The sequence below is a fragment of the Astyanax mexicanus genome, chromosome 2, assembly GCF_023375975.1.
Source record: "Astyanax mexicanus isolate ESR-SI-001 chromosome 2, AstMex3_surface, whole genome shotgun sequence".
In the NCBI taxonomy this organism is placed as follows: Eukaryota; Metazoa; Chordata; class Actinopteri; order Characiformes; family Acestrorhamphidae; genus Astyanax; species Astyanax mexicanus.
In genome coordinates, this window is record NC_064409.1 from 73182177 (window position 1) to 73294284 (window position 112108).

The 112108-nt window shown below is 38.2% G+C and overlaps 5 protein-coding genes, 1 non-coding gene and 8 gene segments (V, D, J or C); 9 read left to right on the top strand and 5 right to left on the bottom strand.

Annotated features, from left to right (window-relative positions):
* The first annotated feature begins 14807 nt into the window (after positions 1-14807).
* On the top strand, positions 14808-21335 carry atp5if1a (ATP synthase inhibitory factor subunit 1a). The gene is made up of 3 exons (XM_007239844.4): positions 14808-14965; positions 19130-19242; positions 21042-21335. The coding sequence occupies exons 1-3, from the start codon at positions 14897-14899 to the stop codon at positions 21181-21183; spliced, it is 324 nt and encodes a 107-aa protein (XP_007239906.1). The 5' UTR covers positions 14808-14896; the 3' UTR covers positions 21184-21335.
* A 2176-nt stretch (positions 21336-23511) lies between these two features.
* Positions 23512-23583, bottom strand: trnaw-cca (transfer RNA tryptophan (anticodon CCA)). The gene has a single exon. It is a non-coding gene; the product is annotated as a tRNA-Trp (tRNA).
* A 3882-nt stretch (positions 23584-27465) lies between these two features.
* Positions 27466-40570, top strand: LOC103029778 (heterogeneous nuclear ribonucleoprotein R). Of its 4 annotated transcripts, XR_007437917.1 has the most exons (14): positions 27476-27670; positions 29181-29338; positions 29534-29652; positions 29776-29883; positions 30007-30120; positions 30252-30428; positions 30641-30776; positions 30896-31101; positions 31253-31402; positions 31569-31690; positions 31787-32427; positions 35995-36061; positions 37636-37700; positions 38749-40570. XR_007437917.1 is itself a non-coding variant. In XM_007239846.4 (12 exons), the coding sequence occupies exons 2-11, from the start codon at positions 29185-29187 to the stop codon at positions 32400-32402; spliced, it is 1902 nt and encodes a 633-aa protein (XP_007239908.1). In that variant the 5' UTR covers positions 27476-27670; positions 29181-29184; the 3' UTR covers positions 32403-32427; positions 32565-33378. The 4 variants fall into 4 exon arrangements, 3 of the variants coding, with proteins under 3 accessions (XP_007239907.1, XP_007239908.1, XP_015458722.1); XM_007239846.4 differs by lacking the exons at positions 35995-36061; positions 37636-37700; positions 38749-40570 and adding an exon at positions 32565-33378; XM_007239845.4 differs by lacking the exons at positions 35995-36061; positions 37636-37700; positions 38749-40570 and having other exon boundaries at positions 27466-27670; positions 29184-29338; positions 31787-33378.
* Positions 40571-41680: 1110 nt separating this feature from the next.
* Positions 41681-52797, top strand: dnajc8 (DnaJ (Hsp40) homolog, subfamily C, member 8). The gene is made up of 9 exons (XM_007239848.4): positions 41681-41798; positions 44390-44491; positions 44588-44644; positions 45393-45459; positions 46805-46899; positions 49339-49410; positions 50422-50513; positions 50716-50791; positions 52009-52797. The coding sequence occupies exons 1-9, from the start codon at positions 41721-41723 to the stop codon at positions 52129-52131; spliced, it is 762 nt and encodes a 253-aa protein (XP_007239910.2). The 5' UTR covers positions 41681-41720; the 3' UTR covers positions 52132-52797.
* A 1242-nt stretch (positions 52798-54039) lies between these two features.
* Positions 54040-55324, top strand: LOC111193076 (probable non-functional immunoglobulin kappa variable 6D-41). The segment is given in 2 exon segments: positions 54040-54355; positions 54485-55324. Coding segments are annotated over 2 exon segments (384 nt in total).
* A 608-nt stretch (positions 55325-55932) lies between these two features.
* LOC111193075 (uncharacterized protein DDB_G0286299) lies at positions 55933-68220 on the bottom strand. Its single transcript, XM_049475234.1, has 10 exons — positions 67756-68220; positions 63847-63942; positions 62733-62837; positions 60489-60593; positions 59676-59786; positions 59384-59464; positions 58904-59080; positions 57593-57694; positions 56831-56923; positions 55933-56420 (listed from the first exon to the last, which is right to left on the bottom strand). The coding sequence occupies exons 1-10, from the start codon at positions 67778-67780 to the stop codon at positions 56401-56403; spliced, it is 915 nt and encodes a 304-aa protein (XP_049331191.1). The 5' UTR covers positions 67781-68220; the 3' UTR covers positions 55933-56400.
* A 2619-nt stretch (positions 68221-70839) lies between these two features.
* LOC111193046 (immunoglobulin kappa variable 1-39-like) lies at positions 70840-71497 on the top strand. The segment is given in 2 exon segments: positions 70840-70927; positions 71057-71497. Coding segments are annotated over 2 exon segments (387 nt in total).
* A 333-nt stretch (positions 71498-71830) lies between these two features.
* Positions 71831-90818, bottom strand: LOC125799174 (Ig kappa-b4 chain C region-like). The segment is given in 2 exon segments: positions 71831-72422; positions 90689-90818. Coding segments are annotated over 2 exon segments (456 nt in total).
* LOC111190041 (probable non-functional immunoglobulin kappa variable 6D-41) lies at positions 79685-80688 on the top strand. The segment is given in 2 exon segments: positions 79685-80141; positions 80271-80688. Coding segments are annotated over 2 exon segments (366 nt in total).
* Positions 82314-88276, bottom strand: LOC125799175 (Ig kappa-b4 chain C region-like). The segment is given in 2 exon segments: positions 82314-82822; positions 87807-88276. Coding segments are annotated over 2 exon segments (393 nt in total).
* On the top strand, positions 84979-85670 carry LOC125799177 (immunoglobulin kappa variable 1-5-like). The segment is given in 2 exon segments: positions 84979-85080; positions 85210-85670. Coding segments are annotated over 2 exon segments (381 nt in total).
* Positions 90819-91203: 385 nt separating the features above from the next.
* LOC125799182 (probable non-functional immunoglobulin kappa variable 6D-41) lies at positions 91204-91847 on the top strand. The segment is given in 2 exon segments: positions 91204-91300; positions 91430-91847. Coding segments are annotated over 2 exon segments (372 nt in total).
* An 848-nt stretch (positions 91848-92695) lies between these two features.
* LOC111189193 (Ig kappa-b4 chain C region-like) lies at positions 92696-96206 on the bottom strand (the record flags this gene model as incomplete). The annotated part of the segment is given in 3 exon segments: positions 92696-93065; positions 95932-96057; positions 96107-96206. Coding segments are annotated over 3 exon segments (549 nt in total), but the record flags the coding sequence as incomplete, so codon positions are not given.
* Positions 96207-96488: 282 nt separating this feature from the next.
* Positions 96489-102872, top strand: LOC111190732 (immunoglobulin kappa light chain-like). Its single transcript, XM_049475081.1, has 4 exons — positions 96489-96590; positions 96720-97025; positions 102161-102241; positions 102371-102872. The coding sequence occupies exons 1-4, from the start codon at positions 96542-96544 to the stop codon at positions 102694-102696; spliced, it is 762 nt and encodes a 253-aa protein (XP_049331038.1). The 5' UTR covers positions 96489-96541; the 3' UTR covers positions 102697-102872.
* Positions 102873-112108: the final 9236 nt, after the last annotated feature.

Here is a 112108-nt window from a genome sequence, read left to right on the forward strand (position 1 = left end):
TGACTGAAAATAGTCTACCAGCAGTGTCCTGTGGCAGGGTCCTCTGGATACTGATGAAGGACTAGAGGACACAAAGAACATATTCAATGCAGGAGACCCCACTAGCATGTCTCACAACTTTGAGCTTTTAATAGGACATGGCAAAAGTCATGGGACATCCCAACTAACAGAGAACGTTATACGAATGTTTAGCAATGTTTTGAAAAACAAACAGATAAATTAGAAGCAATATTTTGGGTTGCATGATAAAGTTATTAGAAAGCTTCTCACATAACGTTCCCAGCTAGATTAATACTAACATTATGGAGATGTTTATGGGTAACATTCCCAAAACTAAATGCCTTAAATATTAGAAGCAGCATTATCATAATGTTTAAAATAATGTCAAATAAAAACTTTCCAAGAAAATCTAGCAAACTTAGATAAATTGAATGTTAAAAGGATGATAGGAGTAACATTCAGAAAATGTTCTATCAAGCAAAAAAGGCCCGGGACAATCTGTAAAAATATGTTTTTATGTCATTTTAGATATTTTCTTGTGGCAGCGTGTTGTGCCTCAGAACAGACTAACACATGCTAAAATCATTACATCTCAGGCTTTTTATGGGTTACCATATTTTTCGCACTATGAGGCGCACTTATAATCATTTAATTTTCCCAAAAATCTTCAGTGCGCTTCATAATCTGGTGCACCTTATTTTTTTATTCTACAAGTCAGGTAATAAGGAGCAGTAAAGCCACTCCGCTGAAGTACAGAGTTATACAGGAGTTTCAGTTTAGTTCTCCAGCACCAGCAGTATTAGCATTAGCCGCTATCTGTGGCTAAGCGCTAGCTCTTTCTCCATTCAGAGGTGAATATTATCAGCCTGTAGCCTGCTGCTAACCCTGGCTAGCATTTCTGGAGCAGCATTAGCATTAGCCCCTAAATGTTCTAAGCGCTAGCTCTTTGGTCGTTCAGAGGTAAGTATTATCGGCCTCTAGCCTGGAGCTATGCCCGGCTAGCTCTACTGGAGCATAATTAGCTTTACACACTAGCAGTTAGCTGTTAATGCTTCAGTGGAAATCTGAAAATCTAAGCTTACTGTTAATAAATGGAAGGGCTTTACTCACCCAAATAAACAGTTTTCAGGAGAGAAATGTGTGTGGGTTAACATCCAGCGCTTGTTTAACTTTTTTTTTTAATAATTCTAGTTTTGTTTACTTAGCTTAGCTTTACAGGTCTTGCCGCTGAGTGGATTAGCAGAAGCAGAACACCTCTGTTCCTTACTATTGTTGCATAAAATGTGCTTTATTATCCAGTACATTATCCAGTACACATTATCTATCTATTTTGTATATTCTATTTCTTTTATTGTATTCTTTTTTTATCTATATATCTATTAATAACAGCTCTTTGGGTGTAAAACTGGATCGTGAGATCACAATTTCGTTCCACCTCATGTACCACATGTGATGCGAATGACAATAAAATCTCCTTGAATCCTTGAATCCTTGAAATGAATAAAGATATACTTATAGTCAGGTATTGCTGTATTTATTGTTTTCATTGTTTTTGCCAATATATGCAATTTGCATTATGGAAACCACTTCATCAACAAAAGAAAGTAAGTGACAGTTAATTAGCTTCCATAAAAAATTCAATCATGCCTTATATCTCCTTGAATAAAGGTAACATAACCACACTCTGGCACTACAGTAGCTGCTCCAGCAGCGTACAGAGTTAGACTGGGTACTGTCATTCTGATTTCCCATGCAGAACAGAGATTCACTCTGAGCCCATATACAGTACAGTCAGCCCTGCACAAATCTGTTCCCCTGAAGGTGAATATAAAGCTCATGTGCAGACAGAATAGATGTGCCAGCATTAGAGGAGCTCATTTAGGTCTCCGTGCGATTGGGGGTGGGTGTGGGAGCTGGGGTGCTTTGTCCTTGAAATTAACGCTTTAGAACCGGGGGGCTTAGCTAACAGTGATTCAGTGCAGTGCCTTGTGTGCTTATTATTATATGGATATGGAGCGCCCATTAGAAACAACAGCAGCACGTCCACCACAGCTGTTCATTTTTCACGTTTAGGCCTGATTGACGGCTAAGGTCAGTGTGCTGCGAGGTACGTCATGCAGTTTTTGGGTTGAATAAAAGTGCTGCAGCCTTTTTAGCTGGTTACGTACCATTCGGTGGATTCAGTGGTCATCGCGCACATGCACTTTTTATGCGTGACGCCATGCAAGCGTATCGCTTGCATCTTGTGCAGCATTAGCATTGAGCTGCGCAAGTGAACAAGTGGTCATTTTCCACTCATTACGCTTGACTTATGGAAGGACTCGTTCCATGGGAAAACGCTGGGTCTTTCAGATGCATTCAATGACCTTACCTTGTCATTGCGCCGCTGCCTGTGGTTGCCTGGATACTATTTCCAATGGCAACAGTAGAAGCAGAGCACTGATAGCAGTAGAGGGAGAAAAAAGGGAGAATTCATTGGAGGACAGAGGAGACCGGAAGCCCATATAAGAGAGTGGAAGCACTCCAGCAGCTCCAGAAGTGCACAACTGCAGCTTTCTGTTCACTTAGCGACCTAGTATAACTTTTCAGTGTGTGATGATTAGGTAAAATAGCTAAGGCTAAGTTTACATTGCAAGTCACATTGCTCAAATCAGATTTTTTGCTCATATCGGATTTGGCTATCTAGACGGTTCACGTTCACGAATGTAAATGATCTGTATCTGTGTGTAATGTGAACAAATCTGTCCCTGAAATGCCTCACTTGCTGCACATTGATACCTGTATAAACGTCTCCTTATTTACCAACAACAAAAACCCTCATATTTGAGAGACAAGAGACTCATAGCTTTATAAAGGGAAATGGATGAGCTAGCAGCTCATATGTGGAGCATCTTCTGCTGGAGTGGAGAAAGCGCAAACAGCTGGTCTGAAGTTCATGGTCAGGTCGAGGAGGTGAAAAAAGGACAGGTGGTTTGCTTTTGCTGTTTTTGCAGCTATAGCTGCACAGCTGCACCAATAGATGTGATGTGTACGAGAGAGAAGCACGTAGCCCATGCAGAAAAGCAAAAAGATGCATGAATTCTGATTTGACCGTTCACATGCACGTCCCATGTCCATAGATCGGATATGTATCCGATTAAGGACCACATATGAAAGTGAATCAAAACTGATTTGGATCAATCGGATTTGGCACATTAATTCAATTTGTAGTTTGACAGTCATGACAACTCCACTGACAAGATCCAGTTGAGAACAACTGGTAATATATATATATATATATATATATAGTATATATATTTTTTTTCTGGTATTGTTCTCAATGACTGTAGAAAACATAGATAGAGTTGTTCTATAGAAATGAAGCCAAAAAAACATAGAATCTTTCTATGAAAAAAGACAGACTCATGTACTCATTTGATAAACCCGCCTTCTTCTCACAGAACAAGTGTTTCAGACTACCTGCATTGAGTTTTTACAGTGCAGCCTAATGTTGCATGTACACTGCTCTGTCACATTCATTTTCAATGAGGAAACATTGGTTCCATCAGACACAATGTGACAAAAAGTTGAGCCGAGACAAACTGTTAGCAAATGAGCTCATCTATGAACGCATCTACCTAATAGGCTTTTTTACTCAATAAACAACAGACAACATTTTCCTCAAATTCCAAATAAACATAGTGTCATTTAGAGCATTTATTTGCATAAAATGAGAAATGGCTGAAATAAGAAAAAAATGCAGAGCTTTTAGACCTCAAATAATGCAAAGAAAACAAGTTCACATTCATAAAGTTTTAAGAGTTCAGAAATCAATATTTGGTGGAATAATCCTGGTTTTTAATCACAGTGTTCATGCATCTTGGCATCATGTTCTCCTCCACCAGTCTTACACACTGCTTTTGTATAACTTTATGCCACTCCTCAGCTTGGTTTAATGGCTTGTAATCATCCATTTTCCTCTTGATTATATTCCAAAGGTTTTCAATTTGGGTTCTCATAATTTTTAGGTGGTCTCTTATTTTTTTCCAGAGCTGTATGTCACATTTAAACATTGAAAGAACGGTATTAATTCCCAGTCTAAGCGTTTGTGTCCATACTGCTGCATGACCTGTCTGCACTGACTGAACTTCCTGTAATAAGTCGGAAAGTCTAAACCATTTAGAAAATTGCTTTCACACTGCAGACGAACCGGACCATGGTTCAAAGCTTTATCCATGGGTTCAATGTTTTTTCAAATCAGATTTCAGTCACTTTCTTATGTGGTCCTAAACCGGATACATATCCACATATGAGCTGCTAAAGCATCTATTTCACCTTTATAAAGTCGTGTCTCAAATATGATGTTTTTTGTTGTTGGTAAAGAAGGCGACGTTTATACAGGTATCAATGTGCAGCATGTGAGGAGTTTCAGGGACAGATTTGTTCACATTACACACAGATACAGATCACTTACATTTGGGAATGTGAACCGTCAAGATAGCCAAACCCGATCTGAGGAAAAAAACGGATTTGAGCAATGTGGCTTGTAATGTGAACATAGCCTTAGTTACTTTTAAAATCAAGTAATCCATAAAGTAACTTTTTTTAAGTTTTTAAACTTAATTCTCTGCAAAGAGTCTGTGAGACAGCCAATCAGTTTTTAGTGTGGGCGGGCAGTGTTTTCCCCCCTCAGCGAGTGAGAGAAAGCAGATCATGGAGGAGGCAATATTAATAATTATTGTAATATGATATGAAATGGGGGGGGGGGGGGGGGGGTTGGGGGGTTGGGGGTGTGGTGGTAGGATAACCTCCCTGAAATCAACTTTTGCAACTTGGGATGTCTGCCATTGGCTATATTATATATTAAGCTAAAATTGCCAATTTGTACAACCAATGATTTATAAAGAAAAATCATAAAAAAATCATCAGGGGTGCCCAAACTTTTTCATACCACTGTCTGTACGGCAGAATCTGTGCGACTCCAGGTGCTACGGACCTGGGCTGATGACGGGGCCGTTGTCAAAGTCTTTATAGTAGCCAATATGTAGGTTATGTTATACCACATTGTTTTATTTCACTTTTGTCTCTAGAATCTTCCTGGTAGTACTATTACCAAGAGTGATTTCTACAAAATCACCTCACACACAGTTTACAATAGGTCTAAAATAGGTACTTTTCAAAGATGTTGTTGACCATCCATTTGTAAACTGTAATAACTGATACTTCCTCGCCCCTGACACACATGTTAGAGCTGAATCACTATTATACAATATAAGAATTAGGCAGAATTACGCTGAATTACAAGTGAGTGTGACCTTTTTCAGATCATTTGTAAAGTCATCATGTGGAGTGACTAACCTTTGAAATTTCCTTTTTTTCCTGAACAGATTTTTAATAAACGAAATGGAAGGTAGTCACACTTTTCTCTGTTCTTTTTTTTAGGGACCGTAAAAAACGGCGCCAGTTGAGCAGCGAGACATAGACTTATCTAACGGGTTCAAGTGCTTTTCAGCATGGTGCCAAATAAATGCTCTAAACAGAAGCTCCCCCAGGAAAGCTGCGGTGGATAATAGCACATTTGGAAAAGGAGATAATAGCACTCTTATCCCACGTTTAGAATGAGCCTTTACTTCTCGCTTTCAGCTCCGCCACACACCTTGCTTTTGTTGTTGGGAAATGTCAAAGGAGGCCTTTTCAGAGGAGGTGTTGGTGAGCTTTGAAAAAGAGAGGGTTCGTTTTGCAGACAGACCTGCGGCCTGCGTCAGCGCCGCACTAGAACTGCATGTTAATTATGATAACATGCAATTTAAAGGTAAGATTGCGGAGGAATGGAGCTGCAGCGTAAATGAAAGAGTGATTGGTTGTGGGTATTTTCTGGACGGAGCTTGACTCATAGCCTCTCCAGTGGAGGAACATTCAGCTTCTGATTCACATTCAGGGCTCAGTCTGAAAGTGCTCTGCTGATATTCTAACATTATTATACCCACTGAGCAGAAATGCACAGAACCCCAATGAATCACTCTTTACAAATGAGCACAAGGAGTTCTGCTTAGATGGCCGAATGTTTTACCTGTGTGAGTGTGAGAGTGTGTGTGTGAGTATGAGAGTGTGTGTGTGTGTGTGTGTGTGTGTGTGTGTGTGGTGTACACTCTTATGTACCCCATTTCAAATGTTCTCTGCACCAAACTGATGCTCATCTTTAATGCATTCTTTTATAAACACTGCCCCCATCTGGTTAGACTGCCTTACTGCAGCAGATGTGACTTTCACTCGTCATCTTTATGGACAAAAGTAGTGGGACACCTGCTTATTCCTTTTTTTTTTCTTTAAAACTCAGGTGTATTGAAATAGTTCATCCTGTATTTGTTGGAATAGCTGAAATAGCTTTTTCTACTGTTTAGGGAAGGTTTTCAACTACATTTAGGAGCATTACTGTAAGGATATGATTGCATTAAATTATGTTACGGTGTTTGAAAGATCACTAACCTGCCATAACCTTTTTATTGTATTTAATTTCCCTCCTGAAGGGTCTGCTTATAATAAATAATCAATAATCGGTGTGTGTTTATGTACCAGTAAATAGGCATGGCTCTAACTTTACTTAGATTTGATCAAGCTGTTTTTGCCACTGTGCCTTTATAAAATGATTTATGCAAATTAGCTATTTTATATAAAATCTACCCTGTATGGAGAGAACTGTGGTAAACTGAGATGCTGGTGCTGTCATCCCACTGTTTGCACATGCTGATTTCAGTTTGTAGGGTTCTGGATGGTGGAGTGGGTGGATACCAGTGTTTTAGGGTGCCCTCGTGTCTCTGTTACCTTCTGGCTCTCTGCTTTAAGTTAGGCTGTTATAGTCAGATAGCTTTCACGTATGTTTCACCTATGTTTATTTGTAGCTCCGCCTTCTTATTACCTGTCCCTAGGTGTTATGTCATTCAGGTTGCGTGTGATACTTTGTTTTCTTTCAGTCGTTTTGTACTCAGTGTTTCTTTGTTGTTAAGGATTTTGGTTTATTCTTTGTTTGTTTGTTTGCATTTCTTGTTTTCTATTAAATGTTACTTGCGCTTGTGTCCATCTCTACGTCCTCTCCTTGCTGCAATCATGTCAAAGGGTGGTCAGACAAAGCAAAGTCAATGCTGTTAAATAGCAGCAACAAAGAGATAATATACCAGAGGAGATTAACAGTTCAGAAGTCGGTTTCATAGCACAGGCAAAAATGAAGGTCGGCAATACAAAGCAAGGTCAAAATGAGAGAGTAACACAGGCAATGTAAAAAAAAGAAAAAAAAAAAAGCATTGTACGAGGATAAACCCTCAATACTCAGCAAATGACAGGTAGAACTGAGCCCCTTAAATAGGGCCTAACACAGCTGAATAGAACTAGTGATCTACTTCCTGGAGGTGTCGCATGCAGTGTCATGTGATCAAGAAAGGGTGTGATGTCAAGGTAAGTGCATTCTGGGTAATGTAGTTCAGAGACTGGCGATCAAAGGCAGAGCTGAGTGTGGGAGAGACAGGAGGGCCTAACACAGCTAATTAGAACTCAGGTGATCTACTTCCTGGAGGTGTCGCATGCAGTGTCATGTGATCGAGAATGGGTGTGATGTCAATGTATAGTGCATTTGGGTAATGTAGTCCAGAGACTCGAGATCGCAGGCAGAGCTGAGTGTGGGAGAGACAGCTGTGCTTTCAGCGTCATGTGACAATTGTGATATTGTGTTTGGTCAGAAAAAATATTTTGTTCTGAAAAAACTCCTTGTAACTATTTTGTAAATGCACAGACTGGTAGTGTTTCAATACTTACGTAAGTTCTGTGACATCCCAAAATTACTTATCACATAATTCTATAATTACTACCTGTATTTTAGGGAAAAAAGCATTTTTCCTATGAACAAAAGACATAGTGATAATGATTTTTTTTGTTTTTGATGGTTTGTAGATTGTCAGTGAGTGAATCAGCAGTCTTTAGTAATATACCCAGTTTTACCTTTTGCAAAAGAAAAAAATATATAAATAAATGAATCCATGTTGTGTAATTCTTTTCATGAAGGCCCTGCTCTTCCGTTTGCTCAGCCAGACTGCGGTAACAGGGCTGCTCAATTGATGATGATGATCATGGTGAAAATTAACTATGTCAAGGTCAACAGCTTCCGGAAAGTGTTGCACAGGCAGACTTTCATATACACACCGGATGACTCAGCACGGGCAACCACCAATAGAGCACCACACCAGGGAATATTACACACCTAAATCTTGAAGATTTATATTCAAGCATTACATAAAAAGCTTTCATGTTTAATAATAAACGTTACTACAAAGTCTAATAGAAGTAATTGTAATTGTAATAGAAATTATTTTTTTTTAATGTAAGTAAAACTTACATTTTAAAACTTCATTTTAAAATCAGTAGTTTCGCAGAATTTGGGTTGATTCCTGTTATTGATCTGTAATTATTAAGTGGAGTAGAGAGTGAACAGGCAGCTTCTCCAAGTGTCCTGTAGGAGTCTTCAAAGTCTTAAATAAAAATTCAGAATGTAAATTATTATTAAAAGTTATTTTACTGCAGAGAAAAAGGTTTTTGTATCATCTACACCTGTAGCCTGTATACAGGACAAGGGGTTAAAGGGGTTATATAATTATAAACTTTGTGAATAATCAGAGTTTACTGTTGTTCCCCTTATAAAAGAACATTTGGCATAACCAGTTTGTTAATGGGCCAATTCCAAATCCATACAACCGTTACATCACAGTTGTAACTGTTGTTTTATTTCTGCACCCAACATTTATTTAAACCCAGCCTAGGGCTCGAAGATATGACCCAAATGACCCAAATATATTCATTGTGATATATCTCTCAATATTGGATGATATGGTATATCAACATGAACAGTATAACACACTGACAGAACTGGACGATATGTAAAAAAAATACATATGACAATATTTTAAATACATTTGTACGATACAACATATTAATAGCCATTTTTACATAGACATTTTAAAAACTGCTATTCAGATTACTTTTTCATGTATAACACCAATAGGGGATCTAGGATTTTTCTGAGTAAGGGGACATTAATGGGCCACAATATATTGTTTGTATAGGGACCAAATATTATTTCACCAGTCACACCATGTTCAAACACTAGAATATTAGATTTAAAAACTTACACAGTAAAATCTATTAAGTTAATTTTGAGGGAAATATTTTACACAAGAAAAAAGTTTTTGTGGATTTTAGTGGATTTTGCTGCCAAACCTTTGCTGGAATAAAAGCTTCAGCTTATTTCTTTCTGATTGCAGGTATTTATATTTATATTTTTATGTTAATACATTAATACATTTTACATGTATTTTTTCTCTACATAGACAAAATTATTGACAGGACAGGGGCACTGCAGAGAGCCAATCAGATTTCAGCTGGGTCTATTGCCCCTCTGACACCGCCCCTAGAACCGTCAGTGGAAATCAGTGGAAATGATTTTTGTTAAATTTATATTGCACATCATCCAGTTAAACAGGAGTTTCCACACTCTCTGTAATAAAATGTGAAGTTGAAGTGTTCAGTCTTCTGTAGGCATTAAGAAATTCCTTGATATACTCATTTAAAACATATTGTCCAGTACATTTATCACAATATGATAAAATATCGTAATTTTGTTCACCTTTAAACTAGCCCATTAGAGAAAACGTAAAGACAGCACACAACAATTTTGCTAGACCAAGCTGTGCTAGGTTATTAATTTTGGTTGCTTTTACCAAAAAATAAACCTAGAATTAATCATTCTGATGATGATCCCTCCTTAAAAACATCAACAGGATGTTTCATTCTGAGGCAAAATAACACAACGGTAAATAGGCTTATAAAACCACATCTGACATTTTTCTAAATTCCAAAAGGAGTCTAATTCCTAGTATTTCTTCATCAAAAAGCTTTAAATAATGTATAAATTGTGTATATGGCTCATTCTGCATGCATTTAACCATTACGTTCTTCACACTGATCAAAAACAACTTATGAGATAATGTGTTGATGGTCACTCAGCCTGTATGCATTATGGTTTGACGCCATTGAGTTTTATAACAGACACCTGCAGAGTTAATTTCTGTAAATGTAGGCTACAGTGGATTGGGTGTATCTTTGTACAGTAAGTGCAATTATTCCTTCAGCCATTCACTCCATCCATTTGCCTGAAACTGTGTGTGTGTGTGTGTGTGTGTGTGTGTGTGTGTGTACTGTATGCATAAAAGTACCAACTTACCAACCCTTAAACTAAAGCAGATTTGGGTTGTGATTGTGTATATGCAGGGTCAGGGTCATTACTGAAGCGATTACACATTACAAGCCACATATTGCTCAAATCCGATTTTTTGCTCACATTTTGAAGGTTGACGTTCACAAATGTAAATGATCTGTATCTGTGTGTAATGTGAGCGAATCTGTCCCTGGAACGCCTCACTTGCTGCACATTGATACCTGTAAAGATTTCCTTCTTCACCAACAACAAAAAAACTCATATTTGAGAGACGACTCGTAGCTTTATAAAGGGAAATGGATGTGTTTGTTAGCAGCTCATATGTGGAGCATCTTTTGCTGGAGTGGAGAAACAGTAAACAGCTGGTCTGAAGTTCATGGTCAGGTCGAGGAGGTGAAAAAAAAGGCCAGGCGGTTTGCTTTTGCTGTTTTTGCAGCTACAGCTGCACCAAGAGATGTGTGGATACAAGAGAGGAGCATGTAGCGCATGCGGAAAAGCTTTAAAAAAGACACGTGAATTCCGATTTGACCGTTTACATTCATGTCGCATGTCCATAGATCAGATACGTATCAGATACGATAATCTAATTTGACACGTTTACACAGCCATGATAAAATCTGATCTGAGCCACATTGAGCCAAAAATCAGATTTGAGTGATTTCAGCCTGGTAATGTGAATGTAGCCTAACTGGTGTTAACTATGTCACTTGTGATAGTCTGCTACACTTGTTACTCCCCCCTCTCGTTATCTTCTCTGTGTAAAAGTAGCCCCTTTGTTTCAGTGTTCTTTGTCTGTTTTTGTGCATGTTTCTATGTAAGTTTACAATTAAAATTTTTTCATTTGTTTTTGTTGTGATGTCAAAACTTAGATTAAAACTGAATCGATTCATTTGATTTCAAAATGTTTTAAATCTTTTCATGCTTTTGGTACATGTGAACAGCTGATCTGAGATCAGAATTATTCCCCCTAAATGAAAATTGAAAAATCTGATTGTAGGTCTGTGTGTTGTCAACATGACAATTAAAAACATTGCCACACTTTACAAGAGAGGTGAAGCCTTGTCTTTTTTGTGGAGAAAAATCACAAGTTGCATTGCTTTATTATTTATTGCGCATAATTAAAAAAATATTAGCATTTGTAAAATAGAAGCATCTTGAAAAAGACCGAACTCTGATGTTTTTGATCTTTTTGAACTTGAAGATAAAAAGACAAACAAGTAAAGATCCTTATTGCCCACCAGATGTCACTGTGGTAGATGATGATTCAAATGAAATCTGAATTTCCTGAATTTTCTGAATCAGTTGGTTAATTTGATTTGATCTTTGAAAAGCCCCACTTTTGCCATCACTAGAGTTTTATCAGTTTGCTTTGTTAGTCCTTGGATACTTGGGTTGTCTTTCAGAGTTTGTTTTAGTTAGTTTTGCTCATTTAGTTCATAGTTTGTCTTGTTTTGTTTTCCTTTATTAAATATTGCAATTACGTCCACCTGTGCCTCTAAGCTCCATGACCATGACCGCTGGAGAATTTTTTTAATTTTAACTGTCCCCAGAATACATTAAAATTGTCAGAAAATGTCGAGATTTGCTCTTTGCACACAATTGCAAAGTGAAAAATGGGGGAAAATAAACTTGCTATCTTGCAGTGCATACCGTGCCTCAAATGGTTAAGTAAATATGCTTTTATTTGAATGCAAAAAAGGGGCTAAGGGAATAGTATGAGCACTCCTCACCATTTCACGAGTTTGGAAGCAAAGCGATAGAACAAAGCTTAAAAAGATCTTTCATGTTGATGTAACCTGTCTCCTAGGACATGAAACAAATCTTTGCTCCCTTGCCGTGCATAGCTCCGGGTTCTTTCACAGTTGCTCATTGTCATGTTTAATATTCATGTAGCCGAGGCCGGGAATGCAGCGGCGGCTTCGGCAGGCTCCTGGGGCAGGACAACCAGAGGAAAGGAAGGCTTCAGGTCTGCAGCTCTCTCCATTCTGACTGCAATCAAGGTGCTGAAGGTCACGGAGGAAATATGCGAGTCCCTGGAGAGAAGGAAGGAAGAGCGAGGTGAGTCATTATGAATCAGAGGAGTTAATGTCAGCCTTACTCACAGTGGGAGTGCAGGACAAATTACTTTATGCTTCATGGTTTGCTTTTCTAACTTCTTTGCATTTGTCTTGCTAGAAGTGAACAGAGGAAAACCGAGGAAGAAGGCCTGCTATAAATCAAAACATGTCATGTACAAATATGGTGAAAAATCTAGACCTTACCAGGCTGAAGTGACTCATATCTGATTTTTTGCTTAATGTGACTCAGATCTGATTTTTTCATGGCTATGTAAACGTGCCAAATCAGATTTTTTCAAATCAGATTTCAGTCACTTTCATATGTGGTCCTTAATCGGACACGTATCCGATCCATGGACATGCAACATGAATGTGAACATTTAAATCAGTCTTTTTGCTTTTTCTGCATGCGCTACGTGCTTCACTCTCGTACCCACACATTTCTTGGTGCAGCTAAGAGAAAAACAGCAAAAGCAAGCCGCCTGGCCTTTTTTTCCCTCCTTGACTTGAGCATATACTTCAGACCAGCTGTTCCCTCTCCACTCCAGCAAAAGATGCTCCACATATGAGCAACTAACGCATACATTTCCTGCATCTATTACCGTCTTCACCAACAACATAAAAACATAAAAACTCCTATTTGAAAGATGACTCATAGCTTTATAAAGGGAAATGGCTGCATTAGTAGCTCATATGTGGATGTATATCCCAATGTTTATACAGGTATCAATGTGCGCATGTGAGATGTTTCAGGGACAAATTTGTTCACATTACACACAGATACAGCTCACTTACATTTGTGAATGTGAACCCTCAAAATAGCCAAATCCGATCTGAGCAAAACATTGGATTTGAGCAATGTGGCTTGTAATGCGAACGTAGCCTTTGGCATAAATCACTTATCAGTCCCACTTCATCCATCTACAGTATTTACTGCCTCCAGCAGAGCTTGATCAGTTTTGTGTATTAGATTTGGGATGGAGGTTTAAACTAGCAGGATGGTAGATCTTGGTAGAGGCAGGATTGGTCACCTCTGCTGTGGATCTGTGGTGCTAATTCCTGGCTCTGGATATCTACCACCCTGCAGAGTTCAAATAGAACACAATGGCTCTAATATTTAGATAACCGAGGTGGTCTGTTTCACCTGAGTCACCTGTGTTAGGAGAGGGTTTGAGCCAAAGTCTGCAGGATGGTGGACCTCCAGGATCAAAACTGAGCTCTAGAACTGCTCTAGCTCAGGGGTCTCAAATCCTATCCGTTTCAAGACTAAGCAATTGATTAAACAAATTAATTTAAGTGTGCTGCTTGTTGTTTAAAATGAAAACATGTATTCACACTGGCCTTTTGCAGATAATATTGGACACCATTGGTCAAGATCCTCTAGAGCAATCAACCTTCATCCACCCTGCTCCAGGAGACAACAAGGGCTCCCTCAAGGGCCGTTTCTCAATCTGCATTCTTGTCTGCAGTTCTTGTGGACTCAGATTGCAGTTGGTCAAGTACAGTGCAAACACCTGAATGTGTTTTTGCTTTCTGACAATAGTGGGAAAATATTCTATTGGCTGACGAGACAAAGATGGAAGGTTTGGGTCAACTTTTTGGAAGGTTTGGGTCCCGTTTTTTTTTTCTTCAGAAAAAGAACTTCATACTGAACGTAAAACATAGTAGTGGTAGTGGTGGTGATAATCTGGAGCTGCTTTGGTGCTTCAGGGCCTGGACAACTTGCTGTAATAGATAGAAGCAGAAATCTTGCTGTTTACCAGACAATCCTGAAGGAGAATGTCTGGCCATTTGTTTGTGACTTAAAGCTCAGGTGTACTTGGCTTCTGCAGCAGGACAATGACCCAAAATCACACAAACAAGTCCACCTCAGAGTGCTGTGGCATGATCTTAAACAAGGCATTCATGCTGGAAAACCGTCCAATGTGTCTAAATTAAAACAATTCTGAAAAGAAGCATGGAACAAAATTCTCTCTGAGTTTCGTTACCTTGCGTTAAATAAAATAACTATTTGTCCACTGCCACACACCCTAATTTCACTTTGGCTGCTCATTTCCACTGAGATCTATGTAAACAACAGCGAGTGGAAATGGAGGAGCTACTGAACGTGATGTCATGTGATCGAGAAAGCCAAAAAAACTCACTGGTACTCCTATTTTTTCAATTGCAGTCCAGATAAAAGAGTTTTATCACTGAGTAGAAGTGTGAAATATCCCCCTCTAAGAAACTAATCCCGTAAGGATAGAGCTTAATTGGTCATGTAAAGTTTTTTTTTTTATTTTTATATAGGATATGTTTGTATTTGTCTAAGTATGATTTTAAAAAAAGCAAAAACAGGAGAAATCTGTAGGGGGCAAATAATTGTTGTTTTTGTTTTGCAGGTTTATAAGGATACAAAATATTTTATTATGTTAAGGATAAAAAATATTTTATTATGTATGACGTAAAAAGGCACAGAGATACAGTGTGACCCCAGGCCTGTAGGAGGTGGTAATAAACCAGAGTGCTGGCTGGCTGGAGTTTCTCCACTGTTTCCGGGAGCAGATCATACACAAGGACACACAGCACAGATCACACAGAGCTGTGGAGCTGAGGAGCAGCCATGGCGCGGTTTCTGAGGACTAGTATACGGGGCTATTATATGAGCCAGGTCCGGCTGAACTCTGATCAGGTACTGTGTTTAAACTGCTGCTGATTCAGCCTGATTATAACCGTATATAACCTCTGCGTGCTGCAGAAACACAGCGCTGTAGCTCAGACTGATCTCAGACCTGTTCTTCCGGGCCTGAATACTGCCCATACCAATCATTAATCAGGAGAAATACAGTTTAAATCATTTATAAATACGATTAACCCTCTTTTAACTCTATACTCTCAGCTCAGCTAGAACAGCTCTGTCCTTTAACCAGCAGGTCGAGGAAATGTTTGTATCTATTAATTTTTAATGTGTTTTCTTGGAAACCCTGGATAACTAACTTCTACAAGTTCAAAACCCAGCTAACAGAGAACGTTCTAAGAACGTTTAGCAACGTTTTGAAAAGATTCTAGTAAAGGTTAACCCTGTAACGGTACAGAAAAAAAACGTTGTGGAACATGTAACAAAAGAATGGATTGCATCATAAGTTTTAGTAACGTTTTGAAAAGATTACGATAATGGTTACCCCTGTAACGTTTGCATCACAATACCCAGCTAACAGAGAATGTTCTAAGAACATTTAGCAACGTTTTGAAAAGATTCCAGTAAACGGTTACGCCTGTAACGTTATAGAAATAACGTTCTGAAAACTTGTGGCTTAACAATGCTTTGCATCACAATACCCGGCTAACGGAGAACATTCTAAGAACGTTTAGCAACATTTTGAAAAGATTCCAGTAAAGGTTACGCCTCTAACGTTACAGAAATAACGTTCTGAAAACTTGTGACATAAGAATGGATTGCATCATAAGAACGTTTAGTAAAGTTTTTAAAAGATTCTAGTAAAGGTTACGCCTGTAACGTTACAGAATTAACGTTCTAGAAACCTGTGACAAGAATGGATGACAATACCCAGCTAACAGAGAACGTTCTAAGAACATTAAGCAACGTTTTGAAAGGATTCCAGTAAAGGTTACACCTGTAACATTACATAAATAACATTCTGGGAACGTTGTGAAAATGTGTGGCTTAACAATGGTTTGCATCACAATTCCCAGCTAACAGAGAATGTTCTAATAACGTTTAGCAAAGTTTTGAAAAGATTCCAGGAAAAGTTGCACTTGTAACATTACATAAATAAAGTTCTGGATACGTGTGACATAAGAATTGTTTGCATCGAAATACTCAGCTGACAGAGAACGTTTGAAAAGCTTCCAGTAAAGTTTAGGCCGTTTTGGAAACATGTGACATAAGAATGATTTGCATCACAATATTCAATTAACAGAGAACGTTTTAAGAACGTCTAGCAACGTTTTAAAAATATTCCGATAAAGGTTACGCCTGTAAGGTTGCAGAAATAACATTCTGGAAAGATGTGACATAACAATGATTTGCATGCTTGGTGATATGACAAAACATTATAATGTAATTAAAAGAATGCACTACTTCTACAAAGAAAAACGTATTTTATGTAAATGTAGCAGTTTTTTTACATTAAGTGGAAACAAAAAAACAATCTAAACTATCAAAAAAAACTTCTCACAAAAAAAATCTACTGTAGCATATTTAGTGCATGCATATATGATACCAGACAAAAAAATGGACCTTCTCATTCACTGTATTTTTATTTTTATTTTTTTTTATTTAAGTAATTTTCTACCTACATTGAAATTAATATGCATGAAATCGATTAAAGGACACATGTGGAATTATGTAGTAAAAAAAAAGTGTTAGTTCTCTACCTGATCCAATCCCCTGATCTAAACCTGATGAACTGAGATTGGGGTGATTTGAGGTGATTTAATTGGGATAAGCTGGAGCTTCAGAGCGTGAAGCAGCAACTATTGTTCAGCACCGATGTAGGAATTCTTCAATACACAGATTTATAACTTAAAGAGAGACTACGCACCAATTTCAACCAACTGAATGCCAACAATAAAATAAGATATATTTTGAGAATTTTTATCTATTTTTTTTTATTATTATTTATTATTTTATTTTTTTTTTAATTTTTGGGTCAGTGTCAGCCAATTGTTGTGTTGCAGACAGTGTCGCTTTACCCTTTTCCAGCGTACAGTAAATGTCAGCAAGAATCGGTTTGAAGTATTGAAGTATATATATATATCCTTACTTTCTTTTTTCCTTTATAGTTGATACAAATACGCTAATAATGTAGTGTAATTGATGTGTTTGTTTAATAGGGCTGCAACTGATGATTATTTTGGTAGTCAACTAACCTGATTATTTTTATTTTATTTTATTAGTCAACAATTATTACTGCCATATTCTTCATCTCTTAAAACAATAGAGACAGCTGGACATGAGATTTAAAAGGCAATTAAAAGTCAAAGACTAGATGATGTTCAAACGTGGAAACTACTAATATTTAGTGAGAAAATATTCAATCTGTTGTGTTTAATTCAAGTTTATTAATTGAGTATTGTATTGACAAATCATTATAGCCCTATTGTTTAATGATTCTAATACTACAGTTTTAATACTACAATCTAATGGGAGGGGGATGAGTACCAGCAGTTCTTCTCTTTTTAGTCACAGTTATGTGTAAAGCTGCTTTGTGGCAACCTCAGTTGTAAGAAGTGCTATAGAAGAAATAAATTTGATTGGATTTGATGAGAGCGAGCGAAGGACCGAGCGAGCGAGTGACTGAGTGTGTATGTGTGTGTGTGTGTGTGTGTGTGTGAGCGTGTTTGTGAGCGAGAGTGCAGAATGGCTGTTGAGATGGGTGGCATGTTTTCCAGCTAGGCTAAAGTTCAGTCTTGGCTGGGTTGGGTGTGTATATGTGTCTCTGTGTGTGTCAGTGATTATTCTCCATCCCTTTTTTTTCTGAGAGGCTGGCTGCCCTCCACATTTTAGTGCTTTTCCTGCTTAACCACACCCTCTTTTTCTCAGCAAACGGCTGTTAAAGAGCTGATTGGTTGAACCAGGTGTGTTCGGAGCAGGGAACACAATACACAGTGCAGGACAGGGGGCCTCCAGGACCAGGGTTGAGAAATGCACTGTAATGTATTGTGTGGACAGAAGTATTGGGACACATGTTCATTCACTGTTTCTTCTGAAATCAAGGATTTAAAAATATTTTTTTCCTGCTTTTGTTGAAGTAACTACTACTCTACAGTCTCTACTGTCCAGAAAAGGCTTTCTACTAGGGGGCGATATGGCTCTAAAATAATATCACGATATTTCAGGGTATTTTTGTGATAACGATATACTTGGCGATATAGAAAAACAGAAAAATATTTTAATAATTTTAGGAATATAGTAGAATAGTATAACGGTATAATTATGGTGGCAAAATAAATAATATAGCATAAAATAATATAATAAAAAAATATTACAGAATATTTAGTGCATGCATATAAACTGCAAACGAAAAAACAATTATACAATAAATACATTTAAAGCTTTGCAGTAAATAAGACTACTTTCAAGACAGAACATCCCTATTATTTTAGCACAATATGGATTTTTAATATCATGATCTTTCTGTGTCACGATCAATATATTGTATACGATACAATATTGCCCACCCCTACTTTGTACTACATTTTGAAGCATTTCTGTGAGGATTTGATTTAATTCAGGGATAAAAGTGTTTAAGTTAGGTCAGGATCATTCCAAATAATTGACAGTATTTATCTACAGGAACTAGACCAGCTGTGTGTGTGTGCATTTGTACATGTATGTCAGTTATGGATGCAACTTAAAGTAACTAAATTAATTTATTAGAATGGATGTCCACAAACATTTGGACATACAGTACCAGTCAGTAAGTTTGGAAACACCTTTTTAGTATTTTTTTTAATTGGATTTATTTTCTACCTTGTATATTAATATTAAAGGTATATAAAAACTATTAAAGGGCACATATGGAATTAGGGGGAAAAAATATGAATTGATGACCCACTCCCCTGATCTAAACCTCTGATGAACTGAGATAGTGATTTGAGGTGATTTAATTGGGATGAGCTGGAGCTTCACAGCGTAAAAAAAAAAGCAACAGCTATTGTTCAGCACCTCCAGAAACTCCTTCAAGACGCTGAGAAAACTATTCCAGATGACTCTCCCTCATGAAGACACTGAGATTAAAATCTTACCAAGAGTGTGCAGCTCTGTCCTCAAGAATAAATGTAATACTTAGAAGAATCTAAAGTATAAAACATATTCTTTCTTTCTTTCTAGCTTGGAGAGTTGGGGAAAGGAGCTGGTAAAGGTGGAGGAGCCGGAGGGTCTATAAGGGAAGCTGGTGGAGCTTTTGGAAAGAAGCAGGCAGCTGAAGAAGAGCGGTACTTCAAGTAAGTGACACTTGAGCTCTGAGGAGGATCAGTAGCCCTGCAGCTATTAAATTACCCCAGCACACTGATCTCTGTAACCTGCACCACTGTGGAGTGCATTATTAGTATCATACAGACATGTTGGATCAATGACTTCTGTTACAATCTGGTGAAAAGCTCAGTTAGTGATGTGCCTTTTCATATTGTATGCAATAATATGGCCGAATAAAATGTAATAATAATTTGGTGTAGTAGTGTGTTCTTGAGAAATGTATTGAGAACATTATTTTAGGGTCATATCTCCCATCCCTAGTTTCATGTCCAGTAGAAGCTAAAGAATGCTGCACTGTTTGTGGGATAAGTTTGTGTGGTGAGTCCTCGGTTGAATGTGGATGTGACTTCAGCCCAAGTTTGTCTTATCTGTTCACACAATCATTACTATCCTCACCCACTGTGCTGTTGTCCACTGTGGGAGGAAATGCCTTCTATCACATGCCTGCCTACCCCACACAACTTCAGAAATGGAATATACCATCCATCCCCACCTGCTTTCATACCTTACTCCAACTTCCATAATTCATGTGTTCTTGCCATGAGCACACTGGCCATTGTTTAATCTCACTTATGAGATAACACCGTACAGCTTATACAGGTGTGGGTGTGCCCACGCTGTTTCCTGAGGTATCTCCAATGTAGGAAAACGGCCTTTTTGGAAAGTTTGTGTTGCATAATAAACAACTCCTTAATATATTGACTTCTTTTTATATGAGGATTCTATACCGCATTTTTTTTTTTTGCATTATAAGTCTCACTTAAAATCCTTTAATTTTCCTAAAAATCGTCAGTGCGATTCTTCCGTCTAGCACTGCTAGAACAGCGTTATAATTAGCCACTAACCATGCTAATCGCTAGTTTGTTTACTGTGTTAAAACAAGCTACGTGGGATGAGCTACTAGCTGTTATTGCCCTGGTTACTGAAACTCTCAGGGTTCCTCAGTGTAGTGCTGTTGGGTGGCATATACTGTTAGCTGCTAATGCTAATGCTGCTGCACCCAGCCTTAGTGGAAATCTGTAAATCTAAGCTTACTGTAAATAAACAGAAGCGCTTTATTCAACCAAATAAACAGTTTTCAAGAGAGAAATCTGTATAGATTAACATGCATCACTTGTTTGTGTGTTAATGTTTTTTTTATTTATTTAATTATTTTAATTAGTTGTGTTTACTTAGCTTAGCTTTACTTAGTTATCGATGTGCCTTGTAGTGCTAAAAATACAGTAACAAACACAGCTATGGAAAGAGACGTGGAAAATGTTCTACATACTAATGTTTAAGTAAGAGTGTTCTTACTTATTTATTTTATATTTTTAAAAGAAATGCATTTGGCTCAGCAAGCTGATAAAAATATGAAACAGGAACTTTTTAAAAAGACAATCAGCTGATTTGTGGTGAGGCTTCTGGATTTTAGAACATTGTACTGTAAGGTAAAAATGCTCCATACAAAGTTTCACTTTCAACTATAATATCCTTTCTATTATAATGGAGGTTATATGATGGTTTGTGCTGCTGGGTGTTATTCTTTATATGGTACATTTTTGCAAGATCTTGTGCTTTTGTATTTAAAGGATTTGGCCTTTAACAAAAATACTTTACCATACCATAAGTTTTCCAATCTTTACATAAAAGGAAGTAAAATGTATTTACCTTAATTGATAAGCAAGAGCTTTGTATTTTCAGTTTCATACTTCAATTAAAAAAATACATGAAAAATGAATTAGCCTATTTTTTTTAAACCTTTTTTTTTAATTACTTTTTTCTGCAGGCAGAAGGAGAAGGAGCAGATGGCCGCTCTAAAGAATCACCACAAGGAGGAGATCGAGCACCATAAAAAAGAGATTGAGCGTCTTCAGCGTGAGATCGACCGCCACAAGGGCAAGATCAGAAAACTCAACCATGACGACTGAGCTGTGCCACCACAGCACTCCTGCGTATCACTCGGTTTCTGCCAAAATTCACTCAATGCCTGTTCCCACGAGCAGCTCCCTCTTACTAATTTCTTGTGGTAAATGGAGTTTATGGAATCATTAATAAAGAATATAAAGAGTTTTCAAAAAGGTGTCAAGACTGCCTGTGTCTTCTCTTTACACTGCAGGGCTGTTTAATTTGATAACCTGTCGCTGTAAACTTTTATTAGTATTTTTTTACTATGCACATGAATGTATAATTTAATTGTATATTTAAATGGCTAAAAACACACTCCGGAGTATGTGAATAGGTGAAAAACATGCTACAACTACAGTGGTATAAAAAGTTTGTGCATCCCTGATAATTTTGTAAAGAAGAATAGTCTAAAATGCCTTCAACCAGAAGCCAGACTCTCATTGGAAGCTATAGGAAGAGTTTAGAGGCTGTTATTTCTGCAAAAGGAGGATCTACTAAATATTAATTAATTTTACTTCTCAAATATTACTGTGTTCGTCTGTTATATGATATATGTAACTGAAACTGCAGATCTGAAAAAACAATGATTTACAAAGGAAAATCATGAAAATTATCTTTTTTTTTTTTTTTTTTTAATTATAAGGGGTGCAGGTGAGCATCCACAACATTTTAGGAACTAAGAATTAACATTAACATTCTAGGAACAGAAGGGAAGCATTTAACCAATAAAGTGACTAGAACATTAATATGGAGGACAAACTCTGGATGTTTTTTTAACATCTTGACCATTCCAGTACAACCTAAATAATCAGAACTGTCAACAATTTAACCATTTAAAGTGTTCAGGCAACACTTCTAGAACACAGATGTAGAGAGCATTACACTAGTGTGAACATGTTCTGAACACATGAATTAAATACTAGATCTATACATAAAAGCAGAAAATTAACACAGCAGTTAAAACTTGAAGAAAAGATTCTAAAAAACTGAAATGGTGAGACAAAAAATATTTTAATGGCTTGAGAGTAGCGTGAATAGACAGAAAACAGCTAAAATACTGAATATAGACCAGGTTATTCCATCAAGGGATTTTTTCTTCCCTGATGAACACGGCCATATTCCAAGATGACAATATCAGGATTCATGGTGCTGGAATTGTGAAAGAGTGATTCAGGGAGCATGAGATCATCATTTTCACACATGGATTGAGAGAGTTCACCACAGAATCCAGAATCTTTGGGATGTGCTGGATGGAGAAGACTTTGTGCAGCGGTTGGTCAGACTCTACCATCATCAATGCTGCTGTAAGATCTTGGTGAAAAATGAATCCAGCAACACTGGAATTAAATAAATTGCAGAAGCTTATTGAAACAATGCCACAGCGAATTTGTGCTGATGACTTTATTTTTTATATATAATATTCCAGAGCAGTGTAATTAGATTACAACAAACATTAAAATAATTAAAAAGGGAATTCAAAAAAATGAAATATGCACATGTAGAAACCACTTTTAAAAGGGAAGAGGAATTTATTTAATATTTAAATGGAAAGAGAGCATTCTACAACATTAAAATGGGTAAATGAGGGATGAGGAGCCTTAAAATATTTACAGTACTGTTCCCACAGTAAGAAAAAAACATTAATCAGCTGCTTACTACATTTATTTGATTTAATACTAAATTTGGTATCAATATTCAGATATGGGTCTGGGCTCTTTTATGGGTTAATTTATTTACAGCAAAATATAAGTATATATTTATTGTCAGAGAATATTTAAACAGGAGAGAAACATTTAACCGATAAAGTGACTAGAACATTAATATGGAGGACAAACTCCAGATGTTTTTTAACATCTTGACCATTCCAGTACAACCTAAATAATCAGAACTGTCAACAATTTAACCATTTGAAGTGTTCAGGCAACACTTCTAGAACACACAGATGTAGAGAGCATTAAATACTAGAACTATAAATAAAAGCAGAAAATTAACACTACAATTAAAACTTGAAGAAAAGATTCTAAAAAACTGAAATGGTGAGGGAAAAAAATATTTATATCTATTAACATATTTACATTTATGCGTCCGCCAATGCTTTGATTACAATATTGAGTAGAATATTCTAGAATAATATCTGTGCACAGTAATAATCTAAAACAATATATGTTCTACAGCCATTAAAACATTTAGAGAAAATACTGCAGACGTTGTGAATGGGTAAAACCCTGCATTAGAGAATTACAACTCCATTAGTGTCAGTCAGTAAAGCACCGAGAAATTTTACTGTTTAACCGCTGTTATTGACATGTTAATATTTGATACGGGGGTCGAAATAAGCAGGAATAAATATTTGACCCCGACGTGATTTGAACACGCAACCTTCTGATCTGGAGTCAGACGCGCTACCGTTGCGCCACGAGGTCTGAGCAGAGTTGCCGGTGTGCGCGCTTTAGAGCGGTCAGTCCACTGACCTCAGTCCGATAAAAATGATCTAAGAGCATGTGATGGTCTGTATTAGTCTGTATCTTCACTCTGAGGGTCTGTATCAGACTGTCTCTTTACTCTGAGGGTCTGTATCAGATTGTATCTTCACTCTGGGGGTCTGTATCAGGCTGTATATTTACTCTGAGGGTCTGTATCAGACTGTATATTTACTCTGACGGTCTCTATTAGACTATATCTTCACTCTGAGGGTCTGTATCAGACTGTATATTTACTCTGAGGGTCTCTATTAGACTATCTTCACTCTGAGGGTCTGTATCTTCACTCTGAGGGTCTCTATTAGACTATATCTTCACTCTGAGGGTCTGTGTATTCACTCTGGGGGTCTGTATTAGACTGTATATTCACTCTGAGGGTCTGTATCAGACTGTAACTTCACTCTGGGGGTCTGTATCTTCACTCTAAGGGTCTGTATCAGACTGTATTTTCACTCTGAGGGTCTGTGTCTTCACTCTGAGGGTCTGTATTTTCACTCTGGGGGTCTGTATTAGACTGTATATTCACTCTGAGGGTTTGTATCAGACATTATCTTCACTCTGAGGGTCTGTATCAGACAGTATCTTCACTCTGAGGGTCTGTATCAGACTGTATCTTCACTCTGAGGGTCTGTATCAGACTGTATCTTCACTCTGAGGGTCTGTATCAGACTGTATCTTCACTCTGATGGTCAGTATCTTCACTCTGAGGGCCTGTATCAGACGGTATCTTCACTCTGAGGGTCTGTGTCTTCACTCTGAGGGTCTGTGTCTTCACTCTGAGGGACTGTATCAGACTGTATCTTCACTCTGAGGGTCTGTATCAGACTGTATCTTCACTCTGATGGTCAGTATCTTCACTCTGAGGGTCTGTATCAGACTGTATCTTCACTCTGAGGGTCTGTGTCTTCACTCTGAGGGTCTGTATCAGACTGTATCTTCACTCTGAGGGTCTGTGTCTTCACTCTGAGGGTCTGTGTCTTCACTCTGAGGGACTGTATCAGACTGTATCTTCACTCTGAGGGTCTTTGTCTTCACTCTGAGGGTCTGTGTCTTCACTCTGAGGGACTGTATCAGACTGTATCTTCACTATGAGGGTCTGCATCAGACTGTATCTTCACTCTGAGGGTCTGCATAAGACTGTATCTTCACTCTGAGGGTCTGTATTAGACTGTATCCTCCCTCTGAGGGTCTGTATTAGACTGTATCTTCACTCTGAACCAAAGTTATACACTCGCCTGATGGCAAAAACACTAAATAAATGTTATTTCATTGGTTGCATAGCATCATTAAATGTTAATGATGAATTTTTTTTATTTTTATTTTGTTTGATAGGTATTGGTTAATGGTGAAATTCTGACATAGAATCAACATGATAATAAATTAAACATTAAATAAACATTATTGTTTGGTTGCATTACACTACAGATGATGTCAATGAGGTTATTTTACATAAAGGTTGCTTTCCTTCATTAACATCTAATGTTAATGAAGGAAAGCAACCTTTATGTAAAATAACCTCATTGACATCATCTGTTATTGTTGAAATTCTGACATTGAATCAACGTTTATTTAAAAGTTTTGAATGGTTGGGCTAAATCTACACTCATTTACCTCAGTTTTTATAAGAAATAATTAATTAATTATTTAATTCATAATTTAAAAATATTATTTAATTGTTCTTTTCTATACTACAGGGCCAAAACAGTGCAGTCTATAAGAACAGAATACAAATAATATATACATATTTAATGTAAATAAAGTTTAATACCAACAATTTGTACAAAACCATAAAGCTAAATTCATATTGAATCAAAGTAAACCAATCTACATGAGTAAAAATGCTGACATCGGAGATACGTGTTGTTTCAATGCATTAGATTGATCAAATTAACATTAGCTATTCAAAGTTTTATATATGTTTTTGTTGTTGTTGTTGATTAAATGCTTTAACGTTTAAGCATCACTCAAAACACAAAGCCCATCAAATCCCAAATTCAGCCATTATCTGTCTGACACCTCTCCCAGCATGGTGTCAGAACCTGGCCACCCATATCAGTGTTTCACACTGGGTTGTATTGTTGTTTAACAGTAGCTGAGCGTCCTCTCAGGCTCAGTTCACACCTTCTATTACCATCACATTAGAGCACTGTGAACCACACTTAGTAGAGGTGTCATTCAAACCCAAAGAGAGCTGGTGCCTACAGGGTGGGGGTGAATCTAAACTGAATTATTTACACTATAATGATTCTGTACTTATTCTTATTTAATCGAAATACTCGATATTCAATTACAATCCTGTTAGTGCATGATTACTTACATCAAGAAATTAGGGGATACATATATATAGATGTATATTTATGCATATTTATTCAGCCCTACATATAAATAATAATAATAATTTTCTGTATAAATCATTGGTTGTTCTGATCAGTAATTTTTGTGAAATATATCATATAGCAGATGAACACAGTGATATTTGAGAAGTGAAATGAAGTTTATAGGATTTACAGAAAGTGTCCAATAATCATTTAAACAAAATTGGAACAACCAATGTTTTATAAAGGTAAATCATGAAAATATCAGGGGTGCCCAAACTTTTTTATACCACTGAATAATGTATTTTCCGTTTCGTATTTTCTGTTCCATATTTTTATTAATTCCTTTTTTTTACATTAGTAATTCAATTTACACATAATTTTGTAACAAATAAATGTAAGCAACAAAAAGACTGTGGAGATGTCCATGGATCAGATATATATCCCATTTAGGAGCACATATGAAAGTGACTCAAATCTGATTTAAAAAATCTAATTTGGCACATTCACACAGCCATAAAAAAATCTGATCTGAGCCACATTGAGCTAAATCTGATTTGAGTCACTTCAGCCTGGTAATGTAAACATAGTAGCGTTAGTAAATTAATAATTGCATGATAACAGGAATTAAAACCCCCAAACTTCAAAGAAAATATTGTGTGGTATAAAATACCAGCAAGAACTTGGGTTATCTAAGCATTTCATGAGCCATTTTATTAAAAAAATGTAGTTAAGGTCAGAAAATTGTTCAAATCCTCCTTCTGTTCTTAATCCTGAAAGAATGTCTTTTTTAAGCTGGTGTTGCTTATTCTTCCAAAAAAATAAGCTTACATGTAGAATCAGGAGCATTAAGGGTTAAAGCAGGATAAACAGATCTAGAGATGTCTTCAGCTTTTCTCAAAAAAGGCCCCTGTTGCAAAAATACTTTTGTTTAAATATTTGCTCCTCTTTTCTTTATTTGCCTTAGACTCTTGTATGTACATTATTTAAAGCCCCATGTTTTTTGATATTTCTTTTAGTTATTTAAAAAAAAATCTCTAAATCTTGAGGATTTCTATTCAAGCATTATATAAAAAGGTTTCAGGTTTGATAAGGAATATTACTGAAAATCATAATTGTAACTGTAATAGAAAGTATAGAAAAATAGTCAAGTAAATCTGCAGCTGAATTTGGTTTGATTTCTGTTACTGATCTGAAATTGTTTAGTTCTTCATACACACCTCTGTGTTTATATTTGCCCTAGCTCTATTTTTTTTTAAATCTCAAGTTCATAGTTGCACTTTTTTGTTTCAAATTACCCCTGAATACTATTTACCCTATTGCACTGTACATTGCACCTCTACGAGATTTTGTATTCAATGTTAAAAATTACATTACATTACATTACATTGCTTTTTCATTAATACTAAAAGATCTCTTTGAAGCCATGCCCCCCCCCCCCCCTTCTCTGACGTGCGCGCGCCCTCTGACGCAAGCGGCTCTCTGCCGGCGCGCGAGGAAGTGGCGAGCGCTCTCTGTGTGTCTGTGTGTGCGCGTGCCTGTGTGTGTGTGAGAGAGCGCGCGCACGTCTGTCTGTCTCGTGGACAGAGCCCTCAGCAGCTCCCCTCGCTCCGCTCTTCTAACCGCCGCTTCCAGCGCCCACAGCAGCAGCAGCACGGCCGCGGGTTGGAGGAGCCGCCCTCGCAGGAGAACCCACACCAGAACCGAACCGAACGGTGAGGCCCGGAGGCGGATTTTAGCGTTTTATTATTTTGGCGGGCGGCGGGGTTTGAATTCTGCGGTAGGCCGCGGCTAATGCTAATATTCTACAGCTAACCGGGCTTAACCTGTTTTCTCTGCTAGCTTAGCTTAGCTTAGTCTAGCCTAGCCGCGGTTAGACCGGTCGCGGTTTGTTAAATGGACATTAAACTCGGTCGTGTGCGGCAAATTTGGGTCTATAACGCGTTTAAACGCGTTTATAAGCGGATTTAAAGAAGCTAACGCTGCGCAAAAGTTGATTTTAGCGGATTTTGTTTAGTTCGTTTTAACCGGAGCACGCGAGGGGGGCGGAGCGCTGTTGTGTGTTTAGCTTGAGAGCTAACTAGCTTAGCCTAGCCTTGCTAGTTTAACACAACAGCGCAGCTACCTAGCGCTAGCAAATAAACACAAGCTCATAGTATGTCATTTTGGGCTGTTAGCTAACTTCCATGAGTGTAATTGAGTGTGTAACATTGTAGACTTTGTGTTTCCGTACACTTTGAAAGGTTATTAGAGCCCGCTTTTAAAATAATAACGTTACCCGTTTTCATTCACAGCTTAGCTGTTTAGCTTTAAGCTTAGCTCCTACCTCCAGCCTGTGGTGTGCATTTCAACAATGAACAAAAGCAGGTCACAACTGCTCACACAGCTTGTTTAATTAGCTAAATATGATCACATGTTTCTCACAGTTTGATATTATTTTGTAAACGTCCTAATTATCTAGTTCTATCATATCGGAATCACTTTTTTCTCCTTATGTCTTACATAAATTTAGGTAGTTTGTTAGCTATCCTAGCTGCATGTACTATATAGTTACCAACCTGGTCCCGTTGAACCTTCACGTTGTAGTTAGATAGTGTTCAGCATGTTCCAAGAAGTAATAATACAAAACAATCGCTTGTTTATTGACTGAAATGTGTGAGGCAAAATAAGTTCTTCCTGCACTATAGAGCAACAGAAAGTTTAAATGTTACTTGTAAAAAAAACCACACTATAGCAGAGTTTTTACTGGTAAAACGAAATAACCAAGTTATTGCTCTTAATTAACTGCTTGTTGTATTGCTGGTGTGATTTTAAGTTTAAATTGTGTAAAAATAAGTGTGGCTTTTTTGCCTCGAGTTGTCCTGCTAAATCTAAATTTGCTAATATGTCCTTATTCTGATTTGAATGAGGGAACCACTGCTTTATACTATTTGCTACTTTGTGGTGGTGGTGGGGGCTACTTTATGTATATTCATAAATAGCATAACTGAAGGTTATATTATTGTTGAGTAGGTAGCTTCCTAATATTTTCTAGTACTTTGGTTTTGCATGTTTTATAATGTAAAGAAAATCTGCAAGGAGGGTTGGGGTTACATATTTTTTCTTTATTTAAAGAGGCAATCACAACTCCAAATATATCACAGTTCAGATTTCTCTTGGCTGAGGAAATTTTAAGGTTCATTTCAAATGTTAATTGTAGCTTATGCTGTTTTGTCTCTTTCTCAGAAGAATGGCTGCTGAAGTGAATGGCAGCTCTGCTCCAGCAAAGGAGGAAGAAGAACCCATGGATGTCTCAGCCGGACACTCAGAGAACTACCAGACGCTCATAGATGCTGGGCTGCCCCAAAAAGTAGCAGAGAGTCTGGACAACATCTTTCAGACTGGTAAGTTCTCCAATACAATATATATGTGTAATGTTTTGCGCTATAGATATGATCAGTTTAAGAAAATATTGTTGCAAGCGGTCTTGACACCTTATTCAAACTAGCCAGAGTGATAAACATATTATTGCAACAAATCTGCTTGGTCTTAAAGTCTACTGGGTGCAAGTTTATTGAGTGTATGTTTGTGTGCTGCAGGTTTGGTGGCTTATGCTGACCTAGATGAGAGGGCAATTGATGCCCTGCGGGAGTTTAATGAAGAAGGAGCGCTGTCTGTACTGCAGCAGTTTAAGGAAAGCGACTTGTCCCATGTGCAGGTGAGACCTTCTTGGATATAAAGCTCACTTATTCTGTCTAAAGCAGATAATTGTATTAAAACTAGTTAAATATAGTTTCAACAGCCTGTAATAAAACATTATTTTCCTGTTTTTTTTTTCCAGAATAAAAGTGCTTTCCTGTGTGGAGTCATGAAAACATACAGACAGAGGGAAAAGCAAGGCAGCAAAGTACAGGAATCCACAAAAGGCCCGGACGAGTCAAAAATTAAGGTAAGCTCATTGGAAATTATCATTTGTTTAGGACCCTTCCAGCCTTCTTCTACAGTCTAGCTGTTGCTAATATTCTGTGCTGTTTTGTTTTGTATTCATTCCATCATCTTTATGCTCCCCCAGGCACTGCTGGAGAGGACAGGCTATACCCTTGATGTTACTACAGGCCAGAGGAAGTATGGTGGCCCACCACCAGAGGAGGTGTTCTCTGGCACTCAGCCTGGCATCGGCACAGAGGTAACCTAGTCTTCATTTCAATACAAACAATTTGATTTTGTGGTGAAGTAAAAGAGTTGAGACTGAGTGAATGGGTGGTCTGAGCTTTTGTGACTAAACCATGTGTTTTTGCTCTCTGTATTTATGTCTAGGTGTTTGTGGGAAAGATCCCTCGGGACTTATATGAAGACGAGTTGGTTCCACTTTTTGAGAAGGCTGGGCCAATATGGGACCTGAGGTTAATGATGGACCCGCTGTCTGGGCAAAACCGCGGTTATGCGTTTATCACCTTCTGCAGCAAGGAGGCTGCACAGGAAGCTGTGAAACTGGTAGGTTTACTAACAGCACAGATGCATTATTATACTGTAACTAACCTTTCTGGCAAAACAAAGCCTCACTTAAGACAGGAAATATAATTTTCTTGTTTCTTTCTTTTTTTCTTTCTTTTTTTGAGTTAGTTTTATAGATATGTCCTTTTTACTAAAATTTTGACAAAGTTTGCAGGCTTCCAGTGAATAAATGTTCTGTTCTTCTTTTTCAGTGTGATAATTATGAGATCAGGCCAGGCAAGTATCTGGGTGTCTGCATCTCTGTAGCCAACAACCGCCTGTTTGTCGGCTCAATCCCAAAGAACAAGACCAGGGAGAGCATCCTGGAAGACTTTGGAAAAGTGACAGGTCAGAATTCACACATTTGTATAAGTTAACTGTTTAATTACCTTTTAAAATATTTAGTTAAAAATCTAATTGTATTGTGCTTTTTGTGGTGTTTACTCATGTTACATATACTTTTCCAGAGGGTCTGCAGGAAGTGATTCTGTACACGCAGGCTGATGATAAGAAGAAGAATCGGGGGTTCTGTTTCCTGGAGTACGAGGATCATAAGTCGGCAGCTCAGGCCCGTCGGCGGCTCATGAGCGGCAAGGTTAAGGTTTGGGGGAATCCTGTTACCGTTGAGTGGGCTGACCCAGTTGCTGAGCCTGATCCTGAAGTCATGGCCAAGGTATGTTTTTGAGGTTGAAAAATTATTTTGTCAAAGTTTATTAAATCCTGTAATTTTTGCCTGTTTAAAGACTTTCAGATATGCTTAAATCCATTATATGCATTAATTGGCATCTGAATTTATTTAATGTTTGGTAAAACTTCTATTACAGGTGAAAGTGTTGTTTGTTCGTAAACTAGCCACTCCAGTTACAGAGGAATTGCTGGAGAAGACTTTCTCCCAGTTTGGAAAGCTTGAGCGTGTTAAGAAGCTGAAAGACTATGCTTTCGTGCACTTTGAGGAGCGAGATGCTGCTGTCAAGGTATAAAGAAGAGTTAAACTAGCTACTTGGGTGTATTTGCTCATTTGTATTTGTACTCTGTTTAGATTACCATTGGTGTAAATTGTTGTGTTTAATATATGGTTTTTATTTATTAATATTTAATATGTATAATTTGAAAATAAAATGAATATTGTTTGTGTGTTAGGCTATGGAGGAGATGAATGGTAAAGAATTGGGGGGAGAGGAGATTGAGATTGTCCTGGCTAAGCCCCCAGACAAGAAGAGGAAAGAGCGACAGGCTGCCAGGCAGACCAGCAGAAATACAGGGTAAGAGTTTGTTCTTAAACACTTGCTTAGTGTGGGTTTAACAGAGAACCAGCAGAATCCAAAATTCTTAATGTCTTTTCTCTTATTTCTATACAGGTATGACGACTATTACTATTACCCTCCTCCCCGCATGCCACCTCCAGGGCGTGGGCGTGGCCGAGGGGGGAGGGGAGGCTATGCGTACCCTCCTGACTACTATGGCTATGAAGAGTATTATGACGACTACTATGGCTATGATTACCACGACTATCGTGGCGGCTATGATGACCCTTACTATGGTTATGACGACATGTATACCATGAGGGGGCGTGGCAGTCGTGGTAGCCGTGGTGCTCCACCCCCTCCTAGAGCACGTGGTGTACCTCCAGCCCGTGGTGGAAGAGGTGGCTACGCGCCAAGAGGAGGTGCTCCCATGGGAGCAGGCCGAGGAGGGCGTGGTGGGGGACGTGGCGGACCCTTCCAGCCTCCTAGGGGGCGTGGCACCAGGGGGGCCCGCGGAAACCGAGGCGGAAACGTTGGCGGGAAAAGGAAGGCTGACGTGTTCAACCAACCCGACTCGAAGCGCCGCCAGACGACCAACCAGCAGAACTGGGGGTCACAGCCTATCGCTCAGCAGCCGTTACAGCAAGGTGGCGACTACGCTGGCAACTACGGTTACAGCAACGACACTCTGGAGTTCTCCCAGGATTCCTATGGCCAGCAGTGGAAGTAGAAGACACAAACAGCAACACAAAAAGGTATTTGGCTACAATAAGAAAATGACAAAAAAAATAATCACAACAGAACACCCACCCTCCCCCTTCCTGTGAGAAAAAAAAGACATTGATTGGCACGCAGTGTTTAACTGACTTCTATTCTCCATCTCCCTCTGTAGAATATGTCAGTGACACAAAAAGGACACGCCCCCCCAGAATTGGCATCACAAATCCTGATTGGCTGAAAGTACGTTTTGGCTGAAGACAAGAATGTATCCGATCCTCCTCCTGCCCCTGATTGGTTTGCTTACACACAGGCCTGACCGGGACATTTGTCTTAAATCATACTCCACTTTTATCCCTTCCATTTGTTCTTTGTTTTAAAGCCAGCAACGAACATTTTAAAGAAACAAGGACTTTTTGACGTCTAAAAAAAAAAAAAGAAAAAGTAATAAAATAAACAAGCATAACAGTCTGAGAGAACATTAAAATCATGAAATGGTCTTGCAGAAAGCTCATGTCCAAACATTCAACTCACCCAACCACCCACCTGTCCCCCCATACTGGACACCTTCTTATGTCCCCCTTACCCCGTCGCTTGCTCTATCTCTCTATTTCTCTCTATTTCTCTGTGATTTCTGCTAGTGGCATAGGGACTTGCTTGTAAATAATGGCTGTCAGCTTTAGCTTCATTTTCATTTTTTTCTTTTTTCAGAAGTGGAGAAAAGAATCCACTGGAAGGAAAAAAAGTTTTGTAGCTGGAAGTACCATTAAACGTGTATGTTTAGCATTTCTAGAAGTAGTTCAATTGTGTTTTTTAAAAACTGATATAACAACTTCAAACGTTTTTTTTCTCTCCTTTTTTTTGAAATTTGCTCGTTAGGACTTGGTTTGGCTCACCTTAAGAGCCGTGACAGTTTGTTCTCTGATGTTTGTATTTATAACTTTTATTTTTTGTTTGTTCCGTTTCAATAAAAACTCATCCGAGCAACATCAATTGGTCAAGTAACTTGAAATTCAGTGTTCTGACTTTGTATCATTGTTTATGCATCACTTTCCCTTCATACTACAATTAAATTGGATTGTTTTACAGTTTGACAAATTTTGTATTTGATAAACTGCCCACTTTGCATGCAGTATGGAAATAATGCTTTAGTAAACGATTTCAAACTTTAAAAAATATTTTTTAAATGGTTAACAGTTCTTAATTGAAGCAGAATCAATATAACATTTACAAGCGGTGTTTTCCCCTATGCAATAAAGTTCCTATTCTGTTGCTATTTATAGTTGAGCAAATAGTTTCTGAAGCACAAGAATGAAGAACTAAGGCTCAAATTCACTGAAATAAAGTTTAAATATTTGAATCAACAATTTTTTTTTGTACTTTAAACGGCTGCCAGTGTGATTATCTGAATTCTTGGACCCACAAGCAATTTCTCCAGACTGAAATGCAGATGGTCTGTTTGTATATCATGCTTCTCACCATATGCAGCTCTTGGGAGTCCCAGAATGCCAGAAATATGCATTTTATTTTCAACAGCCGAGTTGAATTCTCGGTTTATATTAACATCTCTTGAATATCTGTAAACGTGTCAGAGAACTTGATTTGACCTGCAAACATCAACTGGGATTTTTTTTGTCCATCAGGTGAGAAATGAAGGCTAAACAATTGTGTAACATACCTGCAAGTGCTGGAATCTGATTTACGTATTTAAACAACAGTTGGCGTTAATGGATGTGCTGGAATCTGATTTACGTATTTAAACAACAGTTGGCGTTAATGGATGGGTAATATACACAACATTTTAAATATGATTCCATGTCATTAAAATGCACCCATTCAAGAAAAAAGTACCAATTTTGAATTACCTGGATTTCTGCAGTGATTACTATTACATCACACCAAGTCAACACACCAGATTTTTAAATTAATAATTACACCCAAAGTCATTCATAAAGGATTGATTCTAAATATAATCAAAGCATAAATTTGTTCATTATGTTCTAGTGCTTATTGCATGTTGTTTTAATTACTAAAAATAATGTTCATTGTAAAGGGAATTGGGAGCTAGTTGAGATTTAGCAAGAAACACTCATGCGTTGTAGTGATGTCAAAAGTTGTAATAAAGCTCTTTTTGATGTTTCTATTAATATATTTTCAATAATTTAGTTGAAACTAAAGATTTCCCTTATCACCAGAACCTGATTGGCTCTTCGCATGTTTATTGGTCAGTTTGCATAAAACACAGATGAATTCACAAATTTATCAGTTACAGGCACAAAAAAAAATCCGTCATTTTGGCTGTGTTCAGACTGCAGACAAATCAGATTTGTTTCTCAAAGCACATCTGTAGAAATTACAGCCTACACTGTTATTTGCAAGTGATTAGCCTGGATTTGTGTGTTTGGACATCACATACATACATACTCTGGAAAAACTTGAGACCAAAATTGAATCAGTTTCTCTGATTTTGCAATTTATATGCATATGTTTGAGTAAAATGAACATTGTTGTTTTATTCTATTAAACTATGGACAATATTTCTCCCAAATTCCAAGTAATAATATTGTCATTTAGAGCATTTATTTGCAGAAAATGAGAAATCAGTGAAATAAAAAAAAAAGATGCAGAGCTTTCAGACCTTAAATAATGCAATATTCACGGTTTTCATGCATCTTGGCATGTTTTCCTCCACCAGTCTTACACACTGCTTTTGGATAACTTTACCCCCTCGCTCCTGGTATGAAAATTCATGCAGTGTTTGGTTTGATGGCTTGTGATCATCCATCTTCCTCTTGATTATATTCCAGAAGTATTTTAATTTGGTAAGTAACTCATTTTTAAGTTCTCTTTATTTTTTTCCAGAGCTGTATCTGTATTGAGGTGGGCATCAGTGACTTAGTGGAGCATCCAGACTGAGATGCATTTGTACAAATTAAATTCTAATCACATTTTAAGCAACCCGCAAATTATCTGATTTACCAAAGATGAGTTTCATGTAGTTTCTTGGTTGTCCAGGTTATGAAAAAACAATCTGGGTACGAGCTAGATCTGTCATAAATCGGATTTGACCTGTCAGTCTGAACATAGTTGGTAAGAGGCAGAAGCAGAGTGTCTGAACTTAGCTATGTTCTTGCAAAGGATTTGAACATTGAATTTGATGCGGCAGTGCATTTGTCTGTTCACTTGCTTGGGGAAGATGACTAAATATGCACAGTAAAAGTGGAAAAACTCCTAGAGAAATGTATATATTGTGAAACTTTAGTTACTGATATCTTTAAATTTTCATTGCAGAAATTCAGGTACTTCCAGTGGGTCTACTTACAGTACTCAGTACCCTTAGCTGACAGTGCTGCTGAAGTGCACATTCTCACCTGCTGGACAAAAACCAGCAAGCAACCTTAAAAAAAATACAGGGTTTATTTTTCCTGCTTTAAATTGATCTTTCTGGGCCTGTCGAATTTCTCTAAGCTCATTGTGTTATTGATCAGATCTCTGCTGTCTGCGGTGTGTGGTAAGTGAAGTGTGCTGCTGATGCTGCTGTCATTTCCAGAGTGTGTGTACGTGTGTTTGGTAAGTGTTTGTCCCTTTGTATCTGACTTACCCAGGTATCCGAGCGAGAGAGAGACGTTGCTAGCTTGAGGAACACACCAGAACTGTGTTCTTCTCCAGGGGGTGAGCTGGTCTTTCACACTCTCCTCTCACTCTCTCTCTCTCCCCCTTCTCTTCTCTTTTTCTTGTCCTTTACTGTGGTATTTTCAGTCTTAACCTGAGATAAAGAGCTGAAAGGAGGGAAAGCCTTTGCCCTGCTGAGAGCTGTCGCCCTGCTGTTGAGCTGTGTTTGTTAACATTTCTGAAATCCAAAGAAAATCGGTCCACTTTCAGGCCGTTTTAAAAAGGTTAAGGCTGCAAATATTGGACTCAGCAAGTACGTTGTTTTTTTTTTCCAGCTTAATGGATTCTGTTGATTTTGACCAGCAGGTGAATTTTTTAAGTCTTAGTGTTAATTAAGCAAAACATGATCCAGGTAACAACTTGTCCCCACCCCGTTAAAATGTATAGTATGTATACACTTATTGGTTGTTAAAAGTCCTCTTAAATGGTGCACACACAAAAGAAGTCTCTCACATAACCTCTTTTGTGAATTTGTGCATAAATTCAAACTGAAAACTATATATATAAAATTATATATATATATATATATATATATATAGTTTTCAGTTTGAATTTATGCACAAATTCACAAAAGAGGTTATGTGAGAGACTTCTTTATACATACAATTAATAATAAGTGTTCTATTTCTTACATCCATATCATAAATCCCTGCCCAGCTTCTTTTTGTGTGTCCTGTTATGGTGCTTTTTTTTTTTTTAAGAAACTCATTTAAACTAAGTATAGTACTAAAATCTGGCCACAACGTCCAGCTAAATTATTTTATTATTTTTATTTTATTAATATTATTATTATTTTACACCCTGACAGAGCACAGCTGTAGTTCAGTCTCTTTGACTTTACACTTTTCTAAACTGCATCTGGCAATTAATAATAGGTTAAATTAGGTATTTTGAGCAGGAAAAGCACAAAACTGCAGGAACCCGGCCCATGCTTGCTCTATAGGATGACTGTTAACCGCATTCGGATATTTAAAATAATGGAATATTTTCACAAGAACAGTGCAAAAGTGAAATGGGCACATGGCGGTGGTCCTGGGGTTTTAAAACTGTGCACTTACTGGCCAATTTATTAGAAACCCCTTACTGAAACTTATAGCTATTGATAGAACACTGGTCTTAGCCCAGCATTTATTATTTTCTTTCAAGCCAAAACTTGAATCTACAGTGGTTCTATGTGGATAATATTGGAGATGACTGCTACATTAGCACGCTATCAAAGTTTATGAGCAGGGCTTAATTGAATGATTTAATAATATTAATAAAATAATTTCTTGTCAGGTGTGGTCCTATTATAGGGTTGTTCTAATTATAGAGAGGAGGTAGTGGTGGGGCTGTGAAGTTGTGCAACAACACAGTTTGTTGTCAGTAATAGTTACCTATGGACCAATGAGTTTTGCCTTTGGCTAACTGCACCCTTATCACATACCAGAGGCCTATTAAGTGGCCTCAAATTTACATTGCGTTCTGATCCAGTCCTTCTAATTCTATATATGGTGGGGGAATCTGTAAATTACAGGCTTGTGGAGGTCCACTGCACAGGTGAATAGCTGTTGTAACACTTGTTTTGCCTCCAGAGGGCAGCAGACACACAGAGTGAAGAGATTCTCCTGACCTTCCCACTGTAACCATGATGCTGAAGGTATAGTTGGGAATTTATAGAGTATTTGTGTTTTTAATAGCAGATATAAGCAGATGTTTGCTCGCAAGATCTTACAAAAACTATAACTAACTTTTCTAAATAATAAATCGTTTTACGTTTTAAATATTGTTTTAAATGTTCATTTTATTCTATATATTTGTGTTATATTTTGTCTACTTTTTATGCAAAAACATATACATTTATTGATGCCCACTGGTCATTAATGTATTGATTGTCTCCTCCAACACAGTAAAAGAACACCTTGTTCTGTCTTCAGTACATCTGAATTATAAAGAGAGTGTTATTGTACCCCATGTCAGTCAGCATGGAGAAGTTCTTGGACTAACCATATTTTGGGTTCTCCTTAAAGTTTGTGAACATGGCTCTGTTAGCCAAAAATATTTGCGCTTCACCACCTAACAACACCGTAGCAACCACCTGACATTCCATAGCAACGATGTAGCAACACAACAGCAACCTTTTAATAACAGCTTAGCCACAGCTTATCAACCACCTAGAATACATTAGCAGTCAATGTAAACCATATTAGCTGCGCAACCATCCTAAGATTCATTCCGGTAATGCACATTTCTAGTCATTATTAGTAACCGTATTATCCACATTTCAGAAGAATTATTTTTTTGACACTGAATTTTCTTGCAATTGTAGTTATTTTAAGTCTTAAATCAAGGCAAAATTCTATTTTTTCCACAAACTGATTAAACTTGATTTATGTACTGATTTGAGGCATCAGATGTATAATTGTTGTTTTTCCCCCTTATAGACGTGCAAATGGTCTCAGTACGTTGATCCGTTCTTCTGAAGGAATTTTATAGTTTTTAATACACTGAATTGAAGTTTTGCACTACAGAGCAGATGGAATATAGATTTAAAATGTCATTTCATTTGGATGTTTGCACTTTTATTTTTTAAATGAACTCCAGAATTCCTTCTACTGGTTGTGAGAAATGTGTGTTTAAACATTTTCTGGGTAAAGTGAGACAGTTGGTAGCCACTTCCTCATGTTTTCTTTCTTTTTTTTCTGCAGGGTTTGAGTAAATTCCAAATCAAGGGGAATTACAAAGGCAGGTAATGAAGATAATGATGTGGCTGAGTTTGTACTGAATCTCAGCAGCCCTTGGACTACATGGACATGTGCCGGCTCCCCCCAGTACACATTTTGTTGTAGAGACCTGGGTGGGCTCTGGCCTTGGGCTTCTGTGTTTTGAAGTGTATTGTTCATATAGATGATGTTGCAGACAAAAAATGCTGTAAATATTCTCTTATTTGCTTTTCATGTACAGGACTTGATTTTGATTTTAATGGGGTGTGAATTTATTTTAAGATTTGAATTTCTTTTTGAATTATTTTAATAAACATTGTTTTATATTAAACTTGTTGCTTTTCTCTCTGCATCATTGAAGCCAAATGATCTGCTTTTTGCGGTTGTGAGACTCCAGGCAACTGCCTTGGTGATTTTCACAATGTAAAAGCATTAGACAGGTATACATATATTAGATTATAGTATAGTAGTTTAAAGTTTCTGTAAGTTGTTCTGTAACAGCTGATGACTCCTGAAACTAAGATAATTAAGGGTTACTACAGTACTTTCAGCACATAATGCACAAGATTGAGAACACTGTTCCAGTCTCTGTAGAGAAGTATTGCCATAAGAGGATATTCTGGAGCATTGATTTATGAACCAATTGGCCCATGTCTAATACCTGGTTTGTTAAAGTGATCTTGATATTGATGGGCCACTAACCAGTATCTTGTTACTACACCTATTATCCAAATTCTTAGCTCCGCTGATCATATAAGAAGAGTTCATATTTCTATAACTACTTGGATAAATGTATGTATGTCTGTATGTAATGCACATATCCTCCTTTCACCCATTTCTTCACTGCAGATGCAGCAGATGTCTTTTTCTTTTTGGTCTTGCTGGTCTTCATGTGGCTTTTGGATTAGTTGTCTACTTTAGAAAGTGTGGAAAACTCCATGGGATGCGAACTTTAGCATCTACAATCACATAATCATTGTGTGAAACCTTGTATTTTATGTGCATTTATATAGAAGATTAACCAATACTCACAATATATATTCTTTACACATATACCGGTAGTTAAACATTGCTTGATCAGGCATGTAACTAACACAGACTCTATTATATGACAAACTAACCCACATGATACATAAGGCATTTAACTAACACATAGGATCTATTGTATGGCGTATTAACCACGTGTTACTGACATATTAGCATATAACATATGAAATCTATTGTGTGACTTGTTTAGCTCACGCTTAAGGCATTTTGGTCACTGCATGATCCTAACTAACGGCCATCAATCATCGACTGGTGCACTCTGTACGAACTAAATTGATACAAAGGAGACTTCGGGATGAACAGGGCGGCCTTTCTCTCTGCGTGTAAAGTCCTTCACCTATCAAAGCGGGAGGAGGACACGCGCACATAGGGAGGGCGGCACTGTCTAATTCCTGAAACAATGCCACACTGTCTGACTGGACCCAGTCAATTCCTGAAACAATGCCACACTGTCTGGCTGGACACAGTCAATTCCTGAAACAATGCCACACTGTCTGGCTGGACACAGTCAAGGCCAAACACTAGTGGTCCGGCCAGACATGTGAAACTTGAGTACTAACACGTGAAATTATACATATTAACATGAGCTAATCATTAGCAACGCCTCATCAGCAGGTTTCACGTCATTTGGGGTATAAACATGGAGTCAGATCAGAGGGGGGTCAGAACTTTTACTGGGACGGCTGTTAACTGTCTTGTATGTATTGGTTCTCCTGAATTCAGTATTTTGTAATAAATACTTGATTTGCTTTCAACTTCACTCCACCTGTCTGCGACTCTCTCCATCAAAACGAACACGTAGGGGAGTTGTACCCCGGATGAGGGGTGGGGGGAAACCCATCTTTCATTTTCTTCTTACAACAGTCAATAAATTTGGACACAATGTAGGGAAAAACACCTAGATACAAATGATGTCAGCTTGGTCTTTCTGGTCATGCTGGTCCTCATGTGGCCTTACGATTAGCTCAAGAACAGTACAGCGTAGAGAGAAAGAAAATTTAATAAGGACATAGATATCAGGCCATGTTTGAGCATTTCTATTGGTCCACTGATCAATAGATTTGGACACATTGTAAGAAATAACAACCAGATACAGATTATATCAGCATAGTCTTTCTGAACATGCTGGTCTTCATGCGGCCTTATGATTAACTAAAGAGCAGTAGATTGTAAAGAACTTCATGGAATGTGTTTCATCCAAAAAATTTATGGGAAAATTGATAATGGGCCATTGATCAGTAAATTTGAATAAAATGTAAGGAATAACACCCACATGCAAATTAGGCCAGTGTGTTCTTTCTGGTCTTGCTGGTCAAACAGCTTGGTCTTTCTGGTGGTCATGCCTAAGCTGAAGATGGTTACATTTTTATCAGTCCTGTTACCAAATTTCATGTGACATAAAAAAAGTCCACAAATAACTTATTTTTCTCTTAAGAAATTGTTTATTTTAAAGAAATGGTTGACAGCATGTACAAATAATTGGTATTTATGACAAAACAAATCATTATATTTCCAGGCACATTGTATTTTTTTCAAAATATGCAATGCCATTTTTATCTTTTCAAGAAGACCCAAACCTGGAATTGATCAAATGTATTATCATGCAGTTTATTAAACAAAAATAACGATTTATTAAACGAGACAAAAATGAGAAAGGAGATTCGGTGGAATTTGCCAGATATAAATGCTGGGGGCATCATTTGTAAGAGAAAATTGATAGTAGATAAATAAAATTTGGACATAATGTAGGAAAAAACACTAAGATACAGGTTATGAGGAACGTAATATAATAACTTATAAGTTAATGCAGTATAACGATGTTTTTTTGGGTTCTTTTATGTTTTGTAGAATAAAAGTCCTGCGGAGTCACGTGGTCACAGCGCTTCCGACGTCACCTGTGTGTATGTAAGATGGCGGCTGCAGGAGCTCCTCAGGCTCAGGGCAGTGGCTCTGGCGACGACTCGGCTTTCCAGACCTTTTATACGGAGGTGAGGCCGGGCTACAGTGAGCTGGGGGCGGCAGTGGTGGGCTCAGGGGGTCTCTGCGCTGTGGGGGAGCGAGGAAGCCGGTTATTCGGCTCGGTTTAGGGACTGTGTTTGGGTCTGTTTAGGGTAGAATCGGCGGGGAAGCTGTGGCTCGGCTGCTTGGCTCTGACTGTGTTATTATATAACGTTACTGATTATATACAGAGTATATTATATACAAAGTATATAAAGTTCCTCACTCCCAGTAGTACAGCAGGGTCTCCAGCACTGGAGTCATAACAGCTGATTGTAGACCCAAGCAGAGGCTTTTATTCATTTATTTTCATTCACCTGAACTCTTGCATGTCATGCATTTTTTATTTTTCTTTGCAGTTTGGGCTAATGATGTGCAAAACATTTGTTTTGGGCCTGAACACAACAGCATTTCTTTGCCTGAGCTTAAACCAAAAGAACAATATTTTGAGGTGCTTTTCATTTCATATGCTGCTTTACCACTATGACATAAAGTACAAAACAAACATCTGCTGTGTTTACTGTTCATTAAACTGTAACTGCAATGGGTTAAACTCTTCTGCCACCACTAACAGCTGACAGTATAAAGGCCTCATAAGAGGACACCAGGCCCTTTTAGAGCAAAATTTAGTGTTGTGGTCTAGACAACCTAAAATGTGATGTCCACACATGTGGATGCCAGGTCCTAGGAGGTTAAAGGAGAAATTCGGTATGAAATAAAAAAATGTAACTGCAATCCACAAGATGCATTGCTTTTCCTTACTGACATGCAGAATATGTGCCAAAATGAAATGCAAAACTACTATTACATTACATTTTACTGCAATTGACCTCTTTAATAATAAACAATACACAGGAATTTACATAAACAAACGCTGAATTTGTGTCAGAATTGCACTTGCTTTGTGCCACTACATGTGCTTTTTATTCCACTGTCAGTGTTGTGCCAGTTCACAGCTTTTCTGAACTAGTTCAAAGTTCAGTTCATTTTACTTTTTTGTGAGATATTCAAATAAATACTTTTTTTACACTACAAGCTAAAAATCACTGTACGTTCTTTGAAACTGCTCATTGTAGACATTTGCTCGTGACACTGCAATTGTGGGTTTCTTACCAGGTGATGAAAATGTTCATAAGGAGAATCGGTGTCTGTCTCTGTGCCATCACTTCCACTAGCCATTTTTTTTTATTGCAGCGCTTTCTCTCACTCCCATCATTGGTCCTCTGTATCTCACTCTCTCTCTTTCTTGCCCTCGCGCTCTGCGCTCTCCGCGTCGCTGCCAGTATGTTATTAACTAGGCAACTTTCATGACACATAATGTTATAACTAATTCATGTTATTTATTAAAAATGTGTTGCGTTCAGTTCAACGTTCACGAAAAAATGAGCGTGTTCAATAAACACGTTCTTTTGAACTCGTTCACGCATAACACTGTCCACTATGTGCTGCTGTGAATGTCAATAAATTCATGCCAAAATAAAATGTAGTCACTGTCCAATCAGAACCCACTACTGAAATTTTGCCGGAGCTAAGAAACCAGTCAGAAGTGAATCAGAGCACTCAGCTGTACTTTAAACCAGAGATAATGTCTTTTGCGACAAGATATAAAAGGAAAGGAACACTCTGATTCTGTCAATTAAGGTTGGCACTGTTACAGACAACTACATGCTTTTCAGAGTTGAGTAGATTTTAACACAGGCTGGTCAAACACTGCTCAAACAGTTGTTTTTTTTTTTTTTTCCTCTGGTCTTGCTGTTTGACCTGCTTGCTCATGTTGGTCAATTATCTTGATCCTGCTGGTGTTGCTGTTCTACAAGTGTTGTCTTTCTGGTCATGCCTGTCACAAATAGTTATTTTTCATATCGTCCCAGAACTGATTGCGATAAACAATTTTAAGACCATTAAATGTCACTAACATAATGATAATAGAATATAGGGGTGTAACGGTAGAGAAAATTCACAGGTCGGTTCACACCTCAATAAAAAAAAAAAACACTGTTAGGGATGTTTTTGGTACGGTTGGTGGAAGAAATAAAGAGGCTGGGAATTCTGTATTAATTTTATAATAGCAATGGAACTTCATTATAACCATGTTTTTGTTTTTTTGGGATGGAATGTTGCAACAGGGCACTTTAAAAGAGAGACTGCAGCCTGCACTCTCAGATGCACTGTTTCCAGTCAGTCTGGTTGTACCCTGTATTCTTCCTGCGTTTGTGGGAACCTAACAGTGACCCCTTAATAGAATAGCAGAGCAGAGCATTCATAGCATTCATATCCTTTTAAAGACAACCAAATTTTGATAAATCGTAGCTTGGGATATATTTACTATTTTTATTCACTTACTGCAGTCCACACTGTGCATGTGGGTGCACACTCAGTGTTAGTCTGCTAATATATCTGAACCAGCCCCTAGATTACAAGCTTGAAGGGGCAGTTCAGGCCTTAAAAGAACATTTAATAGTTTATTCATCATTTTGTATTGTGACAGTACTGTACTCTTAGCCTCACTGGTGACTCAGGTGACTTTTGTTTTGTTCCTGAATAAATGGCTCATCTGTTATACATGTTCTGTGTCCTCCAGGTGAAGCAGATAGAAAAGAGAGACTCTGTATTGACATCCAAACAGCAGATAGACAGGTTGCTGCGGCCTGGCGCGTCATATTTTAATCTAAACCCGTTTGAGGTGAGTAATCAGTTTTGATCTGTTTGTGAATTCTGTGTTGTTGTTTTTGTTGTTTACACAGTAATTAGTGAAATCTACTGTTTTTTTCTGCTGTAGGTTCTTCAGATTGATCCAGAAGCAACAGATGAAGAATTAAAGAAAAGGTTTCGACAGGTAATTTTTTTTTACATCTGGACATATGTGGATATTAAGATAAAGTCCAATCTTGAACTTAGACTAAAATATATTTTGATTTTTTATTATATTCAATTCAATTAAATTCAATATTCATTAATAAATAGCACTTTTTACAACAGAAGATGTCATTAAGCAGCTTTACAGAGAAAAAACGGTCCACACCTCTTATGAGCAGCACCACAGAGATGCCAAAAATTGTGGTGACAACAGTTCGAGAAAAAACTCCCTTACATTAAGAGGAAAAAACTTTAGGAGGAACCAAGACTCAGTCAGAGGAACCCATCCCCTTCGGATCGACCGGCTCAGTACAATTAAATAACAGAACAAAAACAGAATAACAATATAATAGGAAGCAGGAGTGTAAGTTTAAAGTATAGTTAACACTGCATAAATGCATTTTACGGAGCCCCGTGACATTTTAGCAGCTTTATTTAGCAATTTGAACACAGTATCACTTATGTAGAGTCCAAAAGGTTATGAATTAAATCTCATGACTAACTTTAATTTCACTCTTCTCCATGTTCCCCTCAAAGTTGCTGTATCGATGAAGCAGACTTTTGCCACATTTCCTCTTCAAGCTGTTTAATCCCCTGTTTATTAAGTCATGTTTAACAGTAGAGGTTTTACAGTTTGAGCTGTTAGTTGTAAGCCCTAATGTAGAGACATTTTTAAAAGAAAGAAGCACAGGTTGAACTTGTATTCTATATTCTGTTCTGTTTTCCAGTTGTCCATTTTGGTCCATCCAGACAAGAATCAGGATGATCCAGATAGAGCACAGCAGGCTTTCGAAGGTGAGGGGTCAGGGGGTCTGTTTACACCTGGCACAAACATGTATTTTGGGTCTGGATTGTGTACAGATATACTTTGCATGTGTAATGTCCATTAATAAATGCTGCAGTTTGTTGATTTTAGGGGTGTGCCATATTATATAGTACTCAATAATATCTCCAACATTTCTTAATATTGTGCCTGTTATTAAACCCTGAAATATTGTTTCATATCACCCCCCCTAATTATCACGTCAGGGTACTCTTTTCTTTTTTTTTTTTTTTGCTGTTTTTGGCAAAAGCAAATTTTACACTGTTCTCATTTCCCATTATATATCCACTAGAGACAGATTATATCTGTCCAGTATCATTTATTTTACTTTAATCCTGGATATATGGAGATAAATAGAGAGCATTATTATTAGTATCATGATATTCTGGTTCATTGACTTCTGTTACCAATCTGATAAAATGATTGTATTTTTTAAATATCTAAGTTAAGGGTGTACCATATCATATCATATGCAATAATAATATTTAATTTTCATTTTGTTGCAGTAGTATCTTGAATTATTTTTTTAATTAATTGTTTTGTCATATCGCCAAAAGCATTGCTATCTCGAAAATACTATTAAAAAACATTGTGATAATGTTATATTTTAGGGCCACATCGTCCACCCCTTTTAGATATGTGATTTTGTAAATAATTATATTTTTATGTTTTGTTTGTAGTTAAAAAATATAATATAATGGATACTCTAAGTTTGTGCATTAGTATTTTGAAATAAAAATAGGTGATAGATATTGTGATTTGCTGCATGTGAGCTGTAAGTGTTTGTTTAGTGGCTTATATATACTGAACTATACTATTTGTGCATTATTGGGCATACATTTGATAACTAATAATAAAGCTGTGTAAATTCAAACATAGACCAACCAGCTACATCATTTAAAAAAAAACTATGTTCATTTTGTCCACTTTACCAATTCTCACATTAACGTTTGCAGATTTTAGATTATGGTTTGCTGTGTTTAACAGTTTGATAGGGTGTAATTAAGAGGGTCTTTATTGAATAAACACACCTCCTCAATGATAAAACTCTTATCCAGATAGGAATAAAATGACTGTAGCTCAAGCCAGTTTAGTACCTGGATGTTTGTGTCATATGGTCACATGATTACACTATATTTAGAACATGGGATCCAAACAGTTGAAGAAGTAATGTAATAAAGATGAAATGCTGTCCTATATTTTAAGTATATTTCTTTGTAATTGAGCATTTTTCTAATGTTAATTTATGAGGCTGTAGAAGGTTATCACAGTTGTGTGCTGTGTGTGACGTGTTAACTCTCTTGATTTTGTGTGCAGCGGTTGATAAGGCGTATAAACTTCTGTTGGATGGCGATCAGAAGAAGAGGGCTGTTGACGTGATCCATGCAGGAAAAGAATATGTGGAACATATGGTGAGAGCCTAAATCATTTATTTTTTTTACATACATTTCATTATTAATTAATGAATTATGAATTAATTATATTAAATAATAAGCTTTGGAAAAAAATAAGCTACAGACAACATTTCTCCCAAATTCCAAATAAAAATATTGTAATTTAGAGCATTTATTTACAGAAAATGAGAAATAGCTGAAATAACAAAAAAGATGCAGAGCTTTCAGACCTCAAATAATACAAAGAAAACAAGTTCATATTCATAAAGTTTAAGAGTTCACAAATCAATATTTGGTGGAATAACCCTGGTCTATAATCACAGTTTTCATGTATCTTGGCATGTTCTCCTTCACCAGTCTTACACACTGCTTTTGGATAACTTTATGCCTTTACTCCTGGTGCAAAAAATTATATTCTAGAGGTTTTCAATTTGCTAAAATCAAAGAAACTCATCATTTTTAAATGATCTCTTGAACTGCAGTTCAGAATGCGTCCACTTGGTGTCATCAATGTATCAATAATGTATTATAGAGATGATCTAAACTCATTCATAATACTACAAGTAGGACTGTTACTGCTAAATAATAGTGAATATTTTAAACATTTTCTATTTGATACTAAAAGACTAAAGACTAAGTTCAACACATTCCTCAAAGTTTCTGTATTAAAATATATGCATGATTTATTTAATAATTTATCCAGCATTTAGCCATCTACTTTAAATAAATGTATTTATACAATATCGTCTATACAGTACTTATCCAGTCAAAGGTTTGGATACATTTCAACATATTTCCTTATTTAATTTATTTTCTGCATTATAGAAAAACATGAGACACAAACAAATAAGGGACACATATGGAATTTCAAAGTAAACAGTAAAAAAAAAAAGTGTTTGTCCTCCACCTTACACAATCCCCTGATCTAAACCTGATTATCTGAGATGGGCTGTTTGGGATGAGCTGCACCACATTGAATGGGATAAGAAGGTGTGTCTATAGGGTGGTTCTATATATGCAGATTAATTTATGCATTTAATGGTGGTTGGTATGCCATCTAATATAGTTTAAGCCTAACTAACTATAAGCCTTTTTGATTAAGCTTCATGTTCCTGTTCTGTTACAGAGGATTGTTTTTTAATAATTTACACTGATTAAACGTATATGTTTTTTTTTACATACATACATACATACAGTGTAGTGCTAGGCGGTATGACCAAAATGCATGTCACAGTATTTTTCAAGATTCTGACAGTTTCACAGTATGTCACAGTATTTTTATTTCGTCAATTAATTAATGAATTATGTATAAAAGATATTAATTAATAAGCTCTGGAAAAAAATAAGAGACCACTTCAGGTTCTGAATCAGTTCCTCTGATGGTGTTTGTTGTGCCATCTAATATAATTTAAGCATAACTAACTATAAGCCTTTTTGATTAAGCTTCATGTTTCTAAAATCAGCCCTTTTAAACCTGTTACAGAGGATTGTTTTTAAAATAATTTACACTGATTAAAGCTTATCTGTTTTTTTACACACATACATACATACATACATACATACATACAGTGATGCATACATACATACATACAGTGATGCATAAATACATACAGTGATTAAACATACATACATACATACAGTGATGCATACATACATACAGTGATTAAACATACATACATACATACAGTGATACATACATACATATATACATACATACACTGATTAAACATGCATGCATACATACATACATACAGTGATTAAACATACATACATACATACATACATACATACAGTGATTAAACATACATACATACTTACAGTAATACATACATACATACATACAGTGATACATACATACATACATACATACATACATACATACATACATAAATAAATACAATGATTAAACATACATACATACATACATACATACAGTGATTAAACATACATACATACATACATACATACAGTGATTAAACATACATACATACAGTAATACATACATACATACAGTGATTAAACATACATACATACAGTGATTAAACATACATACATACAGTGATACATACATACATACATACATACAATAATTAAACATACATACATACAGTGATACATACATACATACAATGATTAAACATACATACATACAGTGATACATACATACATACATACACTGATTAAAGCTTATCTGTTTGCTTGATAGATAGATAGATAGATAGATAGATAGATAGATAGATAGATAGATAGATAGATAGATAGATAATTTATTTATCCCGAAGGAAATTTAGGCATCCAGCAGCAACAACACAATAGAATAAGAAACATACTCAGACAAATCAAAACATGTTATTGGCTGGCATGTTGCAGCAGTCTGTTGGTGATTCATAATGAATCGATGTTTGCTGTAAATGTTAAGATGAATTTTATTGACTTTAGTGTTTGGTTTTTGAACAGATGAGTCAGAAGAAGAAGCAGTTGAAGAAGGATGGGAAGTCCACAGATATAGAGGAGGATGATCCGGAAATGGTATGGATTCTAATCTCTATGTGGAAGTGTCAGACTGCATCAGAATGCACTACTGGTTTACTGCTGTGATTGATGCTGCTGGAGTTGTATTGCTACCAGTTTGTTTTTGTGAACTTGTCACCCCATTCCTTGCTCATATTTTTAATGTCTGCATTATGGGCCCTTATACTGTATTTTCGCACTGTATGGCACAATTTAAAATCCTTTAATTTTCCCCAAAATGTATGAATTTTACCAGTCAGGTATTAAGCAGCAGTAAAGCCACTCTGCTGAAGTACAGCATTATACAGGAGTTTCAGTTTAGTCCTCCAGAAATATTAGCATTAGCAGCTAAGGGCTAGATCATTCGCCAATTAGAGGTGAGTATTATTAACCCCGGCTAGCACTGCTGTAGCAGTATTAGCATTACCCACTAACCACACTAAGCGCTAGCTCTTTCACCATTCAGAGGTGAGTATTTCAGACTGTAGTCTGCACATTTACTGTGTTAAAAAAAAGCTACGTGGGACAATTTGCTAGCAATTATCACCCTGGCTTATCGGAACACTCAAGGTTCCTCAGTGTAGCGCTGTCGGGCAGCACTAGCAGCTAACCATGGCTAGCACTAATGCTGCTGCACCCAGCCTTAGTGAAAATCTGTAAATCTAAGCTTAACGTAAGTAAATGGAGATGCTTTACTCACCCAAATAAACAGTTTTCAGGAGAGAAATCTGTGTAGATTAACTTGTAGTGCTTGTTTGACTTTAAAATACATAGAGATTTTTCTCGAGACCTGATGATTAGAAGGAAAATATGGCAACACCCCATGTTCCTTACTAGTGTCGCATAATGCGCCTTATAGTCAGGTGCGCCTTACAGTGCAAAAAGTTTTTTTTACAGTTTTTCCTTTTGAGAGAAATCCTCTCTTGCCTGTTACAGTGCATTTTCAATTTAATATTGGTAGCAGTTTTATTGGACAACTGCATATATTGAGCCCATGAGGAGGCAGGAATGACTTTCTCTGTTTTGTAGTTCAGGCAAGCTGTTTACAAACAGACCATGAAGCTTTTCGCTGAGCTGGAGATCAAGAGGAAGGAACGAGAAGCCAAGGAGATGCACGAGAGGTAGTCCTGAGAACATGTATGAATTTTTTTGGGGTTATTAAACCCATATTTTGTTTACTGAACCCATTTATGTTAAAGGCGATGTCCCCCCAAACGACTGCTTAAGCTTATGCAAGCTTTTAAAAATAAACCTAATGCTTTTAATGTGTCTGTATTTGAATTGTTTTTGACAAATTTATTTTTTTTTCTTCACATTTATCAGGAAAAGACAAAGAGAAGAGGAGATTGAAACACAAGAACGAGCCAAACGAGAGAGAGAGTGGCAGAAAAACTTTGAGGTAGGCTTGTCCTTATGTTTATTGCTATGCCAGGTGGATGGTATATTCAATTTCTGAATTTGTGCAGGTTTTTAACCTTCCTTAATCCACAGTGTGTACCTGAAATACGCTGTAGAAAGCTAACATTACCACTCCTAGTGAACAGTGCAGTGAGCGGTAATGATCGCTTCTGGCTAGAACTGTCTGTGTGAACGGAAATCACGTTCACATTATATGTAGGAGACCCTTAGCTTAGGAGACATGCCGAAAGTGATGAGACATGATACTAGTTCCTGTTCAGTGACATTTGGCATATTATAATGTATTTACTGTACTTTAAAAACATGAAAGTTTACTTGATACTGGACTGCTGGCTTTAAAGGAGAACTCCTGTGTAAAATGGACTAAAACATGATTTGTTTGTTGAGTAGCCCACCTTCGTTCTCCTGCAGCTTTCTGAGATCCAGTCATTTTGGGCTTTTTGCCCAGCACTCTTTACAACGGGCACTTTGGGGCATATTTTGCCTCGATAAATCGCTTCTTACACTGTTATTCAAGCTCAAAGTAGCTCCACACCTCCTTGGTAGGATCCGGAGTGCCTTGACACTTAAAACGATTCATTAATAACTTAAAAACTGCACAAGAAGCTTATTAAAACCACTGTTTACATCCCATAATGCTAGCTTTCAGCTCTGAGCGCCACCATCACTGTACTGATAAGAACATTGCATTAATTTACACTGAGGAAGGTGTTTAATACCTTAATACCTTTAATAATCACAACTCTTTCTCAGTTTTTACCAGATTCAGATGCTCCTAAGCTATGCAGCAAAATTACTGGATCTCAGAAAGCTGCTATTCAACAAAGGTTAATAATATTTATCATGTTTTAATACACTGGAGATTTCCCTAAAAGTGAAATCTTTTATCCACCACAATCCCCTGACCTAAACCTGATTAACTGAGATGGTGATGGTATGTGCTTTATTGTTATTATACTGATACACATCAATACAAAATCATTAGGTCCTTTTCATATCCGAGCTTAGAAAGCCAGGATGACTCTAACACACTAAACACTGAGCTACCACTGCTGATGATTTAAAAAAGAAATTTGTTTAGAAAATATATTAAACTGTTTGAAACCTCTAAACACATCTTCTTAGAATTAATAATAATAAAAAAAACGTTTTATTTTTTAAATATTTTTACCTTTATCTTTTTCGTTTCCCTATCAGGAAACGAGGGACGGCCGGGTGGACAGCTGGAGAACCTTCCAGGCCAAAGGCAAGACTAAGAAGGAGAAGAAGAACCGAACGTTCCTCAAGCCCCCGAAGGTCAAAATGGAGCAAAGAGAGTAAAATTAGTGTGTAGAAAGTTTAGAGATTAATACTGCCCTCCCTGCACATCCCTCTCTTTTTCCTTTCCAGCAATTCGTTCATTCAGGCCTATTTGTTTGCTGTTTAAAGAATGAATCAGCAAAATAATAAATCCACAGATTTACAAAAGTTTCCTCTTACCTGTACTGTAGTCAGATGAACTGGAGCAAGAGAAAAAAGGAGGACGGCTGCCCGAGAATCTGATATTTTGTGGAACCGTTAGTTTAATCATAGAGAGCCTGTGGTTCAGGAGCATGATGCCCAGCAGGTGGCACTATGGTGCAGTATTCTCCTTCCCTCCCTCTGCTTTTTTCATTGTCCACATTAGAGAGGTCTTGCAATTGAGCTGGAGCATTGTTTAATATTGTCCGTCTCAGTAAATTAACCCAACATTGCAACCATCACCTCAACAGTCAGGCCTGTAGTGTGTCTAGGGTTTCGTTTCATTTTTTTTTTTTCTTTTTTTTTTTTAAATAAATGTACATATCTGTGAAATTTGTGACTCTTGAGAGACTTGGACATGATATACATATGTTGTGCACATAAGAAACTAGTTATTTTTTTCTGCTGGTTAAAGTCTGCGAGGTTTTTTCGTCCGTTTTCTTTTTGTACCCTATTCACCCCAAAATAAAACTGGTTTGTAGTTTACGTTTGAGTTGTTGGCTGTAATTATTGTATTTTTCAATGTGGTTCTGTTTACTCAGGAAATGGCCAAAAGTCTTGTGACTGATTTTCATGAATGGTGATGCTGGGAAACACATTGTAATACTAATATACAGCTCTTGAAAAAAAAATAGAGAGCACTTAAAAATGACGAGTTTCTTAGATTTTACCAAATTAAAAAACCTCTGGAATATAATCAAGAGGAAGGTGGATGATCACAAGCCATCAAACCAAACTGAACTGCTTTAAAATTTTGCACCAGGACTAAAGTCATAAAGTTATCCAAAAGCAGTGTGTAAGACTAGTGGAGGAGAACATACCAAGATGCCAAAATTTTTCATTTTCTGCAAATAAATGCTCTAAATGACAATATTTTTATTTGGAATTTGGGAGGAATATTGTCTGTAGTTTATGGAATAAAACAACAATGTTCATTTTACTCAAACATAAACCTATAAATAGTTTCTAAATCAGTTTCTCCGATTTGCTAAAGTGGTCTCTTAATTTTTCAGACAGTGGAGAATCTTCAGACTTCACTTTGACCATCAGTGGAGTCATGCTGCAGATTATTACTGTAAAATGTATTAACCTACTACAGTGTTCAAACAGTGATACAGAGTAATAAAATATATATATATATATTTTTTTCTACAGAGCCTAGCTGACTTTCTGCAGATGCTGAGCTGGAGGATGTGAAACACGCTGACTCACTATATCTCTTAGTCTCTACTACTGGATAACTTTTCTGGCAAAAAGCTTTCAAACACATTTAGATGGTTTGAAATGTTAATTTTGCGTATTTAAAAAATATCTATCATTATTTTAGCATTGTTTAGTGTATTAAAAATATATATATAAATATTTAAATGTGTCTCAAGCTTCCTAAACCTTGTGCTGATCTTAATTCAAATCATGATCCTAAACTTCTTCCTAGTTTTAATTCAATTAACCCTGACCCTAAACCTAATTCTAACCCTATTATTAGTCCTGTACCTTGCCATGGCCCTTATTCTGTCCCTACCAATATCTCTAAATCTCACCATGCTTCTTATCCTAAACCTACAACTACACACTTCACTTAACACAAAGATTTCCAAAGATATTTAAATTAAATAAATGTAGAATATCTTATATGTTTCTGTATTTTCTGTTTAGGATTTTCTTAATAGATTTTTTAGGAATTAAATGAAGATCTGATCACACTTTGATATTCAGTATAATAGAGAGAATTGTAAAGGGTTTGACTCGAGAGCAGCACAGTAGGTGGTCTCTGGTTTTCCCCCTGTGGTGCTGTGAAGCGATTCTCTGTGAAACCAGACCCTGTTCTTCCTGTAACTCTGTCCTCTGCACCTGCTCTCTTCAGCCATGTGTGATTTTCACCATGATTTACATTAGCAGAAACATGCTTCAGTGCTCTGGGAGTGTTTATAGTCCTGTGAGTTTAACACTTCATGACTGAGAGCTGCTACAGCAACTTCTTCACCCACAGCAGCCATGACTTTAATCCCCATCTTCATCTGGACCCTGATCTTCTGCTCTCAAGGTCAGACCCTCATTCACCTTCAACTCTCACACCAAACTATCCTACATTAACCCTTTATTAAACACTTTACATCAACTTCAGAAGAGTCTTAAATGTGGAAATACTTCTACTGTATTTCTGTTTCTCCAGAGTCCATAGGTCAGGTGACTGTGACTCAGAGTCCTGCAGTGAAATCTGCTCTTCCAGGAGACACCGTCACCATCAGCTGCAGGACCAGTCCTGCAGTTTACAGTAACTCAAATGGTCACTACTTACACTGGTATCAGCAGAAACCTGGAGAAGCTCCTAAATTCATGATTAAATATGTAAATCAGCTTCAGTCTGGTTTTGCAGCTCGTTTCAGTGGTAGTGGATCTGGATCTGACTTCACTCTGACCATCAGTGGAGTCCAGTCTGAAGATGCAGCAGATTATTACTGTCAGAGTTATCATTATATCAGCAGCACCCACCTGTTCACACAGTGATATAACGCCGTACAAAAACCTCCGTCACTCAGTCCGGCTGCACAGAGACTGCACTGCTGCAGTGGGATCTCCTGCAGGTGCTGAGTTGGAGGAAGTGAAACAGCACAATCACACACTAACTTTATACGTTGTGTTTTTTTTTTTTTTTTTTACATTTTACTGTACATCCTGTACACTACGCTACACACCCAACTTTAAATGCAATACATGCACAGATTTGTGTTTAGTTTTTGTCATGTCTGCTGATACCTGTTATCTCCTATACTTAATTTATTCTGTTACTGCACATACTCCCTTATATCTACGACTGATTACTTGCACACTTTGTATAGTTTTTGTATTTATATATTTATGTATATATTTTTAAATCTCAGTTTAAAATTTTGTAGTCTAGGCTCTTATATTTCTTACCTTGCTCTCTTATTATACTACCCCTATTGTTTGTTTCTACTGTGTTGTGTAACTGCTACTGGCTGCCAAATTTTAATCAATCAATAATCCATCCATCCATAAGCTTTGTAAAGCTGAGGAACTTTGTTAACAAGTACTTAATGAAAGAGTGTTTCCCAGATCCCTTACATCAGGGGTGTCCAAACTTTTTTTGTTGGGGGCCAGAAGGAGAAATATATTTGAAGTCACGAGCCACAGACTCTGTAATAAAACAAATAATGAAATATACCACTTTAAATAATACTTTTTTCCTGATTATTTCATTTACACACCATTTTACTTGACTTACTATCTTTATCTTTGACAGTGTTGTGTAAACTAAGATTTTTCAAATTGATGTTTAATTTCGTCTCTTAATATAAAACTCCTTAATTACGGCAACGTTTAGTCTCTTTTTCCCCCGTTTTTCTGTGCTAGAAATGCGCACTCTCTCTACTTTTAGACTCTTTTACCCCGTTTTTCTGCGCTAGAAATGCGCACTCTCTCTACTTTTAGACTCTTTTCCCCCGTTTTTCTGCACTAGAAATGCGCACTCTCTCTACTTTTACTCTTTTTTCCCCCCGTTTCCCCAAGAGTGCAATAAAGCTATACAGAGAGCATCATGAAGACCAAGGAACAGGGAACACACCAGACAGCCCTAGTAAACAAACTAGCTACACAATGTTGCCTTAATTAAACACACCATTTTAATTCATATACAGGAAAAAAGGCTCTAAGGAAAACACATTAAAGAAGCAGGAAGCATATATCCATCAAAAATACAAAACACTGATTACTTTAAACATGTTTAAACTACAATTTTCCTCAGTTTTACACTCATCTCATCATTTTCTAGACTTTTTTTAAATCATATGTTACTCATGTCTTTCCTCATTAGAAACCCTGAGTAAGGCTCAGTCTCTGTATTTCGTTTAGTGCAGCGTTTTACTACAAACACATTAAAATCAAAACATCAGCATGTGCAACATAAAAAAACCCACAAAAAATCAGCTGATATAAATGTTTAAACAATATAAAATGATGAACAATGATCTACGTCAGTACATAATACATTAATAAAAATCTATTTCTTTTTTCTAACAGGCTTCATGATTGCAGTAAAATGCAAATATTAACAAATCCACTTCTCAGTTATGCTCTCACACTCAGACCTGTGAATAAAAAGAAGAACGAACAAAATAAAGAGCATTAATTAATAGAGTAATGTGCAAAATGAATTTGATCAAGAGCCCAAAATTGGAAGCTTAGCGAGCCCTGGTATAAAAACCCACAGCCTTGTCATTAATAACCCAGTGCTCTAACCAGTGGGTCACCTGCACCTGCCTCTGGCCACACATAGCTGTGGCATAACATGGAACTGGGGCCAGCACTTAAGACAGTTGCTGCATTTGAGAGAATAAACCACAATATTGAGGCCCGGCATGGTTTAACTAGTTAAACTAGTGGTGTTATTCTCTATCTCTCTATCAAACTGGAATCAGATCTTATGGTGTGTTTATTATCTATACAGTATGCATAATCTGATCTTGTATCAGCATGGCTAATAACAGGAAATTCTTACCTGCTGCCACTCTGCCTCTCACAGGCTTACTGTGCTGTTTCACTCTGTGAGTCAGTGGCTCTTCGTCCGAGCTGTCTGCCTCACTTTTCACATCTGTAACAGACAATGCAGGTGGAGGCAATGAGAGGAGCCGAAGAGCTCTCTGAGGCCTTCAGAAAGAAGAGTGTAGATGCAGAGGAGTCTGAGAGGAGATCTCAGATTAATCAGCACTTCCAACGTCTACTAAATAACTGGAGAATATTTTTAAACAACTGCCAACATGATCCGGTGAGACCAGTCGTCCGATATACCATCCTTTGAATGGCAAAAAAGCTAGCATATAGCGGGGTTAGCTTCAAAAGCTAATGCAATTCCAGCAGTGCTAGCCAGGGTAAGCAGCAGGCTACAGTCCGATATACTCACCTCTGAACAGCGAAAGAGATAGTGCTTATCACGGTTAGCGGCTAATGCTAATGCTACTCCAGCAGTGCTAGCCGGGGTTAGCAGCAGGCTGCAGTCCTAGTTCTAGTGCTTAGAGCAGTAAGTGGCTAATGCTAATACTGCTGGAGAACTAAACTGAAACTCCTGTATAAAGCTGTACTTCTGCGGAGTTGCTTTACTGCTCCTTAATACCTGACTGCTAAAATGTATACATAAGGTGCACCAGATTATAAGGGACACTGATGATTTTTGGGAAAATTTAAGGATTTTAAGCGCGCAAGCTGGATAATCTGGTGTGTTGATTAAACACAGTAGCCATAATCTGACCTTATTCATTCTTACCTGTGGTTGCTCTGCCTCTCACAGGTTTACTGTGCTGTTTCAGTCTCTTCACTTTGTGACTCAGCGGCTCCTCGTCTGAACTTTCTGCTTTACTCTTCTCATCTGCAACAGACCATGCACAGTGTTATTACTCTATCATAACAATGCAGTCACTAGGCAACAGCCATTAGCCCTGCACTTCACACACTTTCAGAGAACGCTTATTTATTTCTCTACATTTTGCAGAATAAAAATAAAAAGTCTGTTCTGATTATTAGAGTGATTAAGTATTGCACACTTATGCTGTTAGTAATTATAAGGCAAACACAGGGTGTCATGAATTATCTGGTTTTATACAGCAGGTAAAGTTGGCCTGAATATGTTCTTTTTTTGTCTTTTTGTGACACAGACACAGACAGTGTTATCTGTGTGTAAATAGCAAAAAACATTGAATCTGATATTTTTATTTGCTCTAATCTGGTAATATCAGATACACAGAAATGTAACTTAGTCTTAACAACTGGTTCAGAATTCATGCTTCTGAGGAAAGAGTAAAATGGATTTCAGTGGTGGTATAGCAGTAACAGATTTCATAAATACAGCTCTGGAAAAAAAAGAGACAACCTCTCTTTTTTGCTATTTATAGGTATATGTTAGCGTGAAGTGAATATTGTTGTTTTATTCTATAAACTACAGACAAAACTTCTCCCAAATTCCAAATAAAAATATTGTATTGTAGAGCATTAATTTACAGAAAATGAGAAATGGCCAAAATAACAAAAAAGGATCCTCAAATAATGCAAAGAAAACAAGTTCATATTTATAAAGTTTTAAGAGTTCAGAAATCAATATTTGGTGGAAAAACCCTGTTTTTTAATCACAGTTTTAATGCATCTTGTCATGTTCTCCTCCACCAGTCTTACACACTGCTTTTGGATAACTTTATGTCTTTACTCCTGGAGCAAAACATCAAGCAGTTAAGTTTGGTTTGATGGTTTGTGATCATCCATCTTCCTCTTGATTATATTCCAGAGGTTTTCAATTTGGTAAAATCAAAGAAACTCATCATTTTTAAGTGGTCTCTTGGTGCAGTGTATACTATAGTGTAGCTCACGTTAAAAAAGACATTCTGAAAAGCCGGGAAAAAACACTCGATGAGGCTTGGTGAGAAAATTGGATTTGGGCCACATTGCCTGTTGTTTGAATGTGGTCTATGAAACTGATTTTAACTCAGTGGAAACTGCAGTTATGAAGAACTGAACTGTGGGTAAATGTAGAGGGTTTCAGTAGTAAAGTGAGATCTTAGTCCAGTGTTGCTGCTGTGGTTCTTACCCACTTTGACTGTGCTCTTCTGCACTTGGCTGCATTCGTGTCCCTGTGTAATCATGTTAATAATGTCTCTGTTAGACATCCGCTTCAGCAGCACCACCGCCCGCTTCATCTCCGGCTGCCTCTTCTTCTTCACCAGCTCAACCAAAGGCTCATTATCAGAGCTGTCACAAGAGGGCGCTGTGAGACAGTGAGATGTTAATGATGTGTATATACTGTATGGACAAGAAAAATGGAGAACTTAAAACTAAATTAAAAGTAATTGTCTGGTGCTTTATCTTTATCTTTGTATGGAACACAGTTTCACTGCTCTACAGCTCAATGCTGGGGGGGGGGGGGGGGGGATTTATTCCTCTCTAGCCCACGCTTGGCAGTCAGCATGGTGAGAACAGGTTCATGTTTATCTGCCATAGAGGGTCTTATTCTATTGGCAAAGGGTCTAGACAAGTAAATACATTAAAAGGTATGAGTAACATACTGTACCTTGTCTCTGTGTGTCCTGTTTTTTAGCACACCCTCTTTTTTTAGGTGGTGCTGATACCGTTTTCCTCGTTTCCCGTTTACCTAAAATAAAAAATATACTGTTTATTTATTTCCATTACAAATAGCTCAATAATTTGCCAATTAACATAAGCTAAACCGAGTTTCCTAAAAGCAAGTGGACAACTGACTACCATTGTTGGGAATGGGTGCATCACAAGCAGCTGTATTCACTCAACAGAACAAATGTCTAAATACTTCTGGCCATATAATGTAGATGCTCTGTCTTTGTCACCTTTTCTTGCTCTTTTTTGGGGAGTCTTCACTGGTGATGGTGATGCCTGTCTGTGCTTGGCGGTCTCTGCGTCTGTTTTTTGCTTTCTTGGACTTCTTGTCCTGCTGGAATCTGCAGGGTTGAAGCATGCCAAAAAAATAATAATAATTAAAAGGAACAAATAGAAAAATATGTTTTCTGCTTAGCAACATGAACAAATACATGATGAATTTGTAGTAGGCATACACTGAAAATCTGGCAGCTGAGAATATTTGAAAATATTTGTCTGAAAATGGTTTAAAAAAAAAAAAAAAAAAAAGCATGAATAAGTGAAAAGACTGAACAACGACTTTTTATTGTTTTATTTTAAGTCCTATATCATTGTTTCCTCTAGCCAGAAGTTGCCACCACCACCCCCTCCTCCAGCCCCCTAGTACTGCTCAGAACTCAGAGCAGAGAGTGTGGGAGAGAGCAGTCAGGGAGAGGCAATATGTTTAAGTATTTTTTTTTTGCTATACTCGCAAAACAAATGAATGAAATAAAGCGTTTAGCATCACTTATGAATGCTTAGTATCAGCTTCTTCACAATAATGTTAGCTAAGCATTTTTTTTGATTACCAAACCCTCTATGCCTTTCTTTCTTTCTGTGTAAATTTAACCCACATTTGCCTTGAGTAACGCTACTGAGGTAAATTTATCACTGAATAAGCACTGCTGGGGTCAATTCATGATGTGGTAGATTTATATGTTCTGCTTTGTTGTCTATTGGTATGTCTACTGAGATACTAAAAATGGTGTTTAATAATTAATTGTCGCTGCATCCCTATAACTTACCAAGCACTGCTGTCTCCTCTGTGTCTGGATTTTTCTTGTTCTTCTTCTTCTCCATCAGCGTCAGGAGCGGTTTATCATCCTCCGAATCAGAGAGCTCTTTTTTATCTGGTTGGAAAAAAATAAACACCCTCCGAGTTATACTGCATGTAAATGGTCACACAGTGATTATGACTTTTTTATTTTTTTACATTTGGTTTAAAACACTGCCTGGCCAAAAAATAAAAAAAGTTGCCAAAAAAAAGGTCACACACTCTAATATTTAGGGTCCATACACGTTTTAACCAATACATTTCCATTATTTTTTTATGACGTTTCCTGGCCTTCAAGGCAAATATTCATGACCATACCATTTTTAAAAACATCAGTGCAGACATAGACAATAAAACCAAAAATCTACTAAAACTATAATTAAAATAGATTATAGTAGGTCTAACATGAATCAGATAAAATGTTCACACACAATCTTTGATAATAAAATGTGAGAGCTCTGTTGTGTAGAGCTAAATTACTGAATTAACTCTGAGCTGATTGACGTATTTGTTAACTCAAAATCAATTTTCTTCATCGATAAACTAAAACACAAAGATTTGTAGACCAAATTTCCATTACTTTTTCAAAACTTTACTTTAACTTTAAGTTATCCAGGCCTGGAAACTGCTATTTTTAAATTCCATGACTTTTCCAGGCTTTTCATGACCATATGAACCCTGAATATTTATTTGGACCAACTTTAGCATTGATTGCTTTGATGCATTCACTGTGGCATTGTTTCAATAAGCTTCTGTAACGTCACAAGATTTATTTCAATCCAGTGTTGCTGGATTAATTTTTCACCAAGATCTTGCAGCAGCATTGATGATGGTAGAGTCTGACCAACCGCTGCACAAAGCAGCTCTTCTCCATCCAGTACATCCTAAAGATTCTCAATGAGGTTAAGATCTGGACTCTGTGGTGAACTCTCTCAATCCATGTGTGAAAATGATGATCTCATGCTTCCTGAATCCTGAACTCTTTCACAATTCCAGCCCCATGAATCCTGACATTGTGATCTTGAAATATGCTCGTGTTCATCAGGGAAGAAAAAAATTAATCCATTGATGGAACAACCTGATCTATATTCAGTATATTCAGGTAGTCAGCTGACCTCATTCTTTCAGCACATACTGTTGCTGAACCTAAACCTGCAGACCAACTGCAGCATCAACCAACCCCACATCATTTACTTACTTACATCCAGGCAATGTATAATGCAAAATGAATGTGTATCAAATAGGTGTTAAATGTATATAGGAGTGTGACGCAACTCTACATTAACCCTCAACATACAGTAGACACAATCGATAGGTCTATATAATAAATGATCTATAGACAGAACGCAGGTAAATGAAGATCATGAAGCTCCACAGAATATTTCTGATTCTGTTCTGTGGAGTAGGGATAGGCAACATGGACCTAAATTAATATCAGAATATTTCAGGGTATGTCTGCGATATTACTGCATACGTTAAGAATTACGATAAGAATTTTTTGTGGACGATATTGTCCCAGAAATTATTGATATAAATGATATTTTTGTAATTTTAAGAATATTGAATTCCACTGAAATAATGATGAAAGACAAGCAAAAAAAAGTAATTATACACTTTTTAAAGACAACTAAAATTTAAATATAATAAATAATTTATTATAATTAGTTTGTGAATTATATACTTATTTCTTGTTCACTGTTATATACTTGAACAAACATACAAATAAAGCAACACAATAGACAATATCACGATTATCAAAAATTATTGAGGTCATGTTCATTTATTGCAATTATTGTGACAGGCCTAGACATCAGTGGTGGTATGTCTGGAGGAGGAAGATTGAAGCATACGCTGAAAAGAAAGCTCAGCTTATAGTAAAGCAAGGTAGTGTCTTGGTGATGTTTTGAACCTGCTTTATTACCACCAATCCCTGTCCTCTGCTATGTGGCATTGATGTGCTTTTTCCTCATTTTCAACATGGATGCACTAAAACTTTAGCTACCAAAATATTTTCACTGAAAAGGGTAAAAAAAAAAAAAAAGTAAAGAAACCATATAAGAAGGCCTTCACTTCTGTTCAGTGATTTTTTTATGCTTGTTCTTGTTAAAATCTTCTCTTTTCATTTTTCATACAAAACAATGTTCACAGCAAATGTAGCCATTAAAAGAAACGTATATTCTGTATCAGACAGGATATTTAACTAGTGTGATCTTACCCAGCACTGCTGTCTCCTCTGTGTCTGACTTCTTCTTGTTCTTCCTCTTCTTCATCACTGTCAAGAGTGTTTCATCATCCTCTGAATTGGACAGCTTCTTTGTATCTGATAAACACAACAGAAACATCCATCTAAATTCCTTCCCTTTTTTAGCAGTGACAAAATATAAATTATACCTAAAACAACCATTTTCACTGTTGTTGATGTCTCTCCAAACCGTCACTGATCATCAGTAAATTTTACATTTCATTTGTAAATGAAGGGAGCAGAGTCTGGAGGAAGAGTGGAGAGACACACAGTCCAAACTGCTCGAGGTCTAGTGTGAAGTTTCCACCAATCAGTGATGGTTTGGAGAGACATGTCATCTGCTGGTGTTGATCCACTGTGTTTTATTATCAAGTCTAAAGTCAGTGCAGTTTTGTTTTCCCACAAAATCTTACAGCACTTCATGCTTCCCTCTGCTGACAACTTTAATGGAGATGCAGATTTAATTTTCCAGCAGGACTTGGTACACTGCCCTCACTGCATAAAGTACCAATCGGTCTTATATAATATTCAAATTTTCTGTGACACTAATTTTTAGGTTTTCATTGGCTGTAAGCCATAATCATTAACAATAAAAGAAATAAACGCTTAAATTAGATCACTCTGTGTGTAATACATCTATATAATATATGAGTTTCACATTTTGAACTGAATTTCTGAAATAAAGTAACTTTTCAATGATATTCAATTTTTTTGAGATGCACTAGTATTTCAGGATTACATCACCCAACCCTAGTCCTGAGCATTACACAGGGAGAATGGAGGATGATGAAGTACCAGTATGTAAAGAAACAGATACAGAACTAAAGTTGATAATTATATAACTTCTAAGGGCTCCTGTATGATAAATGGATTATTAGTAGTAGTAATTGTAGTAACATAATTTTCATTCCTTTTTTTTTTTTCACTATGCGCATATTTTAGAAATATTTTTCATTTTTTTTCCGTAGTAAAACACACATATTCAAGCATTCAGGGTTCCTGTGACTTGTCTAAGACTGAGAATGGAATATTAATTATTATTAATTATTATTAAGCTTCAGTACAATCTTAACTTTATCTTACTTACGTGCTTCCTCTGAAGATTGATTCTTCTCGGGTTCCTTTTTTCTTTTCATCATTTCACTCAAAGGTTTATCATCGTCTGAGCTGTTTCCAGCAGACTCTACAAAATAAGAGTTACACATTAACACTGTACAGAACATCTCCCTCAATACATGCAACTGTGGCTAATAATACCAGCAGGTAATACTTGGAATTATTCAGTGTATTCAGGTTTGATTGAAGTTTTATAAAAGGCTTTATATTTCCTGTTATAGTTCCTATTTTTTGTTTCTAAACTGAAAGCAGAAGCATTTCTGAGTGGAGAAGAGATAAAATATTGTGTTTAATGGTACCAGTGTGGTGGAACGACCATCCCTGCTAAGCCTAATATATACATTCTAAAATCTGGGGTGTCGGGTCACTTTTTGTGGGAGTTCTTCTGGCCACGTCACTCGTCTTTACGTACTTTTATACAACAGTTAGTTCCGACCTCACAATCTGATTGGTTGAGAAGAGTTCTAGCCGTGATGATATTTGTGATATTAACACAGGCTAGCGCTCAGCCGCGGCACACTTGTCCTCAGCCCGCAGCGCTGACTCGTGGAAAAAAAAAAAACGCTCGGCTAATGCCGTCTGACCGCCAGAACGATAACTTAACCAGCCAGGCTTGGCGAAACTAAGTTAATACTGAGCTAAAGCAAGCCACGCTGACTGGGAATTTCCGAAACGCGGATAGACTGACTTCGCTCACCTACCCACAGTCCAGCCACACCGGCAAGCTAACCAACACCACCCAGCAAAACAAACAGAAATGCTCAAAAAATGCACAGCGTTCACCTGAATACAACTCCACAGAGCAGGAGAGTATTAGCGTTATTTCACGCTCCTAACGTTACCATCTTCACTTATTCCCAAGTTTGCTTTCAAGCTAACTTTTGTGGTGTTAGTCTGCCTGAACCATACACTGTTTTGTAGTTAAGTTGTTGTGGAACTACTTTTTGGCGGAAGGCTCAGTCCATATTAAAGCATATTCAAACTGAATTTCTTAAAGTTCTTTGATTTATTTTCTTTATTTATTTTGTAAAAATAAACTGTTGTATAAAAGCAATAGAACACTTGAGGTCGTGTGTTATCAGCCGTGATGTTATTCGTGATAACACACTCCCTCTCGTGTTCTATTGCTTAAACGTCACACGTACAGCCTCTAAAAGAGGATCCGGCTCAGTTTTACTGAACACGTGCAGCTGGTGGAGCAATGGAGACTTCAGAAGGGGAAACTCAGACCCCATTAGTTTATTAACCCATAGTTAAAACAAACTCTCTCTTACTAAATATAACCTGGAATCGGATTCACCCGCTCTGAAAGGAGACCGCATCACACCCGCCGAGTTTAAAATGATTCTTTTGCATGCTCGGTGCAATTACCTATTCTCACCAGAGAGGGCCCTAAATCCCAACACTTAAGGACATCAGCTTTAAGTAGTTATTACTGTCTTTCAGTGTGGTTTGGTGTGAAATGTTTAGTTTTATAGAAACTTAAAGTCAGGTGGTGACAAGAAATTTTAGATTTTACTGCTACAGTTAAATCAATTCAGTTCTAGTACCCTTAGTTGTAATACTCTGTCAAGGTTGTCCATAGAGGTATACAGGTTCTGTATGACATCTTGCAGCACATTTGCACACAGATGTTGCAGCTGGAACTGTAAACCCTGCACACATGTAGGGTGCAGAATCTGACATCTCAGCTGGTGCCATAAATGCTCGATTGGTGATAAATCTGAGGACCAGGCTGGTAAAGAAAGTGCTGCAATCTGGTGGAGACATTCATGAGAAACCCTGGCTATGTGTGGGTGAGCATTATCCTGCTGAAAAATATCAGTTGACATCCCTGCCATAAGAGGCAACGTGTTGGTGCAGGAAGTTCTTTACATATCAGTGAGCTGTTATTGTCTAAATTATCACTACTAAGAGTGACCAACTGTTAGTGTAAGTGATAGCTCCCCAGATCAGCGCCTCCAGCAGTTGGAGCTGTATGTCACTTCTCAGCTTCAAAGCAGGACTGACACATTCAACACGAGCCTCGGGATCGCGAGGGGGTCCCAACGGACTGAAATATTATGGATTATATTATATTCACACAACAATGAAAAAAATTTTTTAAGTTATTTTGATGTTCACTTTTGTACATGTAATTTCCTGGGGACTGAAATGGCACCCATTCGGTAGAATGGCCCACATATATTGTAAAAAATCTTGTCTCGTTCTTGTGAATCCAATATTGTGTCTCGTCTCTAACTACTAGTCAGCAGCAGTCTAGGTTTCTCATCCATGACACCACTGCTAACAAAGGCGACAGTGGCTGTCTGATGGATAGTCTAGATCAGTGGTATTTAATTAGAAATCAGTTCGGTCCAGTTAGAGAAAAATACGCCAGGGCGAGGTACAGACCGTCGTCATTTTTAACTTGTGTTATGAGTCAGTATTATATCCTGTATACTGAAGAAGCCTATAGTAGTTCTGGCAGTGTTTTATCAACAACTGAAAGAAAAATCAAATGACACATACTAGTATATTTCAACAATATGTATTGTTTTAAATAGGCCTGTCACAATAATTACATTATCAACCTATCATAAAATAAATGTAAACACCCTCAATAATTTAACTAATGTGAATTTGTATGTTAACTTTGTTTAAAAATGTTTTATTTATTCTATTTGAGTTTATTTATATTAGATTTAGGCCTGCCTGTACATGACAAATCATACAATATATGGAGAAATGTTTGCTGAACTTGTCCAAAATATCAGCTGTTTTTTTTTTTTTTAAACAGCAGTTTTATTTTATTTAATAATATTGGTTTATCAGACTTAATTATGTTGTGGGTAAAACTGATGGGGGAAGTTGCCAATGCTTTTTGTCCCCTGGGGGTTGCCGTAGTTTTGAGGTAGGGTTGTTTTGGGAGCAGAGAGAGCGCGTCTGTGAGAGAGGGAGTTTTTTTTTCTTGCTGAGGAGTTCTGATCAGGTGGAGTAAAGTGGAATATTTTGGACTCTTGTCTCAGTTGTTTCTCTTTAATTCCTCCAAGTAACACCGCTCGGTTACAGTACTGTTAGTATGTTTTATAAAGGTAGTATCTTAATTTATTTTTCTGGTGCGCACCACCTGTATTCTCATCTTTTCTCGCTTTATTCTCCCACTTCTCACCGCCTGCTTCGCCTGTGTGGCTCCGCGCTCTCGCATCTGCACAGATCTGATTGGCAGAGGAGAGCGTTTTTTTACAGCACACGTGATTGGTCAGTAAGTTTACTGCGCTGTAAAGCAGGTAAACCGTAAAGACAATAAACGTTCCGCCGCTTTAAATGAACACTGTCAGTATTAAATCCTTCTCAGTAGTTTATCGGTTTGGGTCCGGATTGGACAATGTCTGGGTCCGGACCCAGACCGCGGTTCCGCCTATTAGTGACCCCTGTTCTAGATGGTGGGTAATTTATTAAAATATAAAGAGTTTGTAGTCTCTCACCAAGAGGTACACTACCTTAAAGTAGCCTCTGGGAGAGTCTCTTTTTATAGGGAAGTAATGGAAGCACTTATACACTCTCTTGTGGCATCAGATCCATGTATGTGGAGTTTTGCACCAATCTGGGGTATTCAATTTTATTTTTGTCAATTAATATATTTAGAGGGATGGGTTTCTTTAACCCAGAAAAACACAAGAGGCCTGGTATGACGTAGGCTTCTAACTACAGTGCAATGTACAGTGATGTAAGAGCAGGCCTATGCAGATGGCATGAGCTATCATCCTATAATGTAAACACTGGGATTAGGAATAAACATATTTTAAAGCCGTTTTCAGATGAATTCGCGTTAAAAACCGCTGTATATGTCAGAACGCAGAGCTGAAACAGTGTGATACAGTCAGCAGCACATTATTACCATCTCTGGGCTGAGTGTCAGTCATGGCAGCAGCTCCTGCTCTGGGACCTACAGCTGGTCACCTGGGCTGGGGTTCCTCAGAAGCTCCTCTCGGTTTAAAAACACAGATGATTAAAGATGGATCAGCTGAGCCACAGCATCCTCCAGCCCAGCTCAGGCCATCAGTGCAGCAGCTGTGCGGGTAATAAACACAGCTGTAGTAAAGCAGGAGATGTACAGAAGACCCCACAGCCTGACCCTGAGCTCCGGAGCGGAGTTAGGGCAGCGGGGGGCCGGCGGCTCTGTGGCCGGGGTGAAGTGTCTGCAGTCCGGCCTGATGCAGATGTAGCAGCCGGCTAGTCACTTAGCCTCTCCCCAAACATGCTCCTGCGCGTATACGCCGCCGCCGCTGCAGGTTAAACCCGGGCTTTAACCCAGAACCAGAACCGCGGCCGAGACCCGGAACCCCGCCTCTACCCCAGACCCGCACACCCCGAACCCCGCCTCTCCCCCAGACCCGCACACCTTACTGCAGCCAAACACCGTGCCACGTGCTCAAACAGCGCGCTGCTGCGCGAGACACTCCGCACCATTTGCGCAGCTTAATATTTTTATAATAAAAAACGCAAAATAAATAAATATTAGTATTAAATATTAAAGCACGTTTCTGTTATAACAGCCAAAAAGAAAAAAATAGCTCTTTAAATAATAATAATAATAATAATTTATAGCACACTTTCTAAAAGGCACCGAGACAAATACTTTTTTCTATACAAAATATATATAAAACAGAAAGTAGCAAAAAAAACTATTTACTAAATATGAACACATATTTGTTATAAAAGGAAAAAAGAAACAGCTCTATAAACAACAACAACAAAAACAACAACAACAACAATAATAATAATAATAATAATAATAATAATAATAATAATAATAATAATAATAATAATAAATTGAAATATGAATATATAAATCACTCTCTAAAGGACAACAAGACAAAGAGAAATTTGTCTATATAAAAGAGATATAAAAAAAGAAAATAATAAAAAAATACGAAAGCCTATTTTGGCCATAAAAGGCAAAATAAAAAAAGTACTTTTATAAATTATATTTTATTTATATAATTAATATTTATATGTATGTTGTATTTATATTAATTATTATTAACAATGTTTTAATTGTATTATTATTATTATTATTATTACTACTGTTATTATTGTTATTATTATTATTATTATTATTAGTAGTAGTAGTAGTAGCAGTAGTAAAAAAACTTGTTAGTATGTGTACATTTTTAATTATAATGTATTCTCTAAAAGACAAATAGACATTTTTCTCTTGAAAATAGCAACAATTATTATTATTATTATTATTATTATTATTATTATTATTATTATTATTATTATTATTATTATTATTAGTTGTAGTAGTATTAATATTATAACATGATGACCAGGATAAATAAATCATACAAGATATGCCTTCATTTAGTATTTTATTTATTTACTTAATTTAACATTTCTATGTACTGTACACCCATGTTTGCTTTAGGATTTTTGTGCACTTGAGTGTCATATACAAATATTAAAATTTGTTAATAATAATGCTACTATTAATTGTTAATTAATTTCTCTGCTCCCAGTTCGGTGGTCTCTACAGATGATAACAGCACTGTGCATAAAATAAAAACAAATAATAATTTACAGTATGCATTTATTACATTTGTTTGTTTGATTTTTCACCAAAAAAAATGTCCTCCTATTTGGAGCAGGTAAAGTAAATTGCTGAACTCATTATTAACTTGTCTTCTTGCACTCTGAATACAGAATGATCCATAAATGCTGAACCCATCATTACTACAGTGCTTTAAGAGAATAAATCAAATGAATGCAGAGTGATTTTTATTAATCATACCAAACAATTTCCCACAGGCTATGACTATGATATTGTCCAATGACTTCTCTACTGAAGGGTGTGATTGGAGATAACCACACCTTCACACTCTTATTCTTAAATGTTTTATACATTTATATATAACGTTACAGTTATTATTTTTACTGTTCACTTTGACAAGGCTTTGGAGGTTGTTTTTACTTTTTCAGAGAACGTGACCCTGAGTGGCAGAGAAGCTTCACTGCTGTTCTGGGACCAGTACATATGAACTAGGAGACAAAGTCGCACAGGCCAGAAGATCTTTCCATCCACTCTTCTCCACTGTTTCATCTTCTCACAGACTTTAGGACACTTAAGGACTGTCTGCTGTGTTCATGAAGGACACAGAGCTGAACAACATCATGATAAGAACCTGTTGCTCAGACAGGCTGGAGCGGATCACGTCATTGGAACTGGACAACGAACTGTTTACTGGACTCTGCTGACGTAATCATATTGATAAGTTCTGTCCAATCACATGTCATTTGCAAAATGTATAACTGCTTGGATGAAGTCTGAGGAGTTCTCTCTGGCCCTCGACTGGCTTTAGTTTCTTTCTCTTTCTCTCTCTCTCTCTTTCTTTCTCTCTCTCTCTCTTTCTCTCTCTCTCTCTCTTTCTCTCTCTCTCTCTTTCTCTCTCTCTCTGGGTTGTGAATGTGTTGATCTATCGAGATTTTATTCGTTGATGTACTTTTACTCTTTTCTAATATATATCTATTAATTTTTGTTCCTTTTATATATCTGTAATGCTGAAACTATTTTTCAAGTAAACTTTAATATATTTTAAATTCTAAGCTCTGACTCATTGGTCATCATTTCATGTTCTGAGATTTCTCACATCCGAGTTTTATCTAAGTCGTGCTGTGGTAAATTACCCTACACTACTCAGCAAGGTGTTACTAGAAAATCACTTTATGTATGTCCAACTTTAAAGCAGCATTTATTAAAAATGATCATAAGTTGCTCCTTAGCTCCCCCAACAGTATAACGCTGCAATTTAAGATAATAATGCTACATCTTAAACCCCCAGTAGATGATGTAGAGAAGAGCAGGATGTGGTAAAGTTGTGTAGATAAGATATTTCCATAGACAGAAGACACGCTGCACTGAGCGCTCCATGCTTCAGTGCTCTGGGAGTGTTTATAGTCCTGTGAGTTAAACACTTCATGACTGAGAGCTGCTACAGCAACTTCTTCACCCACAGCAGCCATGACTTTAATCCCCATCTTCATCTGGACCCTGATCTTCTGCTCTCAAGGTCAGACCCTCATTCACCTTCAACTCTCACACCAAACTATCCTACATTAACCCTTTATTAAACACTTTACATCAACTTCAGAAGAGTCTTAAATGTGGAAATACTTCTACTGTATTTCTGTTTCTCCAGAGTCCATAGGTCAGGTGACTGTGACTCAGAGTCCTGAAGACAAATCTGCCCTGCAAGGAGACACCGTCACCATCAGCTGCAGGACCAGCACTGCTGTTTTCTACTACAGCTCATACGGCCACTTCTTACACTGGTATCAGCAAAAACCAGGAGAAGTTCCTAAACTGATTATTAAAAAAGTCACAGAGTTAGAATCTGGTTTTCCAGCTCGTTTCAGTGGTAGTGGATCTGGATCTGACTTCACTCTGACCATCAGTGGAGTCCAGCCTGAAGATGCTGCAGATTATTACTGCCAGAGTCGTCATCATATCAGCAGCACCAACCTGTTCACACAGTGATATAACACTGTACAAAAACCTCCGTCACTCAGTCCGGCTGCACAGAGACTGCACTGCTGCAGTGGGATCTCCTGCAGGTGCTGAGTTGGAGGAAGTGAAACTGCACAATCACACAAACACACACACACACACACACACATACACACAGCCTCAGTTTTGGGGTTGTTGCCTGGCTGAAACTCAGATTTGCACGTGTAGGAATTTACACACTTCTAGAATAGAGATTCATAATAAATTAAGCTTTTTTGTCCCATGACTTTTGGCATGTCAGAGTAGAAATCACTAGAAAGCTTGTACCTGATTTGAATTATGATTTATTATGTAATAATATAATTATCACACAGATGTTACAGATACAATTCATAAAATGATATATCCTATTACTTCTAAAGCATTTCTAATATTTACTGATGAAAAGAAGATGCAAAGTCTGATGTAGGAGCTCAAAAAAGACTTTTATTTTGTATTCAAACAGAAAATAAAGCAAAAGACAAAAGTAATACAAAGTAAACCAGGTTCAAACACATCTAACACACAGTTCAACTACAGACAGTGACTTTAATGAAGTAGAGAGGTGTGTATCTGTGTGTGTGTGTGTGTGTGTGTATCTGTGTGTGTGTGTATCTGTGTGTGTGTGTGTGTGTGTATCTATATCAGTGTGTGTGTGTGTATCAGTGTGTATGTGTGTGTGTGTGTGTGTGTTCACAGCAGGTGAGAGCACTGGTCTGCGCTCACTGGTTTACTGGCTACAGACTGGGAGTTCTTGGTGGCCTCACAGGTCACTGTGTTCTTCATCCACTGCTGCTGCTGGAGGGTCAGGGTGCTGCTCCAGCTGTAGAGGCCGTGGTCCTTCTTCAGAAGAGCGGGGCTGTGACGGACCCCCGAGCTCCAGCTGCTGCCGCCCACCTTCCAGCTCAGCTTCCAGTCTGAGGGGAAGCCCCCGCTGCCCACACACAGCAGTGTGACCTCCCCCTGCTCCAGCTCTGCACTGGACGGGGGCAGGACTGTAAGAGTGGGAGGAGTCTCACCTGTAGGAGACACACACACACACACACACACACAGATACACAGTGTTCATAATGATCTGCTAATAAAGGATCTAGAACAGCACTGTAGAGAACCGACACTGTGGTTCTGGTTATCCGGTACTGAATTGGGTTCTGATGGTTCTGGACTCTGTAGAGAAATCAGGAGCACAGTGCATTATGGGTAGTGGTGTGAGCTGGGGTGCAGGGTTTGAACCCGGGCTGTTTGAGTGCGCTGTAAGAGTAGTGGATATGGAGTACTGGAGTGCACTATATAGTGAAGAGTGTACAGAATCAGATACACCCCCACCCTACACACAGCTCCAGCTCTCATTCAGTCAGTACAGAGGAACAGCTGGAGGAGAACACTGAGTGTGTGTGTGTGTGTGTGTGAGTGTGTGTGTGTGTGTGTGTGTTTCACTTCTCTTATCTTACAGAGCAGATCTGGGATCAGTGGAGCATCACTAACGTTTTTATCTGAACTGAAGATCAGTTTAATTAAATACATTTAAACAGAAAATTGAGACGTATTCATTATTAAATCTCTTCCAATAAATAACCATTTATCAGCTATTTTCTCTCTTATAGGAGAAATCAGTTATTAGTTTATTCTTTTATTTTATAATATATTTAACTTAATTTAACTTTTTATTTTGTTCTTCAATGCACCTTGAAATAAAGCACATTTTAATTCATTATATGTAACAATTTACCCATAGAGGGAAATGGTTGATATATGATTATTCACTGGAAATAATCCTTTTTTTTATTTAATGAAGAATGAAATTAGAAGTAAACTTCCTAGAAAGTTTCTGCAATCTTATCGAATAAAGTGAATACAATTAAACAATGTGAAATGCATTAAATCAATTAAATACATTAAATAACTTTTATCTATTTAACACTGACAATTTATTTCATGATCAAAACCAGCTATTAAGAATTTTGTAATGAAAACAGTTTTTTATTTTAGAATGAACAATTTAATTTTTCACTAAAAAGAATCCAAAGCAAATGTTTAATACTAGTAGATTTTAATATGAATAAAGTGAGAATATGCTTTCACAACTGTGTCTTCAGATACATTACAGCAACACATCATTTAATTTACTGTAATGTTCTTTATAAAAAATTAATTAAACAAGAAACATGAATTTTAAATACAGATTAAATCCGTAAATCCACTTTGTTGTATGTACATTTAGCTAAACTTGACTAATAATATATTTAATAATATCGCAAAAATAAATATTTATTTTATTACTTTATTCACTTACAAGCATCCAAAATATATATATATTTTTTACTAGTATTAGTTAAGTTAAATTTTATCAGTTAATACCTAAATAATTATCAATTAAATGTAGAGGTTAACATACTAGAATTCCAATAATATTATAAAATAATATTTTTACTAGCAAATAAACATAATTTGTAATAGTAACAACATTTGTTAATAAATGATAATTATATAATGACATACATTAAAACAAATAGAAATTAAATATTAAATATAAATAAAGCTGAAAATTACTAGAATTTGATGCATGCTTATTAATTCAATATAATTTTCTGAAAGTTTGAATTAAAAACTAAAACATTTTGCTAAAACTCCACAATGTAGATATATATTTAAAAAATATAAAGCCTTTTTAAAAATAAAAAACTCCAAAATGATTTGCAGTTTAATGCATATGTATAATTGCTGTTGCTCAAAACTTTACAGAAGAGAAATAAAACTGTCTTAACTTTCAATGTGATCAATGTAAAAATATTTTAATATATAATTTAATTTTGGACCATTTTTATTGTTTAATTCATCATAACATTCTGACACAATGTAACGAACAACTACCAGATTCACACTGAGCAAAAACTGAAATACAGTTAAAAAAAAGTGTGATGATATATTTACATACATATTTAATTTATTACTTAATTTCTATGCAAAAATGTATTTTATACTTTTTAATATCATATTTGAATATTACACACGTAAAATATATTTAAAAGAAATCACACTGCAATCAAGCAGCACTAAAATTATTTTCATATTAAATCATATTTAATAAACATTTCCAAAATTGTATCAAAATTATTTTTCTCTCTATTTAAATAAATCTTAAAATGATTTCTCAGCTTTTAACTGATACAGACCGACACTCAACATCAACATCAAGTGTTTCTGTATAAAACTAAAATAAATAAATAAAAGTCCTTCAAACACTTCAAATACACTGAAAAATACTGAATTTCTTATTATAATAATTTAATTGTTGTTTTATTAATAAATAAATGTAGTTACTTACGTCCAACTTCCAGTTTAGTTCCTCCACCGAAAGTCCACCACAGTGATACAAACTCATTCAGTGGCTGTACAAAAACCTCCAGCTCTAAACTCACCACTCTACACACACACACACACACACACTGATCCACACACACACACACACAACACACACATCTAACTGCCCAACATGAGGAACATTTCCCCACATTTAACTCTGGGAGAGCGCCCCCTGTTGGTTCTGGAGAAGAACCTGGTTCTGATTTGGTAAAAGATCAGTTTAAAGATGCTCCACCAGCCTGCACTGTTATAACAAGTCAGATTAAGAGCCTGGATTTAATCTGATTGTGCTGAATTCTGACCCGACCGTCTGTTCCACACACGACTCCATGATTTTAATATTCAGTAAACTATAAAAGATAAACCCCCAGTAGATGATGTAGAGAAGAGCAGGGTGTGGTAAAGTTGTGTAGAGAAGATATTTCCATAGACAGAAGACACGCTGCACTGAGCGCTCCATGCTTCAGTGCTCTGGGAGTGTTTATAGTCCTGTGAGTTTAACACTTCATGACTGAGAGCTGCTACAGCAACTTCTTCACCCACAGCAGCCATGACTTTAATCCCCATCTTCATCTGGACCCTGATCTTCTGCTCTCAAGGTCAGACCCTCATTCACCTTCAACTCTCACACCAAACTATCCTACATTAACCCTTTATTAAACACTTTACATCAACTTCAGAAGAGTCTTAAATGTGGAGATACTTCTACTGTATTTCTGTTTCTCCAGAGTCCATAGGTCAGGTGACTGTGACTCAGAGTCCTGCAGTGAAATCTGCTCTTCCAGGAGACTCTGTCACCATCAGCTGCAGGACCAGTCCTCAGGTGTATCAGGGCTGGAGTTTTCAGCCTCTTTATTGGTATCAGCAGAAACCTGGAGAAGCTCCTAAACTTCTGATCATTAAAGCCTCAGAGCTTCAGTCTGGTTTTGCAGCTCGTTTCAGTGGTAGTGGATCTGGATCTGACTTCACTCTGACCATCAGTGGAGTCCAGTCTGAAGATGCTGCAGATTATTACTGTCTGAGTTATCATTATAACAGCAGCACCTCCATGTTCACACAGTGATATAACGCCGTACAAAAACCTCCGTCACTGAGTTGGAGGAAGTGAAACAGCACAATCACACACTCTGTGGACAAAACAAACACCACACTAACTCACTGCTGATAAAATAAACATATAAAAGGCTGGAAAATGCAAAAAATACATTTATCACTCTGTACATCACATGTGTCAAACACAAGGCCCACGGGCCAAATGTGGCCCGCCACGTCCTTTTATGTGGCCCGCGAGAGCTTGTAAAATCTTAGTGTCTATAATAAATAGGTCAGAAGCGTTCTTTGACCAAAAACTACATTTCCCACAATGCTTGTCGATTGTATAATCCGCGATGTTACGGCTTACTGCCACTATACGGCAGTGTAGTCATTGATGTGGAAACCCTGCCGGAGGGAAAGCGCAACTTCGCGGGTGGAATTGAGACATACAAATGTTTATCCCATAATGTCCAGAAAAAGAGAAGCTGATGCAGACGGACGGCTGTGCTTCAAGGCGAAAGACCGGTATGCCTTTTGTGATACGAAGAGTGTTACTGAGCAAAATAAACCCTTTTTAGGAGAGATATAAGTTCTATGTAAATATTTATAAGACAAAAGCTGACAAAATCTTAAAAAAGTTTTAATGACGTTAATAAACATCACTGTAACATCGCTAGTCACAGTTTCACCGCAGCAAAGGACGAGGACGTGAATCACTTATCTAACCAGCCTTTACTGATTTCTGCCCCCAATAACCATTTCAATAACCTCCAATAGCCTTTAATAGTCTTCAGTAGCCTTCAACAGTCTAACCTTGCAGCCGTGGTGTGTTCACTAAACTCCGTAGTTATAAACATCATGAGGTTAGCAGCGCGCTAACTGACCTGTTTATAATGTAATCCGAGCAGTGACTCCGTGACGGCTGCTCTAAACTGCTGCTGTTAGCTGCTTGTGCTGAAAGATGAGCTGTAGAGAGCTGTATTATCCGGTTAGTGGGGTTAAAACCTTTATTTCCTACACGGAAGAACTTAAAAATTTTAAAAACGCTCCAGACTGGCTCAGCTGAGCCCTGTAGCCCGTGGCTGGGCTGTAGCTCTGACTGAGTAAAGACTGCGGGCTTGTGCTGCTGCAGCTCCCACTAGTGGTTGGATGAGGAACTGCTAAAACTGAGGAAATGCTAAATCTGTCACATGTTCTTAACAGCTCACAATTTTTGATTTTGTATTTATTAAGCCTTATTTCAGTATCAAACGTTTTGATCAAAGTTAATATAACTTGTATTTTATGTCATTTCTATTCACTTGACTAGTTTGGTTCTTGATTGATGGAGTTTTTGGAGTTCATAACATGACAAATTAAAAGGATTTATGTTAATAGAGCAACAAGCAAACATTTTTTCCATGCAACTGTAATATTTGATTGAATAAATAATATATTGAGAGTTATTTAACATTAAGGAGTAATTACATTCATTTTATATTACATTTGGTTACATTTTCTTACATTTATAAGTTACATCTGGCCCTCAGAGGACAGCCAATATGCCAATGTGGCCCTTGGCCAAAATGAGTTTGACACCCCTGCTGTACATGAAGAGATTATTTGTTGGAATTAAATAAAAAGCTATATGTGTGAACTTAAAAAGATTGTATTAGACTGATTAAAATATTAAGAATAGGTCTATGGAGGAAAACATCAGAACTGAAAGGAGGCTCTAGTGTTGGAGCATCTAGTCAGGATATAAGATGAGATATGGTTGGGAATGGGGGTGTACAGATTCTGTATGGCATCTTGCAGGACATTTATACACAGATTTTGCTGAAGCTGGGCCTGTAGATCCTGCTCTACACTTGAAGGTAGCAGAAGCTGCCCCATAAAGTCCCATAAATGCTCAATTCGTGACAAATCTGCCAACCACATCTAGAGGTGACATTCCTGGAAAACGCTTGATCTATGTAGGTGAGAAATATCCTGCTGAACAATGTCATGAGAGGCAAAACAATGGCTGAAGGACATCCTGCAAATACTGCAGTGCTGTTAATGTCCCTCTTTCTCTACTAGGAGTGACTGACTGTCCTGTGCAATGGCTTCTCCACAGCAAAGACAGAATTGAAGTGCTCACCACAAGGCGTCCATACTCAAACCCAGAACCTGCATACATTACTAAAGATCCTACTGTTCTAATCCATAGCAGTCCAGCCTTCTCATTCACAATACCACTGTGCACTACTAAAACGTACTTTTACTCCCTCTTGTGGTAGAACCCAGTGTCTAATCTGACTGCAGCTGTAATGTGAGTATGATATTTGTCAGAGAGTCAGGGAGCTTATATGGTTTGGAAGTTTATTTTAGCTCAGTTTTTCTCTATAGTTGTGTGATGGGCAGTGCTGATCTGCAGACTGATATCATGAGGAGTTGGCACACATAGAGAAAGAAATGGTAGAGTTGGATCTCTAAACTCCAACTCCCAGAATCCCAGAATAGTGTCAACCAGCTGCACCTGTGCAGCAGTCTATATAAACCCCAGTAAAATCCTCTTCTCTGTCGCACCTTTGTAGAGGGGTTGGTTAAATGGTACAAATCTGTACTTATTGCTGTTAGAAATTACTTTGTACTTCAGAGAGAACAAATCTGACCCTGTAAAGAGCAGTATTGTACCTTTGAGGCTACAATTATGAAGAGTGAACCTACTCATATCTTTCCTCTGTTTTTTAGAGGCCTTATGTCGTATGTACATTGAATTATTCCTTTATATTAACTACTGGAGCCTCCAGATACTAAAAGTATATCTCCACATATTCTTTGGTTATTATTTGTAAAGTTATTTATTTGTAATTTTAATCCAGTTCTAATAAATTTGAAGAGCCATTTAGCAAAAGGCTGCAATAAAATAAAGAGTGAAAACATTCAAGCTGTAGATTCAGTTGCTGCTCCTTAGTTAATAAAACCTCCTGAGAACTTCAGCAGAAACACTCTTCTAATACTGAGTTGCTTCTCTCATTATTCCTAAATCGGCCTAAAGTCTACATTTTGGAAACGTTCTTTTCAGGTTTGGAGCCAAGTTGACATGATTAACATGTAATTCCTATAATTTTTATGAGCTCTGTTAATTTTATATTTACTACAAAGGATTCATATTTTAAATGTGTTAGAAACACTAAAGAATACTGAACTCATACTCATGAAACCAGGTTTAAGAGACTTAAAGTAGCTGCTACAAGATTGGTTTAATGTTGGGCTCCGATTGGTCCAGCAGGCTAAGTGCTGACACTATGATCAGGACATCTTTGGTTCAAATCCTGTTCATGCAGCTTGCGCTATGATGCTACTTGGCAATGCTGCATCAGCAGCAGTTCAAAAAGTGGCGTTGTCTGACTTCACATGTATCGGAGGAGGCATGTGCTAGTCTTCACCCTCCTGGTGTTGGGGCATCACTAGTGATAGGGGGAATCCTAATGAGTGGGTGGAGTAATTGGCCATGTAAATTGGGGAGAAAATGTGAAAAAAAGATTAGTTTACTCTGGGCATGAAGGGATTAACATGCCTAAAGAGATAATTGATTTGGTAATATTTGTTGTAAATGTTGTAAAAAAGCATTTCTCACAACATTACAACTCCTCTTCCAGTCTGGACTACAGACACAAGGCAGGCTGGGTCCATGGATTAATGCTGATTGGCTCTAAATTTGGACCCTAAAGTCTATAAGTCTCAGCAGAACTCCAGAACTGTCCAGTATTGGAGAGCATATGTCTACTTCAGCCTCAACTTTTAGTTCTGGGTTTATAGAATAGAACCTGACATGATCTTCTGCTGTTGTAGATCATACACATCAAGGTTTGATTGGTTGTTCATTCTGAGATGCTTTTCTCATCTCCTCTATTGTTCAGAGTGGTTGTTCACTATTGATCTGAGTTACTGTAGACTTTCTATCAGCTCCAATCAGCCTGATCATTCTCTACTGACCCTTCCTTAACTCACTCCATACAAATCTGCTGATTTAAATCAGAGTACATGCAAATAATGTAATTTATTGCTACGTAGCTCCCCTGACAGTCTAAAGCTGCAATTTTAATATAAAACTCTACATAATGTTACTCGAAACCCAGAGCAGATAAAGTACAGAAGTGAAACTTAACATCTACAAACGTCTGTTAAGAAGATATTTCCATAGACAGAAGACACGCTGCACTGAGCGCTCCATGCTTCAGTGCTCTGGGAGTGTTTATAGTCCTGTGAGTTTAACACTTCATGACTGAGAGCTGCTACAGCAACTTCTTCACCCACAGCAGCCATGACTTTAATCCCCATCTTCATCTGGACCCTGATCTTCTGCTCTCAAGGTCAGACCCTCATTCACCTTCAACTCTCACACCAAACTATCCTACATTAACCCTTTATTAAACACTTTACATCAACTTCAGAAGAGTCTTAAATGTGGAAATACTTCTACTGTATTTCTGTTTCTCCAGAGTCCATAGGTCAGGTGACTGTGACTCAGAGTCCTGCAGTGAAATCTGCTCTTCCAGGAGACACCGTCACCATCAGCTGCAGGACCAGTCCTGCTGTTTATAGCAGTAACTACTTATTCTGGTATCAGCAGAAACCTGGAGAAGCTCCTAAACTCCTGATTAAATATGTGACTGGGCTTCAGTCTGGTTTTGCAGCTCGTTTCAGTGGTAGTGGATCTGGATCTGACTTCACTCTGACCATCAGTGGAGTCCAGTCTGAAGATGCTGCAGATTATTACTGTCAGAGTTATCATAATGATCCTCTGTTCACACAGTGATATAACGCCGTACAAAAACCTCCGTCACTCAGTCCGGCTGCACAGAGACTGCACTGCTGCAGTGGGATCTCCTGCAGGTGCTGAGATGGAGGAAGTGAAACAGGGCTGTTGAGCAGAAAAAATGCTGAGTTGGGGATGAGTTGAGAAGTTGGGGAATTGGGGATGAGTTGGGGATGAGTTGGGGAGTTGGGGGTGAGTTGGAGTGATACTCGTCTATCAAACATCCTGACCTCACTAAAGCACTGGACCAACTAGGATTGAGGCTCACATGATGAAACCCACTGGTCCAGATCTTCTCTGGAAAACTGGAGTCTGGAGACGACCAGAGAAGCATAGTGACCATAATCCTGCTGGAAGCACAGATAGAATTCAGACTGTGCTTTTAACTTTTTTAATAGTTTTTATTTTCTATGTTTTTGCACTGTTATGTACTTTTTACATGTATTTGTACAGAAAATCATATTATGATAAAGACAAATTTGGAAATGGTTAGACTGGGAATGACAACAGCTCAGCCATTCAGTGATAGCTCAGGTAAAATTACAGCATAACAAGAGATTTTGGACTATTTAATTCTCCCAACTCTGAAGGAACAGTTTAAGGACGGCCCCTTTCTGTTCCCTATCTGATCTTACGTGCTTCTAGAAAACCTTGTGGAAAGCCTTCTTTTTAGAAGAGTTGAAGCTGTTATAGCTGTAAAGGGTGGGCAGATTTTGTATTAAACCCTGTGGATTAAGAACGGGATGAAATGGAAAGGATGGAAAATTCATAAGCGTGTGAAGACAGACGAGTAAATACTTTTGACAATATAGTGATTATTAATAGTTACAGTTTAGTCAATAGATACAGTCAGGGTGGGGTTCGGTTCATTGAGGGATAAGCCCCCCAAATCTCTGATCCTAGACTCCGCCCATAAACCATCAAATTATTACAAGAAAGTCTTTAATCTTAAATATGGAAGAGTTTATTGGACACTCTGATTAATTAAAATAAGAAATTAAATACAACTTTTAATATTTGGCTTTTATTTTGATTCATATTTGATTTATCTGTAATTTATTATTTACCCCATTTAAAAAAAAAAAAAACTAAAACATAGAAAACTCCAAAAATGTTAAATATCATGTGACAGTATCTAATATCGTGTCACATGACTTTTATCATGTCCCTCAGAAGCTGAAGAATGCTGCACTGATCATTCTAGCCAGATGCTGCCGGTCACCATCATTACCACCCACTGCACTGCACTGTCCACTGTGGATGGTAATATTAGTCTTCTATGATGTATTTCTGGTAAACACATAACACTGTGAATGGAGGAATATTAAATACCCACACAACTTCAGAAACTGAATAATGTCCCATCAATCTGCTCCACTATCAGACCTCACTCCAACTCCCATAATTCATGTGAACAGACTTCAGACTCACGAGATAACACCTCACAAGTTATACAGATGTGGATATTCCCAGGCCATCTCCTGAGATAGGACTTTATAATAAATTAATATACTGCTATCCCATGACATTTGGCATGTCAGTCTAGAAATCACAAAAAAGCTTCTATTTGATTTTAATTATTATTTATTATGTAATTTTATAATTATCACACAGATGTTACAGAGGTCTCAAAAATCTCAATGAATAAATATATATATACTATTATTTAGTTCCTACCAAAGCATTTCTAATATTTACTGATGAAAAAAAGAGGCAAAGTCTGATATAGGAGCTCAAAAAAGACTTTTATTATGTATTCAAACAGAAAATGAAGCAAAAGACAAAAGTAATACAAAGTAAACCAGGTTCAAACACATCTAACACAGAGTTCAGCTACAGACAATGAGTTCAATGAAGTAGAGGGGTGTGTATCAGCGTGTGTGTGTGTATGTGTGTGTGTGTGTGTGTGTGTTCAGAGGTGAGAGCACTGGTCTGCGCTCACTGGTTTACTGGCTACAGACTGGGAGTTCTTGGTGGCCTCACAGGTCACTGTGTTCTTCATCCACTGCTGCTGCTGGAGGGTCAGGGTGCTGCTCCAGCTGTAGAGGCCGTGGTCCTTCTTCAGAAGAGCGGGGCTGTGACGGACCCCCGAGCTCCTGCTGCTGCCGCCCACCTTCCAGCTCAGCTTCCAGTCTGAGGGGAAGCCCCCGCTGCCCACACACAGCAGTGTGACCTCCCCCTGCTCCAGCTCTGCACTGGACGGGGGCAGGACTGTAAGAGTGGGAGGAGTCTCACCTGTAGGAGACACACACACACACACAGATACACACACACAGATACACAGTGTTCATAATGATCTGCTAATAAAGGATCTAGAACAGCACTGTAGAGAACCGACACTGTGGTTCTGGTTATCCGGTACTGAATTGGGTTCTGATGGTTCTGGACTCTGTAGAGAAATCAGGAGCACAGTGCATTATGGGTAGTGGTGTGAGCTGGGGTGCAGGGTTTGAACCCGGGCTGTTTGAGTGCGCTGTAAGAGTAGTGGATATGGAGTACTGGAGTGCACTATATAGTGAAGAGTGTACAGAATCAGATACACCCCCACCCTACACACAGCTCCAGCTCTCATTCAGTCAGTACAGAGGAACAGCTGGAGGAGAACACTCAGTGTGTGTGTGTGTGTGTGTGTGAGTGTGTGTGTGTGTGAGTGTGTGTGTGTGTGTGTGTGTGTTTCACTTCTCTTATCTTACAGAGCAGATCTGGGTTCAGTGGAGCATCACTACCGTTTTTATCTGAACTGAAGATCAGTTTAATTAAATACAACAGAATAATTGAGACGTATTCATTATTAAATCTCTTCCAATAAATAACTATTTATTACCCATTTTCTCTCTTATGGGAGAAATCAGTTATTAGTTTCTTCTTTTATTTTATAATATATTTAACTTCATTTAACGTTTTATTTTGTTCTTCAATGCACCTTAAAATAAAGCACATTTTAATTCATTATATGGAACAATTTACACATAGAGGGAAATGATTGATATATGATTATTCACTGGAAATAATCCTTTTTTATTTAGTGAAGAATGAAATTAGAAGTAAACTTCCTAGAAAGTTTCTGCAAACTTATCGAATAAAGTGAATACAATTAAACAATGTGAAATGCATTAAATCAATTAAATACATTAAATAACTTTTATCTATTTAACACTGACAATTTATTTCATTATCAAAACCAGCTATTAAGAATTTTGAAATTAAAATTGTTTATTTAAATTGTTTCTAACAAGAAATTTATTTTAGAATAAACAGTTTTTTTTATTTTTATTTATTTTTAGAAACTAAAACAGTTTGCTCAAACTTCACAATGTAGATATATATATTTTTTTAATTAAAAATGTAATCTGCATAAAAATATTTAAAAATAAATTTTGGACTATTTCTATTGGTCAAATCATCATAACATTCTGACACAATGTAAAGAACAACTACCAGATTCACACTGAGTAAAAAACTGAAATACAGTAAAAAAGGCAGTAATAATATATTTACTTACATATTTAATTTATCACTTAATTTCTAATCAAAAATGTATTTTATACTTTTTAATATCATATTTAAATATTACACACATAAAATATCTTTAAAAGAAATCACATTGTAATCAGGCAGCACTAAAACTACTTTTATATAAAATCTGTTTAAATAAATAAATATTTCCACAACTGTATCACAATTATTTTTCTTGCTATTTTTATTATTTTAAAACGATTTCTCAGCTTTTACTGATACAGACCGACACTCAACATCAACATCAAGTGTTTCTGTAAAAAACACTGAACTAAAATAAATAAAAGTCCTTCAAACACTTCAAATACACTGAAAAATACTTAATTTCTTATTATAATAATTTAATTGTTGTTTTATTAATAAATAAATGTAGTTACTTACGTCCAACTTCCAGTTTAGTTCCTCCACCGAAAGTCCACCACAGTGATACAAACTCATTCAGTGGCTGTACAAAAACCTCCAGCTCTAAACTCACCACTCTACACACACACACATCTAACTGCCCAACATGAGGAACATTTCTCCACATTTAACACTGGGAGAGCGCCCCCTGTTGGTTCTGGAGAAGAACCTCGTTCTGATTTGGTAAAAGATCAGTTTAAAGATGCTCCACCAGCCTGCACTGTTATAACAAGTCAGATTAAGAGCCTGGATTTAATCTGATTGTGCTGAATTCTGACCCGACCGTCTGTTCCACACACGACTCCATGATTTTAATATTCAGTAAACTATAAAAGATAAACCCCCAGTAGATGATGTAGAGAAGAGCAGGATGTGGTAAAGTTGTGTAGAGAAGATATTTCCATAGACAGAAGACACGCTGCACTGAGCGCTCCATGCTTCAGTGCTCTGGGAGTGTTTATAGTCCTGTGAGTTTAACACTTCATGACTGAGAGCTGCTACAGCAACTTCTTCACCCACAGCAGCCATGACTTTAATCCCCATCTTCATCTGGACCCTGATCTTCTGCTCTCAAGGTCAGACCCTCATTCACCTTCAACTCTCACACCAAACTATCCTACATTAACCCTTTATTAAACACTTTACATCAACTTCAGAAGAGTCTTAAATGTGGAAATACTTCTACTGTATTTCTGTTTCTCCAGAGTCCATAGGTCAGGTGACTGTGACTCAGAGTCCTGCAGTGAAATCTGCTCTTCCAGGAGACTCCGTCACCATCAGCTGCAGGACCAGTCCTCAGGTGTATCAGGGCTGGAGTTTTCAGCCTCTTTATTGGTATCAGCAGAAACCTGGAGAAGCTCCTAAACTTCTGATCATTAAAGCCTCAGAGCTTCAGTCTGGTTTTGCAGTTCGTTTCAGTGGTAGTGGATCTGGATCTGACTTCACTCTGACCATCAGTGGAGTCCAGCCTGAAGATGCTGCAGATTATTACTGTCAGAGTCTTCATTCTGTCAGTGGCTGGGTGTTCACACAGTGATATAACGCCGTACAAAAACCTCCGTCACTCAGTCCGGCTGCACAGAGACTGCACTGCTGCAGTGGGATCTCCTGCAGGTGCTGAGTTGGAGGAAGTGAAACAGCACAATCACACACACACACACACACACACACATACACTCACACACACACACCAACACTAACTCACTACTGATAATAAATGACTTCATCAGAAACACTATTGCAATATTGTGATGGGCCGCTAATCATTCCTAAATAGCTTAAATTCTATTTTTTTTAAAACATTTTATTGAAATTCAGGTGAATGTTGTTGTGATTTACATTTCATAATTCCAGAATATTTTTGATTGGTTATTAATAATGGATCAAAAGTGTAGTTAGAAAACATTCCCCACACCAGAACACCACCTAAACATGTCTGAATTATTATCACAAGGCTGATTGGATCCATGAATTCACACTATCGTCTCAAAGTTCTGTTTCCACCAACTGTGAGTCTCAGCAGAAATCCAGATCAGTCAGATCAGACTATGGTTCTCCAGTCTTCAGTGGTCCAGTGTTAGAGAGTCTCGGGTCTCTGCAGCCTCAGCTTTCTGTTCTTGTCTGACAGTAGAGAAACTCAACATGATCTGTTCTTCAGCACAGAACTGAACTAAATTCTTCAGGTTCAAACACCTTAATCTGCTACAAAATCCAACTAACAATAAAACACTGGTTTCAACTGAGAAACAACCAAACTGATCCCCGTCTGTCTGTCTTTTCAATTAAAGAGCAGGTTTAAAGACAGTTTTCACAGATTGTAAATCTTTGCTTGTCGCACAATTTTCTAAACATGCCCTTCAAACACCATAACCCCACACTAAATCTGCAAAAGCACACATTAATTCTCAGTGTCTGACTCAGTTTTCAATTTCCAAACACACATTTTGCAAAACTCTACACTCAAGTTTCTACCTAACACACAGAGATCAAACAGGAAGTTACTTGATTTCATCTTTCAAACACAACCTATCAAAATGCCACACTAAATCACCAGTGCTTCACTCCCACCCGTCACACGTGTAAACACTCATTACTTTATTGAACACCAACGAATCATTGGCTAAGTATAGGCCTATAAATAGGTCAAATGTCAAGATGTCTGTTTTGAACCAAAAACAAAGAATTACAGAGAATTTTGGCGATGGATGCAGATGCAAATGTCCGCCATGAGTATATTTATATAGACGAGGTGGGCTTTAACCTCACTAAGACCAGGAGAAGGGAAGAAATGTCATTGGTCAAAGGGCCATTGTGAATGTCCCAGGACAACGTGGGGGAAACATTACAATGTGTGCTGCCATTACCAATAATGGTGTCCTGCATCACCATGCAACACTTGGTCCATCTAATATCGTGTCACATGACTTTTTCCACGTCCCTCAGAAGCTGAAGAATGCTGCACTGATCATTCTAGCCAGATGCTGCCGGTCACCATCATTACCACCCACTGCACTGCACTGTCCACTGTGGATGGTAATATTAGTCTTCTAAGATGTATTTCTGGTAAACACATAACACTGTGAATGGAGGAATATTAAATACCCACACAACTTCAGAAACTGAATAATTATTAATTTAATTATTATTTATTATGTAATTTTATAATTATCACACAGAGGTCTCAAAAATCTCAATAAATAAAAATATATATACTATTATTTATCTCTCACTAAAACATTTCTAATATTTACTGATGAAAAGAAGATGCAAAGTCTGATATAGGAGCTCAAAAAAGACTTTTATTTTGTAAACAAACAGAAAATGAAGCAAAAGACAAACGTTATACAAAGTAAACCAGGTTCAAACACATCTAACACACAGTTCAGCTACAGACAGTGACTTTAATGAAGTAGAGGGGTGTGTATCTGTGTTTATGTGTGTGTTTGTGTGTTTATTTGTGTGTTTATGTGTGTGTGTGTTCAGAGGTTAGAGCACTGGTCAGCGCTCACTGGTTTACTGGCTACAGACTGGGAGTTCTTGGTGGCCTCACAGGTCACTGTGTTCTTCATCCACTGCTGCTGCTGGAGGGTCAGGGTGCTGCTCCAGCTGTAGAGGCCGTGGTCCTTCTTCAGAAGAGCGGGGCTGTGACGGACCCCCGAGCTCCTGCTGCTGCCGTCCACCTTCCAGCTCAGCTTCCAGTCTGAGGGGAAGCCCCCGCTGCCCACACACAGCAGTGTGACCTCCCCCTGCTCCAGGTCTGCACTGGACGGGGGCAGGACTGTAAGAGTGGGAGGAGTCTCACCTGTAGGAGACACACACACACACACACACACACACACACACACACACACACACAGATACACAGTGTTCATAATGATCTGCTAATAAAGGATCTAGAACAGCACTGTAGAGAACCGACACTGTGGTTCTGGTTATCCGGTACTGAATTGGGTTCTGATGGTTCTGGACTCTGTAGAGAAATCAGGAGCACAGTGCATTATGGGTAGTGGTGTGAGCTGGGGTGCAGGGTTTGAACCCGGGCTGTTTGAGAGCGCTGTAAGAGTAGTGGATATGGAGTACTGGAGTGCACTATATAGTGAAGAGTGTACAGAATCAGATACACCCCCACCCTACACACAGCTCCAGCTCTCATTCAGTCAGAACAGAGGAACAGCTGGAGGAGAACACTGAGTGTGTGTGTGTGAGTGTGTGTGTGTGTGTGTGTGTGTTTCACTTCTCTTATCTTACAGAGCAGATCTGGGTTCAGTGGAGCATCACTAACGTTTCTATCTGAACTGAAGATCAATTTAATTAAATATGAGACGTATTCATTATTAAATCCCGGTCCCACTTTATAATAAGTGTACCTAAGTACTATGTAGTTACATGGTAACAATCCATGTAACTACAGTGTAACTACTGATGAAGTACACATTGTTACGGATTAACTACAGAGGTGCAGGTTATGTAATTACACATGTGTATTAAAGTTAATTTTGACTTGTACCAGGGTGTGATAAATTGAGTATAAACTTATCCAACAGCTATTGTCTAGAATGTAATTAGGGCTGATTGAGTACACACACTATTACACATGTGTACGTACACTCACCCTGGTACACATGTGTACCTACACAAGTCAAATTAACCTTAATACACATGTGTAATTACATAACCTGTACCTCTGTAGTTAATCTGTAATAATGTGTACTTCATCAGTAGTTACACTGTAGTTACATGGATTGTTACCGTGTAACTACACAGTACTTAGGTACACTTATTATAAAGTGGGACCTAAATTCCTTCCAATAAATAACCATTTATTAACTGTTTTCTCTCTTATGGGAGAAATCATTTATTAGTTTATTTTTTTATTTTTTTTTATATATTGAACATAATCTATATTTTATTCTTCAATGCACCTTGAAATAAAGCACATTTTAATTCATTATATGTAACAATTTAGTCATAGGGGGAAATAGCTGATATATGATTATTCCCTGGAAGCACTTAATTCATTTATAAAAAAAATAAAAAAAAACATTTTTGTACTGACTAAAAACTTTTTTTATTTATTGAAGCATGCAATTAGAAGTAAACTTCCTAGAAAGTATCTGCAAAGACATCAAATAAATTTAATACAATTTAACAATGTGAAATGCTTTTAACCTTACATTACATTAAATAACTTTAATCTATTTAACCATAACTATACATTTAATCGTCAAAACTTGCTATTAAGGATTTTGAAATTAAAATTGTTTATTTAAATTGTTTCCAATAGGAAATTCATTTTAGAATATATGGTTTAATTTTTCAACAAAAAGAATCCAATGCAAATGTTTAATACTAGTAGATTTTAACATGAATGACGTGAAAATATGCTTTCACAAATGTGTCTTCAGATACATTACAGCAACACATCAGTTAATTTACTGTAATGTGCTTTAAAAATCTAAAATTAAACAAGAAACATGAATTTTGAAGGCAGATTTATCCATAAATGCACTTTGTTTTACATTTAGCTGAACTTGACTAATAATATATTTAATAGTATATCAAAAATAAATATTTATTGTATTATTTTATTCACTAACAAGCATCTAAATATCTATTTTTTACTATAATTAGTTTAGTTAAGTTTTATCAGTTAATACCTAAATATTCATCGATTAAATGTAAAGGTTGATATATACTGGAATTCCAATAATATTATAAAATAATATTTTTACTAGCAAATAAACATAATATGTAATGTAACAATATTTTTTAATAAATGATAATACTATAATAAAATACATTGAAACAAATATTAATTAAAATATTAAATATAAATAAAGCTGAAAATTACAAGAATTTGATGCATGCTTATTAATTCAATATGATTTTCTGAAAGTTTGCATTAAAAACTAAAATAGTTTGCTCAAACTCCACAATGTAGATATATATTTAAAAATATATACAGTCTTATTAAAATAAAAAACTCCAAAATGATTTGCAGATTAATGCATATGTATTGTTGCTGTTGCTCAAAACTTTACAGAAGAGAAATAAAACCGTCTTTTTATGTACTTTTAATTTAAGATTTAACAACTTTCAATGTGATCAATGTAAAAACATTTAATAAGCGATTTTGGGCCATTTCTATTGATCAATTCATCATAACATTCTGATACAATCTAAAGAACAACTACCAGATTCACACTGAGCAAAAAACTGAAATACAGTAAAAAATGCAGTGACAGTATATTTACATACATTTTTTATTAATCACTTCATTTCTAATAAAAAATTATTAAAATCAATTAATTAAAATCAAAAAGTATTTTTTTACCTTTAATATCAAATTTAAATATTACACACGTAAAATATCTTTTAAAGAAATCACACTGCAATCAAGCAGCACTAAAACTATTTTCATATTAAATCTTATTTAATAAATATTTTCAAAATTGTATAAAAATAATTTTTTTCTTTATTTAAATAAATCTTATAATTATGTCTCAGCTTTTAACTGATACAGACCGACACTCAACATCAACATCAAGTGTTTCTGTAAAAAACACTGAACTAAAATAAATAATTAAAAGTCCTTCAAACACTTCAAATTCACTGAAAAATACTTCATTTCTTATTATAATAATTTAATTGTTGTTTTATTAATAAATAAATGTAGTTACTTACGTCCAACTTCCAGTTTAGTTCCTCCACCGAAGGTCCACCACAGTGATACAAACTCATTCAGTGGCTGTACAAAAACCTCCAGCTCTAAACTCACCACTCTACACACACACACACACACACACACACACATCTAACTGCCCAACATGAGGAACATTTCTCCACATTTAACACTGGGAGAGCGCCCCCTGTTGGTTCTGGAGAAGAACCTCGTTCTGATTTGGTAAAAGATCAGTTTAAAGATGCTCCACCAGCCTGCACTGTTATAACAAGTCAGATTAAGAGCCTGGATTTAATCTGATTGTGCTGAATTCTGACCCGACCGTCTGTTCCACACACGACTCCATGATTTTAATATTCAGTAAACTATAAAAGATAAACCCCCAGTAGATGATGTAGAGAAGAGCAGGATGTGGTAAAGTTGTGTAGAGAAGATATTTCCATAGACAGAAGACACGCTGCACTGAGCGCTCCATGCTTCAGTGCTCTGGGAGTGTTTATAGTCCTGTGAGTTTAACACTTCATGACTGAGAGCTGCTACAGCAACTTCTTCACCCACAGCAGCCATGACTTTAATCCCCATCTTCATCTGGACCCTGATCTTCTGCTCTCAAGGTCAGACCCTCATTCACCTTCAACTCTCACACCAAACTATCCTACATTAACCCTTTATTAAACACTTTACATCAACTTCAGAAGAGTCTTAAATGTGGAAATACTTCTACTGTATTTCTGTTTCTCCAGAGTCCATAGGTCAGGTGACTGTGACTCAGAGTCCTGCAGTGAAATCTGCTCTTCCAGGAGACACCGTCACAATTAGCTGCAGGACCAGTCAGGGTGTTAATGGCAACTACTTACACTGGTATCAGCAGAAACCTGGAGAAGCTCCTAAACTCATGATTATTTATGTGAATCAGCTTCAGTCTGGTTTTGCAGTTCGTTTCAGTGGTAGTGGATCTGGATCTGACTTCACTCTGACCATCAGTGGAGTCCAGCCTGAAGATGCTGCAGATTATTACTGTCAGGGGGAGTTTTATATCAGCAGCACCTATCTGTTCACACAGTGATATAACGCCGTACAAAAACCTCCGTCACTCAGTCCGGCTGCACAGAGACTGCACTGCTGCAGTGGGATCTCCTGCAGGTGCTGAGATGGAGGAAGTGAAACATCAACATACAACATACAACCCCGTCATCCTCGCTATTGTTGTTTTGTTGTTTTGTTTCATTGATTTGTATTGTTTTATTGTGTTATTTGGATTCTCATTAATACGTGTCACATGACTTTTATTGTGTCCCTCAGAAGCTGAAGAATGCTGCTCTGATTATTCTAGCCAGATGCTGACGGTCACCATCATTACCACCCACTGCACTGCACTGTCCACTGTGGATGGTAATATTAGTCTTCTATGATGTATTTCTGGTAAACACATAACACTGTGAATGGAGGAATATTAAATACCCACACAACTTCAGAAACTGAATAATGTCCCATCAATCTGCTCCACTATCAGACCTCACTCCAACTCCCATAATTCATGTGAACAGACTTCAGACTCAAAAGATAACACCTCACATGTTATACAGATGTGGGTATTCCCAAGCCATCTCCTGAGATGGCACTTTATAATAAATTAACATACTGCTATCTCATGACTTTTGGCATGTCAGTCTAGAAATCATGAGAAAGCTTGTATCTAAATTTAGTTATTATTTATTATGTAATTATATAATTATGATAGATGTAAAGAGATCTCAAAAATCTCAATGAATAAAAATAGATATACTATTATTTAGCTTTCACCAAAGCATTTCTAATATTTACTGATGAAAAGAAGATGCAAAGTCTGATATAGGAGTTCAGAAAAGACTTTTATTTTGTATTGAAACAGAAAATGAAGCAAAAGACAAAAGTAATACAAAGTAAACCAGGTTCAAACACATCTAACACACAGTTCAGCTACAGACAGTGAGTTTAATGAAGTAGAGGGGTGTGTGTGTATCTGTGTGTGTGTGTGTCTATATCAGTATGTGTGTGTGTGTGTGTGTGTGTGTGTTCAGAGGTTAGAGCACTGGTCCGCGCTCACTGGTTTACTGGCTACAGACTGGGAGTTCTTGGTGGCCTCACAGGTCACTGTGTTCTTCATCCACTGCTGCTGCTGGAGGGTCAGGGTGCTGCTCCAGCTGTAGAGGCCGTGGTCCTTCTTCAGAAGAGCGGGGCTGTGACGGACCCCCGAGCTCCTGCTGCTGCCGCCCACCTTCCAGCTCAGCTTCCAGTCTGAGGGGAAGCCCCCGCTGCCCACACACAGCAGTGTGACCTCCCCCTGCTCCAGCTCTGCACTGGACGGGGGCAGGACTGTAAGAGTGGGAGGAGTCTCACCTGTAGGAGACACACACACACACACACACACACAGATACACAGTGTTCATAATGATCTGCTAATAAAGGATCTAGAACAGCACTGTAGAGAACCGACACTGTGGTTCTGGTTATCCGGTACTGAATTGGGTTCTGATGGTTCTGGACTCTGTAGAGAAATCAGGAGCACAGTGCATTATGGGTAGTGGTGTGAGCTGGGGTGCAGGGTTTGAACCCGGGCTGTTTGAGTGCGCTGTAAGAGTAGTGGATATGGAGTACTGGAGTGCACTATATAGTGAAGAGTGTACAGAATCAGATACACCCCCACCCTACACACAGCTCCAGCTCTCATTCAGCCAGTACAGAGGAACAACTGGAGGAGAACACTGAGTGTGTGTGTGTGTGTGTGAGTGTGTGAGTGTGTGTGTGTGTGTGTGTTTCACTTCTCTTATCTTACAGAGCAGATCTGGGTTCAGTGGATCATCACTAACATTTTTATCTGAACTGAAGATCAATTTAATTAAATATGAGATGTATTCATTATTAAATCCCGGTCCCACTTTAAAATAAGTGTACCTAAGTACTATGTAGTTACATGGTAACAATCCATGTAACTACAGTGTAACTACTGATGAAGTACACATTGTTACGGATTAACTACAGAGGTGCAGGTTATGTAATTACACATGTGTATTAAAGTTAATTTTGACTTGTACCAGGGTGTGATAAATTGAGTATAAACTTATCCAACAGCTATTGTCTAGAGTGTAATTAGGGCTGATTGAGTACACACACTATTACACATGTGTACGTACACTCACCCTGGTACACATGTGTACCTACACAACTCAAATTAACCTTAATACACATGTGTAATTACATAACCTGCACCTCTGTAGTTAATCCGTTACAATGTGTACTTCATCAGTAGTTACACTGTAGTTACATGGATTGTTACCGTGTAACTACATAGTACTTAGGGACACTTATTATAAAGTGGGACCTAAATTCCTTCCAATAAATAACCATTTATTAACTGTTTTCTCTCTTATGGGAGAAATCATTTATTAGTTTATTTATTATTATTTTTTTTTATATATTGAACATAATCTATATTTTATTCTTCAATGCACCTTGAAATAAAGCACATTTTAATTCATTATATGTAACAATTTAGCCATAGGGGGAAATAGCTGATATATGATTATTCCCTGGAAGGACTTAATTCATTTATAAAAAAAAAACAAAACATTTTTGTACTGACTAAAAACTTTTTTTATTTATTGAAGCATAAAATTAGAAGTAAACTTCCTAGAAAGTATCTGCAAAGACATCAAATAAATTTAATACAATTTAACAATGTGAAATGCTTTTAACCTTACATTACATTAAATAACTTTAATCTATTTAACCATAACTATTCATTTAATCATCAAAACTTGCTATTAAGGATTTTGAAATTAAAATTGTTTATTTAAATTGTTTCCAATAGGAAATTCATTTTAGAATATATGGTTTAATTTTTCAACAAAAAGAATCCACTGCAAATTTTTAATACTTGTAGATTTTAACATGAATGACGTGAAAATATGCTTTTACAAATGTGTCTTCAGATACATTACAGCAACACATCATTTAATTTACTGTAATGTGCTTTAAAAATCTAAAATTAAACATAAAACATGAATTTTGAAGGCAGATTTATCCATAAATGCACTTTGTTTTACATTTAGCTGAACTTGACTAATAATATATTTAATAGTATATCAAAAATAAATATTTATTGTATTATTTTATTCACTAACAAGCATCTAAATATCTATTTTTTACTATAATTAGTTAAGTTTTATCAGTTAATACCTAAATATTCATCGATTAAATGTAAAGGTTGATATATACTGGAATTCCAATAATATTATAAAATAATATTTTTACTAGCAAATAAACATAATATGTAATGTAACAATATTTTTTAATAAATGATAATACTATAATAAAATACATTGAAACAAATATTAATTAAAATATTAAATATAAATAAAGCTGAAAATTACTAGAATTTGATGCATGCTTATTAATTCAATATGATTTTCTGAAAGTTTGCATTAAAAACTAAAATAGTTTGCTCAAACTCCACAATGTAGATATATATTTAAAAAATATATAGTCTTTTTAAAATAAAAAACTCCAAAATGATTTGCAGATTAATGCATATGTATTGTTGCTGTTGCTCAAAACTTTACAGAAGAGAAATAAAACCGTCTTTTTATGTACTTTTAATTTAAGGTTTAACAACTTTCAATGTAATCAATGTAAAAACATTTAATAAGCGATTTTGGACCATTTCTATTGATCAATTCATCATAACATTCTGATACAATCTAAAGAACAACTACCAGATTCACACTGAGCAAAAAACTGAAATACAGTAAAAAATGCAGTGACAGTATATTTACATACATTTTTTTATTAATCACTTCATTTCTAATCAAAAATTATTAAAATCAATTAATTAAAATCAAAAAGTATTTTTTTACTTTTAATATCAAATTTAAATATTACACACGTAAAATATCTTTAAAATAAATCACACTGCAATCAAGCAGCACTAAAACTATTTTCATATTAAATCTTATTTAATAAATATTTTCAAAATTGTATAAAAATATTTTTTTTCTTTATTTAAATAAATCTTAAAATTATGTCTCAGCTTTTAACTGATACAGACCGACACTCAACATCAACATCAAGTGTTTCTGTAAAAAACACTGAACTAAAATAAATAATTAAAAGTCCTTCAAACACTTCAAATACACTAAAAAATACTTAATTTCTTATTATAATAATTTAATTGTTGTTTTATTAATAAATAAATGTAGTTACTTACGTCCAACTTCCAGTTTAGTTCCTCCACCGAAAGTCCACCACAGTGATACAAACTCATTCAGTGGCTGTACAAAAACCTCCAGCTCTAAACTCACCACTCTACACACACACACACACACACACACTGCTCTACACACACACACACACACACACACACACACACACACAACACACACATCTAACTGCCCAACATGAGGAACATTTCCCCACATTTAACACTGGGAGAGCGCCCCCTGTTGGTTCTGGAGAAGAACCTCGTTCTGATTTGGTAAAAGATCAGTTTAAAGATGCTCCACCAGCCTGCACTGTTATAACAAGTCAGATTAAGAGGCTGGATTTAATCTGATTGTGCTGAATTCTGACCCGACCGTCTGTTCCACACACGACTCCATGATTTTAATATTCAGTAAACTATAAAAGATAAACCCCCAGTAGATGATGTAGAGAAGAGCAGGATGTGGTAAAGTTGTGTAGAGAAGATATTTCCATAGACAGAAGACACGCTGCACTGAGCGCTCCATGCTTCAGTGCTCTGGGAGTGTTTATAGTCCTGTGAGTTTAACACTTCATGACTGAGAGCTGCTACAGCAACTTCTTCACCCACAGCAGCCATGACTTTAATCCCCATCTTCATCTGGACCCTGATCTTCTGCTCTCAAGGTCAGACCCTCATTCACCTTCAACTCTCACACCAAACTATCCTACATTAACCCTTTATTAAACACTTTACATCAACTTCAGAAGAGTCTTAAATGTGGAGATACTTCTACTGTATTTCTGTTTCTCCAGAGTCCATAGGTCAGGTGACTGTGACTCAGAGTCCTGCAGTGAAATCTGCTCTTCCAGGAGACTCCGTCACCATCAGCTGCAGGACCAGCACTGCTGTAGAGTACAGCAGCAGGTTTCACTGGTATCAGCAGAAACCTGGAGAAGCTCCTAAACTCCTGATTAAAGAAACAAATCAGCTTCAGTCTGGTTTTGCAGCTCGTTTCAGTGGTAGTGGATCTGGATCTGACTTCACTCTGACCATCAGTGGAGTCCAGTCTGAAGATGCTGCAGATTATTACTGTAAGAGTATTCACTGTCCCAGCAGTTGTCTGTTCACACAGTGATATAACGCCGTACAAAAACCTCCGTCACTCAGTCCGGCTGCACAGAGACTGCACTGCTGCAGTGGGATCTCCTGCAGGTGCTGAGATGGAGGAAGTGAAACAGGGCTGTTGAGCAGAAAAACTGCTTTTAGATGAATGTAGGTGCAGAAATTTCTCAGGCCCGTTCACTTTTATAAATACAACCTCGCCATCCTCACTATTGATGTTTTATTATTTTGTTTTATTTTATTGTTTTTTTATTGTTTTATTTGGATCCTCATTAGCTGCTATTGTAATATCAGCTTTTCTTCCTGAGGTCCAACCGACATAACATACAAAACAAATATAAAATAGAATAAATGAATAAATGTTACAATTATATAGCACTTTTCAAGACACTCAAGGTCACATTACAATAAACACTACATCCAATCAATCACACTCAGCCAACACACACACAGTTTAGAGTATCCAGTTAACTTGACTTGGAAAATCAAAGTCCCTGAAAGAAACCCTTCAGATAGAGGAAGAACATGGAAGCTCCACCCAGACAGGGACTTGAACCCAAGACCTACTGAGAGTACTGAGAGGAGAAAGTGTTGAACACCAAAATCATTCATAGTGATTAATCTCCATCATCTCCAATACAAATAAAATTTGTAGCAAAAGACCCAGTTATGGCCCACATAGCACCACTTACACCCTGTTTACACTCGAATTAAATGGATCTGGATTTAAATGACCCGAGATCAAGCTTTTAAATGTTCATATTTTTGTTTTTTAATCTGTTTTGGATTTTTTTTTTTCATGTAAACACAGATGTTTTATTAATGGTATGATCCGTTTTCTATATAAAATTACAATATAAGTTCTCTGAAAATCTGGAACTGTGTTCTCTGGAATGATGGAGCTTCATCTTATACGTATTGGGATGAGTTGGGAGTTGTGGATGAGTTGGGGAGTTTAGGATGAGGTGGGATTTTGGGCATGGGTTGATGAGTTGGGGAGTTGGAGATGGGTTTGGGAGTTGGGGGTGAGTTGGAGAGTTGAGGATGAGTTGGGGATTTTGGGATGAGTTGGGAATTTGGGGATGGGTTGATGAGTTGGAGAGTTGGGGATGGGTTTGGGAGTTGGGGGTGAGTTGGAGAGTTGAGGATGAGTTGGGGATTTTGGGATGAGTTGGGAATTTGGGGATGGGTTGATGAGTTGGAGAGTTGGGGATGAGTTGGGGAGTTTGGGATGAGTTGGGAATTTGGGGATGGGTTGATGAGTTGGGGAGTTGGGGATGAGTTTGGGAGTTGGGGATGAGTTTGGGAGTTGGGGATGAGTTGGAGAGTTGGGGATTAGTTGGGGAGTTTTGGATGATTTGGGAATTTGGGGATGGGTTGATGAGTTGGGGAGTTGGGGATTATTAATGGTATGATCCGTTTTCTATATAAAATTACAATATAAGTTCTCTGAAAATCTGGAACTGTGTTCTTTGGAATGATGGAGCTTCATCTTATACGTATTGGGATGAGTTGGGAGTTGGGGATTAGTTGGGGAGTTTGGGATGATTTGGGAATTTGGGGATGGGTTGATGAGTTGGGGATGAGTTGGAGAGTTGGGGGTGAGGTGGAGTGATACTTGTCTCAAACATCCTGACTTCACTAAAGCACTGGACCAAATAGGATTGAGTCTCACATGATGAAACCCACTGGTCCAGATCTTCTCTGGAAAACTGGAGTCTGGAGAAGTCAAGAGGAGTATAGTGACCATAATCCTGCTGGAAGCACAGATAAAATTCAGACTGTGCTTCTAAGTTTTTATTTATATGTTTTTGCACTGTTATGTACTTTATACATGTATTTGTACATAAAATCATATTATGATAAAGACAGATTTGGAAATGGTTAGACTGGGAATGACAACAGCTCAGCCATTCAGTGATAGCTCAGGTAAAATGACAGCATACCAAGAGATTTTGGACTATTTAATACTCCTAACTCTGAAGGAACAGTTTAAGGACGGCCCCTTTCTGTTCCCTATCTGATCTTACGTGCTTCTAGAAAACCTTGTGGAAACCATTTTTAGAAGAGTTGAAGCTGTTATAGCTGTAAAGGGGTGGGCAGATTTTGTGTTAAACCCAATGGATTAAGAACGGGATTAAATGAAAAGGATGGAAAGTTCATATGTGTGTGAAAGCAGATGAGTGAATACCTTTGATAATATAGTGATTATTAATTATTTATTATCTATTTTTATAGCAATTGTTACTAAGACACACACCGGCCTCAGTCTTGAGGTCTAAAGAATAGTATATATATAAAACATCAAAAAACATCTCAATTGAGATCAAACATGTCAATGAGTAAATAATTTAGTTCTCACACTGATCATTCTAGCCAAATGAATTAACATACCGCTATCCCATGACTTTTGTCATGTCAGTGTAGAAATCATCAGAAAAATTTTATCTGATTTTAATTATTTTTTTATTATGTAATTAAGAAATTATCACACAGATGTTACAGAGTAACAATAAATATATATAAAAATATATATATACTATTATTTAGTTTTCACCAAAGCATTTCTATTATTTACTGATGAAAAGAAGATGCAAAGTCTGATATAGGAGCTCAAAAAAGACTTTTATTATGTATTCAAACAGGAAATGAAGCAAAAGATAAAATGTATAAAAATTAAACCAGGTTCAAACACATCTAACACACAGTTCAGCTACAGACAGTGACTTTAATGAAGTAGAGGGGTGTGTCTCTCTGTGTGTGTGTGTGAGTGAGTGTGTGTGTTCACAGGTGAGAGCACTGGTCTGCGCTCACTGGTTTACTGGCTACAGACTGGGAGTTCTTGGTGGCCTCACAGGTCACTGTGTTCTTCATCCACTGCTGCTGCTGGAGGGTCAGGGTGCTGCTCCAGCTGTAGAGGCCGTGGTCCTTCTTCAGAAGAGCGGGGCTGTGACGGACCCCCGAGCTCCTGCTGCTGCCGTCCACCTTCCAGCTCAGCTTCCAGTCTGAGGGGAAGCCCCCGCTGCCCACACACAGCAGTGTGACCTCCCCCTGCTCCAGCTCTGCACTGGACGGGGGCAGGACTGTAAGAGTGGGAGGAGTCTCACCTGTAGGAGACACAGACACACACACACACAGATACACAGTGTTCATAATGATCTGCTAATAAAGGATCTAGAACAGCACTGTAGAGAACCGACACTGTGGTTCTGGTTATGTGGACTTACTTGTGCGTGTGTGTAAGAGTGTGTTTATGTGTGTGTGTGTGTGTGTGTGTGTGTATGTGTGTGTTTTTAATAATGTCTTAACTAGTGTCAGTTAATAAGATTTTTTAACCAGTTAACAATGTTTATTACTATAATAAATACTGTTATTCAGGCAAATAATATATATTTTTACTACATGTAAAAAAAACTGCTATTTTAATATTCAGTAAACTATAAAAGATAAACCCCCAGTAGATGATGTAGAGAAGAGCAGGATGTGGTAAAGTTGTGTAGAGAAGATATTTCCATAGACAGATGGAAGCTCCATGCTTCAGTGCTCTGGGAGCAAATAATATATATTTTTACTACGTGTAAAAAGATTTTTTTTTTCTTTTACCATTTTGTTGTAACCACAATGACATAATGAGATTAAAACAGGATGGATGGACCAACATAAATTATTCACAATATTACAAAATCTTAATATATTTTTACATGTATTTCAATTCAAAGAATATTGGAGCTATTGCTAAAAATACAAGGTTTTTGAGTGACAGTAATGATATGTTGATGAGCATATTATTTTGCACACATATCTATCATCGTGGTCAAGCATAAAACCTCATATCTCTACTTCTGTCAGTTTTCTCTTTTATAAAATAATGTGAATTTGGCTGATGTTCTTTACCTTCACTCAAAATGTCATGATAATCCATAAAAAACTACAAAATGATTTGGAAATAAAGGATATAGATACATATTGCTGATGCTTGTAACTTTACAGAAGAAAAACAAAACTGTTAACTTTTAATGGAAGATTATGTAAAAAAAACAGAACATTTCTATTGTTCAATTCATTACGACATTCTAACACAATGTAAAGAACAACTACCAGATTCACACTGGGTAAAAAAGTAAAAAAGTAAAAATGCAATAATGTAGTAAAAATATATTCACATATATGTTACATTTATCACTTAAATTCTAATCAAAATGATATATCATACTTTACAATATTATTTGAAATATTATGAACAGATTTTAAACATTAAATGCATGAAAGAACAATCAAGTAGCACTGAAACTAATTTCATATTAAATCTTAATAAATAAATATTTCCACAATCCAATCAAAATTATTTTTCTCTCTATTTAACATTTTTTATAAAATGATTTCTCAGCTTTTAACTGATACAGATCGACACTCAACATCAACATCAAGTGTTTCTGTAAAAAAAACTGAACTAAAATAAATAAATAAAAGTCCTTCAAACACTTCAAATACACTGAAAAATACTTAATTTCTTATTATAATAATTTAATTGTTGTTTTATTAATAAATAAATGTAGTTACTTACGTCCAACTTCCAGTTTAGTTCCTCCACCGAAAGTCCACCACAGTGATACAAACTCATTCAGTGGCTGTACAAAAACCTCCAGCTCTAAACTCACCACTCTACACACACACACATACACACACACACACACACACACTGATCTACACACACATACACACACACACATCTAACTGCCCAACATGAGGAACATTTCCCCACATTTAACACTGGGAGAGCGCCCCCTGTTGGTTCTGGAGAAGAACCTCGTTCTGATTTGGTAAAAGATCAGTTTAAAGATGCTCCACCAGCCTGCACTGTTATAACAAGTCAGATTAAGAGCCTGGATTTAATCTGATTGTGCTGAATTCTGACCCGACCGTCTGTTCCACACACGACTCCATGATTTTAATATTCAGTAAACTATAAAAGATAAACCCCCAGTAGATGATGTAGAGAAGAGCAGGATGTGGTAAAGTTGTGTAGAGAAGATATTTCCATAGACAGAAGACACGCTGCACTGAGCGCTCCATGCTTCAGTGCTCTGGGAGTGTTTATAGTCCTGTGAGTTTAACACTTCATGACTGAGAGCTGCTACAGCAACTTCTTCACCCACAGCAGCCATGACTTTAATCCCCATCTTCATCTGGACCCTGATCTTCTGCTCTCAAGGTCAGACCCTCATTCACCTTCAACTCTCACACCAAACTATCCTACATTAACCCTTTATTAAACACTTTACATCAACTTCAGAAGAGTCTTAAATGTGGAGATACTTCTACTGTATTTCTGTTTCTCCAGAGTCCATAGGTCAGGTGACTGTGACTCAGAGTCCTGCAGTGAAATCTGCTCTTCCAGGAGACACCGTCACCATCAGCTGCAGGACCAGGCCTGCTGTTTATAACAACAACGAGTTACACTGGTATCAGCAGAAACCTGGAGAAGCTCCTAAACTCCTGATTAAATTTGTGAATCAGCTTCAGTCTGGTTTTGCAGCTCGTTTCAGTGGTAGTGGATCTGGATCTGATTTCACTCTGACCATCAGTGGAGTCCAGCCTGAAGATGCTGCAGATTATTACTGTCAGAGTTATCATTATATCAGCGGCACCCACCTGTTCACACAGTGATATAACACCGTACAAAAACCTCCGTCACTCAGTCCGGCTGCACAGAGACTGCACTGCTGCAGTGGGATCTCCTGCAGGTGCTGAGATGGAGGATGTGAAACAGCACAATCACACACACACACACACACACACACACACACACACACACACACACACACACACACACACATTTCTAATAACAGAAACATAAACGAGGATACAGGAATTATTCACATTGACTAAAACTTGCTAAAAGGTATCTGAAAAAAGGACTAGATGTTTTAATCACTGGTTTTTGCACCATTTGCATCATGGCTAATTGGATTCCCCACCAGGACACATCATCAGTTATGTATCTCAACATCACAGGATGTTTCAGCCATTTATCATAAGACACACCCACTAAGGCAGGCCCACCACAGGTTGATTAATGCTGGGTTTGTGTCTCGGGGTTTATCTGTTCACCTGAGCAGCTCAGATGCTCCAAACAGAACATCAGTCTTCTATAGTTGGGTTCATAACTCAGGCAGGGACGTGGTCCAGGTGAAATACGAAGCAATGGATGAAAAAGAGAGCAGCAAACTCTTTATATTGTTCAGAAATCAGGTCGAAAACATGAAAGCAAACCTTTTAAAGTGTCCTCAACTAAACTGGGGTCAGCAGCAGCTTAGTCTAACTATGAATATCAGGTGAGGGGTGGATATACAGCTCTGGGAAAATAAGAGACCCTTAAAATGATGAGTTATTAGCAAACTGAAACCCTCTGGAATATAATCAAGAGGAAGATGGATGATCACAAGCCATCAAACTAAACTGAACTGCTTGAACCAGGAGTAAAGGCATAAAGTTATCCAAAAGCAGTGTGTAAGACTGATGCAGGAGAACATGCCAAGATGCATAAAAAACAGGGTTAATCAACCAAATATTGATTTATCAATTCCTTATGAATATATATTGTGGCGTCTGTGTGTGTGTGCGTGTGTGGCTGCTGTATGCCTGTGTGTGCCTGTCTCTGTGTGCCCGCCTCTGTGTGTGTGTGTGTGTGTGTGCCAGCGGTTAGTGTGCCTGTGGGGGCGGGTTATGTTAATCCGGGGCCAGTGGGGCATTATGGGGGCATGTTTTGGGTGGGTTAAGGGGACCTACCATCCCTGTGATGTATAGCTGGGTTGGTGGCCTCAGGGTGTGTTTTGCTGTGTAGGCAGTTGGGTTTCGCTCTCCTAGCCTTGTTAAAGGCTGTAAGCGAGTGGCAAGCCAGTTCAATAAAGAGCTTTGAGTACTTGTCATGAGTCTCACGGGTCCTCCTTCCTCTTCCACGCCACATTTGGTGTCAGAAGCGGCCCTGCTGGATGATATGGAGGAGCTGGCAGGGGAAATCGAACGGCTGAAGAGGATAACGGCGGACCAGCGGACGAGAGGCAAGACTCGCCAGCGGAGCGGACCCAGACCTGACGGCGCCAGCAGGCTGTCCGAAGGTCGAGCCCGCGGAGCGGATGGCGCGAGGACGGCGGCACCGGCTCACGGAGTGGACGGCGCGATGACGTCAGCGCCGGCTCGCGGAGCGGATGGCGTGGAGACGGCGGCGCTGGCTCCCAGAATGGACGGCGCGCTGACGGCGAGCTTGACGGCTCATCCCCGCCTGGCATGCTATGACGGCAGCGCTGACTGGACGGCCTTCGAAGCTCAGCTGGAGATCGTGGCGGGCCGTGCGGGCTGGACGGATGCTGAGACGGCGGCCAACCTCTGTCTGGCGCTGCAGGGAGACGCACTGAGGGTGCTGATCGAGCTCCCCGCGGAGTGCCGCTGCGAGCTGTCTGACTTGACACGGGCGCTGAGAACCCGCTTCAGCCGTCAACTTTCCGAGGCGGCCGCCAAAATGCTAGTGGCGGACCGGCGCCGGCAGCGGGGAGAGACTTTGGGCGTGCTGGCATCTGAGATGGCTCTGCTAACCCGCCAAGCTTATCCGGCATTCCCGCGAGCGGCTCAGAGAAGTCTCGCGCTGGATAATTTCCTGCGCGCCCTGGAGCCAGGCGAGCTGCGCAAACATGTGAGACTGGCCGACCCGCAGACCCTGGAGGCCGCGGTGGAGGTGGCTGAGCGGTCCGAACTCATCCTGTCCAGCCATCCGGGACCGTGGGGGGCGTCGCCCGGAGCCCATGATCCACCGAGATGGAGGCGGAGCCGGCCTGATGCGCAACTGGAGTGCTGGCATTGCGGGGGGCGTGGCCACAAGCGAGCGCAGTGCGGCCGGTCGGGGAAACGGAGCTGGGACCACCAAGTGAGGGTTACGGTGGCCCCAGGGATTCTAGGATTACCCTCGGGACCTGATCACGGAGCTGTCGGACCCGGCGGCTATTTTCTGAAGTGCACGCTGAATGGAGTAACGGTGGACGCGCTGGTGGACACGGGCTCGTCAGTCTCGCTGATAAAGCCTGAGCTCGCGATGGATGTGGCAGGCGAGTTTGGGATGGACTGCAGCCGGCGCATCGCTCTCTCTTCGGCCACCGGAGATCCTATCGCTCTCCTGGGATTAACGGAGCTGACTGTTGATGTTGGCAAGGGCCCCTTTCAGCAGGAGTTCTGGGTCGGGCACATCAACGACCCGTGCATTCTGGGCAAGGACCTGCTCGCACGCGTTGGAGCCGTTATTGACTGTGCACGGGGCTCGGTGCTGGTGACTGGACTCCCCGTAGAGAAATGCGACGAGTGCGGGGTAAGTGAACCTGGGGGCGGCAATGTGTGTGATTCGGTGCACGTTACGGTCGAGGGTCCGTTAGATGAGGGGTTAATTATCGATCCGATTGAAGAGATGCTGGAGCGCAGTTGTGTGGGCTTATCAGAGCCCCAACAACTGCGCTTACGCGACCTGATTGAGCGTTTTCGCGCTAGCTTCGCTGTGTCTGAGCGCGAGTGTACTAGGACTAGCCTCGCGTTTCATTCTATAAACACAGGCGACGCCCAGCCCATCAGGCTGAGACCGCACCGTCTGGCATTTGCGAAACGCGTGGCGGCTGAGCAGTTAGTCCGTGATATGGCGAGTGCGGGCGTTATTGAGCCTTCGAGCAGCCCGTGGTCGGCCCCGGTGGTCCTTGCAAAAAAGAAGGACGGGAATTGGCGTTTTTGTGTTGATTATCGCCGACTTAACGCCGTCACGAAGCTCGACTCTTATCCGCTTCCCAGGATCGACGATACGCTAGATCAGCTGTCAGGCTCAGCCTGGTTCAGCTCGCTAGATTTGAGGAGCGGGTATTGGCAGGTGCCCATGGCTGAAGGGGATAGGGAGAAAACCGCTTTCTCGCTTGGCTCGGCTCTATGGCATTTCACGGTGCTCCCGTTTGGGTTGTGTAACTCGCCGGCTACTTTCGAGCGTCTTATGGAGCGCGTGTTAAGCGGGATCCCGCGTTCGTGCTGCGTTGTTTACCTGGATGACGTCATGGCGCACGGGACCGACTTCGACTCCGCGCTCTCTCACCTCGAGGTGGTGCTCGGCGCGATTCAGGCGGCTAACCTGAAGCTCAACCCGGCGAAGTGTAACTTGCTGAGGCAGCGCGTGAATTTTCTGGGCCATGTAGTGAGCGGTGCTGGTGTGGAAACCGACCCTAAAAAGACGGAGGCGGTCCGTGACTGGCCTGTCCCACGTAACGCGAAAATGGTTCGTAGTTTTGTGGGGCTCGCGTCGTATTACAGGCGGTTTATCAGGGGGTTCGCGGACGTGGCGGCACCGCTTCACAATTTAACTAGACCGGGTGTGACATTCCGTTGGTCTGACGAGGCGGAGCGAGCGTTCGGGGAGCTAAAAAGCCGTCTATGCAATGCTCCCGTTCTTGCGTATCCGAATATGTCGGAGAGCTTCATTGTGGATACGGATGCGAGCGACCGTGGCCTCGGAGCGGTTCTATCGCAGGTTCAGGATGGCTCAGAGCGCGTAATAGCATACTATAGTCGCCGCCTAGACAAGGCGGAGCGTAACTATTGCGTGACGCGCCGGGAGCTACTCGCGGTGGTCGAGGGCCTTAAGCATTTCCGACCGTATGTGTATGGGGTCCCGTTTCTGCTGCGCACCGACCACGCCTCGCTTCAGTGGCTCATGCGTTTCCGCGAGCCCGAGGGCCAGCTCGCACGCTGGATATCTAGGCTTCAGGAGTTTAGCTTCGAGGTTGTGCACCGACCGGGCCGTAGCCATGGTAACGCGGACGCTTTGTCGCGCCGGCCGTGTGTGGCCTTGGACTGTAAGCATTGCGCTCGTGCGGAGGAGAAATCCGCTGAGACTGCTCATTGCGCTGCAGTCTCAGCGGATGTGACCGGCGGTGTAGTGGTGGCGCAGGTGTCCGTGGAACAGATACGAGATGCGCAACGGGCGGATCGCGACTTAATGTGGGCCGTACACGCGCTCGAGGCGAATGTCACGCCGTCGTGGGAGGAGGTGGTGCCGTTGGGTCCGGTCGCTAAAGCGCTGCGCTCCAACTGGGCTAGCTTTAGCCTGTCTGATGGCGTGCTGTGTCATACCTGGGAGGATCCGGCGAACGGGCAGCGCGTGTTTCGGGTGGTGATACCGCGGGCGCTTAGGGATTCGGTCCTACGGGGAGTCCATGGGTCGCCTGGGGCTGGGCACTTTGGCGTTACCAAAACCCTGAAGCGCCTGAGACAGCGTTTCTATTGGCCTGGGTGCAGGGCTGATGTGGAGCTCTTTGTGCACTGCTGTGACGTGTGCGCCGCCAAGAAAGGCCCCGCGAGGGCGCCCCGCGCCCCACTTCACCCCTATCAGTGCGGCGGCCCGATGGAGCGGGTGGCCGTGGATGTGTTGGGCCCCTTCCCGGTGACGGACTCTGGGAACCGCTATGTCTTGGTGGCGATGGATTACTTTACAAAGTGGCCGGAGGCCTACGCGGTGCCGGACCAAGGGGCGGTCACTACTGCTGATGTCCTGGTGCGGGAGTTCTTCTGCCGATTCGGGGTTCCGGAGGAGCTGCATAGTGACCAGGGGAGGAACTTCGAGTCGGAGGTCATGGCGGAGGTCTGCCGCATCTTGGGCATTCATAAAACCAGGACGACGCCCCTTCATCCGCAGAGTGACGGGCTGGTGGAGCGGTTTAACCGCACGCTGGCGGCGCAGTTGGCCATGGTGGCGAGCAAAGGCCAGCGTGACTGGGACACACATCTGCCGGTCGTGCTGCTGGCCTGCCGCTCGGCCGTGCAGGAGACGACAGGATTCACGCCGGCCATGCTTATGTTTGGTCGCGAGCTGAGGACGCCGGTGGCTCTGGCTTTCGGGGCGCCTCCTGATGGGGGCGAGCACGCTACGGACGCGCCCACCTTCGTTTCGCGTCTTATGTCCTCACTGGATTTAGCGCACGGGCTCGCGCGCTCGAACCAGTCTGCTGCCGGACAGAAGCAGAAACGCGCGTATGATACGCGCTGCTTTGGGGAGCCTTTATCTGTGGGGGCGAGGGTCTGGCTGTACAACCCGCAGCGCAAAAAGGGACTGTGCCCGAAACTCCAGTCGGCCTGGGTGGGTCCATGCCGGGTGCTCTCCAGACTTGGGGAGGTGGTTTATCGGATCCGGTGGGGCAGACGCACGATGATCGTGCACCGGGACAGGCTGGCCCCATATAGGCCGAAACTGAGGGACACTGGGGACGGCGGTGCAGAACCTGCCGGCCCTGCACCTGAGCCTGTCCAGAACTCTGACTCTGTGGAACCGCTGGCGGGTGGCGCTTTGCCCGGCCCCTCCAGGCTGCCGCGGGTGAGGAGGCCGCCTGCCCGCCTGAATGACTTTGTGTGTGATTGATTGTGAAAAAAAAAAAAAAAAAAAAAAAAAAACATGTTTTGTTGTTCATGGGGTTTATTGTTGTGTTTGTGGGGTCGCCGGGACGGCTGACCCTTAAGGGGGGGGCTATGTGGCGTCTGTGTGTGTGTGCGTGTGTGGCTGCTGTATGCCTGTGTGTGCCTGTCTCTGTGTGCCCGCCTCTGTGTGTGTGTGTGTGTGTGTGCCAGCGGTTAGTGTGCCTGTGGGGGCGGGTTATGTTAATCCGGGGCCAGTGGGGCATTATGGGGGCATGTTTTGGGTGGGTTAAGGGGACCTACCATCCCTGTGATGTATAGCTGGGTTGGTGGCCTCAGGGTGTGTTTTGCTGTGTAGGCAGTTGGGTTTCGCTCTCCTAGCCTTGTTAAAGGCTGTAAGCGAGTGGCAAGCCTGTTCAATAAAGAGCTTTGAGTACTTGTCATGAGTCTCACGGGTCCTCCTTCCTCTTCCACGCCACAATATATATATATATATATATATATATTTTTTTGGCATTAGTTAAGGTCTGAAAGCTCTGCATCTTTTTTGTTATTACAGTCATTTCTTATTTTCAAATAAATGCTGTAAATGACAATATTTGTATTTGGGAGAAATGTTGTCCATGGTTTATAGAACAAAACAACAATGTTCATTTTACCCAAACATAAACCTATAAATAGCAAAATCAGAGAAACTTCATTTTTACAGAGCTGTTTAAGGGGTTAAATTAACATGAGGTGTTCTCTGAATATTTTCCAGACCTGTATATATATATACACACACACACACTCACTAACTCTAATTATTCTACTACTAATTATTCACTCTGGATAAAACATGCTAAAATGTTTTTTTTTTTTTTTTTAGTTATTTAATTACTGTTCACATTTACAACACGTAGCTCCAAAACTCTGCTTGAAGCTCAAAAAATGTATTCATGTATTTAGTCCTAAAATTGTGTTTTTTAAAGATTTGATATCTGGCTTGAATAACTCAATGTATCCAATTTAAAAAAGGCCTTTTTGTACAAAACACATGTATTAATCCACAAATCTTTAATTTTTATTAGTTATGCCAATTAAATTTATTTATACATTAAGCTAACAGCTAGAGACATTTTTACTCGTCTTTGAAAAAGTTCTTATTAGTCAAGTTACCTTTACAAAACACATAAAGTAAGCTTCTTCTTTAAAGCAATGATTTATTAGGAAACAAATATTTGTTCAACATGATTAAAATTATTATGTTTTGCTTGTACAATACTGTCACACCTGATACTGAAGGTGCTTCTATTTCTCCTGTCTACCAGTGATTTCCCACATCCAGACTCCATTGCCCAGAACGCACCACACACTGACATCACCCATTCACTTCCTCACATGCAGTGTTGGGAAGGTTACTTTTAAAATGTAATCCCTTACAGATTACTGATTACATCACTCAAAATGTAATTTGTACCGTAATCAGTTACATTACTTCAAGTGAGTAACGTAATCTGATTACTTTGGATTACTTTAAATATTGTCATTTTTTTAAGCCTGAATGAATGTAGCAACCACATATTGCATATTATTATTTTATTTTTCTTTCCAGTTAACAAATAGATAAACAAATAAAACAGCCTTTTCAATCACTCTATAAAATACTTATGAAACCATTTCATCAAACAATTTTATGAAACACTTCTATAAATTGATGATAAAACCATTTAAAACCAAACAATGTAACAACAACTGTAAGCTATCTACTTGCAGGTTTGCCACCAGTGTTAATTTTGACAACAAATTTTGATGTAGTCTTAGTCATAGTCTTGTGACGAAAATAGTATTTAGTTTTAGTCACAATTTAGTCATCTGAAATGTTTTTAGTTTTAGTCGACTTAATGTCATAAGAATATAGTCTACTAAAATTACAGTAAATTTAGTCGACTAAAATGTAAAGGGTGTAAATGTAAATCATTTTTCATCAATTTCATTGAATTATTAACTCTACACTTATACGAAATGAAACGTTTAATAACCACTTGAGTAATATTGTTAATGTTTGAAAGTGAAATATATTTATATATGATTTAATGTATATTATTATTATTATTATTATTATTATTGTAGGTGTGTGACTATACATATTTTACATTTAAAATTTTGCTCTAGAAATCAGGTCATAAAACAACTGAATAGTTAAATTATAGTTTAAACAGAGCTGTAGATGCAAAAACAACTTTTAAAGGATCTAGTTTTATCTCCAGCACATCTACTGGAGCTACAGTCTATAAATGAGATCAAAACAAACATTCACACACTGTCCTGTAGAGATGCTCTCAGGATGTACTGAGAGACTTCATGAGTTAAAGTGAGAAACTGATGAGAAAGTGCTGTAAGGAATTTACACAGACTTTTAGGTTCATAGATTCACTTATTTTATTGTTTTATTTTGGTTATATTATTGAGTTCCTTTCTGACTTGTTCCTGCTTTAACACTAGCTATATCTTTCCCACTGTGAGACTAAACAGATGATCTGATCTTAATGAGTTAGGGTTCTGTATCAGTTCTGTGTTTTAGTGCACTGCCGAGTTAAACACATCAGCTCATGAAATAACATCAGCATTAAAACGCTGCTCTCTGCATGGAGATCTGTGTGACTCTGGTCTGCAGAAGCTGAAAGATTAGTGGTGTTTTTACCGGAGATGGAGTCTCTGTTTACACATTATCTTGTTTTTCGCGACGTCAAAGGAGAAATATCTCGACTCTCCTCTCTCTCTCTTCCTGCTGAACACTGTCGAGTTAACTTCCAGTCGAGCTCCGTATCGACAGGTTAATTCCCGGGTTTGTAACTGAGCGCGCGGCGCCTCCACTAAAGTAGCAGTGATTGGATCTCTTCCTAACTGGTCCCTACCTTCCACAGAACTAAATCAGTTCTGATTGGATTTCGTCCCTGCCAAACATTTTCGTCTCGTTTTTATTCGTTGACCAAAATGTCAGTTAATTTCGTCTCGTTGTGAGTGCGGAGCCACTGTCTGCCCCTCCTCTGTGTGTGTGTGTGTGCAGCGAGACGGGAGGAGGGGCAGACAGTTCCCTGTCATATCAGAGCGATTTCACACCAAAATGTTATTTGCGTTTTGTCAGTGTTGGATTGGAAGAGCAAAAATAGGAAAGTACCGCAATGTAACCCTTTTATTTTAGCAGAGTAACTGTAATCTGATTACCATTTACTGAAGCAGTAACTGTAACGGATTACAGTTACTCATAATTTGTAATCTGATTACGTAACGCCGTTACATGTAATCCGTTACTTCCCAACACTGCTCACATGACACATCACATGACACCCCCCCAGACCACAATCACCTGAATATTGACTTCACCTGTTTCTCTCACTATATACACCCCTTCACTCACTCACTTAGTGCTGAGTATTAGCTCTGGTTCTTTCTACATGAACGTTATATAAAGCGTTTCTCTTGCCTGTGTGATATAAAATGACTGAGAGTCTTAACACAGTAAAAAAGTGGGCGTGGCAGAATAAGATGGATAAGCCGATGTTGTGATGGATGATCTGGTCTGAGTTTAGACGGGTCCATTTATCATAACCTTACAACATCTATTTTTATTGTGATGTTCATTATTTTTACATTAATTTGATTATAATGATGT

Bases quoted from the DNA above. Each gene is read 5' to 3' on its own strand.
- atp5if1a (XM_007239844.4), top strand. From the start codon at position 14,897: ATGGCGCGGTTTCTGAGGACTAGTATACGGGGCTATTATATGAGCCAG. The intron at 14,966-19,129 runs GTACTGTGTTTA...CTTTCTTTCTAG, and splicing joins TCCGGCTGAACTCTGATCAG to CTTGGAGAGTTGGGGAAAGG. The intron at 19,243-21,041 runs GTAAGTGACACT...TTTTTTCTGCAG, and splicing joins GAAGAAGAGCGGTACTTCAA to GCAGAAGGAGAAGGAGCAGA.
- LOC103029778 (XM_007239845.4), top strand. From the start codon at position 29,185: ATGGCTGCTGAAGTGAATGGCAGCTCTGCTCCAGCAAAGGAGGAAGAA. The intron at 29,339-29,533 runs GTAAGTTCTCCA...TGTGTGCTGCAG, and splicing joins GGACAACATCTTTCAGACTG to GTTTGGTGGCTTATGCTGAC. The intron at 30,429-30,640 runs GTAGGTTTACTA...CTTCTTTTTCAG, and splicing joins CACAGGAAGCTGTGAAACTG to TGTGATAATTATGAGATCAG.
- dnajc8 (XM_007239848.4), top strand. From the start codon at position 41,721: ATGGCGGCTGCAGGAGCTCCTCAGGCTCAGGGCAGTGGCTCTGGCGAC. The intron at 49,411-50,421 runs GTATGGATTCTA...TCTGTTTTGTAG, and splicing joins AGGAGGATGATCCGGAAATG to TTCAGGCAAGCTGTTTACAA. The intron at 50,792-52,008 runs GTAGGCTTGTCC...TTTCCCTATCAG, and splicing joins AGTGGCAGAAAAACTTTGAG to GAAACGAGGGACGGCCGGGT.
- LOC111193075 (XM_049475234.1), bottom strand. From the start codon at position 67,780: ATGACTGACACTCAGCCCAGAGATG. The intron at 60,594-62,732 runs GTAAGATCACAC...TTTTCCAACCAG, and splicing joins AGAGGAGACAGCAGTGCTGG to ATAAAAAAGAGCTCTCTGAT. The intron at 57,695-58,903 runs GTAAGAACCACA...GGTCTGTTGCAG, and splicing joins GAAGAGCACAGTCAAAGTGG to ATGAGAAGAGTAAAGCAGAA.
- LOC111190732 (XM_049475081.1), top strand. From the start codon at position 96,542: ATGACTTTAATCCCCATCTTCATCTGGACCCTGATCTTCTGCTCTCAA. The intron at 96,591-96,719 runs GTCAGACCCTCA...CTGTTTCTCCAG, and splicing joins CCTGATCTTCTGCTCTCAAG to AGTCCATAGGTCAGGTGACT. The intron at 97,026-102,160 runs GTCTGTTCACAC...CATGACTGAGAG, and splicing joins TATTCACTGTCCCAGCAGTT to CTGCTACAGCAACTTCTTCA.